At 41.2% G+C, this 144,179-nt stretch overlaps 5 protein-coding genes across 16 annotated transcripts; 3 read left to right on the top strand and 2 right to left on the bottom strand.

The window, feature by feature from the left end:
- The first annotated feature begins 10,188 nt into the window (after positions 1-10,188).
- Positions 10,189-11,115, top strand: LOC101398830 (olfactory receptor 2G3-like). Its single transcript, XM_004420483.3, has one exon. The coding sequence runs from the start codon at positions 10,189-10,191 to the stop codon at positions 11,113-11,115; it is 927 nt and encodes a 308-aa protein (XP_004420540.1).
- A 34,594-nt stretch (positions 11,116-45,709) lies between these two features.
- Positions 45,710-60,127, bottom strand: AK6 (adenylate kinase 6). Its single transcript, NM_001286190.1, has 5 exons — positions 60,027-60,127; positions 58,563-58,655; positions 49,973-50,031; positions 49,520-49,665; positions 45,710-45,998 (listed from the first exon to the last, which is right to left on the bottom strand). Exons 1-5 carry the CDS (start codon positions 60,052-60,054, stop codon positions 45,806-45,808), a joined length of 519 nt encoding a protein of 172 aa, NP_001273119.1. The 5' UTR covers positions 60,055-60,127; the 3' UTR covers positions 45,710-45,805.
- TAF9 (TATA-box binding protein associated factor 9) lies at positions 56,715-60,127 on the bottom strand. Its single transcript, NM_001286193.1, has 3 exons — positions 60,027-60,127; positions 58,563-58,655; positions 56,715-57,754 (listed from the first exon to the last, which is right to left on the bottom strand). The coding sequence occupies exon 3, from the start codon at positions 57,735-57,737 to the stop codon at positions 56,943-56,945; it is 795 nt and encodes a 264-aa protein (NP_001273122.1). The 5' UTR covers positions 57,738-57,754; positions 58,563-58,655; positions 60,027-60,127; the 3' UTR covers positions 56,715-56,942.
- A 261-nt stretch (positions 60,128-60,388) lies between these two features.
- Positions 60,389-90,464, top strand: RAD17 (RAD17 checkpoint clamp loader component). Of its 3 annotated transcripts, none has more exons than XM_087430237.1 (17): positions 60,389-60,510; positions 61,736-61,839; positions 63,982-64,239; positions 64,724-64,807; positions 68,030-68,186; positions 69,591-69,727; positions 70,238-70,290; positions 70,375-70,500; positions 70,596-70,665; positions 75,484-75,592; positions 77,280-77,465; positions 79,335-79,420; positions 79,536-79,682; positions 80,904-81,053; positions 83,166-83,286; positions 89,329-89,386; positions 89,680-90,464. In XM_087430237.1, exons 1-17 carry the CDS (start codon positions 60,495-60,497, stop codon positions 89,942-89,944), a joined length of 2,127 nt encoding a protein of 708 aa, XP_087286363.1. In that variant the 5' UTR covers positions 60,389-60,494; the 3' UTR covers positions 89,945-90,464. The 3 variants fall into 3 exon arrangements, with proteins under 3 accessions (XP_087286363.1, XP_087286364.1, XP_087286365.1); XM_087430239.1 differs by having other exon boundaries at positions 60,406-60,506; XM_087430238.1 differs by lacking the exons at positions 83,166-83,286; positions 89,680-90,464.
- A 317-nt stretch (positions 90,465-90,781) lies between these two features.
- MARVELD2 (MARVEL domain containing 2) lies at positions 90,782-112,316 on the top strand. Of its 10 annotated transcripts, none has more exons than XM_087430229.1 (10): positions 90,989-91,486; positions 91,946-92,029; positions 92,116-92,720; positions 93,022-93,159; positions 93,752-94,915; positions 96,857-96,892; positions 104,072-104,220; positions 104,450-104,621; positions 108,023-108,073; positions 108,676-112,316. In XM_087430229.1, exons 5-10 carry the CDS (start codon positions 93,767-93,769, stop codon positions 108,796-108,798), a joined length of 1,680 nt encoding a protein of 559 aa, XP_087286355.1. In that variant the 5' UTR covers positions 90,989-91,486; positions 91,946-92,029; positions 92,116-92,720; positions 93,022-93,159; positions 93,752-93,766; the 3' UTR covers positions 108,799-112,316. The 10 variants fall into 10 exon arrangements, with proteins under 10 accessions (XP_087286362.1, XP_087286355.1, XP_087286357.1 ...); XM_087430231.1 differs by having other exon boundaries at positions 90,989-91,514; positions 92,116-92,557; XM_087430228.1 differs by having other exon boundaries at positions 90,989-91,514.
- Positions 112,317-144,179: the final 31,863 nt, after the last annotated feature.

The raw sequence follows: 144,179 nt of genomic DNA, 5'->3' as shown, positions 1-144,179 counted from the left end.
GACTTTTGTTTTTTGGGAGATTTTAGATTACTGTGTCAATCTCTTTGCTTGTGATTGGTCTATTCAGATTCTCTATTTCTTCTTGATTCAGTTTGGGGAGGTTGTATGATTCTAAGAATTTATCCATTTTTTTCTAGGTTATCCAATTTGTTGGTGTATAGCTTTTAATAGTATTCTCTTATAATCCTTCGTATATCTGTGGTTCCATTGTAATTTCTCCTCTTTCATTTCTAATTTTATTTATTTCAGTCTTCTCTCTTTTTTTCCTAGTGAGTCTGGCTAAGTGTTTGTCAATTTTGTTTATTTTCTCAAAGAACCAGCTCTTAGTTTCATAATCTTTTCTATATTTTTTATCCTCTATTTCATTTATTTCTGCTCTGATTTTATTCTCTCCTTCCTTCTACTGACTCTGGGCTTTGTTTGTTCTTCTTTGTCTAGTTCTTTTAGGTATAGGGGAAGGTTGTTTATTTTAGATTTTTCTTGTTTCTTGAGGTAGGCCTGTATTGCTATAATCTTCCCTCTTAGTACTGCTTTTGCTGTATCCCACAGTTTTAGTATGTTGTGTTTTCATTTTCATTTGTGTCCAGACATTTTTTGATTTCTCCTTTGATTTCTTCATTGATCCAATGGTTGTTCAGTAGCATGTTGTTTAATCTCCACATATTTGTGACTTTTCCAGTTTTTTCTTCTAGTTGATTTCTAGTTTCATAGCATTGTGGTCAGAAAAGATGCTTGCTATGATTTCAATCTTCCTAAATTTATTGAGGCTTACTTTGCTTCCCACATATAGTCTATCTTTGAGAACGTTCCATGTGCACTTGAGAAGAATGTGTATTCTGCTGTTTTGGGGTGGAATGTTCTATATACATCTATTAAGTCCATCTGATCTACCTTTTCATTAAGGCCAATGTTTCCTTCTTGACTCTCTGTCTGGATGATCCATCCATTGATATAAGTGTGGTTTAAAGTCCCCTGCTATTATTGTGTTGCTGTCAATTTCTCCCTTTAGGTCTGTTAAATAGTTACTTTATATACTTTGGTGCTCCTGTGTTAGGTGCATATATGTTAATAAGTGTTATGTCTTCTTGGGTGGAATGTCCCTTTTATCACTATATATTGTCCATCTTTGTCTCTTGTCATCTTTTTTCACTTGAAGTCTATTTTGTCTGATATAAGTATCATTACACTCATTTTCTTTTGCTTGCCTTTTAATTGGAGTATCATCTTCCATCCCTTCACTCTGAGCCTATGTTTATCTTTAGAATCAAGATATGTCTCCTGGAGGAAGCATACTGTTGGGTCTTGTTTTGTTTTTTGGTTTTAGGGTTTTTTTGCTGAGGAAGATTTGGCCTCAGCTAACATCTGTGCCAATCTTCCTCTGTTTTGTATGTGGGTCACCACTACAGCATGGCCACCAACCAGTGGTGTAGGTCCACACATGGGAACCAAACCCAGACCACCAAAACCGAGGGCACCAAACTTAACCACTAGGCCACGGGGCCAGCCCCTGGGTCTTGTTTTTTAACCCATCAGACTATTCTGTGTCTTTTTATTGGTGAATTCAACCCATTTACATTTAGAGTGATTATTGACATATGAGGGCCTAATACTGCCATTTTATATTTTGTTTTCTGGTTATTCTATATTTCCATTGTTTCTTTTTCCTTGTATTTTGACTGCCACTTCAGTTTGGTGGTTTCATGTGACAGTTTTCTCAGTTTTTGATGTAGTTGTTGTTATTTGCAATGCCTTCTTTCCCTTTATCCTTTATGTTTTAATTGTTTGCTAAGCTACTCTGATATAGAGCTGCAATGTTCTGATTCTGTCTGTCTATTTATCTCCTTGCTCGAAGCTTTGTAAACCTTTGCCTTTTTGTTTCAGGTAGGAGGGCTCCCTTCATCATTTCCTGTAAGGCAGGTCTAGTGGCAATGAATCCCTCAGATTTTGTTTGTCTGGGAAAGCTTTTATTTCCCATCATATCTGAAGGATAATTTTGCTTGATAGAGTATTCTTGGCTGATAGTTTTAGTCTTTCAATATTTTGAATAGATCATTCCATTCTCTCCTAGCCTGTAGGCTTTCTGCTGAGAAATCCACTGACAGCCTGATGGAGGTTCCTTTGTAGGTTATTTTCTTCCTCTGGCGCCCTTAATATTCTTTCTTTGTCTTTGACTTTTAACAGTTTTCATATTATATGCCACTGGAGTCTGGGTCACAGATTCTGCTGGGGTTCCTGAAGCCTCAGGTCACAGGTGCCACGTGCCACTGCTGGGGGAGGGGCTGGGGCTAAGCCGCAAGTGTTTTGCTCGTCCTGCAGCCTCTGGTCACTGGAGCATGCGGGTGTGCATCTTGAGACCTCATGTCAGGGCACCTTGCTCCTGCTGGGGAGATCCGTGTTTTGGTTGCTGTCCCTACTGCTGGAGAGACCTGTGCCACTGCCAGGGGTGGGGGGAAGAGGCTGAGTTGCCAGCACCACTCTGTGTCCTGAAGCCTCAGGATGTGTGCACCATCTGCCACTGCTAGGGGAGCGGGGGCTAAGACATGAGTGGCTGTCGTTGCCACTTGTACAGCTTCCAGTCACTAGTATGCACAGATGTGCTCCAAAACCTCAGGTCGGGACACCCCACCCCACCAGGGAAATTCATGCGTTGGATACTGTCCCCACTGCTAGAAAGACTGGGGTCACTGCCAGGGAAAGGGGGTGAGGCCAAGTCGCTGTCTCTGCTCTGTGTCCTGAAGCCTCAGGTCATGTGTGCCACCTACCACCACTGGAGGAGGCCGGGGCCACAGCCTCTGGTCACCAGCGCTGGCACACACTGAGTGTGCTCTGAAACCTCAGGTCAGGGCACTCCAGCCCCACTGGGGAAATTCACATTTTGGATGCTGTCCCCACTGCTGGACAGACTTGCGCCACTGTTGGGGGTGGGGGCCAGGGCCAGGCAGCCAGCTCTACTCTGTGTCCTGAAGCTTCAGGATGTGTGTGCCACCTGCCACCACTGGTGGGGCAGGGGCCAAGCCACGGGTGTCATGTTTTCCCTTGCAGTCTGTGGTCGCTGGCATGCGTGCCAGTGTGAGGATCTGCATTTTGGATCGCCATCGCTGGGGATGGTGGGGGCTGCTCCCCTATTTCCACTGCCTCCCAGAGGTCCAATCCACCCACCTTCAGATGCATAGATGCATGGATCGCTCAGGCATTCTGGTGTGCTGTGCAGGGAGTCATTTGTTGGTCAATGGATGCTGGACTGGTTGTAACTTAGAGGGGAGAGACAAAGGGAATAACTCACTCTGCCATAATGCTGACGTCTTTTCTTAATCACACTTTTGGTTACATGAACATCTTCACACAGTAAAACTTCATAGAGCTTCATACTTCGCTTTGGTGTACTCTTCTTTTTTAACTTACGTTTCCATAAAAAACTTTAATACTCAAGAAACAAATTATGCAGCAGATTAGACACAACTAAAAAAAGAATCAGGGCCGGCCCCGTGGCTTACCGGTTAAGTGCGCATGCTATGCTACTGGCGGCCAGGGTTTGGATCCCGGGCACACAGCGAAGCACTGCTTGTCTGGCCATGCTGAGGCCACGTCCCACATACAGCAACTAGAAGGATGTGCAACTTTGACATACAACTGTCTACTGGGGCTTTGGGGAGAGAAAGGGGGAGGGGAAGGAGGAGGATTGGCAATAGATGTTAGCCCAGGGCCGGTCTTCCTCAGCAAAAAGAGGAGGATTGGCATGGATGTTAGCTCAGGGCTGATCTTCCTCACACACACAAAAAAGAATCAATAAATTGAGATAGATAGGTATATAGATGGATATATAGAAGATAGGTCGATAGATAATAGATGGATAGACAGATGTGTATATATATCTCCAAACACTTCCACTTCTGAAATCTACTAGACTCTTCACTCCAGCCTCATGAGCTCTCATTCTGCCATCATCTAAATCTCCTGTATTGTCAACCTCTTCTGTGGATATTATTTTCGTTTTTTGCACTAATTGGTACTTTCATGTTCCCTCAGGAACTACTCTTCTTCAAGTTCCCTCAAATAACCCTGAATGGGGCCCTGGGAAGTCTTAGACATTGGCACCTGGAAAGAAAACTCTGCAGTGACAGGTAGCAACAGTAGTCCCAGGGCAGGCTCTCCAGGGAGCTGAAGCACCCTGCCTCATTCGCCTAGATGGTCTTCCAGGTTCCACAACGCACATTATTTAATTGAATGCAAGGGGAACAAGCTAGTCATCCACGCCTCCAGCCCCGTACTCACTAGGACGTACTAACCGTTGTGACTGAGGAGGTTCTGCTCTCCATCTGACCATTCAGATGGACTTGGATGCTCAGTGAGCCTTGGTCCCTCAGGTGAGACCCAATTAATAGAGATAACACTCACCTAGACCAACTGTAAGTTATGTATTTATTGTGTCTTGATCTCCATTTCTTTTAGAAAAGTTGCAGCGCTAGACATTAGACAGAGACTTTGACAAAATGGATTGAGTATTTCTACATCACAACGGCTGTGAGCTTAATTTCCTCACGGCCTCTCTGCGTACAGTCAGTTATGCAGAAAAACGAAATATCTACCTATTCACAGTCTTATTGGTGTACAGGAATAGGAAGCACTGCTAATTCTTAGTTCTACAGCTGTTCAAACATCTCCAAATTCTCAGAAAATTGACAGAATAAATTGGTTTATTCAACTGATGTTCATCTTATTTTCCCTAGTAAAGATACAAATGAAGAATCAGCAGTGTATCAGTGTCATATTCTTCCTGATAATATCTACAAATGATATTGTGTTAGCTTTCTGAGTTCTAAGGGATTGTGAGTAGACATGTATTTCCTTTGATGGATATCTGTCGGAAGTAGAGGGTCTGAGGTACTTGCCATGCAACACAGTCTACTGTTTCTGTGGCAGCGAGAAGTGGACCTGTCTTCAGAAAATTCAAAATGGCCAGAGAAGAGAGAAAACAATTGGGCAAATGTATTGTGGATGCATAGTGCGTTAGCTGCCTTGGAATAAGTGCCCATTAAACCCTCACAGAATCCCCTTGAAGTAGGAACTTAATTATATCCATGTTTAATGTTAGAGAGCTAAAGGCTGGGATCCTTAATTAACCAGCTTTGAATCACACAGTGAAAAGAGGCAGAGATTGCCCTCCTATGGAGCCTGTGGTCGGGGTGTAGTCTTTGTGGGGACATTTGAGAAGAAAGAGTGAGACAGAAAAAACTGAGTGTGTCTGTCATTGGAATGTAAGCCTGATGTAAGAACAGAGGCCATAACAAAGCCTGGGTAGTCTGAACAAGAAGAAATAGGTTATCAAAGGTCCAGATCATCTGTCAAGAAGAATTCAGGCAAGACTGTGGTAGCTCAGACACCAGGGACAACTTCCTCCTTGAGAAGAGTCTGTCTCTGCTCAGGGCCATCCACTTGGTCCTCCCCAATCCCTAACAGTACCCCAAAGGAAGGTACACAGAGACTCTGGGGGCCACAAGACTGTGAGTTCTACACTGTGAGTTCATAAGACTGTAAGTTTTATGTATATACATATATACATATACACATATATATATACACACACACACACGTTGTGATTTTGTTTTTCTGATTATGGAAGCAACACATTCTCTTTTTGAAATTATACGCATCCAAATTCAAACGCCAGTGAATCTATTATTCACCTTTGGGATGTGTTTGCACTTGAAAGCCACATCATGCTCTACCAGGATGTTTCCATCACTAGTTAGCGTCCTATTTAAAACTGTGGTGTATGAGAAACTGGGTTGAGGCCCATAAAGATTTAGACTCAGAAAGAAATGTCTTCCTTCTCTTTTGATTTTAAACCTGAGCCCTGGCCTCTCTTTCTTGAGAAAGGCTTCTTGATCCCAAATTAACGCATGGTCTGCTCTTCGTGTCCTACGGGCATCTTTTGCTGCTTTTCTCTGATCATTGACCATATTAAGTAATATTCTTAGCTTAAATGATGGTTTGTCATTCTACACAGTGACCTCTAGAAGGCAGAGCCATTGAGTATTTTGAAACAGAAATCCTTAACACGAGGCCAGATACACTAGTGTATTCTCTTTATGCGCTTGCTAAGAAATTATTGAAATCATGAATGCAACCCAGATAATTTAAAATATCATGTAAAATCCTGACTGAAGGCAAAAGTACAGCAAAATGTTGTGTACTGAGCTCTTCCCCGTAGTGAGCCTCCCAGGTCGGGCCTTCGAAGCACACACGGCCCTTAGATGGCCGTGGCTCTGTGGAGTGTCTCCTGCTGAAGACGTCTGAAGTGCACCATCTCTCTCAGCAAGTCAGTGTCAGCATGTCCAGGATTCCAACAGTGACTGATAACAGAAAATCACCACAATAGAGGAAGCGAGGTAAATAGTTGTGGAATCCACAAGATGCAATAAAAGTCACCTTGGAAGGAGAAAGGTTGTTCAAATTTTAGAGAAGATGCCTATTAGGAGTTAAACTGAAAGAGTCTAATTCAGAAGATGAGCATAATGAGTCTAACGTCTTTGAGTAACAAGGAGTGGCTCTCTGAAGTGAAAAGCACATTTCACTCTGCTTTGTATTTTCTTTCTGAACATAAGGTCCTCCTCACACAGCCTCCAAGTGCTGAAATCCATACTCATAGACAATGAATATAAATCATCAAAATCTGCCTTTTTAAAACACATTCTCTGGGAATTCAGATAATAAGTCAGTTGGGGGGAAACTTGCTCCCTAATCCACCAGAGATGAGGGTAAGTGAAGGGGGCAAAATCTGGAAATTCACGCACAGTCGAGCCACTGCCCCAGGCCACAGCAGAATGTGCCTGGAGGATTTTTTCCTCCATTAGGACTTTCACCATCCTCCCAGGAAGCGCATCCCCAACCAGCCCGGAGAAGTCTTCAGGGACCCGGGCTGCATGTTAAAACCCCTGACTGAGAAAAAGGAGAGTCCACGTTCTCATTTTTTTTTCAAATTTTTGATCTGGAGTGAGGTTGGACTGTTCTTTTCACATATGCAATGGCCATTTCCACTTATTCAGTGAGCTGCCTGGTCGCCTGTCTTGCTCATTTTATTAAGTAGTTTTATAAAATTTTATTGAATGTATGTTTATTAGATATATTAAATATAATTATATTGAATGTACTAGATGTAGTACATTGAATATATGCTTATTAAACATATGTCTTCATGAGTTTTTTCTTTGAGGAAATTAATTTTTCCATTAGAGACTGATTTTAATCATTTTTGATAGTTGCTGTTATTTTAAACCTTTAAATCCTACATAATCCAAGTTTTCTCCTATGATATCTTCCCTTATATGTAGATTGCATTTACCCATTCTGAGATGAATGAAATATCCTCTATATCTTTTAATGCTTTTTTATTTAATTTAATTATTTAATCCACTTATACGTGTTTGTATAGGAAGCAATCAAAGAACTAACTTGAGATCTAACTTCCTACACAAATTCAAATTAGGACAATAGTATTTTAATAATAGTTTACCCACTGGTTTTGGGTTTTTTTAAACTCACATGTGGTTTCTTGACAGTGTAAGAAGTCATTTGGAATCACTCAATCTGCTCAGTCGAGTGTTGGACCCGTTGTATCAATGTTGGGACAATCTGGTTCATGTCTACATTCTTTCGAGAAGTTTCGGAATTCTCTCTTCGATACAACAAATTCCTTAGAGATCTTCATTGTGATCGTCTTAAACTATAAGGTAACTGGAGAAGAGAAGACACTGTGAAAACAGTTATCCTCTTGCAGGGACACAGGATATGAGCCTCCTTTGGTCGACGTCGTCTCCAGGAGACACTCCACAGAGCCAAGGCCATCTAAGGGCTGTGTGTGTTTCGAAGGCCCGACCTGGGAGGCTCACGACGGGGAAGAGCTCAGTACACAACAGGAGGATCCTGGAAATCGCTCAGTGCTGTTGTGTAGGGTCCATGCACTTTTCTCATAAGAAGGTTTCAAATATATTTTTGGTGTTTTTACTACAGTGGATCATAGATTTGACATCAAAGATTTGAACCTCTTTAACCTGTTGGACAGGTATTAATTTTTATGATTAAATACACAACTCGTGTTAAGAATACACTTTATAGATTTTTAAGATTTAGAAATGAGGGCATAGTCTGTTTATATTAAAAAGTCGATTTATTTTTCTTCTGTTTTTCTGTATTCGTATCTTTTATTTAATTTCCAGTGCATTGACCAGGGCAGATTTGAAGGATAATAATGAACATCTTTATTTATTCCTGATTTTAATGGGGATCCTACTAGTGGATGTTTAATTGTGTTAACAAAAATGTTTTTATAGGAATAGTAATTCATTGTTTAGAAGTTCAAGTTTTCGGGCCGGCCCCGTGGCTTGGTGGTTAAGTGAGCGCGCTCCACTGCTGGCGACCCGGGTTCGGATCCCGGGCTCGCACCGACGTGCTGCTTCTCCGGCCATGCTGAGGCCGCGTCCCACATACAGCAACTAGAAGGATGTGCAGCTATGACACACAGCTATCTACTGGGGCTTTGGGGGGAAAAAATAAATAAATAAAAAAAAAAATCTTAAAAAAAAAAAAAGAAGTTCAAGTTTTCATGAGCCACAAATGCAAAAGCTTATATTTATACCTTTAGCTTTCCACAAACAATCTTAGTAAATATCTTGAAATTCAATTTCTCCTGATGAGACAAACCATATTCTAGTCACCTCCAGGTATGCTTGGTGATGACAGATTCTGTCAGTTGTTTAAATATAGATTGAAGCCAATCAGGACTTGACACCTGCCTTTTCCCAAACATGGTCCTGAGTTTATTGGGTCTTCCTGGCCAAGGGGCAGACTGGGGAAGGTAAGGGAGAGGGAGGAGACGTCAGCCCACAGCCACCCTGGGTTAACTTCAATCAGGGACGCAATCACCTTCTCCTGGTCCTTGAACCTGGGAACCAGTAGCCACAGACTGGCCTGTGTCTTGCTGGCTCTAGCCATCGCGCACATCCTGTTGACCACTGTCGCATCCGTGACCACCTGGGAGCCTCTTCTCTTCTGAGTGGGGAGGCTCTTTCTTAGTTCAATCCCCTTTCTTTCCCCAGGGGAACAAGATTGTGTTGGTTGCGCTTCTGTGATATTTTCAGAGCTGCAGGGAACTTGGAGTTTTCACCAGGCCCTCTATGCCCATTCACCCACACCATCCCTCCTGCTACCCGCTTCCATTTGACAGGAGCCATATCTGACAGGCCAGATCAGGACTGCCAGGTGGGAAAAGACCCCAAGTCACTTCTGCACCACTGCAAGAACGCCATGTAGTAAGCTTTCTACAAACCCTGCAATTTCCCTGGACAAGACTCAGATTTCTCTGTTCCTAGGAAATCCTAACACTGCCCCCGACAGCTGCCCAGGGACGTACCTGGTGCAGCACCCAGCCTGCCTCCAAGGCTCTTGATCATCCCCCAAGCCTAGGGTTCTACTTCCTCATTGGGTTGGCACAGAGTTAGTGAGAGGAGAGTCTCAGCCAAATGACACTCTTTCCAATTTTCTTCCCCATTAATATAGACAGAGGCTCTGAGAATCAAGGATGAGCATGTGCTGCCCTGGCTTCCAGTCCTGTATTCCCTCTTCCCCAGCACATCACAGATTCTCTGATTGTAGGTGAGACAGACAGGAAGTGATTGGGAATATAAGCCTAGAAATCAAGTATTTTAGATTATATGTATTCATTCAAAAGAAGACTTTTTTCCATGAGTCTTAGTAGCATTATTTTTAAGTTGATCAGAGAAAGATCCCTGAAAAAATTGGTATTTTAGGAAAGTCAGAGGAACGGACACCAGTAGAAGAGAGGCTGAGAGAGAAGGTGATACGGAGCAGAAATGAGAAAGAAAGTTTGCCAGCCATCCTCCCTCTTTCAATCTCTCTCTCTTTCTTTTCTATAAAACATCGTTATCAAGCAGTGCCATCAGAATCGATCACTGGGAGCAAATGCAAATTGGTTCATCAACATAATCACGTGACTCGTTGAAATATTATCCTTTAAAGAAGCTGCTCATAGGTCTGATGTTGCCACCGTTGGAAGAGAGCTGTGCAGACAAGGCGGACCTGCACAGATGGGGTTCGAGCTGGCTTCCTATGTGTTTCCTCACTCAGCTCGATGCGGCCACCACATCTGAATAAAGCGTCAGAACAGTAGGGATGTCCAATCAGACAAGAGTGACTCAATTCATCCTCAGAGGCTTTTCAGATGTCCCTGAACTGAGATCTGTAGTCATCTTATTTTTCTCATTTGTCTACCTGTTTGGCCTCCTGGGGAACTTCTCCGTCATCACTGCTGTGATTAGGGAAAGCCGGCTCCACTGTCCCATGTACTTCTTCCTGAAGAACTTGTCTTTTCTGGACATGTGCTACACCTCCGTCACCATCCCCAAGGCGCTGCTTACCTCCCTCATGGGCTCAGGGGTCATTTCCTACCTCGAGTGTGTAGCTCAGCTTTACACGTTTATTACACTCGCTACCACCGAGTGCTTCCTGCTCACAGCCATGGCCTATGACCGGTGCTTGGCCATCAACAGGTCCCTGCTCTATGGGGCCATGATGAGCCAGAAGCTTTGTTCTGAGCTGGTTGTCATGGCCTGGGTGAGCGGGGCCATCTACTCAGCCTTCCACACCCTCAACACCTTTTCCCTCCACTTCTGTGGGCCCAATGTCATCGAACATTTCTTCTGTGACATTCCTCCTGTCATGAGACTTTCCTGCACCGATTACCACCTCAATGAGAAAGTGGGCTTTGCTGTGAGCAGCTGCATTGTCATGAGTTCCTTTGCCCTTACAGCCCTCTCCTATGTCTGGATCATCTCCATGATTGCTCGGATCCCCTCTGTGGGTGGTAGGAGGAAAGCCTTCTCCACCTGCTCCTCTCATTTGACCACAGTTGTTTTGTTTTACGGAACAGGAAGCTTCATGTACCTGAGGCCTGCCTCCCAATACTCCCCAACCCAAGGTCGCCTGGCATCTGTTTTTTACTCCTTTCTGACACCCACTTTGAATCCTGTTATCTACTGTCTGAGGAACAAAGATATGAAGGTTGCCCTGCAGAAACTGTATTGTCAAAGAAAGCACTAAGTCCTAGAAGCTACAATTTGTGGGATCTTTAGAATTTCAGTGACTGGTTGTTAAAGTCAAATATCACTCCATCCCTCATCTTCCTTCTCTTTTCGCTGACAGTTTCTTCTGTCAACCTGGCCAATGGCAGCTGTTGTTACCGCACAAAATTGAGATTCTCTGCCTGATGCCCATAAACAAGCCAATTAATTATGGCACCAGCATCTAAGGGGAGAAATCAGCTTTATTCTGCAAGATTGATCTCCAGGGAGGCAGGAGGCATATGCCTTCAGATGTGTCTCTCCAATTCAGGATTTGGGACAAAATTTGAGAGGTGAGGGAGAACAGGTTGGCACATGGAAACACTGGTGGGACAAGTTTTGGCTGGTGGGCTTCAGGTATTTACAGTAAGGTTTTAAACATTTATGATGAGGTTCTAAACATTTATGATGAAGTTGGGAAGGAATTTTAACACCAGATTTTCCTGAATGAGGGAACCCTCGCTTCTAATAAGAGTCCGGCTTTCAAGTTCCGGTCACATCCAGGTCCTTGGGTTCCGTAGAAGGAGGCTCTTTGGTTCCGCGGTCATTTCATGTCACGATTTCTTCTTTTGCGCATGCCCTGGCTGCGTGACTTTGCAGTTTTTCTGAAAGACAGTCCTTAATCACTTTGTTGATAAGAGATGGGGTCTGTTCGAACTGGCTCTAAATGGGCCCGTGGTTACAGTGTCTTTACAAATTTTTATGTTTCTCCAGATTTTATCACGAGAATCTTCTTTTAAATGAATTGTTTCCTATTTGTAGGATATAGGAAGAATCCAGGTATTTCCTGAGCTTTAATTATTGCTCTCATGTTTGTCATCATCCGCATGTAATGACCTCTGCTCTTGAATTTCCAATGTTCTCTTGGAATCACCACATTGAGCTGAATACGCCCCAGCCCTTCCTTTCTAAGATCTACTTCTTCCTACTCCTCAGCCATCACACTGCTCTGCTGTTCCTGCTTCAGATATTTGTACCGTCTTCTGCTCAGCTCCCCAGGCTAAAGTTTTTGAAGTCATTCTCATTTCATCTTTGGTCTTTGTCTTTCTAAACACGATTAATCTCCAGTTTCTCTTTCTTCTCCCTAAATGTGTCATTGACCCCTTACATGCTCTCTCTTCTTAGTCCGGGATTTCATGAGCTCTTTTCTGGAATCAAATATAACTATTCAATTCAGTGGTTTTCCAAGTTAACTTTTTTTTTGAAGGAAGAACTCTTATTCAAACCTTTTACGTGGTAGCCCTCTGGATACAATCCAAGTGGTGATTAATGAGGCAAGGAAGGTGGTCTCAGTGCTGAAGGATAATCCCTCCTCCTTCCTCCCCACCAACATTTTCCACGGTAGCCCGTGGTTAAAGTCCTCAGAATCCCTTACACACTATTAAGTACTATTTGGTTCCATTTCCTACTACCTCTCCTCTTAAAATTCTTGTCAACAAAGTAGCACTTTATCTTTCCAATATATAGATCTTTATATGCTCTTACAATAAAGAAAATCCTACAGTGACTCACGCCATCTCTATAATAAAGACCAAAGTTTGTAGCATCACTTGCATTACCTTTTATCATAGGAAACGCATTTATATGCATCCTCACCTTTAGCTACCCCCTCAAACCATTCAACATTTAAGACATCCAAGACCTTTTCTCCATTTTTGTGTTGATAATGAACACTCTCCACCATTGTCTACAGACTCAAATGCCACTTCCTCTGTGACATGCAAAGACTTATCTGCACCGATCAGCAGATCATTCCTCTGATTTCCAGATATCATTTTATCTCCATGTTCTGAAACTTTCTCTGTCATATATTTCATGTTGAATACATTTTTGTACATTAAACAATCACAAAATGTTGACAGGTCAGTATCCTCATCCAAGCGTCCTGCTGCACCATTGCCACATTTATGTGCCTCTGCATTTTCTTCTGTGTAAATACGTAACAACTTTTCATATATTTCTAGGTTCTCTGTAACATGGTCAGACTTGGTAGTTTGGTAGAAGCCGCCTCTCAAGCTGCCTTCATGTTTGCACTCCCATCTCAGATACCCTTCTCCTGTCTCCTTTGTTCACTCCATATCCACTGGGGTTCTACTCAATTGTAAGGTCTGGCACAGATTTCCTAGGCCATCATGTAGTGTAATTCCACTCCTGACAGCTCCCACTCACTTTCAGGGTCATGCATTGTCTTATCTCATGTCTCATTAGACTGAGGACCAAATTCCCCAAGGTATTTAAACCCTGGATACCACTGCTGTGATCAGGGCAGGACTTTCCCAATGCTTGTCCTGTCTTCTTTCTGATTAAGGTAACTTCCTATTCAGTGATCACTTTCTAACTCTCCATGAGGGCTGCAGTAAGTTTTCTTTCCTATAACTGAATATTAGTTTCATAACTTCTAAAAGGGTGAAGCTCCATATGGATACTTGTCACCCTGAAACAGTTTTTGAATATTGAGAGTAAATCTCCAATTATATGTCTTCCTACCTGCTTGCTTAAACTTCAGAGTACCAGAAAAAAAAAAAAAAAAGAAAGAAAGAAATACCAATATGGAATTTCTCCTGAGGCAAAAAAGTAAATGAAAACCAAAAACAGCAATGTTTCTGCCATCCTAAGTTAGAATACATTTACCATCAATCACTAGGTGTACAATCATACATAGTTACATAAACACTCTATTTCCTCATCTGGAAAGTGAAGTTAGCAGTTACTACCTCACAAAATTTCATAAAAATCATTGTGATTGTGTATATGAAAGACCTAGGCAGTACATGCCATGTAGTATGGCTTTTCATCACATATTTTTCTTATGGTTGTTAATATTGGGATGTGAATCCAGTCTGAGTTTATTAGGAAATCATTTCCTTGGAGGTGATAATGGATGTGTTCCATTAGCATCAATGGTGGAAAGATAAAATGACTTAATGACTACTTCCTAAATGAGAGAATGAAGGAGTAATGGAGAAAACAAATAAATGGTCAGATAAACCAAAGAACAGATGAGCCCCAGCTTCATAGAAGAGAAAGGAGGGGGTTTGAAGACGGTGCAAATGAAAATAATCTCAGTCATCAGCCGTAGTCCCTCATTTACAGCTCATCGAGGGTCTCCCGGCAGATGCAATAATCAGTTACAAAATCAGAAAATCCAAACAACAAAACAAAAAGAAAACCCAGTACCTTCTAATCAAGAATCTAAAAGTATTTCCTGTTTATTTGGAGTCCATATTTATATTAGTGGGTTTTTTTCTCATGATCTTTGGCTCTGTGATGATATGTCATGGATCTTAGAGTCTTCTATCTATATCTAAGCAGCAAAGAAACTGAACCACTTCAGTCACCTGAAACACATTAAAGCAAGAGCTTTATGCCTACTTATATTCTGGGGACACAAAGACAAATATAGAAATGCTTCAGCCCCAAGATACTTAGAAACCTGACATGTAGCCAACTAATAAACATTACGTTTGTTCATTAATGTGAAATTGTAAGTTGACCTCTATCATTTTTACCCAATTTGAATTTTGCTTTCCTGATATTGACTGAATCATTCACTCTTACTCTCACCTGTATTTACAGAACCTGAATTTCATGCAAAAGCAAACAGCCAACTAGACAGGGCTGCCTGAATCCCTTTTCTCAGGCTCTAGAGCTGTGATAGGTTTAGAACTCTTACAAACACTGTCTTTTTACTAGTTCATTTGGCAGCCCCAAAATAGAATAGACCTGCTCTTCTTGAAAGGATCCTTGATAACTCAATCCATTTCATTATGAAGAATATATGATTCGTAGATTTCTGCTTGATGATGCCCACTGATCACAAAAATAATTTTAATACATCAATCCAAAGGATCTCCACCTCCATGCTGAGATGTCACTTTGGGGTTTACATAATTTCAGAGCAGCTATTCTTACTGCCAATGGCGCTGTCACCCACCAACCCTGCAATCAGAATTCAGCATGGACCATTTTCTCTCAGCTCAGAGCTTCCCCTGTTTTATTTATTTTCTTCTTCTGGCCCAACTTTGTTCATCTCTTTTCAGTAAAGTATTTCAATCCCTTTCTCATTATGAATTTATTCAGATCAACTTAGCAGAGACATGTCTTCATCCTTCATATTCCTGGGTTTACTCCTCAACAAAAAGTTCGTATTCCATTTCTTACTTAGTAACACAATCATGGCACCCTGGCTGAACAACTGGGAGTAATTATTAACTTTTCTTTTTCAAAAATTATATATAATGTAATCAGAACTTTTCACTCACTTTATGCAGTGTTTTGCATGCACACCTTTGCATTTCAATTCCATTCTCATTATTTTTTACAACTTGTGTCCTCTTTACATCACAAGTGGATTATTTCCTGTTGCATCTCAGTTTGATTTCCCAACACTCTTGTTGCTCCCTTCTTATCTGACCTACTTTACTTCAACTAGCATGATTTTATTGAATACAACTCAAAAAAGCTGTACTTCTAAGTAAAAAACTTTCTATTATTCATTTTTACATGTAGAATAAATCAAAACTAACTTTTATTTATCAATGAAAGAGGTGTCCACAATTTTTTATTTCAAACATTTTTTAGGTACACAATTTGGGGTATAAAATAATTAACAACTTTTTAAAAGTCAAAGAAATAGAGAGAGTTATTATTTTCCGTACCAGTAATGACTTGCCTGTCAATGGGAAAATGAGATGAGAGTGAGTACTCTACTATAAATACCTACACAGGGCCGGCCCTGTGGCTTGGTGGTTAAGTGCGCGCGCTGCGATGCTGGTGGCCCGGGTTCGGATCCCGGGTGCGCATCGAGGCACCACTTCTCCGTTCATCCTGAGGCCGAGTCCCACATACAGCAACTAGAAGGATGTGCAGCTACGACATACAACTATCCACTGGGGCTTTGGGGGGAAAAATAAAATAAATAAAATCTTTAAAAAAAAAATAAAATAAAATAAATAAATAAATACCTACACACACAAAAGTGGTTACTATTCTTTGAAGGTGACTGACATCAGCTAAAAGTATGTATCAGAAACTAAGGGTAACCACTAAAAAATTATAAAAATAAGTGTAATTGATATATTGAGAGAAGAAAAAGTGAAATCCTATAAAATTCTCAACAAAAAAAAACAGAGAAGGCAGAGAAAGGGGGAATTTAGAACAGAAAAATTACAACAGACAACAGTAACAAATATGGTACATATTAATCTATGTCAATAATCACATTAAATGTGAACAGTCAGGCCAACTGAATTACAGAAATCATCAGAATGGATTTAAAAACATCAACATCTACATGTTGTCTACATATAGTTACAAGAAACCAACTTTAAATATAAAACATTGGTAGATAAAAAATAAAGAAATGGGGGAAATATACCATGCCAAAACTAACCAAAAGAAAGCTAGACTAGCTCTATTAATTTCAAAGAAGACTTTAGAACAAGGAAATTAATCAGGAGTAAAGAAGGGAATTTTATAATATTAAAGAGGTCAATTCTCCAAAAAGAAACAAAATCACTTAATGTCTGTGCACTGGATCACAGAGCATCAAAATATTGGAGGCAAAAATTGACAGAACTGCAAGGAGAAACAGATAAACCCACAATTATAGTTGGAGACTTCAACACCTTGCTACCAGTTATTGATACAGACTGCAGGCAAAAAAATCCGTCAGACCTGAAAATCACTACCAATCACTTTGACCTAATTGACACATATGAAAAGCGTTGGCCAGTAAGAGGAGAACACACGTTCTACAGAAGTTGAAATGGAATATTCTTTGAGATGAGCCATGGTCTGGACCATTAAAAAATGATAAAAATTTAAAAATTAGAAATTATACAAAGTATGTTCTCACGCAACAATGGCATCGAACTAGAAATCAATGAGAGAATGATAGCTTGAAAATGCTCAATATTTGGAAATTAAACAATGCTCTTCTTTTGGGGTAAACATGATGTAGTCTATACAGAAGTCAAAATATAATGATGTACACCTGAAATTTTTATAATGTTATAAACCAATGTTATCTCAATTAAAAAAATAGAAAGGGGCTGGCCCCGTGGCGTAGCAGTTAAGTGCGCGCACTCCTCTGCTGGCGGCCCGGGTTCGGATCCCAGGCGCACACCGACGCACCACTTGTCAGGCCACGCTGTGGCAGTGTCCCACATAAAGTGGAGGAAGATAGGCACGGATGTTAGCTTAGGGCCAGTCTTCCTCAGCAAAAAGAGGAGGATTGGCATGAATGTTAGATCAGGGCTGATCTTCCTCACAAAAAAAAAGAAAAGAAAAATCCGGAAAAAAATAAGAATTTTAAAAAAAGTTTATATAGAGGCCTTAACTGGGTTCAGTCACCCACACACAGGGCCCTAACTGGGTTCAGTCATACACACACGGGGCCTTAAATGGGTTTAGTCAGTGCCCAGTCCACATGGCCTCGTCACCACATTACTATCTCAAGCCTGTATTCTTGGGGCAGCTTCTGGGAGTGGGGAAGGAAGCAGAACCCACATTCTAAAGACGGGGGGGGGCCACCTCTAATTGTTTGGGGTCAAACCTGTGGTCATGTCTTCTTGATGACCTTTCCCAACAGACCCCAAATACCCAAAGCAATCTTGAGCAAGAAGAACGAAGATGAAAGCCAACAGGCAGCCCTCGTGCCCATGCAGGACCTGGCACTTATGACCACCTAGTAGTGCAGGGGTGGCAGGTGACAGCAAGGCAGTCATCGGACATGACAGTGAGGAGGAATAGCTCCGTGGCTGCGACAAACTCATGGAAAACATCTGTGAGGCACAGCCTGGGAATAAGATGGAGCTGCCTCGAGGCAGGGCATTGTGGATGGACTTGGGGACAGTAGCAGAGATGAGGGAGAGACTCCAAAGACACAGGTTCTTCAGGAGGAAATGCCTGGGAGTGTAGACGTGCTGGTCCAGGCCAGTCAAGGTGAGGAGAAGGAGGTTTCCCAGCACAGCGGCCAGATAAATGGGTAAAAAGAGACCCGCCTGCAAGATGAACAGGTGGGAAGATCAGAGAAGCCAAGGAGGACAAATTCCGTCCCCACTGTGGGACTGACATCCTTGGAAACAGGACTGGCAAAACGTAGAGGGTGCCCGGATCCACACAGACGCATCACTCCAGTCTACATGGTCACCTATGAATTCAGGGGCGTGAAAACACAACGAAGCGGTAATTCTAAATTTAGTTTATTGCTCATTACATAACTTTAAAAATTAATTGTCACTGGGTTTCTTCAAACTTTATATAGCCAATCCATCCATGGGAGCACTGAGGTTTCCTAAGGAGTTAAGTCAAAAGAGATGCGTTCGCATCAGCCAGAAAATAGGTTCTCTGTTTTCTGTGCTCAATTAACTGTTTTCTAAATACTATTTTTTCTCCACATTTGTCGTGTCTCCCTCTGTCCCCTTCTCTTGCTCTCCTCCGTCTTTCATTCATTCTTCCTTTCTTCATACGTTCATGAAAGAGGTGTTTAAAGAGACTGTTTATTCACTTATGGAGATACTGTTAAAATGTTCATGATCCTTTAGAAGCAATTTATTGGGTAGGTAAAATTTACACCTCTGTATATTATTAATATTTGGGTTACATTTACCTGATATGTAGATAAAAACGCTAAGCTATTAATACAGCTTCCAAATGCCAAAGACTTATATATTACAACAGACAGAGCACGAGGATTTAAATTGAAAATAGCACGTTAGGCCCCATCTGTATTTTATAGCCAATAAATAGAAAATTATATTTAATATCATAAAGAGTTATTAACTCTGATCAACAGTATCTCAGTGTGGATAGAGATTCTTACTTTTTTTTTTTTAATCGAGGAACTCACCCAAAGAAACCTCATGTTTGGGGCCGGCCTGGTGGTGCAAGTGGTTAAGTGTGCAGGCTCAGCTGCGGTGGCCCGGGGTTCACCAGTTCGGATCCCGGGCACGCACTGACGCACCACTTCTTAAGCCATGCTGTGGTAGCGTCCCATATAAAGTGAAGGAAGATGGGCATGGATGTTAGCTCAGGGCCAGTCTTCCTCAGCAAAAAGAGGAGGATTGGCAGATGTTAGCTCAGGGCTGATCTTCCTCACAAAAAAAAAGAAAAAAGAAAAAAGAAACCTCATGTTTAAGGACTACCTGTCAGCGTCATGCACATGTCTCCTGTATGAACTGCACTTCCCAGTGCAATGCCTGCAGAAGGGGCTGACAGCGGCCACCCCTCCAGCAGGGGTAGGAATGTGCACGTCACACAAGTGTCCTGTACCCTCTGGTATTTTGAAGGTCAGAGGGCAACAGGAACAAGGAGCTGATTATTCGCAGAATCTATCACTAGGAAGGACCTCTGGAGAGATGCCCTCTGAGGTGTAGGCACCTCCAAAGGAACAAAGTCACTTGCCATTACCATGCAGAGGAACACGAGGGCCCAGGATGCGGTTTTACAATTACTGCACGCTGAACATGTCTGCTGAATACAGTGAGGGAAGCTGGGAGAAGAGTAACTGCTCCAGCAAATGTTTATTGAGCTTCCTCTCCTCGCCAGATTTTACTCTGGGCGGGAGCTGTGGGTTGAGACATGAACAAATTAGCCCTGTTCTCTGGACTCAGAGATGTTAAAACAGTTACTCAAAACCTGTAATTAAAATAACAGTAAATCTAGAAAGAAAAAAAAGTGCAGTCCTTGACATTTTGTAACGGGAAAAACAAATCTATTCTGATTTCAAGGGAGGCTTCCAGGAGGAAGTGATATTTAATCTAAGCCCTGCAGGTAAAGCCTGGTAATAGGATCAGGAAGGACAGCAGCCCTGAGGGAGATGTCGATCTAAGGAACAGCACATGCAAAGGCCCCGGGGCTGTGATGAGCTAGTTCAGGAGAATTTGGGAAAAGAAGGAAAGCACACAGCACATGGGTGGGAAAGGGAGCCACATTATGCATGGCATTAAACCATGTCACTGTATTTTCCCTCTCCTTCCTCACTCTTTGCATACACCCTTACGTTCACACTCAAAATATGTTACCAAGTTCTCTAAGATCTAGAGGACAATGTAGTATCTTAAAGTGTTAGGCTTTCCAATTTAATGTTCTGACAATTCCTAGATTTTAAAATCAATTTCCCTATTGTCAAATAGTGTATCTGAATTGATTAGCATGTGGATAAAATTAGTGTCTTAAATAAATAACATTTTAAGAATAATAGTGTTTGTATCTGATCATATGAAACAGTTCCACTATCCAGACACACAGTAAAAACGATAACTAGTAAATCAGTGATTCTGAAGATATATAGAACACTCTGTGCATGCATGTATAAAAATTTTAAATAAGTAATTTTTTTTATTAAAAAGTAAGACTCTAGACATGTGGCATCCTCCCCATCATCATCATCATCATGCAAACTGAGCAAGAACAGGAAGTTTCTGTTGTTATCCCCACTTAGGGCTTGGCCTCATATCCCTCTACGATCTCCCTCAGGATCAACCATTCCAGGTACGGAGCTTGACAGGATGAGTCACGGCCAAGTGTGACGAGCACCTCATCAGGGCTCCTACCTTCCCGCCTGGTGTCCTGCTGGTGATGGGGACTGCAGCGAGGCGTGCCGAGGGCAGAGTGAAACAGTGGAGTGAGTTCATCAATGGAGCTGAGAAGGAAAGCGGGTGCCCCAAATGCCAGCTGCACTCATGTCTACCTTATGCAACTTCTAATATCAAAAACTATGGCATTTGTTCCATTAAAATTCATGGATCTGATTTGATGGGATGACTGCCACATACTGTTCTAGAATTCAGGAAGTGTGCTACTTCTCTTATGCAGAGAAGTGGCAATTCATCACGGCACCCCTTTTCCAGTGTCACGTGATGTTGGAGCACCAGCAGGGGTTCCCATACGGACCTCCCCAGTCATCACCACTCTCTTCTTCAGGGACACGTTCTGGAACACTTACAGTGAGTGAAAGCTTTCTCATTCTGCCTTTCAATTGATTTCTTTAATTTCTTTCAGCAATGTTTTGTAGTTTTCATTGTACAAGTCTGTCATGCCCTTGGCTAAATTTATAGTTATTTTATTCTTTCTGATGCTATTTTAAGTGGAATTGTTTGCTTAATTTCCATTTCAGACTGTTCGTTGCCAGTATATGGAAAGATAACTGATTTTTGCATGTTACTTTGTATCCTGCAATGTTGCTGAATTCATTTATCAGCTCTAACGGTTTGGGGTAGTTTTTTTCTTTTTTTTAGATGTGTGTGTATTCTTTAGGATTATCTATGTCTGCATAGAATCATGTCACCTATGAACATAGACAATTTTATTTATTTGTTTTCAATTTGAAAGCTATTGGATTTGATTTGCTGTCATTTTTTTTTTTTTTGAGACTTTTTGCTTGTGTATTCATGTATTTTTCTTTTCTGATAGTGTCTTTTTCCGACCTTGGCATGGGGCAATGCTGGCCTCATATAATGAGCTGAGAACCATTCCCTCCTTTTCAATTTTTTTGGAAGAATTTGAGAATGATTGGCATTCATTATTCTTTAATTGTTGTGTGGAATTCACTAGTAAAGCCATCTGGGCCTGGGCTTTTCTTTGTTGTGAGATTTTGATGACTAATTCAATCTCCTTCTTGTCATATGTCCATTCAGATTTTCTACTTCTTTTTGACTCAGCATTGGTACTTTGTGTGTTTCTAGAAATTTGTCCATTTCATCTGGGATATCCAATTTGTTGGCAAACAATGGTTCATACTATTCTCTTATAATCCTTTTTTTCTGTAAAATCAGTAATAATTCCCCCCTCTTTCATTCCTGATTTTGCAATTGTGACTTCTCTTCTTTTTAAATCAAGCTAAAGATTTGTCCATTTTTTAATCTTTTCAAATAATTAATTGTGGTTTCATAAATTCTATTTTTTTCTATATTCTACTTTATCTTCACTCTAATCATTATTGTTTCCTTCTTTCTGCTGTCCTGTGTTTATTCTGCTCTTCAATCTTCAAATTCCTTAAGGTGTACAGTTAGGAGACAAGACCTTTCTCAAGACCTTTCTTCTTTTTTAATGTAGGCATCGACAGCTATACAGTTCCCTCTGCACCCTGCCTGTGCTGCATCCTTTAAGTTTTTTGTGTGTATTTTCATTTTCATTCATCACAGGTTATTTTCTAATTTCCCTGTGATTTCTTCTTTGTCCCTTTTTAACAGTGTGCTGTGTAATTTCCACATATTTGTGAGTTTTCCGTCTGTTATTGATCTTAGTTTAATCGCATCGTGATCAGAAAATGTACTTTGCATGATTTCAAATTTTTCAAATTCTTTAAGGCTTCTTTTGTTTCCTGAATGTGGTCTATTCTGGAGAATGACACGTGTGCTCTTGAAAAGAGTGTGTACTTGGCTGTCGTTGGGTGGAGTGTTCTGTATGTGTCTGCTAGTCGACTTGGTTTATAATGTTGCTCAAGTCCTTTAATTACTTATTGATCCTCTGTCTCAACCCAAATGTTGACACCACCCAATTTAAAATGTCTAAACATAAATCACGTCCAATTCTTCTTGTGCAACAGTTCTGAAACAATCCCACCTGTTTGCACGCCTTTCCCTTTCTCCCAATCTAGTCAGATACAAAATTTATCATTTCCTAACTCGAAGTGTGTATAGAATTCTTTTAGCTGGGATAAATTCGTACATCTGCTGGTGTTTGTGAGTTTGCAAGACTGAGATAGCTGACCAGCAATCTACAAATTAGATCACCTCTTTTAAATCTCTCTAATACATAAGATCATGTTTTCTTGATCAAGATGAAGAGGTTGCAGATGTTTAAATTATTTAGATGGGCCTATTCAATCTGAATTATGCATTTCTTTGGTAGCTACTGTGGAATTATACAGAGTGAAATGAGTAGTAGATATTGCAGTTCTGAATTATCTTTTTAAATGCAAAGATTTTAATTCATACATCTTTACTTTTCCATTGTAAACTCTTCAGAATATCCATTTCCTGTATAAGCTCCCACACTAAAATCTATTTTTGCTGAGGGGTATTTGTGTGTTTCATTTGTTCGCAATAAAACCATTTGATTCCAAAATCAAGCTCACCTAAGAATTTTACAAGTACATCAGGAACAAAGGTGAAAAGAATCACACCTATTTTTAAATGGGATTTTATATATATATATTTGCAAAAGACATTAAGACATTTATATTTCAGAAAAAAAATTCTTGATCGACTATAAAAGCTATAAATTATAATAACTAAGTGTTTACAGAAAAAGCAGAAAACATATTAAAAGAATAGAATGTTGGATTACTCTATCTAACCCCATATTCTGCATTATGTCATCAAAACCAGGCATACTAGATAAGATCCTCACAGTAATGACATTGTATTATATACTCTTGATAAATTTTGTAAACATTTTGGGACATTTTCCTAAGATCTTAATTCACATATTTGCCTTTATTTCTGTAACGCTTTCTACTCATAACCGTCTCTCCATCAATCCGAATACATCAAGTATTCTTATCTTTTTCTATGTATAAACCATTATACTATGATAGAATGTATTTAAATTGCCAGAGCTCTCCGAATTTTATCACTCTCATACTCATTCCCAATTGTAACAAAATATCAAGCTAAGAACACAAGTTCTTTTTTCTGGACTGATCTAAAAGAAAATAGGAACAAAAATACATGTCGTATTCATAGTAGTTAACCGTTACAGAAATGTAGGTATCAACATTGACTTCCCTAAATACTACCAGTAAAATATGGTGGTCATGCAAAGAAAAGTTTATCATAGTTACTGTGGTAAGAAAAACCACCAACTTGACAGTAATATCTCAAAATGGAAAATTGGGGCAGAGTGTTTTTAGGGACGAAGCTGAGTGATTTTAAGGGAGGTCTTGCAGAAAGAGGATCCATTTTGGAATGGGCAGAGTTTATAACATAAGAGTGAGATGAGTCTCTTCAGGCAAGTCTTGAAGAGCAAGCTATAAGTGTTAACAAATAAACATTCTAATTTAACATTTTTATTTAAAAAGATAACTTTTAGCTATCAGGATCAGATATTTCCTGAAGCAAAAAACTAAGTTATTTTCCTTGGCCCTTGAATTGTTTAACAAAAACACCGGGCCATGTGAATGTTTCAAATATTGTAGTAGAGTGGAAGAAGGCATTGCTTTGCATTTCAATGCTCATCACCCTCTTTTGTTTATGCGTCAGCCTAAGCTGGAGGATACACCATTATCTTCTGAGGACAGATCAATCCAGATGTATCACTGCTGACTGTGAAGTGGTCATTTGTTTAACTTTTTATGGTAGTCCTTCCAATCACAAATGTCACATTATCTTGTTCTTTTTTTGTGGTAAAATATACATAACATAAAACTCACCATTTTAAGGGACAGTTCAGTGGCATTATGTAGATTTACATTGTTGCACGACCATCACCACCCTCCATCTCCAGAACTCTCTCTTCTTCCCAAATTGAAACTCTGTACCATTAACAGTAATTCCACATTCTCTTTCTCATGGGACCCTGGCAACCACCATTCTACTTTCTGTCTCTATGAATTTGATTTGTCTAGCTACCTCAAGGAAGTTAGAATATACAGTATCTGTATTTTTATGTATGCCTATTTCACTGAGCATAATGTCTTCAAGGTTTATCCATGTTGTAACGTGTCCAAATTTCATTTCTTCTTAAGGATGAATAATCTTCCATTGTACAGGTATACCAAATTCTGTGTATACATTGCTCCACTGATGAACTTTGGGGTTGTTTCCACCTTTTGGCTGTTGTGAGTAATGCTACTGTTAGGATTGGTATGCAAATATTTGATCAAGCTCCTGCTTTAAATTCTTTTGCGTATATTCTCAGAAGTGGAATTGCTTGATCATATGGTAATTCTATGTTTAATTTTTAGAGGAATGACAATACTGCCTTTCACAGGGGCTGCATCATTAAACATTCCCACCAATAGTGTACAAGGGATCCAATTTTTCCATGTCCTTGTCAATATTTGTTAATTTCCGGGGGTATTTTTAATAATAGCCACCATAACAGAAATGAAGTAGATCTCATTGTGATTTTGATTTCCCTAATGTGATTTTGATTTCCCTAATGATTAATGATGTCGAGCATATTTTCATGTGCTTATTGGTCATTGCATAACTTCTTGGACCAAACACCTACTTGAGTCCTTTGCCCATTTTTAATTAAGTCATTTACTATTTTGTGTTGAGTAGTAGGAGATCTTTATATATATTGGATATTAATCCTTATCGGGTATACGATTTACAAATATTTGCTGCACAAATTTTTTGGGGGGGGGGGTGAGGAAGATTAGCCCTGAGCTAACATCTGTTGCCAATCCTCCTCTTTTTGCTGAGGAAGATTGGCCTTGGGCTAACGTCCGTGCCCATCTTTCTCTACTTTATATGTGGGAAGCCTGCCACAGCATGGCTTGATAAGCCATGCATAGTCCACGCCCGAGATCCAAACCTGCGAACCCCGGGCCACCAAAGCGGAGCATGAAAACTTCTTAACCACTACACCACCAGGCCAGCGCCTCAAATTTTTTTTAATTTTGATGGAGTCAAATTTATCTATTTTTTTATTCGAGTGCAATTGACGTGTAACATTATATTAGTTTCAAGTGTACAACATAATGATTCAATATTTGTATACATTGCAAAACGATAATTTTATTTATTTATTTTTGTTACCTGTGCTTTTAGCATCATATCCAAGGAATTATTGCTAAATCCAATGCCATAATACTTTTCCCCTATGTTTTCTTCTGAGAGTTTTATAGGTTTAGTGCTTATGTTTAGGTCTTTGTCCATTTTGAGTTATTTTCTGCATATGGTGTAAGGTAAGAATCCAGCTTATTCTTTTGCATGTGGATACCCAATTTTCCCAGCACTTTTTCTAGAAAAGACTATCCCTTCCCTGGTGGTCTTGGCACCCTTGTTGAAAATCACTTGACTGTATATGCAAAAATTTATTTTCTGGATTCCCTATTTTATTCCATTGGTTTTTAGGTCAGTATCACACTGTTTGGGTTGTTGTGGTTTTGGAGTATGTTTTGAGTTCGGGAAATGTGCGACTCCCGACTTTGTTCATTTTCAAGATTGTTTTGGCTATTCAGGTTGTCTTGAGACTCCACATGAATTTTAGGTTGGAATTTTTGACTGCAAAAAAGTCAATGGGATTTTGATATGGATTACATTTATATCTAAAGATTGTTTTGGTAGTATTTATATCTTAACAAATATTAAGTCTCCCAATCCATGAACACACATGTCTTTTCATTTATTTGTGTCTTTAATTCTTTCAGCCATGTTTTGTAATATTCAGTGTCCAGGTCTTTCATCTCCTTGGTTAAGTTTATTACTAAGTATTTTACTCTTTAAAAGCTACTGTAATTGGAATTGTTTTCAAAATTTCCTGTCAGATTTTTCACTGATGATGTATAGAAACGCAATTGAATTTTGGTGTTGATTTTTGTATCCAGTATCTTTGCTGAATTCATTTATTAGCCATGAAAGTTTTATTTTTGTGTGTGTGAAATCATTGGGGCTTTCTATGTGTAAGGTCATGCCATCAGCAAACAGGTAATTTTACTTCTTCATTTCCAATTTGAATGCCTTTTGCTTCTTTTACTTGTCCAATTGTTTAGGTTAGGACTTCCAGGACTACATTGAATAGAAGTGGTGAAAACAACATCTTTGTCTTGTTCATGTATCAGAGGAAAATCTGTCGGTCTTTCACCATTCGGTATGGTGTTATCTGTGGGTTTTTCATACATGGCTTTTATTGTGTCAATGTACTCTTTCTATTCCTAGTGTGTTGAATATTTTTATCATGAAATGATGTTGATTTTTGTCAAATGCTTTTTCTGCATCAATTAAGATAATCATGTGTGGGTTTTTTCCTGTATTCTGTTAGGGTGATGTATTACATTGATTGATTTTTGTAAGTAAAACCATCTTGCAGTCCAGCAGCAAATCCCACTTGGTCATGGTGTATGATCCTCTTTTTTTTTTATTGAGGTCATACTAGTTTATAACATTGTGAAATTTCAATTGTACGTTATTGTTTGTCACTCACCATATATATGTGCCCCTTTACCCCTTATGCCCACCCCCCAATCTCCTTCCTCTCTGGTAACCGCTAATCTGTTCTCTTTGTCCATGTTTTTTCTTCACATATGAGTGAAATCATGTGGTGTTTGTCTTTCTCTGGCTTATCTAGCTTAACATAACACCCTCAAGTTCCATCCATGTTATTGCAAATGGAACGATTTTGTCTTTTTATGGCTCAATAGTATTCCACTGTGTATCCGTATATACCACATCCTCTTTATGGTGTATGATCCTCTTAATGTGTTGTTGAATTCTGTTTGCAAGTATTTGGCTGAGGATCTTTGCATCTATGTTTATCAAGGGTATTGGTCTGTAATTTTCTTTTCTTGTAGTGTCATTGTCTGGTTTGGTATCAGGGTAATGCTGGTCTCATAAAATGAGTTTGGAAGCATTCTCTCCTCTTCAGTTTTTGGAAGACTTTGAGAAATATTGGTATTAAATCTTCTTTAAGTGTTGGTAGAACTTGCCGTTGAAGCCACATGCTCCGGGGCTTTTCTTTGTTAGAAGGTTTTTAGTTACCAACTCAATCTCCTTCCTAGTAAAAGGTCTATTCAGATTTTCAGTTTCAGTCCTAATAGGTTGTGTGTTTCTAATAACTTGTTCTTTTCATCTAGGTTGTCAAATTTTTGGTGTAAAATTGTTCAGCAGTAGTCCTTTATAATCCTTTTATTTCTGTACAATTGGTAGTAGTTTCTCCGCTTGCGTTTCTTGTTTTGTTTGCTTCAGCTCTTTTCTCTTAGTCAATGTAGCTAACAGGTTGTCACTTGTGTTGATCTTTTCAAGAACTATCTCTTGACTTTGTTGATTTTCTCTATTGTTTTTTATTCTCTGTTTTATTTATCTCTGTTCTAATCTTCATGATTTCCTTCCTTCTGCTCATTTCGGGTTAGTTTATCCTTTTTCTAGTTCCTTAAAGTGTCAATTTAGATTGTGGATTTGAGATCTTTGTTCTTTTCTTCATGTAAACACTCGCAGCCATAACTCTTCCTCTCAGCACTTATTTTCCTGAATCCCATGATTTTTGGTACTTTGTGTTTTCATTTTTATTTGTCTTAAGATAACTTCTACCTTCCCTGGTGATTTCCTCTTTGACCTACTGGCTGTTTAGCTTCTGCACAGCAAAGGAAATCATTAATAAAATGAAAAGGCAACCTATGGAATGGGAGAAAACATTTGCAAACCACATATCCAATAAGGGGGTCTCCAAATATGCAAATAATACAAGGAACTCATACAACTTAGTGACAAAAAACAAGTAACCCAATTTAAAAATGAGCAAAGGACCTGAATAGACATTTTTCCAAAGAAGACATACAAATGGCCAACAGGCACATGAAAAGGTTCTCAACATCACAAACCATCAGGGAAATGCAAACCAAAAGCACAATGAGATATCACCTCACACCTGTTAGAATAGTTATTATCAAGAAGACAGATAACATGTGTTAGTGAGAATGTGGAGAAAAGGGAGCCCTTATACACTGTTGGTGGAAATGTAAACTGGTGCAGCCATTATCAAAAAGAATATGGAGGCTCCTCAAAAAATTAAAAATAGAACTACCATGTGATCCAGCAATCCCATTTCTGGGTATATATCTGAAGGAAATGAAATCACTATCTCAAGGAGACATCTGTACCCCTATGTTCATAGCAGCATTATTCACAGTAGCCAGGGTATTGAAACAACCTAAGTGTCATCAATGGATGAATGTATAAAGAAAATATAAAAAATATTCAGCGTTGAAAAATAACGAAATCCTGCCATTTGTGACAGCATGGACAAACATAGAGAGCATTATGCTAAATGAAAAAAGTCAGACATAGAAAGATAAACATTGTGTGGTATCACTTATATATGGAATCTGAAAACAAAGTCAGGTAGTAGAATGGTGGCTACCAGAGGCTGGAGTGTGGGGAAGTAGAGAGAGGTTGGTAAAAGGGTATAAACTTTCAGTTATAAGATGAATTAGATCTGAGGATCTAATGTATAATATGGTGACTGTAATTGATAACACTGTATTGTATAATTGAAATCACCAAAAAAAAAAAAAACAGGTAAGTATGTGAGGTGATGGATGTGTTAACTCGATGAGGGGAATCCTTTCACAGTGTATATGTATATCAAATCTTCACGTTGAACACTTTAAATATATTACAGTTTTATTTGCCAATTATATCTCAATGAAAGTGAAAAGAAAAACTTCCTCCAAACTTTACTAATAATTGTAAAAATTATAAATTTGGAAAATTGGCTTCTAAAAACTGGTTTAACAGAATTGAACTGGAGCCAAAATAACCACAATGGGGTCACCTTACTTCAAGGATTCTCTTACCAGAAATAATACATTTTTCTTATTGAATAAGACACATAGAGTTAGGTCTTGTTAGTTGTAGTTAAATGAAACCCAACAGACACACATTTTCTTGCAATTAGCTGTGAGAGCTAGACTGACCATTCACAGCCGTTCTTCTTTGAGATTATGCTGGCATCAAAAAAGGAGATAAAGGGATCGTCTCAAATTCCATGTCTACTCAGACAAGGGAAACAGAAGTAAAAATAACCAAGTGGGACTTCATCAGATTAAAGAGCTTCTGCAAGGCAAATGAAACCAGGATCAAAATGAATAGACAATGCACCAGCTGGGAAAAAATATTTGCAAACCATATATCCAACAAGGGATTAATCTCTATAATATATAAAGAACACACACAACTGAACAACAAAAAAACATACAACCCGATCAAAAAATGGGCAGAGGAAATGAACAGACACTTCTCCAAAGAAGATATACATATGGCCAATAGGCACATGAAAAGATGTTCAACATCACTAATCATCAGGGAAATGCAAATAAAAACCACACCAAGATATCACCTTACACCTGTTAGAATGGCTATAATCACCAAGACAATAAACAACAAATGCTAGAGAGGCTGTGGAGAAATGGGAATCCTCATTCACTACTGGTGGGAATGCAAACTGGTGCAGCCTCTATGGAAAACAGTACAAAGATTCCTCAACAAATTAAAAATAGAAATACCTTATGATGCAGCTATCCCACCACTGGGTATCTACCCAATGAACCTGAAATAAACTGTCCAAAGAGACTTATGCACCCATATGTTCATTGCAGCATTATTCACTATAGCCAAGATGTGGAAGCAACCCAATTGTCCCTCAGTTGATGAATGGATAATGAAGATGCGGTGTATATATATACAATGGAATACTACTCAGCCATTAAAAAAAAGACAAAATCGTCCCATTTGCAACAACATGGATGGACCTGGAGGGTATTATGTTAAGTGAAATAAGCCAGAAAGAGAAAGACAGACACTGCATGATTTCACTTATATGTGGAAGATACACCAACACACGAACAGAGAGAACTGTTTGGTGGTTACCAGGGGAAAGACGGGTGGGGGTGGGCAAAAGGGGTGAAGAGATGCATTTATATGGTGACTGACAAACAATAATGTACAACAAAAATCTCACAATAAAAAAGAAAAACAGGTGTACTTTAAAGTCATATGCATGTTTGAGTGATTAAATATGCTAATAATAATAATAAGAATGTATTGTTTAATGTCCATATATTTATTAATTTTCCAGTTTTGTTTCTGGTATTGATTTCTGGTTTCCTTCTATTGTGATCTGAAAAGATACTTTGTATGATTTCAATCTTCTAAAATTTATTAAGCTTATTTTGTGGCCTAATATATGGTTCATCCTAGAGAATGATCAATATGCACTTGAGAAAAATGTGTATTCTACTGTTTTTGGCTGGAATGTTGTGCCTATGTTTCTTAGATGCAGTTGGTCTATGTTGTTGTTCAAGTCCTCCTTTCGTATTATCTTCTGTCTGGTTGTTCTATCCATTATTGAATGTGGAATATTGATTCAATATTGCACAATATGCAATCTCCTACCATGATTGCACAGCTGTCTGTTTATCCCTCCAGTTCTATCAATTTTTGCTTCATGTATTTTGGGGCTCTGTTGTTGTGTGTGTATTTATTTATAATTGTTATACCTTCTTGGTAATTGACCCTTTCATCAATATACAATGTCCTTCTTTGTCTCTTGTAACCTTTCTTTGACTTGAAGTCCATTTTGTGTTTCAATAACTTAGCCACTCCAGCTCTCTTTTAGTTAGTGTTTGCATGAAATATATTTTTCTATCCTTTTACTTTTAGGCTTTTTATGTCTTTGTGTCTAAAGTGAATATTTTATAGGCAGCATATGGATGGAACATGTTTTTGCTTTTTTATCCAATCTGCCTCTCTCTGTTATTTAACAGATTAGCATAACCCACCTACAATTAAAGTAATTATTTGTAAGGAAAGACTAACATGCCATCTAGCTATTTGTTTTCTGTACATTTTATCTTTTTTGTTCCCCAATTTCTCCAATACCATCTTTTGATTAAGTTGAATTTTTGTAGCGTTCCATTTTGATTCTTATTTCTTTTTCTGTCTAATTTTTAGTTATTTTCTTATTGGATACCTCAGGATTAAAATTAGCATTTTGGGTTTATAATGACTTAGTTTGAAGAAAACCAACTTAGTTTTAGTGTTATGCAAACACTTTGCTCCTATGCATCTCTTCCCTCCCTCTTGATCTGGTTATTATCACAGATTAAATCTATATAATTTATGTGCCCTTTAACATATTTATAATTAATATTTATTCATTTATCTTTTAATGTAGAAAGAAAAGAGGAGTTACAAACCAAGTGTACAATAATACTGGCTTTTTTATTTTCCTATATAGTTACCTTTACCAATGTTCTGTAATCCTCCTTATGACTTCAAGTCACTGTCTCGTGTTCTTTCATTTCAGTCTAAAGGGCTTCCTTTAGCATTTCTCGTAGGGCAGTTCTTCTGGAAATGAATTCCCTCTAGTTTTTTTAATATGGAAATGTTGTAATTTTTCCTTCATTCTTGAAGATTACCTTTGATGGATATAGAATTCTTGGTGGACAGGTTTTTATTTTTTTTCTTTTAAAACGTTAGATGGCATCTCGCTGTCTTCTGGCATCAGTGGTTTCTAATGAGAAATTAGCTGTTAATATTATTGAGGATCCCTGGTAGGTAATAAGTATCTTCTCTTTTGCCGTTTTCAAAATTCTCTGGTTTTGAGAATTTGACTATTATGTGTCCTGGTGTGGATCTTTTTGAACTTATCCTGATTGGAATCATTGAGATTTTTGGTTGTAGGTATTTCTATCTTTCATCAGATTTGGGAAGTTTTGGGCCATTATTTCTCCAAATATTTTTCTATCCCTTTCTCTCTTTTCTCCCTCTAGGACTCCTAAGATGTGTATGCTCATATGATTGTTGTTGTCCCACAGATACCTTAAACTCCATTAATCTTTCTTCATTCTTTTTTCTTTCTCCTCCCCAGACCTGATCATTTAATGCCGTGTCTTGGAGTTTGATGTCTCCTTCTTCTGCTTGATTGGATCTGCTTTTGAGCCCCTCTAGGTAACTTTTCATTCCAGTTATTGTACTTTTCAGCTCCAGAATTTGTTTGGCTCTTTTTTCTAATTTTTGACTCTTTATTGATATTCTCACTTTGTTTTATATCATTTTCCTGATTTCACTATTTCTTTGTCCAATGTTTCCTTTAGCACATTGAGCATATTTGAGACAGTTGATTTAATGCCTCCGATTAGTAATTCCTATACTTGCGCTTCCTTACTGGAGGTTAGGACTGCAATCATTAAGTGAAAACATCAAGATCCCAGGGCAACTAGCAAATCTCTTAAAAGCTCCTATGTTAATTTTTAACAGCCTTTCATTAACATCGAGGGCCAAGAAACAAAATCTTAGTATTGGAGGAGCTGAAATAAGGGGCTAAAATCAGCACAATAGAATGGAAGAGAATTAAAGCCTATGACTTTTACCTGATTTTTTGATCATAGAATCTATTTCTACTAAGTGAGCTCTCCTTGTCACTTACGTAAAGTACTAGAAGAAAGATAAAATAATTCATTCTGCATCTAAATGAGGACTTCGCCTTTAAAATATATTTATATTTTTCAAAAAATTAATATAAATACAATTTCTTCAAAAGCACTTGGATTGTCACTCTCAAAAAGTAGAAAAATAAAAGATTTCAATTCCACCATGCTATTCAATAATGCTTTATTTCTCTGATCACATAAGTGGTAAAAAATAGAAAAACCTTTCTAGTCTTATGTTTTTCATTAAACATATTAAAGCAATGACGTGCGTAATTTTATTCTACATATTTACATTATGTAGAATAAATATGTAGAAAATATGTAATGTACATATTTTCTGTTTTTATACAAAAAAGATCTGTGATAAGCTTAATAAGTAATTTTTACTAATTTTACTGATACGTAGTGAATTTGTGAGCATTATTGAATCTGCAACATAAAATACTAGAAATAATGAGAAATTTATCAGCTACATCACACTCTCTAATTAAGTGTTTGTAAGTGGCAGATTCCTGGGAACCACCTTCTACATACCTAATCAGATTATTCCAGGAATTTTTTAGGATTAATGTCAGTTACATGGACCACAAGAAGTTTTAGGAAACAATGATCTAAATACTAATTGAGTGAGGGAAGGATGTGTATATATGTGAGTTTCTGCTCCTTGGTCTCTACCCCTTATCATCTGGCCAGCTTCCCTACACAAAAATACGGCAGAATGACAGGGCAGCTGGGATACCTTTCTATAAAGGTTCACCAGTTAGAATTAAGACCCCAATCAAGATTCACTGATGAAAATGTAGCAAAGGCCAGAGGCAGGAGCTAAAGTGCAGCACTGTGGAATGCCTTACGGATTCATAAGGCTCTCATGCTGACTCCAATCTACATCCCACTTCTAAGGAGTGAATTGATGCTTTATTTCTTTTCACTGTAATGAACTGGAAAGAAAAGAAACTTTCTGCATATAAGTGAGGACATTGTCTTTATAATGTACTTCAATTCACTAAAAATCGATACAAAATTAAACGAATTATTGATATCTACAGCAACAAATTAGATTCTAATTTGGTCAAATTAATACATAAAAGCATCTAAAACTATTTTAGTTCTATTATGCTTTTCAAAAATGCCTCAACATTCTGCTGTTTATAGTTAGGTGATGTATACAGAAGAATAATTCCAATTAATCATGTCCATGGAGCATTTATTAAAGCTGAAAATGTTTAATTTATGGATTATGAAATCAGACTTCTGCAGGTAGATGGTGCGTGTTTCCACCATATGCTGTTGGGAAATATAATTAAAAGTAAAATCCCCTGCCAACCCAGAAAACCTCTCCATAACGGCAGAAGAGAAAGAAAACAGTTCTGTTATTGAATATGCATTAAACCTGAATGTGATGTGCACCACAGACAATTACTAAAGAGATTGTAAAGACGGACAGAAACCTTACCATTTTATATAGCCACGTAGATACAAACCATTACAAGGGCTCAAGATAACCAACTAGTCCTCAAGTAAGACACATTTCGAGCACCATTCGTCATAATATAGTTCATCCTAAATTCACTCGGTAAATGAGGTAGCTACCTGTGTTTGTTAATTGCTTTTATCAAATGAAAAAAATGTATATTTCTTGTATCCTTATAACAACGGGTAGATTTGCAGTGGCAAGCCAAGAGTCAGCTGAAGTTACGGTCACATCCTTCAGGAAACTAGGAAATAGAGGCATTCCCTTCCTTGATGAATATATTTCAAAGATATTTCTCCCAGATCCTTAAAGTAATATTTCTGGGTTATAAAAGTAGCGAGAGGTTTATTTAGGCTTTAAAAAGATTAAAATACATTTCAAAGACGCAGAGAAAGAACTGACAAGTTTTTTTCTCTAAGAAAAGAGAAAACTGGGGAGGTCTCTTCCCTTGTTTTCAAAATGAAGTCTCTTATTTTTCACTTATATTTGCCCTTACATTACCTAACTTCCAGCAGAATTAACCAAGCAAGTATGGTGTCTGTGCCAATCACTTTGGATTGATTGTCAATGAAAGAGAAGCCAGGAAATATATTTATCAACAACCCAAAGAATTCTAGCTCCACAATTTCTTCTAGAAAGACAGTTTTAGATTTCAGTATAAAATCCTAATATGACGTATAGGAAAGGTAAAAGGAACCAGGGTTCTATTTAAGGCTACAAGGCTAGTTCATGTAGACCCAAGACAGTGGTTTAAGTCCTTTCACTTAATTCCTCGGTTTTTCCATAGGTGCTGTGAGAAACAAGAAACTGAATTTCAGAGTAATGCAATTGAGACATTAGTGTAAAGTCATTGATGCTTCCCAAAGAAGAGGCAAGAATTCTGGATTCTGATTTATTGATGTGGAATTCATTTGCTTTATGATGTAATTACAATGGACTCATCATATTCTTGGCTCCAATTATCTAAAACAAATTCCAATATTAGCAATTATTAAGAAATGGTCATATGATCAAGATTGGTCAATCAGATGGCCTGTTCAAAGGTAGGACTCAGTACTGAGTGATTGAACGAAGCAGCTCAGAAGAGCATTAATTTAGGCCTGGAGGCAGCAGTGACGCTGTGAAGCAGATGCCGTGTCCAGGAGTGGCGCCAGGGGGAGAACTAGAATCCAGTTTTGACTGGGGAAGCAGTCACCTCCTCATCAAGCAGTTACACTGGTAACTTGAATTTGAAGAGCCACTTATTTTCCTTGTATTCTGAGCTTCCTTTTACCATTTTTCAGAATTGTGGTAAAATATACATAACATAAAATTTACCATTTTAAACATTAAAGTGTACAGTTTATTGCAATTAAGCGCATTCCCATTGTTGTGCAACCATCATAACTAGCCATCTCCAGAAATTTTCTATCATCCAAAGCCAAAACTTTGTACCCATTATACAATAACTCTCCATTCCTCCTTCCTCCCAGATGCTGGTAACCACTATTCTGCTTTCTATCTCTATAAAGTTGAGTTCAGTATTCTAGGTGCCTAATATAAATGGAATCTTACAATATTTAACTTTTTTATATAGCTTATTTCAATTAGTATAATATAATATCTTCAGTTTTATCCATGTTATAGCATACCAAAATTTTATTCCATTTTAAGGTGGAATAATATTCTGTTGTATGTATATCCCAAACTTTGTTTATCCATTCTTCCAACGATGGCTATTTGGGTTGCATCTGCGTTTTAGCTGTTGTGACTAATGTTACGAACACTGGAGTATAAATATCTGTTTGAGTCCCTGCTTTCCATTCTTTTAAGTATGTATCTAGAAGTGGATTGCAGAATTACATAGTAATTCTATGTATAAATTTTTGAGGAACCACTTACTGTTTTCCACAGTAGCTTCATCCTTTTATGTTACCACCAGCAATGCATAAGCTGAGTACAAATTTCTCCACATATTTGCCAATACTTGCTATTTTCTTGTTTTTTATTTTATTTTGTTTTTTTGCAGGGAAAGATTCGCCCTGAGCTAACATCTGTTGCCAATCTTCCTGTTTTTTTTTTCCTCCCCAAAGCCCCAGTACATGGTTGTATATCCTAGTTGTAAGTTGTTCTAGTTCCCCTGTGAGAGCCACAGCCACAGCATGGCTACTGACAGATGGGTGGTGTGATTCCATGACCAGGAAGTGAACCTCTGCCACTGAATCAGTGAATGCCGAACTGTAACCACTAGGCCATCAGGGCTGGCTCTTTTTTTTTTCTTTTTAATGATGCCACCCTAATGTTTGTAAAGTGGTATCTCGTGGTGGTTTTGATGTGCACTTCTCTAATGATTAATGATGTTGAGCATCTTTTCATGTGTTTATCAGCCATAAGTATGTCTTCTTCAGAGAAATATATAGTCTAATCTTTTGCATGTTTTTGAATTGAGTTGTTTAGTTTTCGGTGTTGAGTTGTAGGAGTTCTTTATATATTCTGGATGTTAATTCTTTATCAGAAAAATGATTTGCAAATATTTTAACCCATTTTCTACATGGTCTTTTCACTCATTTGATATTATCCTTTTTTTTTTTTTTTTGAGGAAGATCAGCCCTGAGCTAACATCCATGCTAATCCTCCTCGTTTTGCTGAGGAAGACCGGCTCTGAGCTAACATCTATTGCCAATCCTCCTCTTTTTTTTCCCCCCAAAGCCCCAGGAGATAGTTGTATGTCACAGTTGCACACCCTTCTAGTTGCTGTGTGTGGGACACAGCCTCAGCGTGGCCGGAGAAGCGGTGCGTCGGTGCGCGCCCGGGATCCGAACCTGGGCTGCCAGTAGCGGAGCGCGCGCACTTAACCGCTAAGCCACAGGGCCGGCCCTGATATTATCCTTTGATGAACAAAGTTTTTAATTTTGATAAAGTCCAATTTATCTTTTAATTCCTTCTGTTGCCTGTGCTTTTGTCATATCCAATTGTATATTGTCATGTCCAATAAATCGTTGCTAACTCCAATGTTTTGAATTTTTCCCATGTTTTCTTGTATAAGATGTACAGTTTTAGTGAAGAGTTTAGTTATTTGATCCTTTTTGAATTAATTCTTATATATGGTGTAAAATTTGAGTCCAGTCTCATTATTTACATGTGGATATTCAGTTTTTCCAATACCATTTGTTGAAAAGAACATCTTTCTCCTATTGCATGGTCTTGGTACTTTTGCCAAAATATCACTTCAACATTTGGGACTCTTGTGCACTGTTGGCAGAAATATAAAATGATGCAGTCATTATAGAAAACAGTGTGGAGGGTCTTCAAAAATTTAAAAATAGAGTTACCATATGATCCAGCAATCCCACTCCTGGGTATATAGCCACAAAAATTCAAAGTAAGATCTCAAAGTGATATTTGCACATCCAAGTACATTGCAGCATTATTGGATTACAATTTTTGCAAATGTCCCTTCAAGATCTTGTTTTCAATTTTTTTGATATACACCCAGAGTGAGATTGCTGGATCATATAGTAATTCAATTTTTAATTTTGGGGGGAACTTCCATACTGTTTTCTCTAGAGGTTGCACCATTTTACAACCCCACCAACAGTGCACAAGGATTCCAACATCTCCATATCCTTGCCAACATATACATTGTGGGTTTTTTGTGTGTGTTTTTGTTTTTTTATGGTAGCCATCCTAAAGAGTGTGAGATGATATCTCATTGTAGTTTTATTTTGCATTTCTCTGATGATTAGTGATGTTAGGCAGCTTTTTATATGCTTGTTGGTCATTTGTACATCATTTTTGGAGAAATGTCTATATATCTATTCTTATGCCACACTGCACGGCATATATATATGTGGCAGACCTTATGCCACAGTACCACACTGTCTTGATTATTGTTGCTTTGTAATAAGTTTGGAAATCAGGAAATGTGAGTCCTCCAACTCTGTTTTGACAATTCTGAGTCTCTTGACTTCCCATATGATTTTTAGGATCAGCTTGTCCATTTCTACAAAGAAGCCAGCAAGGATTGTGATATGAATTGGGCTAAATCTGTAGATCAATGGGCAAGTATTGCCATCTTAATAATAAGTCTTCTGATCCATGAACATGCGATGTCTTTCCACTTATTTACATCTTCTTTAATTTCTTTCAACAATGTTTTATAGTTTTCAGAATACAAGTTTTGTACTTCTTTTGTTAAATTAACTCCTAAGTATTTTATGCTTTTCAATGTTACTCTAATTGAACTTTTTTCCTAAATTTGGGGCTGTTATTTTTGGATTGTTCATTTCTCTTGTATAGATATACAATTAATTTTCAAATATTGATCTTGAATCTTGCTGAATTTGTTTATTTATATGAACAATGCCAAAGTGGATTCCTTGGGATTGTCTATATATAAGACTATGTCATCTGCAAATAAAAATAGCTTTACTTCTTTCTCAATCCAGATGCCTTTTATTTCATTTTCTTGCCCAATTTACCTGGCTAGAATCTCCAGTACAAGGATGAACAGAAGTGGCAAGAGCAGACATCCTGGTCTTGTTCCCGATCTTAGGAGGAATGCATTCATTCAGTCTTTCACTATTTAGCATGATGTTTGCTGTGGGTTTTTTATAGATACCCTTTATCAAGTTGGGGAAGTTCCCTTCTGTTCCTAGTTCAAGTGTTTTATCATGAAAAGGTGTTGGATTTTGTGAAATGCTCTTTCTGTATCTATTGATGTGATCATCTAGTTTTCATCCTTTATTCTATTGAAACGTTGTATCACATTAATTGATTTTCAGATGTTAAACCACTTGTGCATTCCTGGGATACATGTCACTTGGGCATGGCTTGTAGTCCTGTTTATATGTGATGGATTTGGTTTCCTAATATCTTGTTGAGGATTTTTGCATCTATTTTCATAAAAGGTGTTGGTCTGTAGTTCTCTGTGCTTGAGATTCTTTGTCTGGTTTGGTATCAGGGTAATACTGGCCTCACACAATGAGTTGGGAAGTAATCCTTCCTCTTCTATTTGGTGGAAGAGTTTGTGAAGAATTGCTGTTAGCTCTTCTTTAAATGTTCAATAAAATTCACTAGTGAAGCCATCTGGGCCTGGGTTTTTGTGTGTAGGAAGTTTTAAAATTACTAATTCATTCTCTTTGCTTGTTATAGGTCTATTCATATTATGTATTTCTTGAGTAAATCTCAGTATTTGTCAAGTTCTGGGAATTTGTCCATTTCATCTAAATTATTTTGTTGGCATACAGTTGTTCATAGTATTCCTTTATAATCTGTTAGATTTCTGCCAAGTCGGTAGTGATATCTCCTCTCTCATTCTTGATGGTAGTAATTTGAATCTTCTCTCTTTTTTTCTTGGTCAAGCGAGATAAAGGTTTGCTAATTTTGTTGATCTTTTTAAACCAAGTTTTTGGTTTTCTTATTGTTTCAAGAGTTCCTTATGTATTCTAGATACCAATCTGTTTCATATATGTGTTTTGCATTTCTCCCAGTCTGTAGCTTGTGCTTTTATTTCCTTAGTGTCTTTTGAAGAGAAGAAAAGTTTTAAATTTTGATGGAGTCGAATTTATCAATTTTTTTGTGGTTTGTGTTTTTTGTGTCCTATCAGAGAAATCTTTGCCTAATCAAAGAGCATTAAAATTTTCTCCTGTGTTTTCATATAGAAGTTTTATAATTTTAGGTTTTACACTTAGGCCTATGAAACATTTTGAATTAATATGGTCTGTGGGTAGGTTTGAGGTTCGTTTTTTGGATATGGAAGTACATCATATGTTGAAAGACTATTTTCCCCCCATTGATTTGCCTTTGCATTTCCATCAGAAATTGCCCGTGTGTGTGTGGGTTTATTTCTGGGCTCTCTATTCTGTTGCACTGATCTATGTGTTTATCCTTTCAACAATATCACACTGTCTGGCTTTAGTCTTTATAGCAAATCTTGAAATCAGGTACTGTAAGTCTTTTAACTTTGTTTTTCTTTTTCAGCATTGTTTGGCTACTCTAGTTTCTATGTTTCTACATAAATTTTAGAATCATCTTATTAATTTTTATTTTAAAAGAGTATGCTGGGATTTTGATTGGGATTGAATTCATAGATCAGTTTGGGGAAAACTAACAAGTTAATAACATTGAGCTTGGAATTCATTAATATGGTATGTCCGTCTACTTGGATCTTTGATTTCTCTCATTTGAATTTTCAGTATGCAGATTTTGTGCGTTTTGTTGGATTTATACCTAAGTGCATCATGCTTTTGGTACTATTGTAAATGGTATTGTTGTTTTAATTTTAATTTCCAATTGTTTGTCACTACTGAAACCACCTCAGAATTACGCATTACAGTTTAGTCCAATTTAGAACATGCTTCCTTCGCTAAAATGTTTTTGTAAGTTGTTTTTTCACAGAGCATGTGCAGAAGATGGAAACCTTGTCCTCAGATGACGGAGAGCAGCACCAAGACCAAAAAGTTCCCTGACCACAGAACTCAACATGACGTAAAAGTGGCACAGGGAACCTAATGAGAAGCAAGGGGTCCCTTGATTTGTAGCACACTGGACTTACAAGATCTTTACGCTCCCACCACCCAATCAGATTCTGCCAAGCTAGCCTTTTACATAACCACTTCTACTTCCAACTCCTTAAAAGTCTGTCCGCACTTCAGCCTGGGGAGACAGATTTGAGCCTTGCCTCCTGTCTCCTTGCTGGTCGACCCTGCAATAAAGCTCTTTCTTGTCTCAAAAACTGGTGCCATAGTATTGGCTTCTGCGCACATTGGGTTGCAAGCCCTTGCTCAGCAACACTGCTATATGGAAATGCAGTTGACTTTTGTGTATTGGTCTTGTATCCTGTGATCTTGCTAAAGTCACTTATTAGTTCAAGTAGCTTTTGTGTAGATTCTCTTTGGCATTTCTACATAGATAATCATGACTGAGAATAGTTTATTTATTCCTTTCAGCTCTGTATGTCTTTCATTTATTTTCTTGCTTAATGCACTGGCTAGGAACTGTGGAATGACCAGTGTGCTTTTTATTCACTAGTCTTGTTTAACAAATTATTTTTAGAATCCTCCTTTCCATAAAAACAAACCCCTTAGGGCCGGCTCCGTGGCTTAGCGGTTAAGTGCGCGCGCTCTGATGCTGGCGGCCCGGGTTCGGATCCCGGGCACACCCCAAGGCACCACTTCTCCGTCTAACCCGAGGCCGAGTCCCACGTATAGCAACTAGAAGGAGGCGAACCTATGACATACAACTATCTACTGGGGCTTTGGGGGGAAAAAAATGAATAAATAAAATCTTTAAAAAAAAAAAAAAAAAACCCCTTAAACAACAAACCTCTGGATGCATTTCAGGGGTCGGTGAATCTGAAAAACATAAGCAACTTTTTATATTAATATGTATATCTGTATTTTCTAGGAGGAAATGGGTTCATAGCTTATATCAGACTGTCAAAGGGATTTATGTCGTCAAAAGGGTTAAGGAACTAAATTTTGAGTAAAAGCCTAGGTATATATAAAGAATTTTCACGATACTGTTTTTCACATATACAGCAATGAAAGTTAAAGAACAGTGATTTTTTTTTTTTTTGTGAGGAAGATTAGCCCTGAGCTAACATCTGTCACCAATCCTCCTCTTTCTGCTGAGGAAGATTGGCCCTGGGCTAACATCTGTGCCCATCTTCCTCCACTTTGTATGGGACGCCACCACAGCATGGTTGACAAGCAGTGCATCGGTGCGCACCCAGGATCCGAATCTGGGAACCCCAGGCCACCAAAGCGCAGCACACACACTAAACTGCTACGCCACCGGGCCGGCCCCAGTGATTTTTTTTCACCTTGCTCTCTCTCCCCTCCACGGGAAAGAATAAATGGTTCTCAACAGTTTTGGCCCCTATTACAACTTTTGTGTTAAAGACAGGCAAATATAAATCTTGGTAGGGTTTGGTGGTAGGACTTGCTTAGAATGCAGAAAAAATATAGATGAAGTAAGGCCAAATCACTAAGTCAAAGCCCACAAAAATAAAAATATACCAAGAAGGGCATAAGAGAAACACTCACTGGTTATGCATGTATCAAGCTTGTTATCCTAAGGTGCTCTTGAGAAACTGAATAAATCATATTGTCTCATTTACATAAATATAAAAAGATTAAAAATTTGGTATATTTTTATCTCAAGTTTGGTTTAAATCAGCCTATTTAAATAAAAAGTTAGGAAGTAGGTTTGAATAAAACCAGAGACAAACAGTAAATGGGATTATTTTTAAGACCTTCTTCAAACAACTGTAAGATGTTAAAGCATTGTCACTAGTGTCACATGAAAACCTAGGACTGAAATTAGTGAGGATATTAATAACCACAAATTCCCAAAGGTGTAGGTCTTTGCTAGGCTCCACTATCTCCTTCTGTGGAAGGAAAATCTTGTCTATGATTATGAGTCAGTGTTAGCATTAAGACAACTAGTAATCACTTGATAGGCCAGGGAATTTAGTTTATCCCAATAGTGAAGAGAATACCGTCTTCTCACAACAGCCATTAGCACCACTGAACATAACAGAAACATATGTGGTGCTTCCTATGTGCCGAGCACTGTTCACTCGACACTTACAACAGCCCTGCGAGTAACCGTCCTCGTTTTATCCACAATTTGGCCCCAGGTGGTACTGGGGAGTACCTTTGTGATATTACCCTGGCCTAAGGAATCCTTCTCTACCTCCACACCCATTCTACAAGGACTGCATCCCATATCATTTATCCTCTTCTGATACTCATAGAAAATCGCTTGTATCTCTTGTCCTCTCTCACAGTGATGGAATAAATGAAAAGGAATAAGAAAAGGTAACATAGATTGTGGTATATGAGAAAGCCATTTGGTTTACAACTGATTCAGCCTGAACTTCTTTTTCCAGCATGGCCTGACGTAGCCTATCAAGCATGCATTGTACATCTGCTATAAACATTTACAGTGTCCCAAAGCCAAGAGTGATGCCCTTAAAGATAGGGATGAAAGCCTCCCTCACAGATCAGCATTTCTTTGAAGATAAGCATTCCTTCCCAGAAACCAGTGTCAGATTGACCTGCTGTGTACACAGCAAAACAGCTTTTGTAATAAAAAGAAAAAAAAAGTATTCCTGTCATGTTTGATGTTCCTTGTTCCAAAACAGTATCTAACCACGCCATACACCTCGCTCCTCCGGGTGCTTCCTGCCCCAGTGGAGCTTGCTCTCGGGGGCTACAGTCCTCCAAACTGGTTCATATATTAAACTCACCTCTATTTTGATCTATAGATTGATTATTGGTTATTCGCATTGACATTATGTTAGAATCTCCATTAGGGCATTTTTCACCATATATCCTATTTGTCTCAAGGGTCCATGTGTGTGCATATCTTCTCTGTGTACCAGGTTGAGACCATCTGGAGGTCAAGAGCTTACCTTGGGAGGTCTTCCCCGCCACAGTGATTTGCTTGAGTCTTGCACATATGATAGGCAATCTATGTTTATTATAATGAATCTACTAAATGTTATGTTTGCATACAACTTATCTTCCAGGAATGTCCCACAGATAAACTTGCTCATGTGCAAAGCTACACACACATGAGGCAGCACAACTTAATGGTAAGAGCCTGCTAGGATGGAATCCTAACTCTGATACTTCCTTGCTGTGATCCTGGGTAAGTCACTTAACCCTTCTGTGCCTTTGTTCCATCACCTGTAGTGGAAATAATAATACCACCTACCTCAGAGAGTAGTCACGTGGATTAAGAGAGTTCACTTTTGAATGTGTTTAAAAGAGTGCCTGGCACATAGTAAAATATGTGTTATTCTTTCTTATCATTCTTGCATCATTGTTTCTAATAGTAAAAAGCTGGAAACAACCTAAATGTCCATCAACAGGGGACTGGGATGGGATTAAACCAATCATAGCACATCCTTAATGGAATTCTATACAAACATTAAAAAGATTAGGGATCCAAAGAAGATATACAAACGACTAATAGGTACATGAAAAGAGGCTCAACATCATTAGCCATTAGGGAAATGTAAATCAAAACAAAATGAGGGCCGGCCCCGTGGCTTAGTGGTTAAGTGTGCGCGCTCTGCTGCTGGCAGCCCGGGTTCGGATCCGGGCGCGCACTGACGCACCGCTCCTCCGGCCATGCTGAGGCTGCATCCCACATACAGCAACTAGAAGGATGTGCAGCTGTGACATACAACTATCTACTGGGGCTTTGGGGGAAAAATAAATAAATAAAATTATTTAAAAAAAAACAACAAAATGAATATGGCTGTGCATCCACAGGATGGCTATCAGATGAACAGTAGGAAGTGTTGGCAAGGATGTGGAGAAATTAGATCCAATACATGGATGGTGGGATGTACCATAATGCAACCACTTTGGAAAACAGTATGGTATTTCCTCAAAAACTTGAACTCAGTTGCAATATGACCCAGCAATTTCCCTCCTAGGTGTATACCCAAGAGAATTGAAAATGTACATCCACACGAAAACTTATACACAAATATTCATAGCATAATTCATAATACCCAAAGTGGACACAACCCAATTATGCAACTGATGGAATGGATAAACGAAATGTGGTCTAGACATACAGTGGAGTATCAGCCATAAAAAGGAATGAAGCACTGACACAGGCTACAACGTGGCGAACCTTGAAAACATTATTCTAAGTGAAAGAAGCCAGGCCACATATTGTATGATCCCATTTATATGAAATGTCTAGAATATGCAAATCCATAGAGACAAAGTGGATTAGTGATTGCCAGGGGCTGGGAGAAGGGAAGAATGGGAAAGGACTGCTAACGGGTGCGGACTGCTTTTGGGTGGGGTGATGAAAATGCTACCGAATTAGACACTGGCATCTGGTGGCTAAAGAACAGGCACCTGGGAGGGAAGCCGACCTTCCCAGTGTACCTTTGCACCTTTTGAATTCCCTTTTTGTTAATTTAAAGAAAGAAAGACAAATGGAAAACTCTGATGCTTTATGTTTAGTCTTAAGCTTTATTTTAAGAGATCATCTTCAAACAGTTTTACTGATAACTGGACAATTTATATGATGTGGGCAGAGAGACATCAAGAGTGATTGCAAAGTGGCCAGTCTTGTCAGTCAAGAGCTGTGATCTTTGACCCACTGCTCAATCCATTTCAATATCTGATTGACATTATCTTCCAGATCTTCTGGTGTATTGCTGGGCAGCTGATGCACTATTTCTTCCTTGTAGGATGCTAATGCTTCTTCATAAAGAACTTGAAAAATTTCACACTGAATATTGTCTTTAAGTTTCTTCTCATTATAACCCCTAGAAGGCAAAGAGAAGGTAAGCAACCTGAATGGCACTAACTGGAGTTTCAGGAACATACCAGAAACTAGACACTTTTGAACACATGAAAAACCACGCAAAAATACTTCTTGTGGTTTCTTTACCTGGAGAAAATAGACAGGGACCCGTAAATATGAAAGACTTCTTTGACAAGAGGGTTAAACTAAGGACCAATGTTTAGATTTGTCTGAATTTTTTCCACCACAATTTGTCAGCCACTCAATTAGCAAACATATCTACCTACCTCAAGCCAGATTCTGAGCTACGAGATAGATAAGAAATCTATAGCTATGGTCCTAGACGTCAAAAGAGTGAGAGGAGTTAGGATACAGACAGATAAAACAAATAGGTGGCATATAATACAATGAGATGCATGTGACAGGAATACTATAGAGTAACTGGGCACTTGATCACACAGATGGATCTGTACTTTACCAATTGCAAAGACACTGAGAAAAATTAACTTATGTAATCTTTAGGCAGATATGTAAATTAGCCAATTAATTAGCCAGCGAAAAAGATAAGGAAAATCTAAATTCAAAGTAGTTAAACCTTGTAACAATCAAAATTAAACTGAACTACTTAAAAGGTGTTCTTTATAAAAAGACAACCTACAGAATAGGAGAAAATTTTTGCAAATCATGTATCTGATAAAGGACTTGCATCTAAAATACATAAAGAACTCTTATAACTTAATAAAAAAGGATGAATAACCAATTAAAAATTGGGCAAAGGATCTGAATAGATATTTCTCCAAAGAAGATATACAAATGGGCAATAAGCACATGAAAAGATGCTCAACATCATTAGCCATGAGGGAAATGCAAATCAAAACAATACTTCACACCCACCAGGATGGCTACAAGCAAAACGACAGATAATAACAAGTGCTGGCGAGGATGTGGAGATAACGAGAGCCTTCACAGGTTACTCTTGGGAACGTAAAATGGTGCAGCCACTTTGGAAAACAGTCTGACAGTTCCGCAAAAGGCTAAAAATAGTTACCATATCACCCAGCAATCCCATTCCTAGAGAAATTCCATACCCGAAATAAATGAACACATAATGTCCACACAAAAACGTGTGCACAAATGTTTACAACAGCATCATTTATAATAGCCAAAAAGTAGAAATATCACCAACTAGTGCTCCGAGGAACTCAAGGGTGGGTTTGGAAGCATTTAACTGTTTTTCCAAGTTGTTTTTTTATGTTAAGGAGACACAACCAGCAACCACCCTGAAGCTAACCAAGCCTCCCTACAAGAGCGATGCCCATGACCTTGCCTTATTTTTAATGTGAAGATCTCCTCAGGAGGAGATTAAGCCTTATTACCATAATCTGCAGTGTACCTGCCTCTCCCTTTTGAATATTCATTCCCCAACCAAAATAAAAGTTCCTGCTTCCCTTTGTTTGGGGATGCCATGACTTTGGAAATGATTCCTCATGGCCTCCTATTTGCTGCAAATACTCTTTACTTTGTGAGACAACTTCCACTGGTGTAGAGTCTTATTTAACGCAGCAGGAGACGAGCCCACTTGGTTCGGTATCAGAAACAATTCAAATGTCTGTAATCTGATAAATGGATAAATAAAATATGGTATAGCCATGTAGCAGGAATATTATTTGGCAATAAAAAGAAATGAAGTACTGATACACGTTACAACACAGATGAACCTTGAAAATATTATGCTAAGTGAAAGAAGCCAGACACAAAAGACCAAATATTGGATGATTTCATTTATATGAAATGTCCAGAACAGGCAAATCCACAGAGACAGAAAGTACATTACTGGTTGCCCAGGGCCAGGGACTGCGGGGAAATGGGGAGTGACTGCTAATGGGTATGGGTTTTTGGGAGGAGTGATGAACATTTTCTAAAATTGGTTGTAGTAATTGATGCACAACTCTGTGAATATACTAAAAACCACTGAACTGTATGCTTCAAATGGATGAACTGTATGCTATGTGAATTTATCTCAATAAAGCATTTTTTTAAATTTTATTTATTTATTTATTTATTTTGTGAGGAAGATCAGCCCTGTGCTAACATCTACCAATCCTCCTCTTTTTTTGCTGACAAAGACTGGCCCTGGGCTAACATCCGTGCCCATCTTCCTCCACTTTATATGGGAGGCTGCCACAGCATGGTTTGACAAGCAGTGCGTCGGTGTGCGCCCGAGATCCAACCCAGCGAACCCCGGGCCGCCGCAGCGGAGTGCGTGCACTTAACCGCTTGCGCCACTGGGCCGGCCCCTCAATAAAGCTTTTTTTTTTTTTTTTTTAAAGGCAATTACTTTGTAACTTTTCAATGGCTAAAAACAAAAAAACTAGTTGTCTCTCAGTCTTTTTATACCTTAGTCAATCTTTGGCTATTTACATAAAACAGTGATTTTTAATAAAAATTTTAAATTGTCTTCTTTGAGAAAAGGCATATGTACCACATGGCCTCTATTACTTCTCTGTTCAAATACTTTCAATGGCTTTCACTACCTAAAGAAAGATAATGAACATTTTAGATCTAGCTCCAACCTAACTCTCCCTATATATTTACTACTATTTTCCTCTGTGCAAGGATTTTGCAAGTATCTCATCCAATGGTGGGACTGCCCTCAAAATTCCTTTAGAAGCCCCACCTTCCCACACTTTGAATCAAAAGACAATGGAGGGCCAGCCCCGTGGCTTAGCGGTTAAGTGCTCGCACTCCGCTACTGGCGGCCCGGGGGTTCGGATCCCGGGCACGCACCGACGCACGGCTTGTCCGGCCATGATGAGGCCGCAGCCCACACACAGCAACTAGAAGGATGTGCAGCTGTGACATACAACTATCTACTGGGGCTTTGGGGAAAAAAAAAAGGAGGAGGATTGGCAATAGATGTTAGCTCAGGGCCGGTCTTCCTCAGCAAAAAGAGGAGGATTGGCATGGATGTTAGCTCAGGGCTGATCTTCCTCACAATAAAATAAATAAATAAATAAATATTTTTAAAAAAAGACAATGGAAAAATGTTTTCCATAAAAATTTCTTTTTTTGGTTATTCTGGATCAAGTCTGATGCTCTCTTGGAGGGACTAACTCAAAAATGCTTTAAAGGTTGTGAAATGTTGATTTATCCTGTTAGTTTCTCATGGGCTCTCCCATTCCTGTTGTGAGGATAATTTCAGCTGGTAATATTCACTCAATAGCAAAGAATATGTTACTGGCTTGTCTGTCTTCCTAGCAAGGTCTCACACTAGGGAAAAAGCATGACCACGTAGGGCTGCGATACGGTACACTCTAGTGAGTCCACCCGTCAGCCGAGGCCTTCATTCCTCAGTCATAAGCCACTGCCCATGTCTTACAAACGCAGAATGTTGGTACCATACAGATGTGGTTTATAATGAAAGACCAAATAAAGTAGTCACGTTTTCACACAGAGCCCTTTATCGTGGTAGTATTGGCCAATTTCAGGATCTGAATGAAAGTTTATATAACACTTTAAGAATTCAATGTTTTCCTTTCTTACCTTGTTTCGAGTCTTTTGTACAATACACTGTTATCTGTTGTCAGCACAAAGACTATATGAAACCAGCGTTCAGGGAAGAAGTCACAACCATGGTAGTCAGCAACAACTCCACCTTCACGCATGTGGTTTTCCAACTCATCAACCACCTGTGAGAAAGGGAAAAAAAACAACACTCTTTAAAAAAACTGGGGTCAACTTTCCTATCAAGTTAAAATAAAATGTATACTTGGGGCTGGCCTGGTGAGGTAGTAGTTAAGATCACCCACTCTGCTTTGGCGGCCCGGGGTTCGCGGGTTCGAATCCCGGGCGCAGACCTACACACCGCTCAGCAAGCCATGCTGTGGTGGCGTCCCACATACAAAATAGAGGAAGACAGGCACAGATGTTAGCTCAGGGACAATCTTCCTCACCAAAAAAAAAAAAAAGTATACTTTATTAAAAAATTGCACTTACTCTATCTTCATCTAAAATGGGACAATCGTACTCCTCATCATAGCCATCATACAGCTGCCCTAGAAGAGATTTATGTTGCCTTGTTAAAGCAGTATTTTCTAAGTAACTGCAATTTTCAATTAATTCTAGACTCTAGGAAAGGAAATACATCATCAAGTACTCTTTCAGAGACAAAGAGGGCACTAACACAATAGATGTGACTTGGATACCAAATATAAAGAGCCATGCGGGTAAATCTGAGTTTTGTCTAGAGGGCAACTTGGATCGCAATATGTCCGAGACCATCTTAGCTGTCAAAATTGAAGCCAACTAGAAAGAATGAGTAGTAGCCAACTGCAGAATTTTTGAGGCTATTAGCAGAAGAGGACTGCATTATTTTTGTTGAGCTACAGATTGGTGGGAAGAGGGACACACAGATACATTCTCACACACATTAACAGGAGAGTAAGCCCCAAATTTATTAGGCCAAGGGCATGGGAACTTATTCAAGGCAACAACAGGTTCTCAATTCTAGAAATGCACCCTCTGTCACTGAAGTCACATCCTCATGGGGTTTGGGGAAGGAAAGTCAGTACCCAGATGCTCCTGAACAGTATCTTGTAGTTTTCCAGTATCCCAAAAAGCCAAAGGTTAAATGTCTTATTTCAAAAGGCAAAACAAGAATGATGAGCAATTATAAAGAAGGCAGACTTCAATCTAACATAAGAACTTTCCGACAAACCAGAGCTGGCTTTCAAGGGAAGCCTTACTTCAAAAGGTGAGCCATATCAATCCACCCTCCCCTGAATCCCCAGGAGGTTGTAATAAGGCAGGCTTAGCTCATCCTTTAGCCATCTCTAAAAGCACCTCTTTCCCCTTAATATTTCAGCATAGGTTGAAACTAGGTTAAAGGGAGCATGAGCTCTGCAGTGACAAAGGGCAGTCCTGAGGGCTAGTGGAAGGCACAGAGGCAGCTGTAACTCGGTCTCACCGGGAGGGTCCGTGGACTGACCCTGGGCACGCGAGCCACCTCTCCACCCCGCAGTGTGGCCTCCCCCTCCTTGGGTTCCTGCTCACTTACCAGAAACTCTATCAGCCTAAAAAAGAAAACTGTCTTGGTGTGGGGAAAACTGGTTAACAATTTAGAAAACAATCTAAATTCTCACTTCACACCACAAACTCTAGGCGGAGCTAGAGCTAATTTCTTAATTCCAAAGATAACCAGTGGAAATTTATCTCAGCTATAAAGGAATGATTCATTTAAGTTTGTGAAGAAATAAAACGACTAATTCAAACATAGAAAATGTTAAATCTCCATTCAATGAAAAATACTATAACTTGAATTTAAAAAAAAGAAAAAGAACAGACTGGGAGAAATATGTTGTAGTAGGACAAAGGACTGAAATGTAAATTATACGAAGGCCTTAAAAATCAAGATATAAATAAGTAGTTTAACAAAGAATAAGAATTCACACAAGATAAAAGATAACTCATAAACAAACATGAAAAACTGTTGGACTTTCCCAGCTATTAAAGAGATGCAAATTAAAATGAGCCTTTTTATGCCTGTTATATTAGTTATACATGTAAATAGTAAATTGACTCTGGAAATGTATTTTAAAAATAATTTTTAAAATGTCATACCCATTCAAACAAAAGCAAACAAACAAAAGCCCTACAATGAATACAGATATATTCTGGATCGTTTGATTACGGTCATATTTGTTGCCCATGATTACATTGTTGCCTTGGATACAATGTGGGAGTTGAATACTCAATAGATTCCATTTTGCAAATAAATGATCATGCTGACCATAAAACAGTCCAGAGTGGTAGGGTCCATGGTCTATTAGAGATTACATGCCACACTTAAAAAAGTATTCAAGTCTGATTTTTAAAGAAACGACATTGTGCAGTCCAAACAAAACACAGCACCACCAGTTTGCAACGCTGACCTAAAGTGACAGTTTTCAACTTCTAATGTCTTAGTAAGTGTATTTGATTGACACATCCTAATGGAAAAATGACAATTGTCCTACACTGAATTCGTTGCATTTATATTGAATTATTTTACCAGTTATTATGAAAAAATGTTTCTTTCTCATTGATAATTGAAACAAAACACATTTCCTAGAAAAAAAAATAAAATAAAAAAAATAAAGTCATACCCATTCAGAGATTTCCTCTACTATTTAATTTCTAAACAGAAAAAAATATATAAGTGATAAAATGATAAAAAATGTTCAACAATAGGGAAATAGTTAAATCTTGGTTTACCAACTTCATGAAATATGTAATTAAATAAAGTTAAGGAAATAAGTATTAGGTAGTTAAAAAACACTACGTAGTATAGACTAGGTAGCAACATGATAAACGCTTATGATATGAGCTGTAAAATATAAAAAAGCAGAATTCAAAGTTGTCTGCAATGGGGCAGAGATTAGAAGAAAAACAAAGATGGAAATAAGTTAGAATGTGGAGTACTTTTCCTGTGTATTATTTTTACAATACTGTTTTTTTTACAATGCCACAAAATCTGAGAATATCTACAGCTGATTCTGTACTGTGTGGGAGTCTGGAGTAGATACATGCTGAGGTTCCTTCATGTTTTAAATATTTGACTCTGAAAAGAGTAGTGAAATCTTTAAAAACATATGCTGCCTGAAATACAACTACTGCAATATTCACTTTCAGAATTAAAGTCTTGATACTGCAATGCTGAAATGCAGCATTTCTTAAATCATGTTAATATGTTTTAATAAAATACTGTAATGCAAGCTTTCAAACATTCATTTCAAACTTTCATTTATCAAACACCATGTGCCAGTGACTGCAGGGTAATGAGGACACAATAGGGAACAAATGAACAGAAGACCCACAGTCCTTTCCTCAGAGAGCTTACAACAGAATGAGAGAGCAAAATATATTACATAATATTGTAACATTATGGTCCATGGTGCCATAGGAGCAATAGCTATTTGGACAGCTATTACATTAGGAACATAAACGTGGGATATCAGGGGAGGCTTCCTGGAGGAAGTTGCCTCTAAGCGGAGACTTGAAGCAGTTAAGGAGGGCAAAAAGGTAGGGAAGACTATTCTCAACAGAGAAAACGGGCTATTCAAAGGCAGAGGGACTTTCATGCGAGGGAAGTCTTTCAGAACCAGAAAATAGGTGGTAAGGGGTCAGGTAAACTGAGGCCAGATCAAAAAGGGCCTTGAAGGCTTTAGGCCCTTAGACTTAGGATAAAGTCCTAAGACAAAGGAAAATCATTAAAGCATTTTAAGCAGATGACATGATCAATTTCAAATTTTTAAAAATCATTTTGGTTTCTGTGGGAGAACAAATTGGAAGGAAGCAAATCCAGAAGCCCGGATAGCATATTAAGGTACTGCAGAATTTTAGGTGAGTGAGGACCATAACCTGTATGGTAGGGAATGGAGAGAAATGGATGGATTCTAAACTTCACTTCAAATTTCAAAAAAAGAGAAAAAAGTTATGCTACTTTAGAAAGTTCCAATTAGAATTCAAATTTATAATTGTCTATACACAGAATCTTAATCTGGCAAAGATGAAAAGGTTTGATTCAATCACCAAAGCTTAGAAAATTAAATCAATTTTCTAAACAAAGTTTTATGATTTCTTTAAATATATATTACTTGGAGAAAAAAATTGATTGTGGGGCCAGAGTTAAAAGGCTGAGTTCTTACCTTGAAAGACCTTTCCAGCTGTTATTAGTCAAGCTATAAAACCATGATGTTTTCTTTAACTGCCATCCTAGAATTTATTACATATTCCCCTGAAAGTTGTTCTTTAACGATACTGGGGTGCTGGTTATCTATTTTGATGCTGTTGCCAATACTTAAAACGTTTTCAGATTCCTTCCTTTAGAAACACATTTGCCACATTTACCTCAATCCAACAGGAAGCTTACAACTGTAATGCAATTAGTACAAGACATTAATTGGTTTAGGATTGAGTGCTTTGATACCTGGCCTTCTACGTAGAGAGAAGAGCAATGAATTATGCTCAGACAAGTTAGAGGGTGCCAGAGATGGGACATCTGAGTTGGGCCTTTCAGAGTTGTCTGTAAGGCAGAGAAGGAAGGGCATCTACAGGTAAAGGGAACAGCATGTATAAAGGCATGGAAGCGGAAAATTCCCAGTGTTTGAGCAACAGTGCACTGTGGGTGGACTGAAGAGACGTAGGGCAGTGGCCGCAAGCTAAGGCTGATGGTAAACTGAGGCCAGTTCATAATCTCCTATACTTCATTAAGGAGCAGGACCTTACCAGTAAAAAGTTCAAGTCATGTTATTCTCTCTCCTTTTTTTTTTTTAGGACATAATGATGGTGTAGAAGGGATACTAAAAAAAGTAGGAAATTCAGCCCCAATGGTCTTAGGAATGGGATGAGGCATCGTAGGGACACAGCCCCAGTGGTCTCAGGAATGGGATGGGGCACCAGGGGGATTCTTCAAACTATCCTGGTTTAGAGGTCAAGTGCAGTGTGAACATGTTTGTATGTGTAGGGGACAGGAACCAGGAGTGGGCAGGTAGTCAGGGATGACTTCAGAGCAGGTGCCTTCTAAACATATTAATTTGGAGGTGTCTGGGAACTATCCAAATGGTACAGTTAGTCCATGTCTAGAAATTGGGCTAAGCTTTAACTATAAATTTAAGAGTCATCAGCAAAAAGGAGTGACTAGGCCTGAGTGAATCAGATTACTAGAGGGAGGGGCAGAATTACAAGATGGCTGCAGTGAAATCACGGGGAACAAGGTATGTGGTGAGAGGCCCATAGAGAAGTAAGTTTCAAAGGCTTCCAGTAGTAGCTTTCAGTAGAGGGAAAAAAACAGGATACACCGGGTTTAGGGCAGGGATGGCAAACTTTTCCTATGAAGGGCCAGAGAGTAAATACTTCAGGTTTTGTGGGCTAGTCCTTAGTTAGTGGTTCCTATAAGAACAGCAGCAGCTTGTAGACTCCTGGGTTAGAAACAGATGAAGATTACAAGTATTGAGGGCCAGCTATGCTTTGCAACCTCTATTAGAATGGATCCGACATCAACGTAGCTACATTACTTGTCTAGACCTATGGGCATCCTGGGGTTGCAACAGAGCCTGAAGATTATAAACTGATGGCAGGAAAGTTACTGACGCTGGTAAAGTGTAACTGATGACTGCATAGGGGAAGGGCAGCAGCGAGGAGGAATCTGAGAGACGGCACAAGCAGGTACAGAAAAGCTTTCTTAGTCACACCCCTTAGGACTCCCATTAGTTTTAAGCTAATTCCCCACCTAATTTTTCCTGCCTTGGTCCCAAATGGCTTAGGATGGTCTCTTACAAATACAGCAATTCAACATGATTACTAGGATGGCAATAAATTCCACTTAAGCTATTTGTTTAAAACTAGTTTTAAGTCTCATTTCTTTAGAGCAGGGTTTCTCAACTGAAGCCACTACTGACACTGTGGTCTGATAGTTGTTATGGGATGGAGGGCTGTCCTGTGAACCATGGGGCATTCAGCAGAATCCCTGGCCTCTACCCATTAGATATCTGTAGCAACAACCCCAAACCCAGTCATGACAACCAAAAACGTCTCCAGAAGTTGCCAAATGTCCCCTGAAAGCCAAAGTCAGCCCTTGTTGAAAACCACTGCTTTATAGGATCGCATGCTTTCCTTTAACAGGTATCACACTGAAAAAAAGGAGGCAGCTGGACGTCTCAGAATATTTCCTAGTAAAATTTCCAGATATTCAAATGGCATCTGGGACAAAAAAAAAAAACTGGTACATTATGAGAAACCTTGTAAAGTACCTCAACTAACACCATGACAAGTCAGACCAGAAATCTTTCATCTGGCATTATAGGAGGGAAAGAAACCAACACTTCTCCCTTAAGGCTTCCATTCCACCTCCTGAAATCATCTCATCAATAAAATACAAAAAGGATGGTTAGGACTAAACACCATTAGGAAGACACACAACTGGCTAAAATGGTGTGAGTACAGGAAGAGGACCCAGTGGTCTAGTGTTACTGTTACTCTCAATGCTACTCATGAGATTATACAGCAACTTTGTTTAGAAATGTTAAATTGAGTGGGCCAGATCAGAACTGGAAGACATGACTGACACTGACCAGAGTATGTGACTCTGAAATCACTTGTTGAAAACTGTAAAGTTCAACAGGCAAACAAAACAGATTTCATAAAGGTATAAAAGGGAGACTGACTAGCTATGTACAAGAGCAAACAAAGATCTACATTTTATTAACTATAATTTAAATGCCAGAGCCGAATTAAAAACATGAGCATGCTACTGACTTATATAGTATCAAGAATATGACAACAAAGATGCACAAAACTGACCTGCAAAAAGGGATACTGGAAAACATTTAAAAATTTTTTAAAGTGGGGAGATCCTGGGAGGAACACCAAGGGTCCTTAAATATAACCAAAGGGATAGAAAACTTGGACCTGGGAAGCAGGTGGGCAATTGAGGAAGATAAACCCAAACAGATGAGGATTCACTCTGAATAGAAATCCTGACCAAGTGGCCGACCCAAAAGGAGACATGGTTAAGACGTAAACTGGTGCAGTCTGAGAGAACGGACCAGAAGAGTGACTCACACACCAGACTGCACTATGACCTACACAGCTGGTGACATTAGTGGTAATGAATAGACGTGAACAACCTCAAGTCACTGCAACTGTTACTCCTGTTCTACTAATGAGGGGGAAAGTGCTTCTAAACATATAATTGTCAAAGTACCAACAATCAAACTGATGAATGACAACTTTATTTTTTACACTTAACGGCTGATGAAAAACCATTACTAATCCTATTAAAAAGAATCCAACATCTCAATTGAAAAGTATGGTAACTATATTTACTCATTAAATAGTACTGAAGTTTTCTAACACATCAGCATGCATGCTTAATCTCAGTACAATGGATTCAAGAGCAAGTATACACATTACAAGCGTCAAGGCTACATTACAAATTATCATAGTCATCATCATCGTCATCGTCATCATCATCATCTTCACGCTTTCTTTTCGATGCATTTGATGCTTCATTGGCAGTATTTTGTGATGACACCATATTAGTAGTAATAAGAATGTTTTTGGACCCAATTAATGATGGATTAATCAGAACATTCTGAACTGCTGATGTTGCAGGAATGGATGCTTTTACAGCTGGGGACTGTGAAGTGGGCATCTGCACTGTAAACCTCTGCCCTGTGAGGGACACTGGAGTCCCTACCTTGGTTGAAACAGACATGGTTTGCGGGGTTGGTGTGCCAAGTGTGGGAGTACTTGGTCTGCTAGTAACTGAACCAACACTTAACCTCGGAACTGTTATTCTCCCCGCAGAAGTAGATGCCTTTTTTTGTAAAGACTTAAGTCTATAGTTTGGAGCAGTCAAGCAATATCTATCAGGTGGCAACCTAGGCCCTGAATATGGCTTGATCAATGGCAAAGGGGTTTGATTTCTTTGCCTTGCAATATCTAATAAAAAATCTCGTGGAGGAGGAGAGGTAAAAGACTGGTCAGCACGACACTGGATTGCCAATCGCACATCATCAGCATCAACAGTAGCTTTCTTAGCGTGGCTTGAATAAATTTTCGCATCATCTAGAATTGTGGTCACATAGCGGAAGGCAAACTCCAACATCTGATTTATAACTCTTGGCTCATACTCTGTAATGCCCATATCCTTCAGGATTTGTGCCATCATCTGTGCATCTTTCGGCATGCTCTTGGGAGAAGCCATCTTGCCAGACTCCATGCTATCCGGTGATCAGACTTCAGATCATTTGAAAGAAATATGTACATTAGATCAAATCTGAAATTATTACTTTAGTAGCAACTGTCAGGAACTTAAAAATTTTAAATATATGTTAAATTTTTAAAAATGTATTTAAATTTTTTAAATGTATATTAAGTCTTGTTAATTTCAATGAGGTACATAAAGTTCCCTTCACTTAAATTTACTAAGTTTCTACCCTGTAAAAATCATTATAGACTATAAAAATACGAAGACACACATAAGGGAGTGATAAAACACCAGAGTAAAACGGGGTAAAATAAGTAAAAACATGTCTCACTTCAGAATACGTGCAGTTGTGTGCAGGCATGCAACTATCAAACTAATCTAAGAAAACGTCACAGGACATTCCTGTCCTAGTGCCTGAGTTCAAAATAACCAGTCCTTCCAGTGAGACCAGTATCCTCATTGTCTCCACAGATATGCTGAGCACCACCCAAATCTTTGCGTTCACCCATCTTAAAACATTCTCCCTCTTCCTCACGCTCAGGTTCTATGTATCTATCCTAAGTCCAGTCTCTTCACGGGAGCCTTCCCAATCATTACTGTCCACAAGAACTACTAGCCAACTAGGGGGGAGATGGGGGCGGGGCGGGTAGCAATGTAATGGTCAAAATAACTAGGACACAGCATTTAGACACTTAACATTCTCTATGTCTATGGGTCCCCAACAGAGCATAAATTCCTTCACGGCAATCTTTCTCTGCTTTTTGTCCCCTCTCACAAGTATAGTACTAATACTCCGCTCTATTTTTTTTTTAAACAAATCTAACAAGTGTCCCTTACCTTCTCGAGCTAAATCACCCACATTAATGTATTTCAGTCCCGATCTTGATGCAAGTTCTTTGCCTAGCGTGGTTTTTCCAACCCCTGGAGTACCTGAAAGACAAGCGACAGAGAAATACTGTTTATGAAATACTTATCAGACTTTAGCCACCCATCTGCCCTTCTTAAGGTTCCTAACAACTGAAATGAAAAGTTTCCTAATTAGTAATCCTCTGTGAATTCATATACACTATGACCTAATCAAAACTACCCAAAGCATGCTGAACGTCAGAATCTCACCCAGTGTGTCTATGAGGAGTGGGGCTTGGATGATTCTGATGCCAATTCAGACTGCCTGCCACCACCATGGAAATTCCCAGAATAAAACTAGCCATCTCAGATAAATTATCATTTATTTCAATTTTTTTAAAAATTAAGAAATTGTTTATGGAAAAATTGCTTTTGACAATACGGCTTAATATCAAAAAAACAAGGACACTGCCTGACCCAAACAATTCAGATATTGTAAAATCTTCCCCTTAAAAAATTTTAAAGGCCAAACGTCGATTTGTTGAGAGGCTGATCTGCAGCTCTCAGAAACAGACGGGACTTGTGCACTGCCAACAAGCTCATGTTTTGCTAAATTATAAAACTTTATTGCTTTGTTTCCACAAAGAGCGTCTCAATTTTCCTATGTGTTGCCATAGCACCTACACCTATTCGATTTGTCCTTGATGGATCAGATAGATTAGAAAAACCCATCAGCTTTTCCTATGACGCTATTAGCTGCTACAACGTAAAAAACTTTTCCCAAGTCAAACGACCAGCAATGACATTTTCTCAAGTCGTCAGGCGGCATTTTAGTGCCCCTCACGTATAACAGGCGCCCTGAGCGCGGATCCAAAGACCCCGACGGGCCCCCGCGGTCAGCCCGGGAGCTTCACAGCATCTCTACACGACAAGCGACCACAGGCGCTCAGGAGACGCCCCTTCTTCTCGAAAAAAAAAGGGAAAACAGCTTCGGACGCTAACAACACACGCACACAGCAAATTAATCACCCTCCGCCACGAACGTGCGAACCCTTCTCCCCTCACCCGACTCTCAGCACCGAGAAGACAGACGGCCGGGAAGGCCTCGGGCCTCCGCCCACACACCGCCGGGGGCAGACGCCGCCTGCGCTCTCTCGCTGAAGCCCCACAGACCGCCCCGCCGCCGAAGCAACAGCAGCCGCTCACGAACAGGAGCGGATCCGGAGCCCCGCGGCTCTCTGCGCGGCGGACGGGCACTGTCCACCCGCCTCCGCTCCGCGGCCGGCCTCGGCCCACCGGACCGACGCGCCGGCCCTCCCCCGCCCCCGCCGCGAGCCCGCCACGAGGCCCGACAACGGCCCCGCCGCGCGAAGGCCCCGAGCCCGCCCGAGGCTCCGAGCCCGCGGCCCGCGCTCTCCAAGCCCCCCTTCAGCCCCTCCGGCCGCGCGCCCTGACCCGTGAGCAGGATGTTGGGAAGCAACATAGTCCCCGCGAGACGACTCCCGGCGCCTCGGCCCACGCGCCTGCGCACGACAGGAGGAGCCGGAAGGGCGCGCTGCGGCGAGTGCCTGTGACCAAGGGGTCCTCAAGGTCCCGCGCGGCGGTCGCCGCCTGTCCCCGCCCCCTAGTCGCCAACCATTGGTTCCGTGGCCTTCTCTGACTTGCCTCCATCGCAGGGTCCGAGGCAGGGACAGAGGTCGAGTCCGCGCTGTGGGTCAGGCAGGGCGCTGAACGCCTAAGTCACTCGCGCCGTTGGCGGCCCCCGCCCTTTGGGCTGCGTCGCGGAAGCGCCGACCGGTCTGGAAGGTCCCCGGGAGGCGGGTCCTCCGAGAGGCTCGGCGCTGATCCCGGGGAGGGCCCTGTGGCTGCCCCTCCGCCTGGAGCAGGGCCTTGGCTCTTCCGCTCCCCTGCGCCCGCGAGGGGATGCAGCTCCCGGCAAGTAAGACTGCCCGGCTGCGGCTGTGGTGTTGTGTGTTCAAAGGCGCGAGTCCGCTTCTCGGGCCCTCGTCGCTCCTCCCCCCGACCTGCCCATCCCATTTGGGGGTGAGACTTGTGGGGGTGCAGAGCGCTGTCCTGGAGCCGGGCCCGCGGGCTCGTCGCGGCGCTCCGCTGATAAGCAGCTTTACGTTGGATGAATGTCTGAGCTTAATATGCCCTGTGCAGTGGCGGGGGGGGCGGGGGGGCGTCTGCCAGAAGTATTCTTGAGGTCTCTCCTACCTCTGACGTCTCATTTCAGGAACTTGGCATCATCAGCGACAGTTATTTGCTTTTGGGAGGAGGGAACTGTCAGTCTTGTTTTCAGAGAGCGGCTGGAGTCCTGACCGTACAACGGTCTGCGTCTTTTATTTCGACCTGCCAACTGTATTCCTCAAATAGGTGTTTTTTCCACCTTTGTACCTCTTTGGAACTCCAGAGCAAAAGCTCTCTAATCGTGCACGATTTGTGTGTGTGCGACTTGTTTTCTACTGTGTGGAAGTATTTACACATTGTAAACTGTGTGCCTCCAAACTATAAAAAAGTTTAGTACACCTTCTAATTTATAAGTTTGTAGACCTTAAAAAACTTTCCTTCTGGCTAACTTAAAATTGGTGAATTCACTAGTTTGTCTAAACATTGAAGAATTATGAAAGTCGGGAAACACAATATTACCAAAAAAATTCCTAATAATGCTCAAATAAGGAAAACATATGTTGTAGAAAAAACCTACAGTAAGACTTAAAGTAAGTGATAAGACTCAATTCATTGTATAGTGGGGTTTTTTTTGAAATTTTGGAAATGAAAAACTGCAAATAATTTGAAATGAAGGAAATTTTGATTTTCGGTATAAAAACCGCGCAAATAGAGTTGTCTAATTTTTCTTAATGACAAAAGGGAGGTACACAAATGTGGTTTTTCTGTTTTCTCCAATACATTATTGAGTTCATATGAAAAACTTTACATTTATAACACCACAAATAGATTGACACAGTTACAGTCATTAAAAGTAAAATTTACTTTGGTTATTTTGATTTCTTGCTTTGCCTGTGTTTACTATGTTCTCTTTCATTAGTTCTTGAGCCTTAACTTTATTATGCTGTTGATTATATCAGTGTATATTACTTGCTGTACTGCTGTTTTACAGTTTTTCTTAATTTAAGATTTTTTTCCTTTCTTTTTTTCCCTAGGTGAGTTATACTTTAATGTACTACAGGTTGTATACTACGGATGGGAACTATCAAAGTTTATAATGTCAAAAACTTTTCTTAGACCAAAGGTATCTTCCACAAAGGTATGACACACTAAAATGGTCATGTAATAATTGCCCAAAAAGAATTATAATTTTTGTATATGTTCTTAATGACTTATTACTGCTATCACAGCAATGGTGCCCAGTATCTGTTGTGATTATTGACTTAAAAAAATCTAACAATAAGTTGTGAAATAAGTGTACAGTAAAAGCGCAACGTTAGTTTTGAAAAAGCATTTACGATCCCAGTCACAAAGAAAAGGCTAAAAACTCTTGAATGAAAGAGCAGTGGAAGAAAGAAATATAAATTGAGTTGTAGTTGGTATTAAAGCTTAATAACAGGCTCTGCCTCTTAGAACTCATGTGGTTCAGTGTGCCAGTTTCTCAGCAAGGCTAGGGGGTGGAGTGGGTTGTGGGTGAGACAGTGTCATACTCATGTGCAAGGTAGCTATTTGCTTAGTGGTGGATCCAATTTTTCTCTGATCTTAAGTAAATTATTTAACTTTGCTGTTTCTCTTTCTCTTTTTTTTTTAGTCAGTGGGAGTCCACATTTATGTAAGAAAACTATAAAATGTATAAGTAACATGCAGATCAGAATTGTTATCAAAAGGTTTACTGTAACATAATATTTTTATGTACTCTTAAAAATAGAGGAAAGGGCCCAAAATTGTAGCATAGTGACAGTCTTTTGAGAGAGGAAATGAATTAGGTGGCTATGCCTAAAATTTTCTCCCAGAGGTTTTCATTTTTTTTACCCACTGCTGATAATATTCCTAATCCTCTCCTTAAAAGAGGAATGAAGTGTGACTTTGCATTCATAAAATACTTATAAGCCCCAGCTTGCTTCTCCTGAGCCTTCTTTCAGCTCCAATTTCTGGTTCTTTTTCTCCCAGAAAGGAGCATTATCTAATAAATGACTCACAACTATGGCTGAGTATTCTTCAAGGAAAATATAATCTTGGTTCCCACTTATTAGCCAGGCAGGGAATTTCAAAAGCCAGGTACTAAGCTAGATTTTTCTAGATTTATTCTGTTGTAAAGTTAAGAAAACACATCTTAAAAATTCTAATTTTTAAAAAGCCTTTTTAAAACTCCTAGATATTTTTGGGGCCAGCCCTGTGTGGTGTGGCGGTTAAGTGTGCATGCTCCGCTGCTGGCGGCCTGGGTTCAGATCCCGGGCACGCACCGATGCAGCGCTTGTCAGGCCGTGCTGTGGCGGCGTCCCGTATAAAGTAGAGGAAGATGGGCACGGATGTTAGCCCAGGGCCAGTCTTCCTCAGCAAAAAGAGGAAGATTGGCATGGATGTTAGCTCAGAGCTGATCTTCCTCACAAAAGAAAAAAAAAACTCCTAGATATTTTTAGGTTAAAATTGCTCCATTCATCATCTTTCTCTGTACACTTACCAAGAATTTGAAAGAAAAGGAAATGATGGAGGGAGATGTAGAAAGGTGAGCACTCTGTGCAAACCAAAAGAGCATGAAATAGAAGTCACTGATTGCCCTGCTCAATTGCTCCAGTACTCTTTTTCCTAGACAAATCTGACAAATCTTCCTCCCTGGAAAGCTTGCCTCCCTTTTATAAAAATATTATTTGCTTCATGGGCTGAAGAAAAATGTAATCAAGTCATAATTACGAATTATTCATAGCATCGGGATTCTTAGACTGTATCTTCACAGAGTCTTAAGGCAGATAGGGATTATTTGGATGTATGAAATGATTCTTAGTTTGTGAACGTATTAACCTGGTCAAGGCAGAGCGTTACTCCTCTTACCTTTGTACATGGTTAGAGTAATGTCAGTTTATTTCTTTATCTTGTTTTGCTTCTCTTGGTAGGTAATTTTAATATTTATGTTTCAGTCCTACAAATGAGTTTAAAAAGAATCAGCCTACTCTTTATCCTGGGAAGATTACAATTAATAAAAAGAATTAAGTTTGTATTCTTTATTCCTTTATATAGCATTCATCATTACCATGGTCAAGTAGACAAGTACGCATTTGCACTTATTGTAAGGTAGAAAAATAACTAATAAATATAGAGATAGTTTTCTTTAAAGAGCTAATTCGTGAGGTTTTTATTTTAAATGTTGCAAATATGTGAATATATTTTTTTGCAGAGTAGTTCAGTTATATAGCAAATAGATGCAAAAAAATGTAATAATATTTACATGATTTCTTTTTTTCAGGTAACAGATTGGGTAGACCCATCATTTGATGATTTTTCGGGGAATACAGGCATCTCTGCTGTTACTGCTACATCATTTGGTGTGAATAACTCAAGTCATAGAAGAAAAAATGTGCCTTCCACATTAGAAAGTAGCAGATTTCCAGCTAGAAAAAGAGGAAAACTGTCTTCCTCAGAACAGGTTTATGGTCTAGAAAATCCAAAAGAATATCTGTCTGAAAATGAACCATGGGTGGACAAATACAAACCAGAAACTCAGGTACTAAATAGCGTGCCAACAAGTCTACGTAATTTAATTTCAGGAAGGAGGGGGATGTACATTTTCAGATTATTACTCATAAAAGTCTTTCTGTCTAAATGAATTAGGAAAAAAAACAGTAATTTCTAGGTTTTTTTATGTTCCAAGGCTCAGATTTTCTCAACTTATTCTGAAGATGTACCATTGGTTATTTGTCTTAGATTTAATTTAACCCCGGCATAGAATTGATCTGTTTATTTTTTGCTAAATGTAATATCCCTCCCTATTTATTCACTTCGCAAAATGTATTTTAGGATTTAAAGAAACTTTACAATTTCAAACCTGCCCAGAATTTTCGTACAATAGTGTCAGCTTAAGAACAAAATTCATAACAGAATTGGTAACAATATAAAAAATTAAGTATAATCAAAAGGACCTTTTTTATTACTACATCATGTTACTTGTTTGCTAGGTTTTTCATTAAAAATAAACTTGAAATTTTTAGCATGAACTTGCTGTGCATAAAAAGAAAATTGAAGAAGTTGAAACCTGGTTAAAAGCTGCAGTCTTAGAAAGGCAACCAAAACAGGTAAGTAAGAACAGTGTTTTAAATATTTAACATCAGATGCTTCTCTGACTTGTAGTTGGCTGTCTTTTATGATGACTGTGTTCAGCCAAGTCTAGATCACCCATAGGAGAAAGCTCTCTGGCCTCGACTTCTGGCCTCAGTGAGACTCAGGGCCTTGAGTTTCCCCTTCACTGCACTTCTTGTTCCCTCTTATGTCCTGTCGTCAACATCAAGCCTAGTAAACCAGTTAGGGTGCTGGTGTATTTAGTACATCCAATTATCTCACACTGAAGCAAGCAGGCAAATTACATACTAGTTTTTGTACTAAATATAGCCTAAAACAGTCATCATTCATTTTACACTTGTGTTTTTTGTTTCACTTCCTAGTTCTACAATTTTCATCGGCCGCCAAGCTAGAATATTCTCTCTCTCTTTTTGTACTTTTTTTATTGTGAGATTCTTCAAACATAAAAATAGAATAGCAAATGAATACTTATATACCCAAAATATACCCATCATTTCCTTCCTTAAGTATTTTAAAGTAAATTATAAACGTGACATTTCAGTCAGACTTTTAGAAGTTTCGATAGAAAAAGGCATTTTTCTAATTATGTGTACCATTATTCTTTCTAACAAAATTAGCTGCAGTTCCCTGATGTTGGCTAATGCTCAGTTCATATTCACATTTCTCCAGTTGTCCCCAAAATGTCTTTTACAGCTGGTTTCTTACAACCAGGATCTAACCAAGGACCACACATTGCATTTGGTTGTTCTCTCTCTTAGGTCTTTTTAAATCTAGAAGTCCCCTTCACCCTCTCGTTCTCTTCACAACATTGACTTATTGAAGACACAGGCCAGTGGACCTGTAGAAGTCTCACATTCTGGGTTTGTCAGGGTGTTTCCTCCTCGTGATGACTGACTTGTTCTGTCCCATGTTTCCTATAACCTGGAAGTTTGAATCAAGGGCTTGATGAGGCTCAAGTTGAACATTTTTGCAAGAATGCTGTATAGGTCATGGTGTATATGTTATATTGCATCATATCAGAAAATAAGTCTGGTTCTGCTGCTATCTTTGCTGTTCGGTTTACTCACTAGATCGAGGAGCTGGTGGTGTTACACTGGCACGTGACCTGTGGGGAGACACTCGGCAACGTCTAGGTGTCCACTTCCCCAGCAGTCTCACATAAGTGCTGTAGCATCCAAGTTCAGTCCTTGCCTGAATCCGTTATTTTGTTAAGATTGTGAAATGGTGATTTTTAAATTCTATTATTATTTCTATAATTGTTAGCTGGCATTTTTCTATAAAGAAAAGTTTGCTGTCACTAGCTGGGGCTATGTAGTTACCTTTAAATACAGTTTCAGTTGGAAGGACAGGATAAATTTTCAGTCATTCCCGTTAATTTTCAACATTGAGATGAAGTGGTTGGTGTTCTGGTTTCCTCCAGGGGTAACAGATCCTTCTCTTTTGAATCAGGGTCCTTCCTGTATGGCTTGTGGATCTAACCCTCTGGTTAGGGTTTAGATAATGTATTCAAGGTGCATTTTCGGTGTCAGTGTTAGTCTTCCTCTGCTGGCTCATAAAATCTCTCCTTTCTCTTTGCAGATTCTTGGGCAGTTGCCCTGATGTGCCTCTTACCTCCGGGCTGTTTCTCATTGATTTGTTTGGTTAGCCCAGCTAATAGTTTATATTTTTTAGTGTCCACTGTGTTTTCTCACTTATCTGTACTTTTTTTAGTGTAAACATTATCATGTTTTAAACCTACATGTGTTACTGTTATTATTCTACGAATTGGATGAATTTAGGTGTGTGTGTATATACGTAGGTATTGGGGAAAGTATTTTCGCTACAGTTTTAAAAGCTTCTTCCCTCTAAGAAGTTGGACTTGAACCAATCATATGCTCTTTTATTATACAAAAGTTTCAATGATGTCAGTAATTACAAGACATTTTTATTTTAAAAAATGAGGTAACTTTTAGATTTCTCTATGAGCAAGCTAAAATTATTATTTTTTAGAATTTAAGTACCTCAGATATTTGCTGAGTTTAATTTTTCAGGGCAGCTTCTTTCCTTCACAATATCATAGAACTCTCTTATGATGTAGACAGCAGGGGTTACATTTCAGTGTTGTGATAGGAGACTACCTCCCAGTTCTCCTACTGGAAGCAAAACTTTTGCTCTGTGGCTCTAGTCACTGTGTCAGAAAACAGATGCTCAACTCTATTACACGAGAAAAATACACGGCCGCCCATGCTTGACCTTCCTCGTCTTTTTTTAAAAATAGTCTACTTGGAAGCAGTCAGTTCCCATTATTTGCATTAGTTATGTTCTGTAAAGTTACTGCAAGCAAAGAATTAGCAAACACTGGACCATTGTTCCTAAGAGAAATATAGAGTTAAGTTCCTGCCAATACTAGTGTTCCTCTGGTCACATTTGCGTCAACCCATCAATATATAACCTTGTGTTATATGTGTTCTGTGTGACACCTTATTTAACATATATTATTGAATCATTAAGACTCAACTCGTGGCCAGTAGCGCTGTCACTCTCGTACACGTCCCTTTAAATAGTGGAACTGGCTCTCTCCCGGGTCTGAGCACACAGGCCCGTCCTTACTCTTGTTCCTAAAGGTAAGCACATGAGGGTCACAGCCCCCGTTGGAGGTAGGAACGCCCTGATATGTTTTGAGCTTTAACTTCTTGATCAGATTTACTGTGTAAGGGAGTATTACTGGGACCTACAACCTCTAATCTCTCGTTAAAGTCCTATCTCCATTAAAAATATGTTTCTTAATACCCATTTCTTAAAGAATCTGATATCCAAAGTGAGGTCTTTCCGTAAGACGAAGAATGGTATTAAGAATAATAATATTTCCATAAGAAGAAGAAGTATAATATTAAAGTATATAATCCAGAGAGATTGAATTTAATGAGTTCAGGTAACCTCTAAAAATATTTATTTCAGATGCTACCTCTTAATCTAGCTGAAGTTTAGTTTTAATTTGGCTACTAAGTGGTCCTTGGGAAGGACATAATGCAAGAATTGAAGAATTATCAGAAGCTACACTTAGATAAAATAAGATTCTTATTTTATCTAAAATTTGTTCATTCCAGCTACCATCATTGTGAAATTTAGTCTGCTTATACCAGACATTCAGTAAATAATATTTAGAAAGAAAATTCATACATAATATTCTAGTATTCCAATGATTTTGATTTTTAATTAATGTTTGTATTTGGTTTCAGGGTGGATCCATTTTATTAATAACAGGTCCTCCTGGATGTGGAAAAACAACAACTATAAAAATATTATCAAAGGAGCATGGTATTCAAGTACAAGAGTGGATTAATCCAATTTTACCAGACTTCCAAAAAGATGATTTCAAGGAGATATTTAATTCTGGTAAGGTTTGCTGTGAAGGTAGTGGAAATACTGGGGAGAGTCTGTGCTTAAAGGAGTTTGGAAACAAACTCCCCATCTATATCCTTAAGATTCCTAAGATCCTTTGGGTCTGTGTTTTTGAGAGGAAGGTATAGATTGCCGCTCCTGTAGTAGATTGGCGTCTGCCCACTACCAGCTGCTTCACGAAGTCAGAGTAGCAGTCAGATGAAACTCTATGGGTGTGTTTTCTCCCATGGTTCGCAGTTCAGAGAGAAGTCCTTTCAGGAGAAGGCAGGGAAAGGTGCCTCCGGTAGAGGAGGGTGGGATTCTTTGAGGCGTACTCTTAACTGTGTTGTTAGATAATGAGCTAATCTGTTTGCATTATTTATGTACTTTTTTCCAGACTCTGGCTAGGAAATTAGTGTAAATAAAATCTTTTTGTTTAAATGTAAATCAGGCCTTAAGATGTGGTAAAGAAACTTGCCTCCAAACTAGAGAGCTTAAGTCAGACCTGTTGGAATCAAATCAAAGCATAAGGCAAAGACTGTCTTTGGAATTTGGAAGGAGGCCTTAAGGCAAACATCCAAAAATAATAATGGTACCAATTTAAAGATGTAGTACATTATAACTTCACATGTATGCTTATGTACTCCAGAACCATCGTTTCTGACTTACATAGTTTTTTCTTATTGCTACTGTAGGTAACTAAACGAGGGGTAGCCAGATCTCCTGGGCCACTTGGAAGTGAAAGGAGTTCCGTAGAAGGACAATTTTATTTTAATGTGGACTATTCCTCAAAATTCCTTTTCTGGAATCTTCTTTAATATGCTCTGTGAATGCTGTATCTTTAGTATGTACACCCTTACGCTGCTGGGATCCCGCGCTCCTGAAATTTTTACTGCTTTCTAAACGGTGACATTACTTTTGACAATCTAGCAAGTCTTTATTTGTAAACAGTCTTCTATATAAAACATGTCTTCGGAGAACTTCTTTATTCCCAGGTTCACTAATCAATCATTCTTTTTTTGTTGTTAAACCTTTATTATTGAAAATAATTCATTTATAGTCACATACTCATTTGGAGAGTCTTCATCGTGTAGGCAAAGTCATAAATATTTTTACCAATTGTGTGAATGTTCTACTGACAGCTGTGTTCTGAAGTCAGTGACTCCGTATTATATTCATTGGTATAGAAAAGTTACTGTTGTGCACAATGACTCTTTTCTATTGAAATGAATATCCTATTTTAAATTTGAACAGGTTTGCATATTTAAAAAACAGTCTACAGTATTGTGACCTCCTTCATATATTCATGTATACGTAAATGTATTCATTAATGTATACGTGTATATTACGTGTATATGCGTGATATTGATGTATATATAATTCGTTGAAAATAAAAGTGTTAAATATGTTTTCTTTCAGAATCAAGCTTCCATGTATTTCCCTATCAGTCTCAGATAGCAGTTTTTAAAGAGTTTCTACTAAGAGCAACAAAATATAACAAACTACAAATGCTTGGAGATGATCTGAGAACTGATAAGAAGATAATTCTGGTTGAGGTAAGGACAGCTTTTGGAATCCTGCTAGAACTATTGAGTAAACAATTGCAAGATACGTCTCATGTGATAATGATGTTTACTCGCTCCATAGTATTAATAGTGGTAAAATATAGCAGATCTGACATCAAGTATAACATAAAGGCTTTGTGGTAGCAGAAACCTAAAATCTTTTTCAGTAAACTTGAATAGAGTAGCTATAGGTTAATGAACTTGAAAAATTTAATGGCTTAAGTGTAGAAAAGTAAAAGAAATATTTGGAAAAGGATGTCTTAGTGAAAATACCATAACTAGTAGTGACCCTAAGAAATTTGCTCTGAAAATTGAGTTTCCCATTGATGCATATTACTGTTTAGAATGTCAGCTATTTCACGTTTCCCCTAATTTCTATAAAAGTTCTAGTTGTAATACACTGAATAGATAGCATTTTTTCCTGTCATGGTAAATATAAATCTGAAAATAAATTTACGTGGGAATAAAACTGAACTCATATCTCTCATGTGTTTTCAATAGGATTTACCTAACCAGTTTTACCGAGATTCTCATACTTTACATGAGGTGCTAAGGTGAGTTTCAGTGAAGTTTTCTAAAACTCCAAATTGTATGGCACATGGCTTAAATTTCAGCATTGCTGTATTTTGTTATTTCAGGAAGTATGTACAAATGGGTCGGTGTCCTCTAGTATTTATAGTCTCTGACAGTCTCAGTGGAGACAACAGTCAAAGGTTACTGTTTCCCAAAGAGATTCAGCAGGAGTGTGCTATAGCGAACATTAGGTGAGAATGAAGTTTCTGCTTGTGATGTTCACATTACACGGTGCATTTTTAAATTAATCATGTAACCACTATCTTTCTTTGTAAAACTTTAACAGCTTCAACCCCGTGGCACCAACAATTATGATGAAATTTCTTAATCGAATAGTGACAAGAGAAGCTAATAAGGTAAGTCTCTTAAGAACTGATTAATTTGAACCTTACGTGGTATTTACGGAAAGCCAGACTTAAGTGTTATTGTGTAAACTTGATTTAGAGACACCTATTACTTCAGTTTTTAGAATTAAAAAATTTTATTATGCTCATGAGCCATATCATTTTAGAAAATGTAGGAAATGGTGATTTAAAAAATCCTCAGCCTTTTTCCACTATTAAGCTTAGCTTTCTCTTTCACATTGAGGTAGATATCCCTTTGCTTGGCTTATTGTTATAAATTGAGTCTATTATCAAGAAACTGTTTCCTGGCATCTAGATATGTTAGTCATCAATAGTCCAACTCTACTTTTTCCTGTTGTCACTTCTTTTTTATTTGATAATTTTTTTTATTGTGGTAAAAAACATAAAATTTACCATCTTAACCATTTTTTCCAGCTTTGAGATATAATTGACGTATAACGTCATGTAAGTTTAAGGTGTATAACCCATTGATTTGATACGCTTATGTATTGCAAATGGTTCCCACTATAGCATCATTTAACACCTCCATCATGTCACATAATTCCCATTTCTTTTTTGTGGTGAAAACATTTAAGATCTTCTCTCTTGGTAACTTCCAAATATATAATACAGTATTATTAACTATACCATCTTAACCATTTTTGTGTACAGTTCAATAGCATTAGGTGTATTAACGTTGTTGAAAAACAGCTGTTGTCACTTTTAATCATCATGTTTTATGTCTTTCGAATCAAGATGATATTAAAGTGAATTGATGGAACTGCTACTCCCAGCAGCATGGTTCTGGGGGGCCCTACTGTTACAAATCAACTAGATCTTACGTGAAACAAGTCTTGTTTGCACTGCTGGGATCACAGGAACTGAGAAATCAAGGGAGAAGTTGTCTTGAGGATTAAACAAGATAGTGTATGAGTGTAAAGCACTTAGCTGAATAGATAACAACTATTAACAGTGAAAAATTAGAAACAGAGTCCAGTGATGGAGCAGTTACTATGGTGAACTGTTATGTCGTTAATTAGTGTTTTAAGAACATTCAGTGACATGGGAAAATGCAAGTTAGTGTCCAGTTAAAAATAACAAGATACGAAGTTATATGATAATGCTAACCAGAGAAATGATATCTTTAGCTCTTGATATCTGTCAGGCACTATGCAAAGTATTTTTACGTACCTGATCTTATTAAACCTCACCACAGCCATACAAAATTGGTACATTATCCCCATTTTACAGGTAAGGAAACTGAGCTTTGTGGGGAAATAACTTGCATAATATCCCACAACTATTAGGTATCAGATGGATTCAAAGTTTTGTTCTGACTCCAATTCACTGTGCTAAAACAAAACAAACTATTGTCAGTAACAACAAAATGCACAGATATACATAAACCTATACATAGTAGAAGAAAGTACATAAAAATGCTAAATGTGATGAGTTCTGAATGATAGGATGACTTGTGATTTTTTTATTGTCTTTTGAAAAAAAATCTTTCTACATTCTCTACTGTGAGTATGGTAACTATAAATTACAGTTTTAAGTATTTTATTTATTAAACAAACATTAAGAAATAATAAAAATAATCAGCATCATACTACTTTATCACATTAACCCAAAACTTCTTTTAAGACTAAGTCATTAATATTGCAAATGGCATTTACCTTAGCAAGTTGTATTATACTAGTAAAAAGAGGTACCGTAACTTCTTTGTTGTGTAGTTAACGTGCTGTACCTTAGATAGCTGACCTGCAAGAGCGTGAGAGCTAGTATGCTTTTGATGTCATCGTTGACACGTTGCATCACAGGAGCGGCAACAAGCGCACTGTCACGTCCGTCAAGCTTTTATAAGAGCAAGTGTTAGGATGCTGTCTGGGGTCCCCAAGGATGGTGGTCATGGTCTAGGAAGATCTACAGAAGAGTTTGCTCTCTGGCATTCTGTAGCTCGGTTACCTCTGTTAAGAAAGAGTGTTGACATCTCACATGAACCAGTTATAATAAGAGTGTTGAATATCTTAAGTGGCTTTTTTTTTAAGTTTAAATAGATATTTCTCTGTTTTTGTAAGAAAAAAGATCTTTAGTCTTTTCTGATATCATTAAGTATATAAAATGTGGAAGGAACTGCTGATCACACATTGCAGCCACATTTGCTTGTTCATAGTACTTAACATCCATGGTGTTTCCTTCAGCTACCAAGGACTGTGATTCCAAATTACATTTCCTTTTTGGCAAGTAATCCATATCTAGAATTTTCAAAAACAAGTACTCGTCTCAAAACAATTTTTAAATTAAATGTATTCACATAAGAATGAGGTTAATCTGGAAGAGAAATTGACAGGCACGAGCAAGCAAGTTTTGTACCAGGTTGCTCTCTGGGTGTTGGAGCACGGTACAACCTAGAAATCACAGCCGTTTGTATCAGACGGTGATAGGCCAGTGCAAGAATGGTGGGAGCACAGCACAGAAGCAGGTGGATGTGTGTACGTGGGGATTTTCTGTGACGTGCGAGCGGCATTTTCCGTCCCTGGGGAGAGAGTAGGCTGGTGTGGGTACCAGTGGCCTGGGAGCCATTGGATACCCGTGTGGAAAACATAAGGCTGCATCTTCACTCACACTGCACACAGAAGTGCCTTCCAGGTGGGTTCAAGGTTTCAGTGCAAAAACTCAGAATGAGAAGAGTGCTAGGAAAAAACGCTGACTTTGGGTTGGAGGGAAGTCTTCCTGAGCAGGAGACAAAAGCCTGAAAGCCATAGATTTGCTTCAAAGAAAAGAAAATCAGGAAGTGACAGAAGGCGCGGTGAGCAAAGTGAGAAGACGAGCATAGGAATGGAAGAAAATGTTTGCAGTTTATGAAACAGACAGAGCATTAACACCTGAATGTATAAACAGAAGGCGGCTAAGGACAGAAGCCAGTACACAGGAGGTGCCAGTGCAGGTAAACGTGAGAGGTGTGCAGCCTGCTAGTCGTCAGAGAAAGTGTATTTAAACCAGGTACCATTTTTCACATATCAGATGGCAAAAAATTTAAAAGATTGATAACAGGATTGCCAAAGATATGGAAAAATGGACATTCTCACATACCATGGGTAAGAAAAATGATATTGGTAATTGTTACAGACACTGGAGGGCACTATCCTACAGAAATATTCATGCATTGGCAGACACACATATATAGGTCTGTAATGGTGGAAAAGGGGAAACAATGTCAATGTTCCTTTATTGGAAGAAATAATAGTTAAATTATGGTATACTCATAACATTTTTAACAAATGAAATAGATTAAAGGTACTAACAGAAAGATCACAAAGAATGGTAGGTAATTGTTACAGACACTGGAGGGCACTATCCTACAGAAATATTCATGCATTGGCAGACACACATATATAGGTCTGTAATGGTGGAAAAGGGGAAACAATGTCAATGTTCCTTTATTGGAAGAAATAATAGTTAAATTATGGTATACTCATGGGCCGGCCCTGTGGCTTGGTGGTTAAGTGCGCGCGCTGCGATGCTGGTGGCCCGGGTTCGGATCCCGGGTGCGCATCGAGGCACCACTTCTCCGTTCATCCTGAGGCCGAGTCCCGCATACAGCAACTAGAAGGATGTGCAGCTACGACACACAACTATCCACTGGGGCTTTGGGGGGAAAAAATAAAAAAAAAACAAACAAACAAATTATGGTATACTCATAACATTTTTAACAAATGAAATAGATTAAAGGTACTAACATAGAAAGATCACAAAGAATGGTATTAAGTAAAAAGATCAAGTCATAGAATAATACATATAATATCCCACTTACGTTTAAAAATTAACTCTGTGTGACTATATGTACTTATAGGTATTTGTGCACAGAAAGTGGTCTGGAAAGGTACTCACCAGAATGTTAACGGTTGTGACAAAGTTTAGGATTTGCGGAGACCAACAGAAGACAGTAACTTCATAAAGATTTTTGAAACAGCTTGGTTAATAAGGTTAAAATAAAAATATATATTGAAAGATTGTAGCACAGTATCATTTTTCTGTTTTAATCAATTTTTACAAGATGTAAAATGGGGTGATCTATGAACCGTCACATGAATTCAACTTAAGTCATGTTGTCAGTAAACCACTAGGGGTTTCTGAGAGGGGATCAAGGGTAGATGAACTTTTCCTGCGTTATACTTAAACTACCAAGGGTGTGATGTGTGATATATCTACATATCTGCACATAGATATATATGTGTGTGTGTGTATATATATATCGTTTAATTTGCATACATAGCTTTTAAAAATATACATAGATTTTATATAAAATATCTGTTTAAAACTTAGGCTTTAAATACGCGTTGATGCAGTTGTGACTTTTTTATACTCAACAGACTGTATTAAAATGTTGAAAACCCATGTAGGGATTTTCATGTAAATTGCAAAGATTTGTCAAATTTTTTTGTGTACTTGATTTTATTGCGTTATTTTGTGTTTTGGGCTCTTGAGTGTATATACGTGTGTATATTATTGCGTTATTTTGTGTTTTGGGCTCTCTTGAGTGTATATACGTGTGTATTATGTCTGTATATATGTATGTATATATAATGAGAGATAGAGAACTTCGAAATATAACCTAGTCCAAGTAAGACAGTATTTTATACTCTTGAGATTATAAGTCACTGATACTTGTACCTTCATAAGCAGACCGGTGTTTAACATGGAAGCTTTTTAGCATTCAAATTTGAAAGATTCTAATGTACTTCCACTTAGGTTGGAAAATAGGCGGGGGGGGTGGGGTTTGTTTTGTTTTAGAAAACAGTTTTTTAATTTTTCCTTTTCTCATTTCAGAATGGAGGAAGTATCATTGTCCCTGATAAAACTTCTCTAGAGTTGCTCTGTCAAGGATGCTGTGGCGATATCAGAAGTGCAATCAACAGCCTCCAGTTTTCTTCAAAAGGTAACTCTGGAAGGTACATTCTGTAGCATTATGCAGGTGACTAACTTTCTCTTCATTGTTCATGAAATGAAATCGAACTAAACATATTTTAACTTATAATTGATGTGTACCTATCTGCACTTACTATTTCTTTATTGAGACTGTCATAAAATTCTGTATGTACACGTGCACACACACCCTTCTGAAGATGTCGTCGTATATACCCGTATATCTGAGACAAAACCCAATTCATCTCTGTCGTTGCTATTTTGCCTTTCGAAGTTAATTTGGGATGAGACTTCCTGGGTCAAAATCCTGGCTCTGCCACGTACCAGTGATTTCATCTTCCTGGGCCTCTGTTTTCTCACTGTTTGTTTATGTGAGAGCCTGTTACATAGAGTGTGTGAAGAGTAAGGGAGGTGATACTTGACATGTGTTAAGAGCTCAGTGAGTGGCCAGCTGTTAATGAATTTAATAGTATTATGCTGAGGTAGGCTCACTTTTGAACTTATTTCATAATCACTTATATATGATATGTTTAATAAAGTAATTTCTGCTTATTACTATGTAAAAAGTGTGCATAGCCATGCTGTGTTAAAGGGATAGCCCCACTAATGGTAATGACTAGTGTACTCATCAGAAAACATTTAACAAGTGACCTAGTTGGTGCTTAACATTGAGGAATTCGCCTTAAAAAATTAAAGCCATCTTTGAAGCTCTCAAAATCCACCTGAAATCGTAGTTTCTACCCATGAGTATAACGTGTTCATTTAGTTTACGTCTTTGTTTTTTCAAAATAACTGTAGAGAAACAGGCAGCCTAACACAACTGAAGCCAGAATTCTGCTACTTCCTGTAGAAACATGAATGTAAATGGTGCTTAGGTTCACTGCTGGAGTTATGGGCTGGGAAGGCTGAAGTGGGACACTTGGGGATCCTAACTACCGTTTATAACATTTTTACTCTGGGCTCAGAAATTTTAAAGAGAAGAAGATAATTTTTGAGTGGGTCAGGAACTGTGTTAGCTAATTATATGTTTTTTCGTTTAATTCTCAGACCAGCCTAATGAGATAGACAGTACTGGGATTAAAACCCAGATCCTGTGTTCTTTCTGCTATTCCAGGCTGCTTTTCTTAAGTGACGCATTCTGAGGTTTAAACAGTAAGTTTACCAGTGAAATCTGAACACAGGCATGTTCATAAATTGGAGCCTGCCCAATCAGTAGAGAGGTGATGTAGAATAGTTGTTAAGCGTGGATTCAGAGCCAGCCTGCCTGGGTGCAGATCACTTCCTAGTGACGGCCTGGAACCAGTTGCTGCACCTCCCTGCAGCTCATTTCTTTAATCGTGAGATAGTTCTCCCTTGAGAGTCATTATGAGGATCAAATTGGTTAATGCATACCATGCACCAGGAACAGTACCTTGCACATAATGCTGTGAGAAATCAGGGTGACATGACTCTGAGAGTGTGTCATTTGTGTGTGAAAATTTGAAATCTGTGTCATGAGATACTTTCAGATGACATTTTATTCCATTTTAATAGGTTAGTAACCCGAAAAGGACTCTCAGTTCATATATTTTATAATTAATTATTAGAAAAACATATTTTAACTAGAATACTTAGTATAACTATATCTGAAATGTTCTCAGTTTTAATTTTCATATTTTAATTTTGTTTTAAATATTGTCACTTGGGTGTATATTATTTAGGAGAGAACAATTTATGGCCAAGGAAAAAAGGAATGTCTTCATTAAAATCGGATGCTGCGCTGTCAAAATCAAAAGGAAGAAAAAAACCTGATCGAGTTTTTGAAAGTCAGGAGGCCCAAGCTATTGGAGGCAAAGATGTTTCTCTCTTTCTCTTCAGAGCTTTGGGGAAAATACTGTATTGCAAAAGTAAGAAAGCCTTATACATTTTTTTTAATCTGTTAGATATTAATCTGACAACTGAAATAAAATACCACACTTTTAAAACTGTCATGTATTTGGTTCTGTTACAAGAAAGAGCTAGGGCTAGGTCAGATACTGTTTGGCAATGCCTAAGACATGGCAGGAAAATGTATTAAAATGAGTATTTTTGGACAATGAGTGGATTAAATATAAAAACTAACTGTAGGCCATCTCTACCTCTGTAAATTTTTCCAGTTGCAGTTTGTGAGGGGAAGACTCTGGTCCATGCAGACCTAGTGGCAAGTGTTGGTAGCCCAAAGCCGTCTTAGCACTGAGCTCTGGCCACCAGGGCCCTGGGCAAATTGCCAAGTGGCTTCAGATTTTTTGGATGCTCTGACATTTCTCTGTTCTCTTCACCAGCTGCTCTCTTCCCAGCTGAGGTCCCACTCCCCTGTTCCGTCTTTAATGCCTGCTTCCCCTCGGCCCCTCCACCTGTCACCCATCTGTAAGCTCCCAAATGGTCTCTTTCAGTTAAAAAGTCCCGGACTCCTGTTCTTTTTGTAGAAAATATCAGTTTTCAGTCTTATGATCCTGAAGGAAGAAACTTGGCATTGCTTTTTTTTTTTGATCTGATATGCTTTTTATATAGATAAAACAGTTGACGCAAAACTTTGAAGGAAAATCATTGCCATAGTTTAGGATAGCTTTATGTGTTATAATAAAAAGCAAATAATCATGATGAACCATAAAAAAAAGTCCTATGTGTACAGTATCCCCAATTTTCTCTCGGTTTTTCAAATCTCTTGTGAAATAGCTACGGCAGTGAGTCACAGATAGCGTGTGAACAGATGTTCACTGAAGCTTCACCCTTGCCTGTTATCCTCTGAGACTTTTCTGGTTGCCAAAAACCCAGTTGTTTCAAACTACTGTTTTTCTCTTCCTGTAAAGCTCTGGGGCTGCCTCTGGTGCCTGGTCTCCATCTTTTCTCTTCCTTGTGTCTTTCTCTTCTGTTGTCTCTATATTTCTGCTTCATTTTCTCCTCACTCCGGCCTCCTCCTTGTTTTAGGCTAATGTTCCTTCTTTCCCTGGTCGAAAATTGGGATTTCTAAGTGGGAACCTTCATGCGACCTGAGGAAAATGAGGGAGCATGCCTTAGGTGGGACTGAAGCCACTCCTCTGTCCCTGGCTGCTCTCACCTGGGACCTCTGAGACTGTTCCCACTGGTTCTTCCCTCCTCAGCATTCATTTATAATGTCTTGCATTAGGAAATGGGAGGTCCTGTTCTCTGGTGCAGAGAGCAGCATCTTCCTACACAGCAGATAGAATAGTAAAGACCTGTATGGAGGGCCGGCCCCGTGGCTTAGCGGTTAAGTGCGCGCGCTCCACTGCTGGCGGCCCGGGTTGATCCCGGGCACGCACCAACGCACCGCTTCTCCGGCCATGCTGAGGCCGCGTCCCACGTGCAGCAGCTAGAAGGATGTGCAGCTATGACATACAACTATCTACTGGGGCTTTGGGGGAAAACATAAATAAATAAAATTATTGGAAAAAAAAAAAAAAAACCTGTATGGAGATGAGAATCCAAAGAAAAAAGCGCAGAGCTGGGAAGGCAAAATGCAGAGTGCTTTGGGAAACAGAATATTTTAATTCTAGAAAAGCCATGATCCAGGTGTCAGGATTCTGCATGAAGTTCTTGCTGAGAGTGATGGTGAGACAGCTCCCCTAAGCTTCCAATTGTCTTGTGTTTTATTTTTAACAGCTTGCTTGGTATTTTTGGCATTATGTGCCTAAAGTGTTGAAAATCGTTCAAATGAGAGGTGCCATATAATTATAAAGATGGTGTCATTTGTAATAATTACAGAAATGTTTTTACAGGAGCATCTTTAACAGAGTTAGACTCACCTCGCCTGCCTCCGCATTTGTCAGAGCATGAACGGGACACGTTACTTGTTCAGCCTGAGGTAACATCTTTGATGACACTGAGCACTGCTTACAAGATGCAGATGATTGACTTGTGGGCATGTACATTTGACCACTGCCTTGTCACCAAAACTGTGTGTATGTGTCTTTTTATAGGAAGTCGTAGAAATGTCACACATGCCAGGAGAGGTGTTTAATTTATATCTTCACCAGAACTACGTGGACTTCTTCATGGAAATAAATGACCTTGTGAGAGCCAGTGACTTTCTGAGTTTTGCAGATACCCTCAGTGGTGACTGGAATGTAAGACCATTTGACTTAAATGTTTTCGTTTGTGACTATTTCCTCAGAATTAAGAGAGAAAGTTTACTTTTATTCCTAATTATTTGACGTTATTTTATGTAACTTCTTAACTGTGATAAAACTAATTCATCCAACCTAGAGTTTGTAATGAAGCTTCAGCAGTTAATCTGATTTTTCTGGTAATATAGCATTAATTTTTTCTGAAGGTTATTTTCTGATTATAAAAATATATATTCAGAAATTTTGACAATCATTGAAAAGTAGGTAGAAGGGAAAGAACGGTGCTTCTGTACTTTGTTAGTTTTTCAATTTTTTTAACAGATTTGAAGTTATTCACTATAAAATTTGTGTTTTTCCTTAACATTTTAACACTACTCTGACCAGTATAGTAGGCACCAGCCACATATGGCTATTTAAATTAAATTAAAATCCAGTTCCTGGGTCAGACTAGCACATATCCCACGTCTACCTGTGGCCTGTAGCTGCTGTAGTGAACAGCCCAGAATCTAAACGTCTCTGCCACTGGGAAGTTCTGCTGCACAACAAAATAGCATTAATAATTAAAATTAGGAAAGATACAATAAAAAACATTTATGATATAGTTTCTGTGTTATATTTAGAGTTTCTCTATTCAGCAGTTACATTTGCTTGATTTTTTTATATTGCTTCTTTTCTATTTTGAAATTTTCCACCTATAGACAAATTGAAAGAATAGTACGGTGAATACCTGTGTACCTTTAACTTTTGCTCACCAGTTTTGCACATTTTGCCACGTTTGCTTAATCTCTATTTGCACATTTGTTTTGGCTGAATAACTGGAAAGTAACTGCAAGCATCCTGACACTTGATCCTGAAGCACGCACAGGGACATTGCTCCCTCACAACCACACAGCGGCATCACGGCTGACAAAGCTGACATGAATTCAGTAACGTACCATCCTCGTTCCGATTTCCCCAGTTGCCTCAAAATGTATTTTGCAGTTGTGTCCCTTGCCCCCATCCAGCATCCAGGCAGAGTTCACACACAGCCTTCGATTGTTATGTCTCAGTTGCATTTGCTTTAAATAATTTTGTAGCATGTTATTTTTAGGGCTGTAGTGATGTTGAGAAAAGTGAACAATACAGTCACTTAATATGGTTAGTCTTTTTTTGGTGTCAGCGGTAGCAATAGTACTATTTTATAAATCTCTTGTTTATTTCACATCTTGTCTCCTCTTTTAGACACGCTCTTTACTCAGGGGATATAGTACATCTATAGCTACGAGAGGCGTGATACATTCCAACAGAGCCCGAGGGTTTGCTCACTGCCAAGGAGGAGGATCAAGTTTTCGACCCTTGCACAAACCCCAGTGGTTTCTAATAAATAAAAAGGTAAAAAAAAAAAAAAAAAGAATTGTGCACTTTCAATAGTACACTTTCAAATTGTACACTTTATAGTCTGTGAACTATATCTCAAGCTATTATTTAAAAAGTTAGAAAAATGTTTCATTTTTAGTAAAAAAATAGTTGCTAAGAATTTTCTTAGAATTATGTTAAAACATAAAAAGGACAGTCTTCTTAAATGTGTAATCATTTTCTTTTTTTTTTTTTTTTTAAAGATTTTATTTATTTTATTTTTTGCCCCCAAAGCCCCAGTAGATAGTTGTATGCCATAGCTGCACACCCTTCTAGTTGCTGTATGTGGGACTCGGCCTCAGGATGGACAGAGAAGTGGTGCCTCGATGCGCACCCGGGATCCGAACCCAGGCCCCGAACCCGGGCCACCAGCATCACAGCGTGCGCACTTAACCACCAAGCCACAGGGCCGGCCCTGTGTAATCATTTTCTTAAAGAAAAGATACAAAGTTTGAAAGCACACACATGTTTTATTTATTAGTTGACTATTATTGGAATCAAAGTATAGTTATAGTTATATTTTAGTTTTAATTGAAACTAAATCCTGGCTTTGCCTCTCACCATGTGGACAAGTTATTTCAGCTGATGTGCACTTAGTTTCCACAGCTATAAATGTAGAGGTTGAATTAGAGGTCAAAAGCAAGTGGTTCACAAGTTGAATACGACACACACCAAATTTTTTTTAAATGGATTGCAGTCTTTAAAAATTAGTACAATAGTGGCTGGCCCAGTGGTGCAGCGGTTAAGTGCATGCTCTCCGCTTCGACGGCCCAAGGGTTCGCAGGTGCGGATCCCAGGCGCGCACCGATGCACTGGTTGTCAGGCCATGCTGTGGCAGCGTCCCATATAAAGTGGAGGAAGATGGGCATGGATGTTAGTCCAGGGCCAGTCTTCCTCAGCGAAAAAAGAGGAGGATTGGCATGGATGTTAGCTCACGGCTGATCTTCCTCACAAAAAAAAAATTAGCACAATAATAGGGGCCAGCCCAGCGGCATAGTGGTTAGGTGCGCGCGCTCCACTTCAGTGGCCCAGGGTTCGCAGGTTCGGATCTCAGGTGTGGACTGATGCACCGCTTACCAAGGGCCCGCTTCCTAGTTTGCAGATGGCCATGCTGTGGCGGTGTCCCATATAAAATAGAGGCAGATGGGCACAGATGTTAGCCCAGGGCCAGTCTTCCTCAGCAAAAAGAGGAGGATTGGCAACAGATGTTAGCTTAGGGCTGATCTTCCTCACCAAAAAAAAAATAAAATAAAAAATAAATAAATTTGTACAATACTTAAAACTCAGATATGGATTTCTGGCTTCAGAATTTCTGGAATCTCCTGAAAAAATGGAAAGTGAGGCAGCACTGGCCCCTGTGTCACATGAGGTGGGAGGGGAGGTCCCGCTGACCTGGCGGCTCCACTGCACTGACTGTCGTCGCCGGCCTGGCTCCTGAGCACCTCAGTCTGTGACCCTGAACCAGGTCATCTCTCGGATGTCTTCCAGTGCTAACATCATGTGGCTCAGTATGAGCCTAATGTGTTACCTAAGAAATGTTTTCCAACAGATTTCTTGGAGAATTTCATGACTTTTAAGCAATTGGTGTCCCTTATTGACTTGCTTTGCTCTTTATAGCACATACACTGAATGTGCGTTAGAGTTACATGTGAACTCTCAGACTGAGCTCCCGAAGCAGACAGCGTGCTTCTCTCCGTATCAGCCCAGCATTGCAGCTGGCCTGTGTTCACTGCATAAAATTAATTCTTTCATTGAGAAACAAATCCTCACATAATTTGTGATGTGTGTATGCTCATAAACAGAATTCCTTTGATTTTTAAGGTTTTTTCCCTTCTACCTTAAGTCTCTCTTAAAAAATTCTTATTGCTGTTATGTCAAATGTGAAATAGTTGTGTAGGTAAAATATTTTTTTGTTAGATAATGCTGGGACAGTTATAAAGCACTAATTAGATAAACCCTTAAAAGTATATTTATAGTTTTTAAACCCACACACTTTTGTGATATAATAAACTTAGTTTGTCTAGGAATACATACCCATATTTTTAATTTTATGTTTCATTTCATCCTTTTTTCTTTTCTTCTGTACAGTATCGGGAAAATTGCCTGGCAGCAAAAGCACTTTTTTCTGACTTCTGCTTACCAGCTTTATGCCTTCAAACTCACCTGTTGCCATACCTTGCTTTGCTAACCATTCCGATGAGAAATCAAGGTAATAACATGGGTTTTTATTTTCCCCAAGAAGCAGTGTTTTATAGCAGTATCTTTTTGTGGGTCAAATCATTGCTATGTACTGGTGAGACTGTTTTTTTCCCTTTATTTTTTGATCCAGAATTAATACATGCTTTTTGATTAAAAAAGAAAGAAAGAATCAAATAATACAGAAGTATATAAAGTAAAAGTTGAAAGTCCCCTATAACCACAGATAATTCCTTTTGACAGATTGGTGTAAATTCTTCGGGACTTTTTCTGTGCCTATACAAATATCAAGTGTAAGCTTTAATTTGCTTATGTCACGTACCAGGGATAGCGCTCCATGTTTTATAAATTAGTGCTGAAGCGGCTCTGGAGGCTGGGAAGTCCAAAATCCAGGTGCTGGCAGATCCAGTGTCTGTTGAGGGCCCGCTTCCTAGTTTGCAGATGGCCATCTTCTCGTTGTATTCCGACATGGCAGAGAGCAGCGCAAGAGAGCGCTCCGTGGGGTCCCTTTCTTCAGGGCACTAATCTCATTCATGAAGGCTCTACCTCTGATACCATCACCTCGGGGATTAGGATTTCAACACGTAGAACAGCAGCAATGCTAACATATATCAAATCTAACTCATGTTTTCAAAATTTATAATAATTTTATTTAACCTTATTGATAGATATTTTGGTTGATTTCAGTATTACAAACAGTGTCCGTTAATAGTATGTTTATATTGTCTTTCTAAGTTTTGAAGTTATAAATAATAGCGAAGAAATGTTAGTGTACCTATGGCAATGCACACTTGCACAATTTATCTCTACTGAGATTTGCCTTTTTATGAACTTTACCAATTTTTCTCTTTTTTAATGTGTATTTTAAGGGCCACGTTTCATTAACAGTCCTTGGTCCATTGTCTGTGGTGCTGATCTTCAAGGTAGAACAGAGAATTTGTGTAATATTAAAAATATTAATAAGCTACCACATAACTCGTCAAACTTCTGAAAAATTTTAAAGATAGGGTTGCCTTATGACTGATCAGAAAAGAGGATTATTGAGAAATGTCTACCTGCGTACAATAAGAGTCTTGTCTTGTGACTTTTAAGAGTATTGGTACTTAGGCTGGCCCCGTGGCTTAGCGGTTGAGCACTCGCGCTCCGCTACTGGCAGCCCGGGTTCAGATCCTGGGCGTGTACCGACGCATCACTTCTCCAGCCATGCTGGGGCCGCGTCCCACATGCAGCAACTAGAAGGATGTGCAACTATGGCATGTGGCTATCTGCTGGGGCTTTGGGGAAAAAAAAAAAGAGTATTGGTAGTTAAAGATTTAAAATGTTCTCCGTTCATAGGCAGGAGTAGGGTGACTCTTGAACAATGGCCACGATTAATCTGTGGGTCAGATTCCAGAGATTTCCCTATCCATGCCTATTATCTTTAAGGTTATATTAGTTTTTTAACTTTATTTTGAAATAATTTCAAACTTAGGGAAAGTTGCAAGAATGGTACAACGTTGCAAGAATGGTACAAAAGAATTCCTAAATATCCTTCACCAGGATTCCTCAGTGTTCAATTTTTACATATTTACCTTTTATTCTCTTTCCCTCTCTTTCTTTATGAACACGTGGACACACATATGTGTATTTTTCTGACCATGTTTGACTAAGTTGCAGGCGTGGTGCCCATTATTCTTAAACACTTCAGTGTGTCCTTTCTGAAAACAAGGACATTCTCCTACATAACCACATTGTACACATCAAAATCAGGAAACTAAAGTTGGTACACTACTGCCATCTAATTTATAGACTCCATTCAGATTTTGCCAGTTGTCCTAATAATGTCCTCTGTAAAATAACAACAAAAACTTGTTCTCTTTCTCGTCCAGGATCCAGTGCAAGATCACGTGATGTACTTATTTAGTTGCCATGTCTCTCTAGTCTTCTTTGATCTGGAACAGTACCTTAGTCTTCCTTTGTCCATGATGTTTTTGAGGCATACAGGACAGTCACAACGTAGAATGTCCCTCAGTTTGGGTTTCCCTGATGATTCCTCATGAGTGGATTCAGGATATGTATTTTGGCAGGAATACCACAGAAGTGATGCTGTGTTCTTCTCGGTGCATCACATCAGGAGAATATGATGTCTATTTACACCATCACACCGAAGTTAACTTTTTTTATTTGGTAAGATGATATCTCTCAGGTTTTCCAGTGTAAAAGTCATTAAGTATTTTGTGAGGAGATACTTGGAGACTATGGAAATATCCTGTTTCTCCCACTAGCTGTAGCGTCTATTAACGATGATTTCCTGGTGCTGTGATGGTTGGTAAATGGTAATTTTCTCCGGGCATAGCTCCTGCTGCATTTATGTTGGTGACTTGTACTGTGAGGTGTTGCTTTGCCTTCTCCTGGTCTGTCTGTTTATATCCAGATGGACTCGGGATTCTTATTCTTTCAGTTGTAGCTCCTTGCTGTCATTATTTATTTTGGTCTCACGTTGTCCAGATTTGGCCAGTGCAAGCTGCTTTAGGTAACTCTGTGCCTTTCGACATGTCCCCATTACTCTTTGAGTACTTTCTTTCTGATAAAAGATGTTCCAAGATCATTTTATACTTTCCCTGCCGCAGGCGTGGACTCAGGAATTTCAAGGAACCCTGGTTCCTTTTAGTGGAAATGGTATTTAGAAGCAAGGATCTGGGCACTAGGTGTACTCACTGCTACTAGAGTGTCCTTGTTTCTAGGCTCTTTCAGTGCAACAAAGCAGGGAAGTTGTGTGTGTGTGTGTGTGTGTGTGTGTGTGTGTAGAACACAATTCACACCAGTACCTTCCGTTCCAGTGTAACACCACACAGCTCATTCTGACCTTCCCCTTTCAGTACCTGGACCGCCCTTCGTGAACAACGAAAAATCTGTCTCCCATTTTGCTGAGTCTATTCACTTGTTTACTCAATTCCTCTGTCTGTAACCTGTATCCTGACAACACAGGCTGTTCCCTCAGTCCCAGCCCTACCACCGACTCACGTTGGCAAGCTGGCCACATTCCAGGTCCCCACTCCCAGCTGTGGGACCAAGAAACAGTTTGATCAGCAAGAGTCTTCTTGGACCAGGAGCATCAGCATCGCCTGGAAGCTTGAAATGCAGGATCTGAAAATGTGCACGTTTAACGTGATTCTGTAGGTGGTTCCCATGCATGAGATGTTTGAGGGGTGTGAGAAGTGCTGGTTTAGATTACTCACATTGGACTCATCTGGGGAGTCACTTATCCACTAGTTAAAAATTCAGATTCCAGGATCATAGCTCTCAGTTTTCCATATCAAAAAGCTGGTTTATAAAAGTCCTGATTGTATTGTGTAGTGGATTTTTAAAAAGGTAAGTATCCAAGAACCCTCATAGTGTTGGATTTGCATACTTTAAAAGGTTTATAAAATTTCTTCAAAAATAGGATGTTTTGGCTTTTCTTTTTTATCATCAATTTTTATCCCATTGCTTTCACTTTATTTAGTGTGTCATTTCAGGCATTATTTCTTTATATTTTTCTTGCTTTCTCTCTGTCCCCTTTTCTAGTCCTCCATTAGTGCTTGTTGGAATGCTTAAAGGAATGTCACATTCCTCTGATAACTTTGTTCCTTTTTCTTCATTCTCTTTTCTCTCTTTTCTTCAATGGCGTGACCTCTGTCAGTCTGTGTTCAACTTGACTGATCCTTTCTTCTGCCAGCTAACATCCACTGTTGAGCCCGTCTGGTGAAGTTTTCATTCTGGTTATTGTACTTTTCAATTCCACAATTTCCGTTTGGTCCTGTCTGTAGTTTCTCTCTTTGTTGATACTCTCCGTTTGATGAGACATTGTCATTATAGCTCCCTTCTTTAAGCGTGCTTTCCTTTTGTTCTTTGAACATAATATATTGGCTCCTTTGAAGTCTTTTTGTATTAAATGTCGTACCTGGGCCCTCTCACAGGCAGTTTCTGTTGCCTGCCCTTTTCCTGTGAATGGGTCACACTTCTTGTTTCTTTACATAGTCTCGTAATATTTGTTGAAAACTGGACATTTTAGGTAATATATTGTAGCCGCTCTGGGTACTGATTCCCCTCCACCCTCTCTGGGGCTTGTTTGATTGTTGTTTGCTTGTTTATTTGTTGAGTGACTTGGCTAAACTGTTGGAGTGGAGGCTCTTTCCCTGCACTGTGAAGCCTTTGTCACTCCGCAAAGAGCTCAGCACTCAAGTGTGCATGCGAGTGACAGTGGTTTTAGCAGGGCTCTCTCCGTCTCTATGTTTCTGTGAAACTGCCTGCTCATTTGCTATCACACCCACCAGTTGTGCTCCACTAATTACTGGCTGGTTGGTCCGTTGTTTTCAGCGGTGCCATAGCACGCAAATTATTCCACAGTGTCATCCAATTAAATTTGGGCAGGTATAGACTGAGGCCAGTCTCTGAGGTTTGTTCTGACCCCAGGAGGGCTGCTCTTAGCTGACTCTTTCTCTGGTTCTTTCTGATGAACTAGCTGGCTCATATTTAGTCTGTTGCTCTTAGTTAAGAAGAGCCATTGATTTCAAGAGGGCCTTAGGCGTGAGCTTACCCCTACTCTTTCAAATAAAGTAATTTCTTTGGGTAGAGCATCAGAGCTATCTTTTCCTATGGAACGCTCTTCCCCCTGGGCAAAACCCCTGAGCCACTGTTCTGGGTGGATGCTCCACCAGAGGTAGCCTCCGGTCATCTTGGCTTCGCCTCTCCCAGCGTGGACCCTGCATCCTATGAATGAGCTGGGGAAGGGCCATTGCAGGTGGAGGAGGAGGCAGTATTCTCAGCCTGTGGCACCACTAGGGCGGAGCCTCCATCCTGTGGGTGGGGTTGGCTGGAGAAAGGGAGCCTGGAACTCTTGGCTGGGCACACTTACCAAGAGGGAGCCCTGTGTCCTTCGCTGCACCCACCTGGAGTGAAGTCTCCCTAAAACTGAGGAAGGGAAGGAGCCAGTTATGGCTCAAATGCCGCAGACTCTCGCTATTAGATTTTCTTGAACAAATGTTTCCTCATAACATAAAATTTACCATCTTAAACCATATTTAAGTGTACAGTTCAGTAGTGTTAAGCATATTCACCTTGTTGTGCACCCAACCTCCAGAACTTTGTAAGCTTGCAAGATTGAAACCACACATGTTCAGCACTGGCTCCCACCCCACCGCACCCCTACCTTCTGTCTCTGAGACTCCAACAACTAGGGACCTCCCATAGAGGACTCATACGGTCTGTCTCCTTTTGTGACTGACTTGTTTCACATACATGTTTATCAAGGTTTATCCATAGCATTGTCTGAATTTCCTTTTTTTTTTTTTTTGAGGAGATCAGCCCTGTGCTAACATCTGCCAATCCTCCTCTTTTTTTGCTGAGGAAGACTGGCCCTGGGCTAACATCCATGCCCATCTTCCTCCACTCTATATGGGACACCGCCACAGCATGGCTTGACAAGCAGTGCGTTGGTGGGCGCCCGGGATCCGAACCTGCGAACCCCGGGCTGCCGCAGCGGAGGGTGCGCTCTTAACCTCTTGCGCCACCGGGCAGGCCCTGAATTTCCTTTTTAAAGCTGAATAATATTCCATTGTATGTATATAACCACATTTTGTTTATTCATCTCTCAGTAGACACTTAAGTTACTTCCACCTTTTGGCTATTGTGAATAAGGCTACTATGAACATGGGTGTACAGAATATCACTTTGAGACTGTACTTTCAGTTCTTTTGGGTGTATACCCAGAAGTGGAATTGCTAAATCATATAGTAATTCTATTTTTAATATTTTGAGGAACTGCCTTACCATTTTCCACAGCAGCTACACCGTTTTATATTCCCACCAGCAGTGTACAAGGGTTCCAGTTTCTCCACATCCTTGCCAAACCTTGTTGTTTTCTGTTTTTTTGATAATAGCCATCCTACGGGGTGTGAAATGGTATCTCGTGGTTTTGATTTGCATTGTCCTAATAATTAGCAATTTTGAGCATCTTTTCATGTGCTTGTTGGCCCTTTCTATATCTTCTTTGGAGAAATGTCTATTTAAAGCTTTTTTAAAATCTCTGTTTCAGCTCAGATTTCTTTTATCCAAGATATTGGAAGGCTTCCTCTGAAGCGACACTTTGGAAGGTAAGCTGACCATTTTAATTTTCAAAGAGCTGTTACTGTAATGTCCACTGAATATGTTATCTATTAGTTCAGTGTTATTCAACTCCTTTGTATTGTGAGTTGTAATGATTTATTCACAGTTTGTCATTTACTTGTACTTTTGTTTATATTATTAAATAAACTGGCTAAACGGTGAGCTCAGTGAAGGTAAACGAAAGGCTAGAGGATGTGGCTTCATAATCATCACTGTCACCATGTAATTTAAAGGCATCCCCCCTTTGGTTATTATTAATGCCTGCCTTATGAATCTGCAGATTTAAAATGGAAGCCCTGACGGACAGGGAGCCTGGAATGATAGACGCCGACAGTGGAGATGAAGCCCAGCTTATGGGAAGGCAGCCTGCAGAGGAAGCTCTGGGTGAACCCACTCAAACCACTGAACCCGAGACCTGGTCTCTTCCTTTGAGTCAGAACGGTGGGAGTGAACTGCCCGGCAGCCAGCCTCAGCCCTTTTCAGCCCAGGGAGATGTGGAAGAAGACGACGTGGTCATAGAAGACTATGAGAGCGACGGGACATAGAAACCAGCCTGCCAGCCACGTTGCTGCTGGACAGATTTGTATCAGTTTTCCTCCTTGGTACTTGAACAGAGCTAATACACTTTTCCCAGGAATCACAGCTTGTCAGTGCTTCAGTCTTGTGTTCCAGCACCAGGAGCTGCCTCTTCTGTCATCTTGAAGTAAATAGCAGATCATGCTTTCAAATAAGATCTTCATTTTGTCCTCTAGTATTTATTTAGTCTTGTGAGTGGTGTTGGGAGAGGAGGTCAGTGTGTATGAAGTGTGTTTGAACATTATGCCAGATATCAGAAAATGTGAAGGAATAATTCAGAATACAAAAACTTTACAGGGTTGTAAATATGCATTATGGAACAATTTAGTATGCAATTGTGAGTGTAAATAAACTTCGTGCCTTCTTCGCAGTTTCTCTCTGGTCTCTAGCTTCTCACATACCATTTTTCTGTGTTGTACAGTGGAATATTTTAGATATTTTTTGGAAAGTATTTACGTAATTTATATCAAAATTAAAATGTTGAATTTCTTTTTGTTCTCCTATCTTTTAATATTTCGTAACACGTACTCTCTGCAGTGTGTCATTGGGCATAGACCATGAATCTCCTTAATCCTTATCCAACTTCTCAAAAACTAGGGAAGGAAGCGGATGGCAGCCTTGCGGGGGTCGCCCTGCGGGGGGAACTCGGGGTTAGTCACACCCTGGGCTCTCTACGGCTGGCCGCGCGGGGCGGGGCGGACCCTCCTCTCCGCCCTCCTGGAGCCCCGCCCGTCGGCGCGGCGGGCGTGCGCGCTCCTCCGGCGGCGGCGCAGGTGAGGGCCCGCGGGCAGGTGCGCGGGCGGGGGCCGGAGCCCGGGCAGGTGCGCGGGCGGGGAGGGGGCCCGCGGGGTGGCGGCGCAGGTAAAGGCCCGCGGGCGGGGGCCGGAGCCCAGGCAGGTGCGGGGGTCCGCGGGCGGGGGCCGGAGACCGGCAGGTGCGGCGGGCCGGGCGCGGGCCTGGGCGGAGGCGGCGCCGGCCTGGCTTCACCCGGACGCAGGAGCCGCGAAGCCGCCGTCGTCCGGCGGTCCTGGGACGCGGACCTGGACGTCCGGCCCGACTCAGTTCCGGCCGTTTGGGCGGGATCTGGACGGACGGAGCGACGCTCACCCTTGGGGGGCGCCGGCCCCGGGGCCCGGCGAGGGGCTCGTGTCCCCGCGCTCGCGGAGGGAGGGCTGCCGGAGCTCGCGGCCGGACCCCGGGGCCCGGCCAGCGCGTCGCCCCCTCTCGGGCGGGCGGAACCCTGAGCCCCGCGCGGCTCCCGCCTCGGCCCGCGGTCCGGGGGGCCCTCCGGGAGCGCAGAGGAGGGGCTCCAGGTGTTGGGGCCGTGATGCGATACGGCCGACCGTCCCCTTCTAAAATCGCGTGTTTTGCTACTCCACGGTCTTCAGATACTTTCTGCTTTCTTGTTTGAGCTTTGATAGGTGGGATATTTCACATGAGCCACTTTTCACAGGTGAAGCCGAGTTGTCCATCACCTTTTCCACGAGTCAGATGAAGCCACGGGGTGTCCTGTAAGTGCGCGTCACGGATGCTGAGAGAGTATGTGAAACTTGCTCAAGTTATTTGCTGTGCTTGCCTTCTACTTTTCTTAGGAAAATGCATTTCAAGACTATAGTGGTACTGTGCATTTCTAGACTGGAAGCTTTCTTAGGCAACAGAGATAAAAGAGATAAAAATAGCTGCTAATTGCTATCATTTATAAAGCTCCTGTTTTGCACTGGGCACCGTGCGGGGACTGTCACGGTTAATTCTCTGAAATCGGAGGGCGCGGTCAGAAGACCACGGGAAGGGGGACCTCGCCTCCCTCTCCACCCGTCCCCAGTTACTGTGTCTAGTCTGTGGCAGTCCTGGGCATCTCCACCTGGAAGCCTGATGGGTCTCTCAGACCCTTCGCAGGCTGCTCTCCCCAGGCTGGGCTGGAGGGGTGAAGGCTGCTGGTGAAGTGATCTGGTGTCTGTGGTTTGCTTCAGAGTAATGGATGGCAGAGGGAATAAGGTAGGGGTCAGAGGAACCGAGCTGGCCATCAACTGATCGTGACTGAAGCTCTTTGATGGGTACGTAGGGGTCAGTAATACTATTCTTTCCCCTTTTTATTGTTTGAAAATTTCTATAATAAAAATTTTTTATTCCCTCCATCTAGAATTGGACCTCTTCTTGCTGTCTCCGCTGCCACCACCGTGGTCCGCTGGGTTACCTCAGTGGCCCCCTAGCCCGTCTCCCTGCTGCCCCCTGGTCTCCTGGAGCATCCTCTCAGCTCTGCATCCAGCAGAGTCACTCCTCTACTCAGAATCCTCTGGTGGCTTCTCATCTCTTGCCCAGGAAAAGCCAAAGTCCTCTCCAGTGGTTTTGAAGCCCCGATGATTCCCATGGCCTCAGTTCTGTTGCTTGCCGTCCTGTGCACTTTGCTGCCACATTGGCCTCTGTGCCTCAGTCGCTCTTGACTGTGCAGGGCACTCCTGCCTCCTCACGGCTTCTGCACTCGCCGTTCCATCTGCCTGGAGCACTTGCCTTGATGCCTGGTTCCTCCTTCACCTCCTCTGTTTCTGTATTCAGATGTCACATTCTCTGTGAGGACTTCCCAGGTCATTATATTTAAAATCGTAACGCTCCTTAGCATCTGATACATTTCATCTCCCTCCTCGGTCAGCTGTCATCCCACTGGAGTTTAAGCTCCATGCAGGCGGGGATTCAGTCGGCCCGTTCTCCGATACACCTTCAGCATGCCTGGGGCCTGGCAGGTGCTTGGTAAATATTCGTGGAGTGATAGGTCTCCATTTTACAAAGTAAAATAAAACAAAGCCTTAGGAATCCTAAATTGTTCAACACCGTAGAGGTAGGATTGTCCGTGTGACCTTCTCGGTACGAGAGCAGTGCCGGGTGCCCTGTGGGTCTTCTAGTAAGGATTCTGAGGGAGAAGTCCTCGTGCCTGAGGCCAGTGGTCACACTGCAGACGGTTTCCTCCTCTGCGTGTGGGTGTGCAGCTCATCGATGCCAGGAAGGAAAGCAACAGGTTTGTAAAAGTGCTTTTTCTGTGCTTTATTTTCAGGTGGATCGAACCCCCTCTAGGACGCTGAGTGTGTCCATGGCGACAGCAAGTCCCCTCTAGATCACAGCGGTGGACAGAGGGATGTGCTCGGTCATCGCTGCTGCTGTGTGCTATACTTTTGGGGAATCCTAACCTTCGGTGATTGTTTTCTCTGAGAATTCAGTTTCTCAAATCTAGTATCAAGTGCTGGTATTTAGAGTGGAAGAAGCAGCTCCCCTAAAATGACTTCCTGATTTAGGCAGGAAAGGCTCCTCGCCGGGGTGGCCCAGAGCAGGGTTGAGGTACAGAAAGCAAGGAGTGTGTGCTGACCCATCCAGTGTTGGTACGCTCAGACTCTTAGATATTTTGATTTAGATGTTTAAGGAAAGGACTCTACTTGGGATGTGTCAGCATCCTGTATTTTAAAATTTGGTCGCGTTTTCGGTTTTTACATTTTGTTGCTTACAGGACTCATAGATAAATTAGACTTATAAATGTTTCAATTCAGAGCTAAGATTTAAATTTTTGATTGCCCTTAAAATCACATAGAATGATGACTACATCCCTGGCTCACATAATTGTTAAACATATGTTTAAAATATACATATTTATGTTATCATTTTTACATATCATAATGGTTAGACGTGACCATGTTGGTTTCCTAAATGTGATCATTTGCTACTAAGTGAATAAAATCAGCATCACTGAAAGAATAACTAAGCATAAGTGATAACTTGAATCTTGGCCATAGGTGTAAAAATCACAAATGTCATCAAATGATGGAAGATCCAGGAACCGGGACCGGCGGTACGATGAGGTCCCCAGGGACTTGCCCTATCAAGACGGCACCTTGAGAACCCTCCAGTCTCTTCACAACAGTGAGCTGGCAGAGAGCGCTGATCCTTTGCCACCACCCCCTCTCCCGTTACAGCCACCGTTCGGCCCAGACTTCTACTCAAGTGACACAGAGGAACCAGCCATAGCGCCAGATCTCAAACCTGTAAGGCGCTTTGTCCCCGAGTCCTGGAAGAACTTCTTCAGAGGGAAGAAAAAGGACCCCGAATGGGACAAGCCGGTGTCTGACATCAGATACATCTCCGATGGAGTGGAGTGTTCCCCGCCAGCCTCTCCAGCAAGGACAAACCCCCGCTCAGCCCCCAGCTCCTGCAGAGACCCTTACGGAGGGTCGGAGGGAGCCTCCAGTTCCCGGAGAGAAGCTGATGCCCTGTTCCCCCATGACGCCTGCGGGTCTCTCAGCCGACACACACAGTCCGCGCTGACCTACAGCGAGAAGGTGGCGGAATATAACCTGAGATACTCCTACATGAAGTCGTGGGCCGGCCTGCTGAGAATTCTGGGGGTGGTGGAGCTGCTTCTGGGGGCTGGCGTCTTCGCCTGTGTCACCGCCTACATTCACAAGGACAGCGAGTGGTATAACCTGTTTGGATACTCACAGCCCTATGGCATGGGAGGCGTTGGCAGCCTGGGCAGCATGTATGGGGGCTATTACTACACTGGCCCCAAAACCCCCTTTGTGCTCGTGGTTGCTGGATTAGCCTGGATCACCACCATCATTCTCCTGGTTCTGGGCATGTCCATGTATTATCGGACCATTCTTTTGGACTCCAGTTGGTGGCCCCTAACTGAATTTGGAATTAACGTTGCCTTGTTTATTCTGTATATGGCTGCAGCCATAGTCTACGTGAATGATACCAACCGAGGAGGGCTCTGCTACTACCCATTATTTAATACGCCCGTGAATGCAGTGTTCTGCCGGGTCGAGGGAGGGCAGATCGCAGCGATGATCTTCCTGTTTGTCACCATGATCGTTTATCTTATTAGTGCGCTAGTTTGCCTCAAGTTATGGAGGCACGAGGCGGCTCGGAGACATCGGGAATACGCAGAACAACAGGAGGTAAGGAATTTCATAATCTTTCACTTGTTTTTATTTTTTTTCTGTTGTTTACTTCCTAGTTAAATATGTACAGTTCTCAAAGAATTTATAGAAGCCTTTTTTTTTAATCTGAAGTTCAAAAGTCCTAGCTCAGTGTCTGACATGCTTCACTGGGGTAGCTAGCCCACTGGGGTGTCACTGTTGTGTAACATGGCAAGTAGACACCAGACCTGTAATATAATATGTAGTTTGTTGTCTGACGCCCAAGGGGAAAACACGGCTACTGAATTTCTGCAACGATGAACAATAACGTGTTCAATAAAATAAACATCTCATCGTTAAAGTTTGAGAACAATCTCGAGTCTTTAGTATGGTAAGACAATAAAAAACCAGACATAATTTTTCAGTTACAGGAGGGAAGTGCTCATTTAAATCTGTTATGTGAGTCTTGCTTTCTTCCAGTGAGTTAAATAAAGTCAAGTAAGAATATGGTGAGCCACATTTGATTTTTTTAAGTATCGAGAGAGTGAGTTGTAACGAACATGCTCTGTGAAAACCTGCATGTTGCTGTTTCATCCTTATTTGGGGAGACGAGTGTTCGAAATTAGACCAGGAGCCCTGCTCTTGTTTTTATTTCTAGGATTTAACTAAGTAAATAAAAGAAGGAGGAGGAGAAGGAGGAGAACTAATAATAAGAATACCTGGAGGATAAGATCATGTAAAAGCCCTATTTAAAATTATTTTATTTGAATGGTAGCAAAAATGTTAGAGTCTGTTCAACTAGCTTCATTATACCCTGAAATAAGTTAATGTTTTGCTTTCTTCTAAGGAGTGTGTAGTAGAATTTCCTATGCCACGGAAATGTCAGTATTACCTTAATTTTTTTCTTAATTTTAAGTCAACTATCATGCATTTTTCTTTTCCCACTTTTCCAAAGACTTCCTAGATGCTACATAATTGCACGTGGTGTATAGGGCAAACTATAGATAAAAATGAAACCCTGTGCGTATTTACTCAATAACCTATTTATTTACTCACCAACCTGTATATGTTGTTTTTCATCTTTTGCGCGAATCTTATGCGTAATAACAAAAAACTTGACTAATTTTATAACAGGTACCTTATGTGTTAGACCGAGACCCTCAACGTGTTTCACTGTGATCCATACTCTCTTATCAAAAAATGTATTTATCTCACTGGAACTCAACATAGATTTAAGTTATTTCTAAAAACTTATCTCAGCACATTAAGCATATTTCCTAAATTTACATCTGTGTATACAAAGTAAAGAACTTTAAATTCTTTTCAGTGTGAAATCCAGATGGTGAAACATACACACTTCCTCATAATTGTATGTAAATTTAACAACAGAGTTCTTAATGTCATTTCAGAATTCTACATGACTGTGACTGTAATTATCAATATAATACTTTCATTTCTTTTCCCCTTCTCAACAAAAACTTGTTTCTATAGGACTTTCATAATGTGATTAGACTTGAATCGCTTCTGATGTTGGAGGTTGGCCCTGTTTGTATATTGCTGTAACTTCCTAAAAGTTAGAAGATGTAATGGCCTGTGGCTTTTTTCTATTAATTTTGTAGGATAACTTTCCCAAACCCTTTAATTGTGCAAGGTAATGGGACCCAAGAATAAATAAAATTTATTTATTTAAATAAAACTTACCTAGGTAGTTCAGAGCAACTTACTTAGTAGTCTTCCCCGTCTCCATATTTCCAGCTCTGCTCTCTGCTCCTGATTGACAGGGAATCAGTTATCCCTCCTCCTCTTGTTCTCCACTGGTCCGTCTGAACGTGGCCAAGAGGTCAGGAGGAACGTCCTTCAAGTAGCGAGTCTACCTCTGTAAAATTGAGATTGTGCTACAAGTGCAAATGGGTGAAAATATTTGCAAAGTAGCTTCTTTGACACACCTTTGAAAAGTCATTTCAACTCTTTTTGTTCCAGATAAGTGAGCCATCATTGCCATCGAAAAGGAAAGTGGTAAGAATAAAGTTCACATTTTATTTTATCTCTAAATTTGTTAAATACTTTTCTCTCTTGTCTGCTTATCTGCAGAGTAGATCATCTGTCTGTGAAAGTGTATCTGTGACATTGAGTTGATAATAGGACTTCCAGCTTTTTTCTAATACTAAAAGGACGGAATTGGATAAGGCTATTTATAGCATCTTCTAATTTTGTTAGATGACAGCTTATGCAAGTCAACAGTTGGTTCTCCATATATGTTTAAAATTTAATTTTTTTAAATGAAGGTGATTCTTCCAAACTTTCCTCAGTCTCTTTCAAGTTCTTTGCCACTTTTTTCTGTCCTTCTCACCTTGCTTTCAGATGCCAGGTTTTTTCAGGAAAGATATTCCTATTCCACACTTCACTGTGTGGTAGTAGGCAAGGTATTGTCAACTTTTGAAAAGCAAATTCGCCTGTTATTTTATCTCAAAACCAGTTTATTCAGGAATAGCTCAAAGAATTGCAGTTTGGGACGTGCATGCTGTCTTGAACCACAGGCAAATCCAGAGAACAAAGGAGGGGAGCTGCTTTTATAGAGAGAAAGGGGGAGAGAGAGAGACGCTGTTCTGACGTCCATTGGAGGAAAGTATCAGTTCAGGGCGACAATGGCTTCTCATTGTCTGGGCTGTTGCCAGGCGGGGAGAGAAATCTTCCTTCAGCAGTCAAGTGGCTGTACTTCCTGGGGAAGATGCGAGCCTGGGTCTCTTCCTGGCTGGCGTCATGGACGGTGTGATGGGGTGAGAGCTCCTCCTGCAGGCCGGCCCGGCCCAGTTTAGTTGCGGGTTCTTTCATTGATTTCCACAGTGTTTATCCTCCAATGCCTTGATTTCTTCATGGGTAAAATTGGAATAATAGTAACTTCTACCTCACAAGTTTGCTGAGAGGATTCAACAAGATGTTGTTATTACAAATATTTACATATATGTAATAATATATTTTAATAATGATCATTTTACCTCATAGTAAAGTTCTTTTTAAGATATTGGGCATTGTTTCTAAGCAAGAACTTGAGAATCCAGCCTTTGGGTTTGTCTGTTTCTTTGAAAAGGGCATAATTCACTTGGTTCAGAACTCGGGGGCGTCTGAGGCAGAGTCTTCTCTGGCCCCTGCCTCCCGCGGGGGACGTGTCCTCGCGTCTGTTTCCTCTCAGAGGTGCTGTGCGCAGAGTCGCTCTCCCGCCCTGGACACACGTGGGGGCCCAGCACCCACCGTCAGGGCCCTCATCTTTTCAGTCAACGAGACCTTTCTGAGACGTTCTTTCTCAGCACGGGAAGAAATTCCGCCTTCTCGCCCAGCTGCGCGGTACTGCCGCGTGTGGAAGCACCCATCTGTCTAACCGTGAGTGCGCGTGGAGGTTGTGTCCAGTCTCTCCCTGTTAAAAGCAGTGCTACGGCGAGTAACGTCGCACGTACAAGTATCTCCCATCCACACTGCCTGTCCTGTGGGGTCAAGTAGAGGTGTCACCAGTTTCCACTCCCCCACGCTGACCGCAGCAAGTGTGAGCACGTTTGTTGACGTGTGGGTCTGGTGGGTGAGGAGTGGCGCCTCACAGAGCTGTAATTTGCGTTTCTCTCTCAGGACTGAGGTCGAGCTCTTTTCATATTATGTTTGCACTTCCTTCTCTGCTACCGTCCCTTCGTTTCCCATCCGGTTTTTGTATTAGATGGCTAGTTTGCACAAGTCCTGTAAGTGCATACGTTGGGAAAAGACCTTTTATGAGGCTCTTTGTAGCCTCATTGTCTATGTTATAACACAAGTACTGTCTGAAGATGTTTCGTTGACGCTGAAATAAGGGCTTTATGAAGAGATGAATGGTGTGTCCTCAGGATCGTGATTGCTACATCAGTGTCGTCATTAATTCAGTCACTGAACAAACACGTGCCAGTGAGGCTGTGGGCCAGTGACGTGAACCCTGCAAGGAGTGTCATCTCTATGCTTACACACCTGGGGAAAGGAACAACACAGACGAGATTGGCACGGTGTGGTGTTGTAGGGAGGGGCTCGAGTCTCGAGAACTGTAAAATTAAATAATTTGCTTGGAGATTTGTATTTCTCTGACGTCTCTTGGGGAAATCAATTTGTGGATGAGAATGTCTCAAGTTCAGCATTGTTAATTGGTCGAGGCATCCTTTGGGATCTGTAATTAGACACATTTTTTAAAAGAGTCGGTTGCGTTGAATTATTTCTGACATGTACATGAAGTTGTCTGAGTCACAGGTGAGACGGCTCAGCAGCTTTGCTGGGATTCCTTTGGATGTCCACAAATCTGTAGAAATGGACAGAGCCGTCGGACCAGGCCAGACTGGGCAGGCGTGGGACAAGCGAGGCTGGGGGCGGCTGGTCCACGGAGTGTTGAGAGCGTCTCTCCCTGGGCAGCGTGGACCTAGTGCTACAGTCTGTGCACTTGGAGCGTGGGCCACAGGATTAGACAGACCCTGCTTTGGGGGGGCGGGGGAGGGCGTGTGTTGGCTTTTTGTTTGTTTGCTTTTGTTGTGCTTTGTTTCAGCTTCTGATTCCCTTGTGTCCAGTGAGTTTTATGTTCACTTATTCAGCATTCATTGCTGTCGGGATGTATGCTTCAGTTAGACTTGTTCCGATGATCAGAGTAAGCTAAGTGGACGCTCGCTCTTACGATGACCTGAAATGGATGACAGTTGTTGCCTTTAGGAGGGCAGCTGGCTACATGGTGGCCGGGGGAGGGGGTGGGGAGACACACGGGATGGGACACGTACTTTTCATTGTGTTCCCTTCTGCACCTTTTGAATTATATAGCATGGGTTTATATTACGTGTTCAAAATTTTTTTACGTCTTTAAAAAATTAACTTAAAGTCCTCATCTCCAATATTGAGATAAGCAATAGAAGGCTGATGTTTAAACAATTAATAACACTGGCCCTTCGTGTGAGATTTAAGTACGATTTCGCTAGCTTACCCTATGGGCTGCCTTCCAGTGTTAGTGCAGAGACGGGAGTCAGTTTGACCACATGGAGAAGGCAGTCTTCCCAACTGGGAGTCACCAGAGGGTGGCTTGGCAGATCATTGCCAACACCCTCATTCAAGATTGCCAGTATTGCCTTAAAACACTGGTAAATCCTGCTCCCTCAGAGGGACTGACCAGGAGACTCATAAATTGCACCGAATTGCTACGTCGCAGCCCAGTGAGAGTCCTAAGATATGTTCACTGCAGGGAAGATATCAAGTTGAAAAAGACTTTGATTTAGAAGATGGATCAGGATTAGAAAGACTGTTTATAATGGAAAAGGGGCCCGAAACCTTATTTATGAGGAAATTCAGTTTCTGAAAGCTGACTCTTATTAACAGGTGATCTCGAGATATGATGTCAAGGTTAACAAGTCAGTGCTCACGTTAGGAAGGATGTGTCAGGACATCCTCGGGGGCAGAAGAGAAGGAGCTGTTTGCTTGGTGGTGTTCACCGCAGTGCACTTGGTAGAAGCTGATTGCCCAGCGCCAGGCTGGATGGCGCTGTCTCGCCGTGATGTGGCAATGGCGCTCATTCTTGGCCAGGGTGGAATTTACAGGCTTCCTGGTCGGTCCCTTTGAGGTGGTGGGGTTTACCGATGGGATTAAGTGCAGAGTAGAGTTGACCTGAAAGGCCTGGACGGATTGGAGGAAGTTGCCCCAAATGATAAGGTGGTCAGTGTCATCGGTGAGAATGTGGCTGGAGCAGGTGGGACACGGTTAGGAAGACCTGCCAGAGAGCAGACCTTTCAGGTCTTTCAGGCCTCCCTAGAAGGTGGGTGCCCAGTGTGTCCAGGGTGCATTCCCGGGTCCCAGATCCTGAGACGTCCTGGAGTGGTCAGGAATAACTAAGTTTTCAGTCCATCAATCCAGTGAACTTCTACTCTTTCAAGACATGGGAGCTGAATGCAAAGCGCATCCTTTCAAAAGCCTCTTTTCCTGCATATTTAGGTATATTCCAGAGCAGCCCTCCGTAAGAGGGAATCTCATGATTTAATGAGGAACCTCTATTGGACTTCTCAACCAGAAAATTACAGAAAACGTTGGCTCTCCATCTTCTCGTTGGGTATGGTTTTCACCCGCTTCCTTCCTCGTCCTTAGCAGGGAAGAACTGGCGGACTGTCACAGGAGAGGCAGTGCAGCCTAATGAAGAGAAAATACACCTTGGACTCAGGCAGATCTGAGTTTGAGTACTAGGTCAGCTGCTCAGTAGCTCTGGGACCCTGGGGAGATCACTCACCCTCTCTGAACTTGTTTCCTGTCCCTCGTTTGGAACTACCTATGAGGCTGTCCATTCTTGTTTTGTATTTTAACGAACACAGTTTTTAAAAAGCAAGTAAGATCATTTTAAAAAGAAAAAATATACAGACATAAACTAAGATCAAATAGAGACAGAAACAAATTCTTATAAATCCCCAAGAGCTGAGCAAGTCTTTTCCAAGCTAGAAAAGCCAGAATGGAATCTCAGCACCAGCAGAGATGATGTGGGTTTGGGATCAGGGCCTGTGCCTCGTTACCTCGTGCACTCAGCGGAGGAGGGTCAGCAGGGGGGCATGTGCTCACTTACACACGTGTCCCCCCTCCCTGTTTCTAACTCAACAGCTATTTGTCCAGCTCATTTTTAATTTGAAAAGCTTAGTAATTATATCCATAGCATTTCTTATCCCATTGCTTGATCACTTTCTCTTGCCTCACAATGAAGCTTTTCTGATATCTGCTGATGAGACTAGTTTTTGCCTGAAGTGAGATCTGGGCGTGTGTTTGTAATCAGGGGGCTGCTGGGCGTGGTCCGTCTCTGCTGGCCCACCGAATCCTTCCCACGAATCCCTAAGCAGGGTTTGGTTCATGGTCTAGTGTCTAGTTTCAGATTTTTTTTTCCCAATAGGGTTTTCTGAATTGATGATCAGTGAGGTTCACCCCAAAAAAGTGGGAAAAAATGTTAAGAGCATAAAAACAAAAAAGTTTAAAGCAGATAAAATAGTCTATGTGGAAATATTCTGACTTCTTAAAACTCCCTTTTTATATGAAAAGGTAACTCTTGGAATTAGGGCTGTGCAGGTAAGGAAAATGAATAGTTCCTCCATGAAGAATTCTACCCGGGGCACAAAGCCTCCGTGTGACTCCCTGGGCAGGGTGCATGAGTAGAAGCAGGAAATCCGAGTCTGCAACACCCGGGGGTCGGCTCGTTCCAGGCGCCTTCCTCAGCAGCAGTGAGAATGGAACGTTAGGTATTTAGAAGCGAAAAAGGGATACCATGAAATAGAAACCAACTTATTTCAGCCAAAAAGTTTCCCTAATGTTGAAAACCATGATTATTTTGAAGACTAAATATGTAAAAATCTGTCTGGATGGAGAACTGGTGGAAGACAAAGCAGAAAAGACACAAATTCAGGGCGTGTTCCCCAGAGACGCCCGTGTGACCTCGTTGCCTCGGGGTGTTCTGCTCCCCACACGCATTCTGGATGGGGGGCCATGGCAGGGGGGCAGCTGTCTGCAGCCGGCAGTCTGGTGCCCTCCCGCCCCCAGGGGTGCAGCCTCTCCTCTGCATCCTGCTGCCTCTGGCGGATCCGTGGTGAGTTCAGAGCCAGTGGTCTTGAGAAGAGCTCGGGTTAGACCAAACCTCCAGGGCAGCCCCAGAGGTGGGGACACCGGGGAGCAGAGGATGGTAAATGCCGCCTGGCAAGATTCTAAAGCCGTGTTTGTATTGTTTCATGGAGGAGGCCGCCCCCGGGTACTCTGAGCTTAGCTCACAGGGTTATGAGTGCGAAGGCCCAGGGCCAGGGAGGGGCTTCCTGCCCTGACGGGGACTCAAGGGCCACGTGCCAGCTGGCTGTCCTCTGCACTGTGGCGTTGTGGCCAGCGCAGACTCCTCTCTCGTGTGCTACCAGAACTGCAGGGAACTTGAGGAGTGAGTGACACACATTTAGGTAAACCGGCCTCCTCGTATGACTCCCTTCAAGTATCAGTGAGGCAAAAAGTTCTGCGTTGTAATCGTGGCTTTTGCACTTGACAGCTGTGAGAGCTTGGAGAACGTACTCAACCTCTCTGAACCTTACTCCATTTTGTAGAGAATGGAAATCTCTCTCCTGGCATCCCCCAGCCTCACCCACTTGGCTGGTGTTCTGGGCACCGCCCCCTGGGCTCCCCAGCAGTCTCTGCCCAGCCTCAAAGCTGAGCATCCACCTTGGCCTGCCCGTTCTAGAGGGTTCCCCTGGCGCCACTCCTACTCCCCTTGGGTCGGCTCCTTAGCTCTTAAGGCCTGTCCTGCTGCTTCCTCCTGGGCCATTTCCTCTTCCCCTCTTCTGAATGCTTATACTGAAAAGGCCTGGAGGGACTCTCTCAGGGTCACCTGACCCTCCCCGCAGCCTGGATTCTGTAGCCTCCAGGGACTCCCAGCTCAGGGCCCCAGGCGGGCGGGTGACAGACACCAAAACCTCTGCTCTGGGTTTGCCGCTGCCCTCCAGGGGATGAGCACAAGTTTCCCTCTCTGACTGCTCACTGGCTCCTTGTAAGTTATTCATCTCCAGTCCCTCTGTCGTTTTTCTCTTTCCATTGATGTCGACTTGTCCCATTTTCCTCTCTGAATTTCTTTTTTTTTCCGGTGAGGAAGATCAGCCCTGAGCTAACATCGATGCCAATCCTCCTCTTTTTGCTGAGGAAGACTGGCCCTGGGCTAACATCCGTGCCCATCTTCCTCTACTTTATATGGGACACCGCCACAGCATGGCCTGACAAGTGGTGCATTGGTGTGCGCCTGGGATCCGAACCTGCAAACCCCGGGCGGCTGAAGCAGAGCGCGCACTTAACCGCTGCGCCATGGGCCGGCCCTGATTTCTCATTTCGAACTACATTTTTTATTCTCTTACAGTTAGTTGGGGTATAAATCCTAAGTAAATAAAGCCCTTAAGACCCCATGTTTCCGTTCCGTCGTCCACCTGTGACACGTGCACGTAGGTCCCTGTCAGGTCCTCCCCTCCCTCGACGTGGTTCCCTCCGGCTCTTACAGACACGTCCAGGGCAGCTTTGTGACCAGGGAGCGTGGAATTCTGAAGGAAGTGTTCATTGCTGTTTCCTCCTGCCCCTCCCCCCCATTTTCTTCTAAAAATAAATTTAGGTTGTTGTTGTTTTCTTCTGCCGCTGTTTATAAATAAATCCTCTTGTTCTCCCTAACTGTAGTGTGAAATGACCACCTGTGATGATAGACAGAGGGACCAAGAAGTTAATTTCAAAGAATTGAGAGCAACAAAAATGAAACCTGAGCTGCTGAGTGGACACATCCCCCTGGGCCACATCCCGAAGCCCATCGTGATGCCCGACTATGTGGCGTGAGTGCCCTCTCGAGTCCTCAGGTGGATGTTGAGAGACCGCGTCTGGGCCTGTCTTTCCACGTTAGTGGTCTCCGCTTAAACCCACGTAACTGTGAGCAGTCGTCTGTTGTCCAAGAGGCAGAGTTGAACTGAAGCCGCAACAGTGATGCACGACACCCGCTGAGCGGGTGTCCCATTCAGCTTGTTGTCATGAACCAGCAGTCACTTTGGTTTGCTTCTTCCTCAGGAAATACCCCTCGATTCGCACGGACGACGAGCGGGAGCGCTATAAAGCCGTGTTCCAGGACCAGTTCTCCGAGTACAAGGAGCTCTCTGCGGAAGTTCAGGCCGTGCTGAGGAAGCTGGACGAGCTGGACGCCGTGATGGGCAGACTGCCACGTCGTTCGGAAAACCAGCAGGTCAGTGCCTGCAGCTGCCTGGGGGGCTCCGAGAGTTAGCAGGAGGGTAGGAGCCGACCTTTCTTGAAATGTGGAGAAGCCATAACCACCTAGGTCTGCTGTCGGTATGTAGGAGAGTTATTTGAGATCTTCCAGGTGACTAGTCAGGGTTACAGTTCAAACTCTGTGACTTAATATCTTTCACCTCCAATTATTAAGCAGCATTTTGTTTTCTTGTGTAAGTAAAATATAAATTTGCCTAAGATACACACTGAGTCAATCAGGGTCCCAAAGGAAACAGACAGCACCCTCAGACTAAGATCATTTGAGGGGGTTTATTCACAAAGGGGTGGGCACGTGTAGGGGGGCCACCAGGGGCCGTGCATCCTTCAGTGAGTTTTAGTATATCACAAAGTCGTACAACCATTACCACTCTAATTCCAGAACATTTTCATCACCCAAAAAGAACCCCATACCCATTATGCATTACTCCCCATTCCTGCCTCTCTTCGACCACTGACGATGGCTAATGTCCTTTCTGTCTGCAGGGATTTGCTTGTTTTGAACATTTCGTATAAATGCAGTGATATAATATGTGGCCTTTTGTGTCTGGCTTCTTTCACTTAGCATAATGTTTTCAAGGTTCATTGATGTTGTAGCAGGAATCAGTGCTTCATTCTTTTTTGTGGTGGAATAATAATATTATTCCATTGTATGGATAGACTACATTTTGTTTATCCACTTATCAGTTGATGGGCATTTGGGTTGTTTCCACTTTTGGCTCTTGTGAATAATGCTGCAGTGAACAATTCTGTGTAATACCCTGTCCTTTTTAGGGGCTGGCCCGGTGGTGCAAGTGGTTAAGTGCACGCAGTCCACTGTGGTGGCCTGGGGTCCACCGGTTCGGATCCTGGGCACACACCGACGTACCGCTTGTCAAGCCGTGCTGTGGCGGCAACCCATATAAAATGGAGGAAGATGGGCACAGATGTTAGCCCAGGGCCAGTCTTCCTCAGCAAAAAGAGGAGGATTGGCAGATGTTAGCTCAGGGCTGATCTTCCTCACAAAAAAAAAAAAAAAAACACCCTGTCCCTTTTAAAGAGGATGTATTAGTCTAATCTATTACAGTGTGCACCGCATAACGACCTTTCGAACAATGGACCACATATACGACAGTGGTCCCATAAGATTGATACCACATAGCCTAGGTGTGGAGTAGGCTCTACCGTCTAGGTTCGTGTAAGTACACACTATGGTGTTCACACAATGATGAAATCGCCTAACATCGCATTTCGCAGAACGTGTTCCCGTCATTAAGTGACTCATGACTGTGCTGGTGTAACTAAAATTTCAAAAGCTCATACACTGTTCTAATAAATGTCAAACAAATTTATGTATATGTAATATGTATACATACTATATATATATATTCTTCTCCTGAGACCCGTATTCATCGAGCATCCTTGTTTTGACCACAGACTTTTTTTTTTGTTTTTTTTTGGTGAGGAAGATTCGCCCTCGGCTAACATCTGTTGCCAGGCTTCCTCCATTTTGTGTGTGGGTCTCCACCACAGCATGGCTGATGAGTGGTGTAACTTCGTGCTCAGGAACTGAACCCACGAACCTGGGCTGCCAGAGCAGAGTGTGCCAAACTTAACCACTATGCCACTGGGCTGGCCCCTGACCACAGACTTTTAAGTGCACGTTTACATCAGTTGTAGTTATCAGCTCTCTAAGCCAAAAGTGTAGCACAGTGACATTCTCCCCATCCCAGAGCGAGGGAATGGTGTTGGCTAAGAGATGCCAGTACCAGGAAGTGGGAGAAATCCAGCAAATACTGCAGGTCAAGGGTCAGGTGGTACATTTGGAAAGCAAGCAAGGTGCAGGGGTCCAAGAAGGGTGACCAAGTTCAGAGGCCCTCGGGAGTGAGGAAGGAATGAGAGCCCGGGAATGTGGATCAGCACAGGGTGGGAGGAGCGAGCTGGCTGGCAGACTCGAGGCCGGGAAGCCCGCCCGTGACGTGCAGTCTTTGAGCCCAGGCCCAGTGGTCTCTAGTTTGAGGCTTTGTAGGAGTGGGCAAGGGCTCGGGCTGCGGGAGGGTCCTGATTACAGTGGGTGCTGAGAGATTGAGTCCCCGTGGTACTTCCACACAGGATCAACAGGAGTCATTTCCTCTCGTTTTTAGTACAATGTGACAAGTAAGTGGCCAAACAGGGCACAGGTAGTCTGGTCCTCATCTAAAGTAGAAATGCCGACTGTCTCTTAGGAGTTGACCTCGCGTCCCCGCAGGCTGAGCTGTGCCCTGGGCAGGAGTCCCCACACAGCCCCAGGGCGTGTGTCAAAGCCCAGGGCCGCGGGGGCGGGAGGGGACAGGTTCTCTCTCAAACCCGACTGTGTACCCTTGAAAAATTAAACAATCACCTGACTTTTCTAAGTCCATAAAATAGGAATACTGCTCAAAATAATCCCTCTGGTCCTCACTCTCTCAAATTCAGTTTCTGTGACAGACCGCGGGGCTGGCTTGACAGCTCTCCCCTCTGCCTGCGGCCCCAGCACAGCTCCCGGCCTGGGCAGTGGTTCACACCGAGCCCAGGACCTGTCACAGAGGTGACCGCTGCGTTACCAGGGGCCTCTCACTGCCAGCAAACGATCAAAACACAGCGATGCTCACGATCTTAGTGTGTAAAAGACATCATAGAATTAAAATGTACTGCGAAGAGGATGTGGGTAATCGATGGCAGTGTCCTCAGGGGAAGCTTTTAGAACCATACATTATTACATTTGATGTTTTATTTAGCATAGGTTTTATGGATAAATGAGGGCCTTGCTCTGGTAACCTGTTCTCTTTGGATAGACAGTTGGACCCCTTAACACATTTCATATTTATTGTAAAACGTAGAATAAACTTAGAAGGAACCTTATATTACCTATTTTCACAAGTTGATTAGTCTCAGTCTCTTAATCCCAATACCTGATAACTTGCAAAAGAACTTTCCAAAGGGGGTGAAAAACGACGATTATAGCTAGCGTGGTTGTCATGCACCAGCACCTTATAAGGATCGTTCCGGGTACGTGAGCCTCTCACAGCCTCTGAGGTAGTTGTGGTCATTGTTTCCATTTTACCCATAAGGGAACTGAGTCTTGGGGTAAAGAGGGTTACACGCTGGCAGGCTGCGGCCCGGGACTCCGTTCTGGGTTTGCTCAGGCCTTTCTCTCGTCCCCCCAACCCCCAGTGCCTGGCAGGCAGCAAGCCCCCAGATGTTCGTCCAGTGAGTTGAATCTTTGTGTGTGAACATTTTCATTATAGTCTTAGGTAGAAATTGTTTCCTGTTCTAATTCCCCCTCTACTCTGAGACATTCTTAAGAGATGATCTGAGTAAATGCAAGTATTTTAATTCAGACGTATGATATGTTATTTTTAGGAACATGAGAGAATTTCAAGAATCCATGAAGAGTTTAAGAAAAAAAAGAATGTGAGTAAAACAATTTTCTTCCAAGTACGTTCTCATCCAGGTACAGTGGTGACAACTGACAGACTCTAGATTCTTTTAGCTGAAGTAGTTCTTCTTTTGTATTTCTTAAGATGCTGCTTGTTAGGGAGGGAGCATGGATGGCTGCTGGGCGCCTTTCTTCTCATCTCTGTCCTGAGTTCACCTGCCCCATCCTGACTTAGCAGCCCAGGGAGCGAGCGCCCACACACACTTCCTCACCTACAGTTCCTTCGGGAAGATGAGTTACCTCACGCCTGTCTGACTCCAGCCTTAACTTAGTTGCGCACATCGGTAGAGCTGGAGAGAGCTTTCTGTACTGATTACTTACTTTTTTACATATTTTACTAAAGTTAAAGGTGCCTCAGCTCTCTGTACTGCCCACTCGATTTTGCTGTCAACCTAAAACTGTTCTAAAAAATAAAGTCTACTGAAAAATGTAGAGAGCTTATCTGTTCTTATTTGGCAGATTTTGAAATCTGCAGGAAAATCTGCCTTGAAGGGTCATTTCTAGGCGATAATGTATGTTTCTGTGTTTTTCACTGAGGAAGCCAGAGGCTGAAATGATGGCTGTGTTTCTTTTCCAGGATCCTACATTTCTTGAAAAAAAGGAACGCTGTGATTATCTGAAGAATAAACTTTCTCACATAAAGCAAAGAATTCAAGAATATGATAAAGTAATGAATTGGGATGTCCAAGGTTCTTCTTAAACCTTATTCGAAACCACTTTTTTATATCAGTCAATATTTATTTACTGTCTTTTCTCTGCTGGACCCTGTGATGGAGAAGCAAGTGCTTCCTGAAGCAGCTCGGACGGGTTTAGCTGGTGTGCAGTGTGCAAACAGGACGGCTTCACTTCAGAGGTTTCAGAACAAATTCAGGTGTCTAAGAATGGAGGGAATCCCGTATGCATCTCTGTACCTGTTAAAAGACAACGCCATTTAGAGATCACGTCCTCACGGTGTGATGAGCAAGTGGACTGTCAATGCCAGTGCTGCTTTCTCCTTTTTCGTTCAGGCCGATTCCTAGGATTTTTCTAGGACAAATTTCTCTTCCTAGCCAAAGGTCTCATTTCTTCCCTTGAAGGGTTTGAATCCGAGATCAACACTTTCGAGCCTCATGAATTTGGGAAGGTTGCTTCATCTCCCTGTGCCTCTTCCCCTCATCTGTGAAATGGGGCTGAGTGTACCTACCTCGTGGGGTTATTAGGATTGACGTGAGTTAATATTCGTAAAGTCCTCAGAACAGGGCCTGGCTCGTTACAAGCACTACGTGAGTGTCTGTGAAGTCTACAGAAGTGTTTGTGAGATGAATCAACTGCCGAGAATAAGTCTCGAGGAAGGGTCCTTCGTGAGCAAGCCCAGCCAGCTAACCAACAAGCCACGTATCTCATGACTTTCCTCTTTGTGCTGTTGATAACCTCTAACCACTGAGCCTTAGGCAGATGCTTCCCTGTGGTTCTGCACCCGCAGCCGTGCAAGGCAGTCTTCGTACCTTTAATCAGTATCACTGCACACCTGTCTCCGCATCCCCCAGCCCAGCCGGTCCTGTGCACACAGAACAGGAGGATGGTTGAGTTTGTTGCCTTTTCGGTCCTGTTTGGACATCCATCCTAAGGCCCCCGATGTTACATTTACTTAGAATCTGCCTTTGATTTATTGGGGTGCTTCATCTCCCCAAGAATTATCTTGCCTTTGGGGCTTTATTCATGAGAAATGTTTTATTTTTATTAGTATGAACAATGACCTGCCTAAAACAATGTTTTTAAAAAATCATTGTTATTGGCTCCTATTCAGCATCTATCTTGTAGATAATTTCCAAGGTGTAGAAATATAATTTCTCCTTCATATAGCTGCCATTCAAACAATTAAAGTTCAAAGAATTTTCTAGAGTGATGAAACCAAAGAAAAGCATATGGAAAAGCAGAGGCTTAAAAAGTGTTGGTTACTGAATGAACATCCTAGTTTTTCTTTGTCAGTGAAATCTTATTTAGTGTTTATTGTTAATATTTTAGTTCCTTGGTTCTCAGCTTAGGTCCCGAGAGTCTTAAGAGGTGACACCAAGGGAAGCAAGGCCCCTCTGGAAGCTCCCCAACTGGAACAGCTTCACTTTCTGTCCCCATGTGAACTTTTCACTTAAGAAAAATGCCAGTGCTTAAAAAAAAGAAGAAATAATACCTTTTTGGTAGACTGTAAAGAGTTAGATTAGTATTGAAATGAAGTGTTATGGAAATTTAACTTTTCGAAACTGTTTTTACTACGGTTGTAAATGTGGTCTTTGAAGACCAGTGTTGTAACACTGATGTTAGACGTTTGTGTCCATGCCGAGGCGCGCCAACATTTCAGTTACCTCTAGCTTTGTGTGTGTGTTTATTGTCTGCTTTTCTAGCATTCCTGTGTTGACTGGGCATGTTCCTGAAAATAGTTTCCATTATTAGAAAATAAACTGGAAAATCACTGAAAACCTGTGGGTCATGCTGTTCAGGTGACTGTTTCCTCCTCCCCACTTATTTGCAGGAATTCAGAGTCAAGGCCACGGTGTTGGTTTCCTCAGGCTGCCGTACAAAGTGCCACAAGCTGAGTGGCTTACAAAGACATTGACTGTCTCACAGTTCTGCAGGGTAGAAGCCTGAAATCAAGGTGTCAGCAGGGCCCTGCTCCTCTGAGACCTGTGGGGGAGCCCTTCCTGGCTCTGGGGGTTTGCTGGCAATCTCTGGCTTATGTGTCACCCCAGTCCTCCGTCTCCACGTGGCCTTCTCCCCGTGTCTCTGTCTTCACATGGCCATCTTCTAGTGAGGACACGGTCATGGTGAATTAGAGACCCACCCTCTCCAGTATGACCTCATCTTAACTGATGACACCTGCAGAGACCCTATTTCCAAATAGTGTCACATTCTGAGGGACCAGGGGTTGGGACTTCAACATATCTTTTTTGAGGGGACACAGGTCTACCCATAACAGCCCCCCTTGGCAAGTTGTGAGGTTCAGAAGCACTGACACTTTGAATTTTCTTTCTTCTACCAGACTTGAACATGTGTTCTAATCGAACGTTAATATGAAAATGTGTCAGGATGTCTAACACGAGAGAGGAGGGAAGTGCGTATTCTTCCCGCGCTCGTTGGCCAGTTGTGGGCCCAGCGTTTTTGTTGGCCTGGTGCTGTCCTGGCGTTGAAGACGGAGTCGTCAGTGGGACAGGTGCAGACCCTGAGGTCGAGGCCCAACAGGACAGCTGAGTGAGAATGCAAGGGGTTGGTGATGAAGGACGCACTAGAAATGGTTTGTGTCTTGGACCTGATGTTGACATGCGCCAGTGTTCAGAAGATAGTATAGGAAAAGTCTATGATTTTTCTGACTCGCACCTTTTTTTAAAAAGCTATTGTAGAATATTTTTAAAAGGAAAAAAACTAATGAGTATAAACGCTTAGAAAATGCAAGTCCCACCACTATCAATTCCACTCTCTGTTGGTAAATACTGTTTGGAGCACATCCTTCCAGTCTTTTTTATGATACATATAATCATTTAAAAATTGTCTCTTTTAATACTTTAAGTGTGTTTTTAAAGAAGGGCGTCTGAGAGGCTGCGCCAGCGTGAGAGAGCAACTCTCCCGCGGTGGAGACGCTGGGGCCGTCCCAGGGAGGAGGGGGGAAGGTGGACCTCAGAGCGCGCCACAACCAAGACCCCATTACTGACAGTGACCCCGACAGATGACCCTCTCTGAGCATCAGCCTCCTCTGACGTGGGGATGCGATGCTGCGTGATGAAACTGCTGTGAAGATTCAGTGGAACAGTGTGTGAGATACAGGCAGATGCTTGCTCAGTGGATGGTGGCTAGGTATTCAAAATATACTTGTCACTGAGTTGGATCATGAGTTGGCTATTTGAAAAGTAGAATATCGAAATGACTATTTAATAACAATGATAAAAGGCTTGTTCAGAAAGCATATAGGTAATATGTATTTGTTGTAGAAAATTTAGAAAATGAAGATAAGCTCATACTCTTCCAAAAAAGCACACAAATAAAATTGCCTATAATTCGACCCCAGAGATAGTCACTGTTAACCTTTTGGAGCATATCTTTCCATTCTTGTCTTACTCAGGTATATATTTATGTAAGCATATTATATAAAGAAAGAGTTTTGCTATTTACAAAATAAATTTATTATATAGTATGTTGTGTTTTGCATTTTAATTAAGAATTAATAAAACTAGATCATGTAATTTTTCTGAATTCAGAGTTATGTTTTCTATTTCATTTTAATGCAATTCCGTTATATTACCATTGTTTTTAAATTATTAATGTTCTTATTGTATGGTGAGAAAAGCACAGAATAGGAGTTAGTTCTAGGTTCAAACTGTGTGGCCTCAAGCAAATCACTTAACTCCTCTGAGCTGTGGGATCAGATGAGATTAAAGTACCTGAAATCATATTGTAAACCATAAATCTCTATGAAAATCCTTACTTTCAGTTGTACATTTTTTGTTCTGATGTTGTTGATAAGAACTTTTCCTTATAGAAGTATAGCTCATTATTAATGAGTCTATTTATTATATAATCAGGGCTTCTTTGGAGGTCTGTATATCCCAGTGCATCTACCTAGCTCCGCAGTGGGCTCAGCACGTTCAGATAACCTCTCCCTTTCAGCTGATTGACTGGACAGAGCCCCAGCGTCACGCGCCAGTGTGAGAGGAGGCGGAGCAGGGAGGTGTTTTCCCGTTAACAGGGTGCAGATTTGGCACCTTCTGTATAAAAAGGCCCCCAGATATAAGGAGCGTATCATGCACATGCCCCTCCAGGTGTGTAAAGCTTTCATTATGTTTGCCCTGTGGCTTGTTTAATGGCTAACTACCATTTCGTTGCTTTGGAGGAACTAAAGTTATCGCGAGATGTTAGACCCATAATAGGCACTTACCAAGGCAGTTTGACTTGTCAGTAGCATACAGGGTTCCTCTCTTTACACAGAACACCCTTTTATGCTACCAATTAAAACAACAAATACTGGTAATCATCATTTAGGGGAGAATTTTGGTGGAAGGATGTAGCAGTCAGGGTTCTTCATAAGCCATAGAAACCAAACCTGATTGCTTTAAAGAGAAGAGGAATTTATTACCATCTCCTGTCTGGCTTACAGAATTGCTGGGAGGGCTGGAGAACTGAATTTGAGGCCACGGAGCAGGCACAGTGTCCAGAATCACACCTAAAATCCTATCTGTGACAACAGCACTCCTGCCCTCTGTGCCACCCGCCCTGCCATCCTTGAATGCTGGGCACCCTCATGACTCAGATGATTCAGAGGGAGAAGCAGCTTGATGGAACCTGCCCTTCTCTGCTGCAAGGGAGACTGGGATGGCAAGGGCCTTCTGAGCTTCAGCAAGTGGGCTGGGCCTCCCACCAGGAGTCATCACTTGCCAAAAAGAAAACAGATATCACCTACAGAATAGTGGTTGTCCTGATTGTGAGTGTGGTCAGGGGTTTGTCTTACTCGTTTATGAATAGGCCGGATACACAAATGGCAGCCAACGTCAAGACGTACTTAGTCTTAATGCTTCCAGGGCTGAGAGAAGAGGCAGGAAGCGTCCCCACCAATGTCCTAGACATAGGAGGTCTGTTCCTGGCCTCCACGTTTGAGATTCAGAAAACATCACTCAATGAGCATTGCAATGCAATGATTCCCTGGCCTTTCCAGATTAGGTCAAATCCTCCTATTATATGCTCTTGCACACCTGTACCTCCTATTGAGATGAGTACAAATGCTTACCACGAGACATGCACAAGAGTGCTCAGAGCAGCTTGACTCAGAATAGCCCAAAGTGGCAATAACCCAGATGTCCGTCAACAGCAGAGTAGCAGAGGTGAGAAACTGTGGTCTAGTCATAGAACATACAGAGCAGTAAAAAAGGATGAACTGTCACATGCAAACATGACGCGATGCTGAACAAGAGCTGGACAAGAGTGCATACTGTACAATCCCATTTATATAAAGCCCCAAACAGGCAAAATTAAGTGATGGTGATCTAAAAATAGGGCTTACTTCGGGTGAGCCAGTTATTAACTGGGAAGGGGTGTGATGGAGCCTCCCAGGGTGTGAAGTTGTTCTATATCCTGCTCTGGATGGTACTTACAAGGGTATACACGTATTTAAGTGTTTATTTCACTCTACCTTGGGATTAGTTCACTTTCTGCACTGAACTTGTCTGTTCTATATCAATTAAAAAGTTATTTTAGAAATCTAATCTCTGGGGGCTGGCCCAGTGGCGTAGCAGTTGAGGTCGCGTGCTCTGCTTCAGTGGCCCAGGGTTCGCCAGTTTGGATCCTGGGCACGGACCGCCTCACCTCTCATCAAGCAATGCTGAGGCAGTGTCCCACACAGAAGAGCTACAACTCTACAACTAGGATACACAACTGTGTACTGGGGCTTTGGGGAGAAAAAAGAAAAAAAAGGAAGATTGGCAACAGATGTTAACGCAGAGCCAATCTTCCTCAAAAAAAAAAAAAGAGGTTTAAGAGAATTATAAAAAAATCTAATCTCTGGTGGCAGAATTCAGAATAGAGGTTACCTCTGAAAGATGGTTCTGGGCTGGCAAGGGGCATGAGGGAGCCTTCCGGATGCTATACTGTGATCTGGCTGGTTACCAGGGGATACACATATGTAAAAATTCACCAAGCTGAACACTTAAAATTAGTGCCTTTTTCTGTACATATGTAATACCACAATTTTTAACAATCATATATATGTTCAAAGAAAAGCATGTTCCCAGTTCGAAGCAATCGATGTAATTTAGCCACACAATCCTTTCATAAATTGAGAACTGCCTAGCGTTCTCATGGGCTTTGGAGAACACTGAAAAGTTATAGCTAGGGCTACACAATAGTCTTACACCTGTCAGTTTGAGTCATATTTCAGACCCAAGATTGTGTGTTTGTGACCTTGATCCAAACCCCACATCTGAGATGGCCAATTTTAACCAATTTTTTCCCATTTTCCTCTATGAGCAGTCCAAAAACAGAAAGTCTGCAAAGGAGTGAAACTGAAGATTATTTAGACCTGTTTCCAGGCTTTTATTCTAGCATCGCTGCGTGCTTGCCTGTGAATGCTCTTTGTTTGTGATGGGGCAGAAAGATGAAGCATGCACGACAAGCGAGGAAAACACTGTTGGCAATGCGCGAGCAACAGCAGCCCTTCCCTGCATAAACCCTCGTGTGATAGGGAGGCCTGCCAGAGTTGCTCATATTCAAGGATATCGGGATGGTCAATGCCAAGGGGCAGACCCATTAAAGCGTGTGACGAGGCCGCAAGTGTTTGGAAGGTGCCCGCCCCGTGGTGCAGCCGTGGGGAGGAAGCCGTCTGTTGGTGTGCTGCTGTACGTACGGTTAGCGGTGCTGTCCAGGGGTTTCTCAGAAGCCCTTGAGATAAGGGTGAAATCAGAGAAGTGACAGATCACACACTGGAGAGTGTCCCGGGGGCATCTGGGGGCAGCACGTCAGTGACGAATCCTCATGAGTCCCCGTCACAGTGTCACTGTCTCTGCAGGCTGCTCCTTGACTCCCCTGCTCGCCTGATGAGTGACTGCGACTGAACGGTTGGACTGCAGAAAACCCTCCTCGTCTTCTGACGTTCAAGTGCTCAGCAGCTCACACTGTGGCTAGAAGAGCCGCACCCTTGGTCTTCCCACCTCCGTCCTGTGGTGTTAGCTGAGCACCTCCCGTGGGCAGAGCAGGTGGTATTCACGGTACTCGTGAGACCCACCTGCTCCTTCTGTCACGGAAGTCACTGGTGTGCCACCACCCATGACCTCCGTCAGAAGCTGCAGAGTGGTTAAGACTGCTGGCTCTGAGCCAGACCGCCTGGGTCCCAATCCTGGCAGAGCCACTCACTAGCTGAGTACCTGAGGCAAGTCACTTCCCCTTTCTGCACCTCAGGTTCCTTATCCAATAAGGGGAATAAAACTGCCCCCTCCCCGCTAAGGTTTTTGTGAAGATGAAGTCAGCTAAAACACATAAGACACTCAGAACAGTATCTTAGCACACAGTATCACAGCAAACATTCACAAACTATTAGCCATTATGCATAAAATGTGCTTTTATTCTAACATGGTTGTATTGGTGCCAGTGAATTTTCTTTGCTTGTGATAGGGTAGGAGGCTGAAGGACGCACGACAGGTGAGGAATATGCTGTCTGTCAGTAATGCGGGAGAGACACCAGCCTCTCCCTGTTTTGTGGTATAGTCGTATAACAGGATGCTACGGAGCAATACAAAAGAATGAACCACCACTACCTGCAAAATAGGACATAATATTGAACAAAAGCCAGACAAGAGTACATACTGCACAACCCCATTTATATAAAGCCCCCAAACAGGCAACACAAAGCAAGGGTGATCTAACTCAGAGTAGGATTATTTTTCTTTCCCTTTCTCTGAAGCCCACTGCGTTAATTCTAAACTGCCAGGGAGCACAGACCACGACTCCATCATTTTTATGCCTGTGGTTGAGCCCTTCAAGTGGTTGGCCTGATTATCAGAATTACCTGAGATGCTGTTGTTAATTTAGATTCCTAGTTCCCTCCCTGGGATTTTCTGACCAGTCTGGAGTGGGATCCAGGAATTTGTGATTGTTATGTCCAGCCCGTGTTACAGCCAGACAAGAGACTCAGGGAACAAATACTCTGACCTCATTCTCCTCCTCCTTCCATGTCCTGCTGGTACCTCCCAGTGGCTGAACCCAACCAGAAGGCAGACAAGGAGCCTGATGATGTCCTCTACCCGGGTCAGCCCCTTGGTCAAGGTGGAGAAGGGTGGAGAGTGGATCTGGAGGAGGATATCCAGCACCCCTGTGAGCTCACTGAGCCCCAACCAACGCCAACTCTATGATGTGAGTACTCTCATTATCCCACTTCACAACGGAGGAAACTGGGCCCAGAGGCCGATCCTCGAGTCTCCCACTTTCCCACAGAAGTGAGCATTGTTCACTTCTACCTCCAGCAGACGAGTCTTAACAGGATTTGCATTAACGCTTGTGTCCTGGATGCCTCCCACTGAATGCCCAGCTTATTTAACTCCTCTTCCTTCACATCTTCACCCTCCTCCAGCTGCACCATTTATAGTCAGAGCTGCAGAGGCCACAATTCATTATTCTCCTAGTTCCATAGTGTCTAGAAGGTTGGAGTCAGAGATTTCAAGGAAGTGTCATCCAACTCTCTCATTTTATAGAATAATCCACAGCCCAAGATCTATTTCATGTATTCATTTTCTGTTCTCTGGCTAGACTGTAAGTTGCAAGAAGGCAGAAACCAAGTCTTTTACATCATCTCCACAACACTTAGCAGAATGGAACACACTGCTGATGTTCAACCAATTCATGCTGATTGGTTTGGTTGGTTAATTATTATTACTAGAATAACAGATGAGCTATTTTAGCATTGAAATCATCTGGCCTGAAGGTCAGAGAGAGACAAACATCCTTGCTCACAGCTGTTGAGAGTAGAAGTTAGTAAACCATGAAAACATCCATCACCAAAATGTCAAAAGTTAATACAATCCTTTAAAAAAGCAATTCTGATTTGGCAATCTCACTTCCATGAGTTCATCCCAAGGACAAATTCATAGATATGTGCAAAGATTTGCAGACAAATATGTTCCTCTCAGTGTTGTTTATAATAGTACACATACAGAGAGTGACATCAGCATCATGGCGGAGTGAGTTGTTCCCTTTGTCTCTGCCCTATAAGTTACTACTAAATGGACATTCATTAACCAATAGAGGATTCCCTGCACAGCACAAGAGGACGTCCGAGAGATCCATGCAGCAGTGCATCTGAAGATGGGTGGACTGGATCCCCGGGAGACAGTGGAACTATGTGAATGCACCCCCCAGCTCCCCAGTGGCAGCAATCTAGGTCACGGGTCCTCACACAGTGGCCAGCGTGACTATAAGAGGAGGCAGGGGCAGCCCGGCCCACATGTGAAGGCTTTCAGAGTTGTGGCCCAGCCTGTGGGAGTACCCACTGTGTGACAGTGGCCCCAACTGTGGGAGCACTTCCCACGGAGTAGTGTGACTCAGCACCTACGAAGGAGACCCCACCAAGCACAGCAGCTCAGCCCAACTGTCCGTGAGCACAGAGCCAGCCCGCATGTGAAAAAAAGCACCCCTCCCCTCCTGCCTAGCACACCAGCTCAGCCAGTCCACTGCCAAGTGCAGTGGTCCCACACCAGAGTGACCTGCCAGTGGAGCACAGAGGCCCCGCCTGTGCATGCATGCAGGACCTGCCAAGTGGCTGTGGCCAGCACACAAACGCAGAGACGCCCTACTGGCACAACTTCCAGCAGATGGGGCAGGAACAGAAAACACAGCTACTTCCACCCGCCAGCAGTGGCAGGTGGAATCTGCAACCTGATGCTACCACACATGTGCCAGCAAAGGAGCTCTTCATCAAACACCATGAAGAACTGCATTAACACTCCAGAGCAGAAGGAACATGACAAGTCTCCAGAAACCGATCCTGAACTCACAGAAATTTACGATCTAAATGACAGAGAATTCAAAATAGTGGTCATAAAGAAACTCAATAAGTTACAAGAAAACTCAGGAAGACAGTTCAATGGGCTCAGGAATAAAATTAATGAGCAGAAGGAATACTTCACCAAAGAGATTGAAACTCTTAAAAAAAACCAAACAGAAATTCTGGATATGAAGAACACATTTAATGTGATAAAAAACTATCTAGAATCCATTCTAAAGAGCTGATGTTATGGAGGACAGAATTAGTGATTTAGAGGATAGAAATATAGAAATGCTTCAGGAGGAAGAGAGAGAGCTAAGACTTAAAAAAAATGAAGAAATTCTTCGAGAAATATCTGACTCAATTAGGAAAAGCAACATAAGGATTATAGGTATTCCAGAGGGACAAGAGAGAGAAAAAGGAGCAGAGAGTTGTTCAAAGAAATAATAGCTGAGAATTTCCCAAACCTGGGGAAATAACTGGACTTACAATTAAATGAAGCCAATACAACTCCTAACTCATCAATGCTAGAAGACTTTCTTCAAGGCATATAATATTAAAACTGGCAAAAGCCAATAACAAAGAACAAATATTAAGAGCAGCAAGGCAGAAGAAAATAACTACAAAGGAACTCATATCAGGCTTTCAGTGGATTTCTCAGCAGATACCTTACAGGCTAGGAGAGAATGGAAATGATATATTCAAAATACTGAAAGACAAAATCTTTCAGCCAAGAATACACTATCCAGCAAAACTATCCTTCAGATACAATGGAGAAACAAAAGCTTTCCCAGATAAACAAAAGCTGAGGGAGTTCATCACCACTAGGCCTACCTTACAAGAAACATTGAAAGGAGCCCTCCCATCTGAAACTAAAAAGAAAGGTTTACAAAACCTTGAGCAAGGAGATAGATAGACAGACAGAATCAGAAAATTGCAGCTGTATATCAGGATAGGCTAGTAAACACTTAATTATGACATGAAAGACAATGGGAAGGAAAGCATCAAAAATAACTACAAACACTTCAATTTAGTCACAAACTCCCAACAGAGAAAAGAACAATTTGTGACAACAATAACTCAGAAGACGAAAGGGATGGAACCGGCTTACACTAATGGAGATAAGAAGCTGTCAGAAACTGGACTATCTCATCTATCAGATCTTTTATACAAACCTCATGGTAACCACTAAACAAAAAATCAGAGCAGAGGGGCCAGCTCGGTGGCACAGCAATTAAGTGCACATGCTCAACTTCGGCATCCAGGGGTTCACAGTTTCGGATCCCAGCACACACTGATGCACTGCTTGGCAGGCCATGCTGTGGTGGAGTCCCATATAAAGTGGAGGAAGATGAGCACAGATGTTAGCCCAGGGCCAATCTTCCTCAGCAAAAAGAGAAGGATTGGCAACCAATGTTAGCTCAGGGCTAATCTTCCTCACCAAAAAAAAAAAAAAAAAACAATAGAAAGGATCACTGAAACTAAGAGCTGGTTCTTTGAGAAGATAAACAAAATTGACAAACCCTTAGCGAGACTCACTAAAAAACAGAGAGAAGACTGAAGTAAATAAAATCAGAAATGAAAGAAGAGAAATTATAATGGATACCGCAGAAATACAAAGGACTATAAGAGGATACTATGAAAAAATACATGCCTGGGGCCAGCCTAGTGGCATAGCGGTTAAGTTCGCGTGCTCCACTTCAATGACCCAGGGTTTACCGGTTCGAATCCTGGGCTCGGACCTACTCACTGTTCATGAAGCCATGCTGAGGCGGCGCCCCACATAGAGCAACTAGAAGGATGTACAACCATGACATACAACTATCTACTGGGGCTTTGGGGAGAAAAAAGGAAAAAAGGAGGAAGATTGGCAATAAATGTTAGCTCAGGGCCAATCTTCCTCAAAAAAAAGAAAAAGGAAAAAAAAAAGAAAAAGAAAAACTACATGCCAACAAATTGGGCAACCTAGAAGAAATGGATACATTCTTAGACTCATACAACCTCTCAAAACTGAATCCAAAAGAAAGATAATCTGAATAGACCAATCACAAGTAAAGAAATTCAAACAGTAATCAAAAACCTCCCAAAAAGTAAAAGTCTAAGATCAGACAGCTTCCCTGGTGAATTCTACCAAACATTCAAAGAAGATTTAATACCTATCCTTCTCAAACTATTCCAAAAAATTGAAGAAGACAGAATACTTCCTAACTCATTCTATGAGGCCAGCATTACCTTGATACCAAAACCAGACAAAGACAACACAAAGAAGGAAAATTACAGGCCAATATTGCTGATGAACACAGATGCAAAATTCCTCAACAAAATATTGGCAAATCAAATACAGCAATACATTAAAATGATCATACACCATGATCAAGTGGAATTTATACCAAGGACGCAGCGATGGATCAATATCCACAAGTCAGTCAATGTGATACACCACATTAACAAAATGAGGAATAAAAATCACATGATCATCTCAATAGATGCAGAGAAAGCATTTGACAAGTTCCAATATTCATTTATGATAAAAACTCTCAATAAAATGGGTAGAGAAGGAAAGTACCTCAACATAATAAAGGCCATATATGACAAACCCACAGCCAACATCGTACTTAATGGTGAAAAACCGAAAGTCATCCCTCTGAGAACAGGAACAAGACAAGGGTGCCCGCTCTCGCCACTTCTATTCAACATAGTACCAGAGGTTTTAGCCTCTGGAGCAATTAGGCAAGAAAAAGGAATAAAAGGTATCCAAATTGGAAAGGAAGAAGTAAAACTCTCCCTGTTTGCAGACGACATGATTCTATATATAGAAAACCCTTGGGCCGGCCCCGTGGCTTAGCGGTTAAGTGCGGCGCTCCGCTGCTGGCGGCCCGGGGTTCGGATCCCAGGTGTGCACTGACGCACCGCTTCTCCGGCCATGCTGAGGCCGCGTCCCACATACAGCAACTAGAAGGCTGTGCAACTATGACATACAACTATCTACTGGGACTTTGGGGGAAAAATAAATAAATAAAAATAAAAACTTAAAAAAAAAAAAAGAAAACCCTAAAGAATGCACCAGAAAGCTATTAGAAATAATCAACAACTACAGCAAAGTTGCAGGATACAAAATCAACTTACAAAACTCAGTTGCATTTCTATACACTAATAAAAAACTAGCAGAAAGAGAAGTCAAGAATACAATCTCATTTACAATCATAACAAAAAGAATAAAGCATCTAGGAATAAATTTAACCATGAAGGTGAAAGACCTATACAATGAAAACTTTAAGACATTATTGAAAGAAATTGAAGAAGATATAAAGAAATGGGAAGATATTCCATGCTCATGGATTGGAAGAAGAAACATAGCTAAAATGTCCATATTACCTAAAGCAATCTACAGATTCAATGCAATCCCAATCAGAATCCCAATGACACTCTTCAAGGAAATAAAACAAAGAATCTCAAAATTTATGTGGAACAACAAAAGACCCCAAATAGCCAAAGCAATCCTGAGAAAAAAGAACAAAGCTGGAGGCATCACAATCTCTGACTTCAACATATACCACAAAGCTATAGTAATCAAAACAGCATGGTACTGGCACAAAAACAGACACACAGATCAATGGAACAGAATTTAAACCCAAGAAACAAAACCACACATCTATGGACAGCTAATTTTCGACAAAGGAGCCAAGAACACACAATAGAGAAAGGAAAGTCTCTTCAATAAATGGTCCTGGGAAAACTGGAGAGCCATATATGAAAGAATGAAAGTAGACCACTATCTTTCACCACACACAAAAATTAACTCAAAATAGATTAAAGATTTGAAGGTAAGACCTGAAACCATAAAACTCCTAGAAGAAAATATAGCCAGTACACTCTTTGACATTGGTCTTAGCAGCATCTTTTTGAATTCCATGTCTACTGGGACAAGGGAAACAAAAGGAAAAATAAACAAATGGGAGTACATCAGACTAAAGAGCTTCTGCAAGGCAAAGGAAACCAGGAACAAAACAAAAAGACAACCCGCCAACTGGGAGAAAATATTTACAAACCAGATATCTGAAAAGGGTTTAATATCCATAATATATAAAGAACTCACACAACTGAACAAAAAAATGAACCACCCGACCAAAAATGGGCAGAGGATCTGAACAGACATTTTTCCAAAGAAGATAAACAGATGGCCAAAAGGCACATGAAAAGATGTTCAACATCACTAATTATTAGGGAAATTCAAACCAAAACTATAATGAGATATCACCCTACACCTGTCAGAATGGCAATAATTAACAAGACAAGAAATATTAAGTGTTGGAGAGGATGTGGCGAAAAGGTAACCCTCATACACTGCTGGTGGGACCGCAAACTGGTGTAGCCACTATGGAAAATAGAGACTTCTATTTTCTAAATAGAAGAAGATTTCTAAAATAGAAATAGACTTCTATTTTAATAGAAATAGACTTTGATTTCTAAAATAGAAATAGACTTCTATTTTCTAAATAGATGCTCTATTTTCTAAATAGACTTCTCAAAAAATTAAAAATTGAAATACCACACAATCCCCCTATACCACTACTGGATATTTATCTGAAGAACACAAAATCAACAATACAAAGAGATCTATGCATCCCTATGTTCATCTCAGCATTATTCACAATAGCCAAGATGTGGAAGCCACCCAAATACTCATCAACTCATGAGTGGATAAAGAAGATGTGGTATATGTGTACAATGGAATACTACTTAGCAGTAAAAAAAGACAAAATCATGCCATTTGAAACAGCATGGATGGACCCTGAGGGCATTAGGTTAAGTGCAATACGCCAAATAGAGAAAGACAAACACCCTATGATTTTGTTCATATGTGGAAGATAAACAAACACATGGATAAAGAGAACAGAGTAGCGGTTACCAGAGGGGAAGGAGGCAGGGGGAGGCCAAAAGGGGTAAAGGGACACATATGTATGGTCACGGATAAAAACTAGACTATTGGTGGTGAGCATGATGCAGTCTGTACAGAAACTGATCAATATAATGTACACCTGAAATTACACAATGTTATAAACCAGTACAACCTCAACAAAATAAAAAAACAAATTAAAAAAAATAATACAGATACAATTACACATCCATTGTGAGAGACTGATATACAGACAATGCTCGGACCGTATATGAAAATACAGCTCTGACCCACGCCTGGCAGCGAGCAGTCCAGGAAGACAAACCAAAGCTCTGTAGCAATCAGCCCCAATCAGCGATGACTAGATCAATAACTGCAGCTTCCCTCATTTTTGTCCTCCCTCCCCCACCTTCCAATTTAGGACCAATCAGAGAAAGCCAAATATGCTCCCCTACTTCCAATTTAGGACCAATCAGAGAAAGCCAAATATGCTCCCCTATCCAACCAGTCACATTCTGACGGCTTCTAGTTAGCCCTCCTCCAGCTTCCCAATCAGGGCGTGCCTGAAGCGCTTCAGCTCCTGGCCTGCCTTTGACTCTCTGCGAGCCTGAGATGGACTCCCTTGCTGTAGCCAGCTCTGAGTAAACAACCTGTTTGTCCTCATTTGAGTGGTCTTCATTTATTTCCACAGCTGGAAACAACCCAAGGGTCTGACAACAGAAAATTTAAATAACTTATGGCATATCTATATGGTGGAATATCATACAAGGATCAAAAAAAAGTTTTTTTAAGAACATTAAGTCAATTGGTAAAATCCTTGTGAAATAATATTGGGTGAGAAAAGAAAGCATGATTATAGATACAGTATGATCTATACACAATTATACCTTGCTTGCATGTTAATATTATATGTATTTTTATACATATGCACGCACATATCTATGTGCAAACCACAAAAAAAATAATTTAAGGAAATCCATTAAAATATTAACAGTTGTTTTCTCTGCGTTGGTGACACTATTTTCTTCATGTTTTTCTATAATTTCCAATTAATCTACATTGAATATACATTTGTTTTGTAATAAGAAAAAATTTAACTTAAAAAATCACCTTTAGTTTTAAAAAGCTTACGAGGAATTGGCAATTACAAACTAGACGCCTGGCATCTTTCCTGCCCCTTCCCTTGTCAGTTCCCCAGTCATAAAATCTTTATATCTCTTGAGAAAACCAGACTGCAAATTGGGTTTCAGATTTTCTCCTATCACTCAAGTTGGTCAAGTAACTTCACCCTCTCTCTTGAGTGGACTAAAGACCTGATGCTGAGCTGACCACCGGCAGCCATGCCCTGGCGTCAAGAATCAGTCTGAGAATGGGCCTACCCACATTTGAGATGTATTATTGTACTAACGGACTAATTAGTGTATCCGAGAGGAGATTAATAGGTCTTGTCTGGTTCTTTTTTATTTTTTTATTTTGGTAAAATATACATAAAATTTACTAGTTTAACCCTTTTTTATGTGTACAATTCAGTGGCATTAAGTACATTCACAATGTTGTGCAGCCATCACAACTATCCGTTTCCAGAAATCTTTCATCATCCGGACAGAAACTCTGTGCCCGTTAAACTATAACTCCTCATTCCCGCCTCCCGCACAGTCCCTAGTAAACTCTAGTCTGCTTTCTGTCTCATATACATGAATTTGCCTGTTCTGGACACCTAATATAAGGGGAATCATACAATATTTGTCCTTTTGTGTCTGAGTTATTTCACTTGGCATAATGTTTTCAAAATTCATCCATGTTGTAGCATGTGTCAGAATTTCATCCTTTTTATGGCTGAATCATATTCCATCGTCTGTATATACTGCATTTTGCTTATCCATTCATCTGTTGATGGACATGGGTTGCTTCCATCTTTTGGCCATTGTGAATAATGCTGCTATGAATGTTGATATCTGTTTGACTCCCCACTTTCAGTTGTTTGGGGTCTATACCTAGGAGTGAAATTGCTGGATCAGATGGTAATTCTATGTTTAACTTTTTGAGGAACCACTATTTTCCAGAGCAGCTGCACCATTTTACATTCCCACCACAATGCATGAGGGTTCCAATTTCTCCACATTCTCACCAACACTTATTTTCTCTCACTCTCTCTTTTTTTTTTTAAATAGCCATCCTAATGTGTGTAAGGTGATATCTCATTGGTTTTTGTTTTTCTGTGTGTGTGAGGAAGATCAGCCCTGAGCTAACATCCATGCCAATCTTCCTCTTTTTGCTGAGGAAGACCGGCCCTGAGCTAACATCTGTTGCCAATCCTCCTCCTTTTTTTTCCCAAAGCCCCAGTAGATAGTTGTATGTCGTAGTTGCACATCCTTCCAGTTGCTGTATGTGGGACGCGGCCTCAGCATGGCCAGACAAGCGGTGTGTCGGTGTGCGCCTGGGATCTGAACCCCGGGCCGCCAGTAGCGGAGCGTGCACACTTCACCGCTAAGCCGCAAGGCCAGCCCCTCATTGGGGTTTTGATTGGTGTTTCCCCAATGATTAGTGATGCTGAGCATCTTTTCATAAGCTTCTTGGTTACGTGTATATCTTCTGTGGAGAAATGTCTATTTATGTCCTTTGCCCATTTTTTAATTAGGTTTTTTAGGCTATTGAGCTGTAAGAGTTCTTTATATAGTCTAGATTTGATTTAGTTCTGAACCTGACTAAACCATCTATTTGTTCATCAGAAGACTTATAAATATAGACACCAGAAAATAATCTGAACTAGGTTATTTTCAGAAGCAAAAATAATATAATCCGATGAGGGCTCAATGATGGTGGGTGTACTGAGGCCAACAGACGTTCCTGCTGGACTGCGGGCCGGGCTCACCAGATTAGTTAAAGACAAAAGGCCACAAAAAAATAAATGTCAAGAATGAAAGCCAAGACTCCTTTCAGACCTGTGTTGTGTGTCCCTTGGTCCCGAGGCCTGCTGGCCTCCCTACTCCAAGCCTGAGTGTCTGTAAACTGGTGGAAAACAGAAGGGACAGGGTTCAGAGGTGACTTTGGCTTGTAGTGGGGGAAAGAGTGCTCCAGCGAATCATTCGGAGATCTTCTAAGTCAAACGATTCTGAAGAAAATGGAGCGCAGGATATCCTTGGTGAGCCTATTATGAATGAAATTGGGAGCTTGTTATGGGAGAGTGCTTCATTGAGAGAACGGGCAGTTAGATAGAAATATTGAGGAAGAGAATATGATAGCAGTTATTCAGAAGTTAATATTTGGAGCCATGGTTTTAAAATTAAAACAAACCACCCAACTATGCTTTTCACCCCCAGAGCTAGTTTTAGAAACACTATTTTATGCGAATATTGCAGCTGGCAGAGTTATTTCAAGAGGCAACCTAAATATTGATTTTCATGCTGTAACCTTTGCCTTCTCTGTCGTCTAGTTGAAGCCTTTGGACTGGAGATGAGAGATATGCTCTTAAGTTTTGAGGTAGTTACATGAATATTACAAACAACCGAAGCACTGCTAACAAAATCGACCTCCTCAAAGTAACAGCACAAAAATTGGTTACATCTAAATTTTTGGAAAACTATTTTTATCTAGCTATTTCACTACAACTATTCAACATATATTCCAAACAAGAGGAGGGAAAGCTATTTAAAAATTCTACCAAAAGCAGTTAATAAGCCCCTTAAATAATATGAATAAACAATTTTTAAATTTCTGGATTTTATTAATCTATAAAATAGCTTTTAAAAAAGAACCTAAATCATATCATATATTTAAAAATCATATGTATGTGTATATATAATATATACATTTAATTTAATACAGAGAAAAAAGTGATTTAATATATAAAAGTGCTGTGGGTTTTTTTCTTACCGAAAACAGGAGAGGACAGAGTATAAATATTTTTTTATTAAATCTTTGCCTGGAGGAGACTGAGAAGTGAAAAACAACGTCTATAAATGTTTGTTTTTGTTTCCATTTGAAAAACCAAACTTTGTTATTTCGCCAGCTTTGAAAATCTGCTTTTTCTTTTCTAAGGGGCTGGGGTGGTGCAAACGGGAGGGTGCGGCCCACCAGTTCAAAAGACCCGAGGGGTGTTGCTTCCTCTTCCTCACAAGTTTTAAATCTGTGGAGGCCAAGACCAGTCCGAGGATGAGGAGAGGACATGGTCACTCCCATTAGTAACTTCCAGGGCAGGGCCAGATCAATTGGAAGCCCCAGATTAAGTTTATTATTATTTTTAATCCAGGAGGCAGGGAAGGATGACAGGTCTGTGGGTCTGATTTGTGACCCTCAATTGCAAGGGACATGACCTGCCAGCCCAGCCTCTATCCTCTCTCGTGAAATCTGTGTTTTGTTTTTGGCTAGTCCCTTCCCGGCCCACTCTGAGAAGCCCTTCCCTGCCTACTCTGAGACGCCTTTCCCTACCCTCTCTGAGATGCCCTTCCCTGCCCTCTCTGAGATGCCCTGTCCTTCCCTCTCTGAGATGCCCTGTCCTTACCTCTCTGGGATGCCCTTCCCTGCCCTCTCTGAGATGCCTTTCCCTGCCCTCTCTGAGATGCCCTGTCCTTCCCTCTCTGAGATGCCCTTCCCTGCCCTCTCTGAGATGCCTTTCCCTGCCCTCTCTGAGATGCCCTGTCCTGCCCTCTCTGAGATGCCCTGTCCTGCCCTCTCTGAGATGCCCTGTCCTGCCCTCTCTGAGATGCCCTTCCCTGCCCTCTCTGAGATGCCCCGTCCTGCCCTCTCTGAGATGCCCCGTCCTGCCCTCTCTGAGATGCCCTTCCCTGCCCTCTCTGAGATGCCGTGTCCTGCCCTCTCTGAGATGCCCTTCCCTGCCCTCTCTGAGATGCCCTTCCCAGGAAACAGCTGGGTCTTAATCCCATGGGATACTGAAAGAGGAGGGTGCAGAGGTCTCAGGGAAGTGAATTGCTCCCTTAAATTAAGAACCTGGGCGGGGTCAGATCAATTGTTCTTCTAGAAGCTTGTTTCTAGACTTTGGAATTCTCCTCCCACTGACAAGGTTTTAAATTAGGAAGGCTAGGTCAAGGGATCCCCAACCACATGAATAAAATGTTCCATGCAGAAAAACAGCCTCCTGTTTTCTCTCAGAAACCTGGGCCCCGGAGCCGGGCTGGTGGCATAGTAGTTAAGATTGGTGTGCTCCGCTTTGGCAGCCTGGGTTCAGTTCCCAGGCACAGACCTACGCCACTCATGGCCATACTGTGGCAGCGACCCACATACAAAACAGAGGAAGACTGACACAGGTGCTAGCTGAGGGTGAATCTTCCTCAGCAGAAAAAAAAAAGAAAGAAAAAAACCAGGGCACATTCTTTACTCTCCCCAACACCCAATTCATTACCAGGTTTTACATCCTAAATATCTCTCAAAGCCCTTGCCTCCAGGAGCCTTCCATTCGCTTATTCAGCAAGTTTATTGACGACATACAATGTGTCAGGCTGTGCCAGCTCCTGGGATGCAGCAGTCAGACTGGTGGAGACCCAGTAGAACTTACCATCTGGTTGATTCCTCCCCAGTTAAACCGAACCGAACCAAAAAGCTAGGCCAGGCCCCCAGAGCACCCTGCACTTCTTCCTAACTCTCAGCACATACGCTTCTGCCCATTTCACAGATGAAGACTGAGGGCTGGAAGCATTACCTCACAGGCCCTGGGTCACAGAGTCGCTGAAGGACGGGAAAGCTCTAAGAATTTTATTCATTCGTCGTCCAGAAAGTATTGCTTGTCTACCATCTGTCAGGCATGTCCTCAGGGTAGAGGGAACAGGAAAGAAAGGTCCTGCTATCATGCAGCTTATACTGTAGTGAGGGAGACACACAGCAAATAAGACAAATACCAGACAGAAAGAAATTATGATGTCAGAGTAGCCCATGGCTCCTTACGACCCGGTGGTCAGGGAAGGCCACTGTTTAAGTCTCTGTAAATTTGTCCTGTGTTTTACACCTCTCCCATTTTCCCAGAGTGACTGAGAGGGAAACCTTTAGGAGGGTCAGACTAGTTTTCAGGAAAACAGGGAAGAAAGGAAGCTGGTGTATTCGTGTCCTGGAGCTGCTGTACAAAGTACTACAACTGAGTGGCTTAACACACAGAAATTTATTGTCACAGTTCTGGAGGCCAGAAGCCTGGGAACAAGGTGTCAGCAGGGCCCTGCTCCCTCTGAAACCTGAGGGGAGCATCTCTTCTTGCCTCTCTCCAGCCGCCGGTGGTCTGTGGCAATCCTTGGAGATTCTCAGGGTGCCTGCAACATGCCCGTCTCTGCCTCCTGGGTCACGTGGCGCTTTCACTGCGTCTCTTCTCTGCGTCCCTTCTCCTTTTCTTTTCTTTTCTTTTTTTTTGTGTGAGGAAGACCGACCCTGGGCTAACATCCGTGCCCATCTTCCTCTACTTTATATGGGACGCCGCCACAGCATGGCTCGACAAGCAGTGTGTCGGTGCGCGCCCGGGATCCCAACCGGCGAACCCTGGGCCGCCGCAGTGGAGGGCGCACACTTAACCACTTGCGCCACCAGGCCCACCCCCCCTTCTCCTTTTCTTATAAGGACACCAGTCATATTGGAAGAAGGGCCCACCCCAGTCCAGTGTGACCTCATTTTAATCTAACTAATTATATCATCAAGGACACTATTTCCAAGTAAGGTCACATTCTGAAGGACTGGGGGTTGGTACTTCATATGCTGCCATGGAGACATTTTTTATTTCATATAGTCAAATTCATCAGGCTTTTTTAGGTTTTCAGTCGTCCTTACAAGGGCCCTCGCTACTCTGAAACTAAAATAAATCTTCCGTGGTTTCTTCTCCATGCTTCTTGGCAACGCCCCATGACCCCGGTCCCCTGCACACAAAACAAACACACACAAAAAAGCAAAAGACAAACGACAAATGACAAACTGGGGGGAAAGTATGTGTTACTCATAGTGCAAAAGGCCAATTTCACTAATGTGTAAAGAGTCCCTATAAATCAGTAAAGATGAATAACTCCCTAGAAAAATGGCAGAGGATTGGGACAGTTCACTGAGAAGGAATACACATGGCTCTTAAACATACGAAAAGATGCTCAGCTCACTCATCTCAAGCAAAATGCAAATTAAAATTATACCAGAATGCCATTTTGTCATTTATCAGAGTGCCAAAGAATTGATGACCAGAGTTTGTTGACCAGAGTTTGGGAAGCTGTCACTTACATTTTTACCAGTAGGAGTGTAAATTGGTGCATCCTCTATAGATGGCAATTTGGCAATATCTATGAAAATTTAAAATGAACATATCCTCTGAGTGAGTACTCTCATTTCTAGGAGAAAGATGTCCTCCCAGTACCAAGAAGGAGAACATTCTTATCACTGGAGATAGGGAGTTGGTGCCAAGATGAGTCTGAACAAACAGACTTTACTATAATAACCCTTATATTCCATTATTTTTCCCATATATTTCCTAGTCACTAACCCCAATTTACCACCCTAGAAGCCCAAACCCCTTTCCTTTGTCTAGTCAGTTCTCCACGATTTATCACCTTTTGTTAAAATGGTATATAAGCCCCTGACTCTCACAACTTCTTTGCAGTTTTCACTTCTTTTCTGTGAAGCCCCCATGCCATGTAAAAATATTAACATCAAATAAAATTTGTATGCTTTTCTCCTGTTACCCTGTCTTTTGTCAGTGTAATTCACAGGCCCTCGTAAAAGAGTCTAAGAGGATAAAGAAAAGTTTTTCCTCCTCTACACTGGATCATATGGTAATTCTATGTTTAATTCTTTGAAGAATCTTTATACTTTTCCTACAGTGGCTGCACCATTTTACAATCCCACCAACAGTGCACAAGGGTTCAATTTCTCCACATCCTCACCAACACTTGTTACTTTCTGTTTTTTTGATAGCAGCCATTCTAATGGGTATGAGATGGTATCTCATTGTAGATTTGATTTGCATTTCCCTGAAGATTAGTGATATTGAGCATCTTTTCATGTGCCTGTTGGCCTTTTGTGTATCTTCTTTGGAGAAATGTCTATTCAACTCCTGTGCCCATTTTTTAATTGGGTTGTTTGCTTTTCCGTTTTTGAGTTTTAGGAGTTCTTCATATATCCTGGACATCAATCCTGTATCAGCTATGTGATTTGCAAATATTTTCTCCCATTCTGTGGGTTGCCTTTTCACTCTGTTCATAGTGTCCTTTGATGCAAAAAGTTTTTAATTTTGACAAAGTCCAACTTATCTGTTTTTTTCTTTTGTTACCTATGCCTTTGGTGTTGTATCTGAGAAGTCATTGCCAAATCCAATGTCATGAAACTTTTCCTCTATGTTTTCTTCTAAGTGTTTTATAGTTTTGGCTCTTATTTGAAGTCTTTGATCCATTTTGAGTTCATTTTTTAATATGGTGTAAGGTAAGGGTGCAACTTCATTTTCTTGCATGTGGATATCCAGTTTTCCGAGGGCTGTTTGTTGAAAACACTGTTCTTTCCCCACTGAATGGTCTTGGCACTCTTGTCTAAAATAACAATATGTTTTAAATAAAACCGTAAATGTGTTGTCAATATCATATCACAATATGATACCACAATATAGACTAGGGATATCATTAATATGATTTTCCTCATAAACAAATTGAGGCCAACATGTTGCTAAATACATAACATGAATCACTTGGGATTTACTTGATAACAGAAGAACATGATTTGCCACATGATTTTATATGGTAAAATAAAGCCTTATAAATTTTCAAATCACCAGTGGTTTCATTATACTTAATCTGGATTCCATGCTATAAGTTATATAAATGGCACAAATTCATGAGAAGCACATAACCAATGAAGTGTCACAGTTCAAGCACATTTCTGGGGAATTACAAAAAATACCTGATGTAGCACTAGGGATATAAGAGAGTCCTATGAGAATATCAAACCAGACACATCTTAGAGTCTAGTTCCTTGAAAATTATGGCTCCAAAATCCTACTGATGCAAATAAGCATCACAAAAACTACATCGTCAGCAAAGCAAAACAGTAAATTGATAAAAATGAAGCAGGACTAACAATAATTGACATTTAAAGGCAAGACCAGGGGCCAGCGCTCTGCTTCAGCGGCCCAGAGTTTGCAGGTTCGAATCCCAGGGCCAACTGACACACCGCTCATCAAGCCATGCTGTGGCGGCATCCCACATACAAAACAGAGGAAGATGGGCAGAGATGTTAGCTCAGAGCCAATCTTCCTCAGCAAAAAAAAATAAATAAAAATGAAGGCAAGACTAAGCCAAACTAATACCTGAAGTTGACATTGATAATGCACCCCTAACAAAGCCTTCCAGCTGGAAAGCTGAGGAGGAATTCCCACTCTCTGGGCACCTGCATAGTGGGAGCTTCGCAGAGTGGCGGGCAGCTCGTCTCCTCAGTACATGCTGGATCGCTGCCTGTGCAAACTTGAGTTACGAGCCAATCCTCTCACTTATGAATAGCAAACATGAGTTACCCTTAAAAACTTCTGTAGACGGTTATTAGTAGTTCTTAGTGTTACAGGAAAATTTACTCCTTAAAAAGAAAAAAAAACTCCTGCATTTTTTAACAGAGGAACCAAGAGAAAGACTTCAGATTTGGATTAGTGGACAGCCCCTTAGGAGGTGCACTTGAGAACAAAAGCAACCCCGAGAGGGTGTGTGGCATGAGGAGAGGGCAGGGAGTGGGGACAGAAGAGGGCTGACTCCAGAGACCTCTGACAAAGAAGAAGTGGCCCGGCTTTCCCAGTGAGAGCAGAGCTCTCCTGAGCAGAGCTTGAAAGCATGTGCCGGCCGGGCAGGGTCTGAGAAGGATGAAGTGCGCTGGTTTTAACCCTGCCCTAAGTGGAGTGCTCTTTAGAATTCAAAGTCTGAAAAGTATTTTTGGCCCTTCAGGAATTTTCCACTGAGCTGAGGATGGGGGGATATGTTTATGTTTAAATAATTCAGGAGATACTGTGCGTTTACATTTATATGGTCCTCATCCTTCCTTAAGCACTTTTACAGGCTGATTTCAGGGCTGACAGACCCCAACAGGGCAGGAATTCTGGGGAGGCGGAGTTCTGAAGAGGCTACGATAGGCTGGAAAGGTCAGAAAGTGTTTGGATAAAGAGGTAAAATTGGGGGTGAGCCCCAAGCTGGGTTTACAGAACAGGGTATATTAAGAGGCTCTGAGAAGGTGAGATCGACTGAATTGGAGGTAAGCCGCGAAGAAGACAGACCCAGATGGAAGAGGATGTGGCAAGCTAAGCTTGGGGTACTTGGAACTCAGAACCCTTGTAGGTTTTGGAGGTCAGCACAATGCCAGGTGTTGGAAGGACCACAGCCTAGCAATCTCATCAATCTTAAGCCTCCATCTCCTCCAATCCATTCTCCCCACTGTCAGCAGGGGTCTTTCATCTTAACCCAGTCTTGTTTGTGCAGCTTCCTTCAGAAGCGCCCTCTCCAAGCCCACACCTGAGATCTACAATTCCAGCACATACAGGACTCTCCACGGTCTACCTTGTGCCTCATCTCAGGGGTGTCAGTGTGGGGTGGAGTGAGAGGCTGTCCACCTCAGGGAGGCAGGCTTCTGTACATGCTCTTCTTTGTTTCTAGAAAGCCCCTTTACCCTAGCTGCGTTTCTTTAACTATTCTAATGCTTTCACCTCTATGGTGCCAGGTATTCTGCTCAACCATGAAAACACAAAGATGTATACATCATCAAAATTATATGACTTACAGGCAAAATGGTATTAAAAATAAAGATAATTAAATATTTCATATCAAGTGTACTCTGTCACCTAATGTATTACTCATCTTGAAGTTTTGTGGTCTTGAAAACAAATTTAAAATCTTCAGAAGTTTACATGGAGTCATATGATTAAAATGAATATTCCAACCCCTAAGTAAGTTCGTACCTCCTATTGTTCAGGTAAGGCACTTTTTAAAAATTATTTATTTTTTTGCTGAGGAAGAGTGGCCCTGAGCTAACACCTGTACCAATCTTCCTCTATTTTGTATGTGGGTCACCAGCACAGCATGGCTGATGAGTGGTGTAGGTCCACACCCAGGTCCAAACCCATGGACCCGGGCCGAAGCAGAGCGCACTGAAGTTAACCACTAAGCCATGAGGCCGGCCCCCACGTAAGGCAATTTCGAAGTTAACAAACTATGCTCTCCTACCCGACATAGTTGGGATCAGTAACTTGAATGTCCACTGAGGAGAGCAGATTAAAGCTGACCAAAAAGTGACATATAGATTCCTTAAACAATTCCTTTTAATTTAAACTATGTGATGTGTATTCCTTTACCAATAGTTTGATGTACAATCTTTGCATATGGAGTTTTTCATCATTTTCTCATTTTCAACTTTCTCATCATTTTCAAATATTTTCTCATCGTTTTCATAAACTATCTGTGACTTCTAGTTTCAGCTTTTTTAAAGCAGAGTGAGACATTAAAGGTACGTGGGAAGCAATCTGCATAGAGAAGCCCTCTGGGCTTTTCTATTTTTTCTTCCAACCTTTTATAGTTGTCTTCACCATATCTAATTGGACAGCACATTTTTTTTTTTTTTTTTTTTTACTGAGAAAGATTTGCCCTGAGCTAACATCTGTTGCCAATCTTCCTCTTTTTTTTCTCCTCAAAGCCCCAGTACATGGTTGTATAGTCTAATCGTAAGTCCTTCTAGTTCTTCTACGTGAGCGGCCACCACAGCATGGCTACTGACAGATGAGTGGTGTGGGTCTGCCACTGGGAACCGAACCTGGGCCGCCGAAACAGAATGCACTGAACTTTAACCACTAGGCCCTCAGGGCTGGCTGCAGACAGCACATTTTTTAAAGCAACATCTTTATTAAGTCTTTTAACAATTAACTTGCTTTTCATAGAAATATGTCTCTTTTGGGGGTCCATCATATTTCATCAGTTTATGAAACATTTAATTAAATTATATGTATACAACAGCAAGGACAGGTGGCAACAGCAGGTCTGGGGATAACAGAACCTTTGCTGGCCGCTAACCCCACTGTTGGAGGGGAGGTAGGACAGTTCACTAGACAGTTGCCGTCCAACTGGGCGATCCAGGGTGCTGGGGGCATTACAAGGTACTTGAACTTACCTGGTGTGTTTTAGAATTAGCTGATATGTTTTGTTTTGTTTTGTTTTTGTGAGAAAGATCGGCCCTGAGCTAATATCTGCCAATCCTCCTCTTTTTGCTGAGGAAGACTGGCCCTGGCCTAACATCCATGCCCATCTTCCTCTATTTTACATGGGACGCCGCCACAGCATGGCTTGACAGGCGGTGCATCGGTGCGCACCCGGGATCCGAACCGGGGAACCCTGGGCCGCCGGAGCAGAGTGCGCACGCTTAACTGCTTGCGCCATCGGCCCGGCCCCAGCTGATATGTTTTCTAAACGGTCTCTATCCTTTGATTATTAAGTAAATGGTTATACAGTTTATAAGATATGAATGATTTGAGGACTAAGACTGTATTAGTTGGAACCCCTTTCATTGCAAGTGACAGAAACTGATCTCGAACCAGCCCGTGACTTGGAGAACTGGGAAGTCCAGGAACCGATTGGCTCCAGGGCTCTCTCTCAGTCTGTCTCTCTGTCCTCTCCGCTTCCCAGAACACATTAGTCTCGTGTTCTCCTACTTATCCTTCCCCTGTGTAACTGAGGGAGGCGGCTCGGCTCTGGCATGCCGCACAGTTACGTATAGCGATCACAGGAGGAAACTCTCCTCCGAACACTCTCCATCCCATCTCTGGGAAGCCTCTGACAGGCCATGATTCGGATCATGTGTCCATCTTTGGACATCTAATTAGCCACTCTGGATCTCAGACCCACCACTGTGGGGCAGAGCATTGTGACGGACAACCCATCAGACCTCATGACATGGGGAAGGGACAGGTCTTCAAAGGGAAAGCTGTGTGCTCTTTACTCTCAATAGAGGCTAGACATGCAAAAACCCCAGCTGCCCACAGCAGAGACCAACCCTTCACTATTCTTGCATCCCCCCAAGACCAGGCACATAGAAGCCACTTAGTGTGAAATATTGAATGAATAACTATTTATAGCACTGTCAGAAGTGCTTCTAAAACATTTCCACAGGCATTATTTTATTGTCACTGGTAAAGACAGACTAAATGACTTGCTTAAAGTTACTCAGCTGGTTTCTGCTGGAGCTGAGCGCATAACTGGGTCTCCTGGCTTCTGGTCCATTCCCTTAGGAAGTCTTCGCTTGTCTTCTCTCTCGCTGCTGGCACTGATGTCAAGGGGAAGGAAAGAGGAAAGGGACGTTTCTGTCACGCTTTCACTATTCTTAGAAGGCTTGGTGTGGTTTTGTCCCTGGAAGGCCGTGATGGTGGCAGGTGGCTAGGAGGCCACCTCTACCTTTCAGCCAGATTGTAGGCACATAGAATGGATGGCTGTCATCACTATGTGCACTATCCACGTATTGAGCTGTGGAATATGCCAAAGGAAACCTCACAAGTTGTTTTGTTTCGAAGGCTAATATTTGCCCATGGTTTGACAATACTTTGATGAGCTGACACTGTCGTGAAGACAGTTTCTTAGAGGTAGTGCAGTGCACGGACATAGAGTCAAACGGTTGTCTGAGTCTTAGCTCCGTCACTGTCATCTTGGGCCTAGGTGAAGGGTTTTGCAGGGCTCCATGAGGTTTGTAAGCTATAAATTTTATATTATGTCTTCTTTTAAGAACAAACATTACTACAGGCATACTCTTCTGTCTGTATAAACAATTGTGTGGTCATCCCTGCTGGTCACAGACGAGATGCCCAGTGCCCGTCCCCTTCCAGGCACATGGACACTGTGGCTGGGTGGAGCCGTGTGTCTAGCTCTGGCAGTACATTGTTAATGAGAGTGACTCGCATCATTTCTGAGTCCAAGCATTTAACTGTCAGTGTGAGACCCTCCAGAACCTTCTTTTCCTTTACTATGTCTGGCAACATTTGAAATGGTGGCTTCTCTGACACCCTGGGCCTAGAGTAAGAAAACAGTGAAGAAGAGCCTCTAGCCAACTCTCTTTGGACGTGGACCACGAGCAAAAACAAACTCTTGTTGCCCTAAGACATCAAGATTGTCTGAGGTTTTTGTCACCTCAGCATAACCTAGCCTATCTCAACTGGGTCACCACGATTGGCTTGGCCATTTGGACACGAATGTTTTGGTCTATGTTATGAAGGTTTACGGAAATGTCTGTTGAGTAAAACAGGCAGAAGAAACTAATCTTGCCAAGTAATGGTTTTCCCACTTCTTGTGAGTTCTCCCCTGAGCAAAAGGGTGTCACAGGGTGTCACAGAGGACCTTCATCCCTTCATTAGTATGGTGGGCAAGGGAGCCACGGAGTCAAAAGATCCTAGTTGAATTCCCAAAGCTAGTATCCACCAGAGCTGTAAACTTAAGTAAATCCCTTAACCTGCTGAGGCTTACTTTCTCTGTCTATGAATTGTGGGTGATATGAATTGTGGGTGATGGCATTGCCCACCTTGGAAAAGTTGGATGGAAGGTGACTAGCCTTATTCCTAGCACAAAAGAAATATTATTCTGTCAACATTTACTAAGCGCCTATACTTTCTATATCAGGACGATTTCAGCTCAGCGTAATAAAAACCAAGTGTGAAGTAGCTGAAATAATAAGGCAACGTATTATCTCACATAACTGGAAGTCCAAAGGGCTCTAGGCTCTGGTTTTCCTTCATTCTCCTGCTCTGCCTCCTCTGGGTGTGGCCTTGACCCTTCGCTTGGTTCCCCGTGGTTGTCAGACTGTCCGGCTGTGCGCTCATTGGTTTCGGTGTGAGTTCCTGAGCCAGTCATGGCAAGGGGACAAGGATGACCTCTAGGTAATAAGCCTGTCCCCAGGAGCAGGGGTGTGGTCAGCCTCTGCTGAAACCCCCGGGGTTGCATGCAGAGGGTGAATATAAAAATAAAACTGAGTTTCGGTGAGATAGGGAGAATGGGGTAATGGAAACAGGAAGAGACTCGGGTGCACTCAGCACTCGTGCACCAAGCCCTGTGGTGGGTAACGTGAACACAAGAAGGTTGGTGCAGCAGGTAGACATGGAAACAAGGCACAGTTCTAGGAGGATGGCATGGATCTGGGGTCGGAATGATTTGTGTTTTTAAATCCCAGCTGTATCTTGTTCTAGCTGTGCAATTTGAAGCAAGTTTTTATCATCCATGAAACTCAGTTTTCTTATCTACAAAATGGAGATAATATTTAACTCCTGATGTTGTAGTGACACAGAGAACTTACTCAATAAATAGAAACTTCTGTTTCTTTTCTTACAATGTACAGAGAGTCTGGGAGCACCAGAGGAAGCAAGTTATCTGCCTGCAGCCTCGGACTAGGTTCCTTGACCCCAAGTCTGATGATAAGCATAGCTTCCGGGCAGCGACTGTGGATACTTGGGATAATATCTACTTACTTCTGTTAAAAGGCTTAACTTTACTTCATTTAGATGGAAACAGCCACATTGCTAAACTGGAAATTCTTCAAGCTCAAAGCAACTTTGATTCTTTCAAGTGCTGCTCTGATGACCTAGTGCTGTGCATAGCCCCTCTCGTCTGGAAAGGAACAAATATTGATATTTCTCTTCATTGTTTGATGTGGGTTGGTTTCCTGTTATTTTTTCCCTCTGTCTAGAGGAAGGCAGGAAAGGAAACTTCCTGTTAACCAACTACCATAAGAAACATGTTTGAGAAAGATAAGCACAGAAGGCGCGAGTAGAGATTCTCATCAAGATGGCTACCAGCCTAATTCAACTCCCCTATACATCGGGGTAATTTATTGAAGACTGACTGTTGTTCGTTTACTCAATTAAAGTAACAGGAGTGCAAAGTGTCAGAAGGAGGGGTGCAGAGGCAGCCCAGGCAATCAGGAGAGCTCACCCTCAGAGGGGGGGCAATCTAGGAGGAGACCCACACACCCATGTGATCCAGGTTAGAAAGTGATTTAACATTGGGCGTCAAGATTTAGGTAAATTGTTTTTGGAATATGTGCAGAATTGAGAGAAGCCACTTCTCAGAGAAGAAGAGAAATTAAAGAAGGTTTGGGCTGTTATTGTTGTTGTTGTTTAATAGAAGAAGTGGTGGCTCAGTCTTGAAGCTCTGGCAGTATTTTAGTATATGAACCTGCAGACCTGAGGGGCACAGAGAACATTCCAGGTAGAGGGATTAGTGTGAGCAAATGGCGAGTCCTGGAGGGGGGTGGGAGGAGCACCTGGGCAGGCAGGTGAGCAGCTCCACCTGTCAGAAGAGAGAGGATTCTTATCTCTGCCACTCACTCAGCACTTACCTGTCCTTTCATTCTATTATTTTTTATTTTGATGAGTGTACACCTCATCTCCTGGACTATGTCAGGGAAGAGTGCTGTCTGAGGTGTGTTGTGATTTCTCCGCACAGCACCTACCCTCCTGAGCTGCACATACATTGCGCAGGTGAGGGAACTGGTTGACTCCTTAAAGGCAAAACAGAAAGAAAGTGTGTATCAGCAAAAGGAAAATTTTTTCATGTAAGTCCAATATTTCATGAATTAGAATGTCTTCCACCTTTTTTTCTCACACAAAAATTCTTTGTTTTTTTTCCTGGATAGTACTAGATAGTGTTGATACTAATATTTATAGTATTAGAAAAAAACATTATGCACCAACCAACATGATACTTGAGTTAGGCAAGAATCAGCCCTGGACACTGAAAGCTTTTGTTGGATGTGAGGTTGTTGTGGAAGAAGGTAGTCCACAGGATCAGAGACCCCCATGGAATACTCGTGAATTACAAAGGGAAGAGGGGATCTGGAGGCCACCACCACATTCAAATTGAGCATCACTCATCCTGGGACAGCTCGACAGTCCCAGCCTCCTGACGTGATGGAGGGCGGAGGCCACAGCCTCCCCGCTGGAGTTCTCTTGCCAACAGTGTTTCCTCTAAATATGATAGTGAGGGAGACGTAACCCAGACTGGGGACACTCAACAGGACAACTGGACCAGAGTCTTTTAAAAAACATCAATGCCATGAATGACAAAATGGCAATTAAACTGTTCAAGAATTAAGGAGACTAAAGAGACATGACAATGAAATGCATGATTTCTCGATTAAAAAACCACAAACCATAAAAGACTTTGTTATGTTTTGTTTTGGTTAGGAAGATTGGCCCTCAGCTAACATCTGTTGCCAATCTTCCTCTTTTTGCTCAAGGAAGACTGGCCCTGAACTAACATCTGTGCCCATCTTCCTCCATTTTGTATGTGGGACGCCACCACGCATTGCTTCACCAGCACTGCATAGGTCCACACCCGGGATCCGAATCCATGAACCCTGGGCCGCTGAAGCGGAGCATGCGAACTTAACCACTACACCACTGGGCTGGCCCCATAAAGAACGTTTTTGGGACATCGGAGCAATGTGAATATGTTGTGCACATCAGATAAGATTATGTATTAATATTAATTTTGTGGGGTTTGTTAATGTTATGGTGGTTGTTGTGGACTGAATGTTTGTGTCACTCCAAAATTCGTATGTTGAAGTGCTAACCCCCAATGTGATGGCATTAGGAGGTGGGGCTTTGCAGAGCTGATTAGGTCATAAGGGTGGAGCCTTCACGAATAGGATTAGGACCCTTATAAAAGGGACCCCAGAGAGCCCTCTTGCCCTCTCCACCACATAGGGAAAAGACTGCCATCTGCCCCCAGAAGAGGGCCCTCACCAGAACCTGACCTGCCGGCACCCTGATCTCAGACTTCCAGTCTCCGGAACTCTGAGAAATAAATTTCTGTTATTGCTAAACCACCCAGTCCAGGGTATTCTGTTGTAGCAGCACAAACTAAGACAGCAGTGACGCAGGGAGTGTCTCGGTTCTTAGGAGATGCACGCTGAAGTACGCAGGGTGAAGTGTCATCATCTCTGCACATGACTTTTAAGTGGTAGAACCAAAAAAAGTGTAAATGTTTGAGCAAAAAAAATATACCAGAGGCCGGCCCGGTGGCGCAGATGTTAAGTGTGCATGCTCCGCTGCATCGGGGTTCTCTGGTTTGGATCCCGGGCGCACACCAACGCACCACTCATCAGCCATGCTGTGGCGGCGTCCCATATAAAGTGGAGGAAGATGGGCACGAATGTTAGCCCAGGGCCAATCTTCCTCATGAAAAAAAAAAAAAATATATATATATATATATATATACCAGTTATACATTTCGTGTGTGTGTGTGTGCGTGTGCGCGCGTGTGTGTGTGTGTGTGTGTGAGAAAGCAAGCAAATGTGGACAATGTTAACTGGCAAATTTAGAAGAATATAGTTCATTGTGCTGTTTTCTTAGTTTTTCTATAGGTTTGAATTTTCCAACATAGTAAGTTATGAAAACATATCTTTTTCCTAATTGTCAAAAATAATATATGCTTGTTCATTGAGAAATTTTAGAAAACATAGAAAAAGCATGAAAAATAAAATAACCAGGTGATTGCGAGCTTCTCTCATATCTGCCTCTCTGGTCCCCTGCATCTTGTGCCTCTCAGGCCCAGAGGCCAACTTTTCTAATCAAGATTCACATAGGGAAATGAATAGTAGTCGTTTATATTGCTCAAAGATCCTATCAACTGGGTTTCAGATCACCCCGGCTCTCTTCATCAGTTTAATCCCTTCTATTCAGAAGCTATAAACTTTAAAGATAAATACTCAAGTTCTATAAAAAAATTATTTAAAAAAACAGGAAAATGTTTAGGTTGACACTTAAAACTCCACAAAATTCAAAACATAAATTTATCACTATGAAATGCCCGAATCCCTGAAGGGCCTTCCTGTTGCAGGTTGAAGAAAACCCACACTCAGGAGGCATCTGAGGGCTGACCTCTGCCCTCCTCACACTTCACACCCATGCTCTCCCCTCTGGCCTCCTGGCCTCGAAAACTCCTCTGTGGACTGGGAGCCTCCCTGCGAGACCAGGTGGGGCAACTAGAAGCCCTCCTGGCCAGACGTCCTGAACAAACACCAGTCACTGAATTCACTCACTGAACAGGGAAGCCGAGTGGAAATCGCCTACCTTCCTTCTCTCTTCCGGAAGACCCAGCACTAGAGCCGGAAGCCCCTGTGAAGGGACGTGCGGTCTCGCCAAGCCGGAGGCTGTCTGAGGGATGGCTCCACAGGCCGTCGGAGTGGGGACCAGGGCCACACTCCCTCGCTCATCCCACAAGGGCTCATGGCAGAACTCTGTGACAGGGGCGGCTCCTAGCAGCCGGGATACAGCGATGACGCGTTAAATCACCAAGACTTATGCATACTTTCAGCAGTAACTAGAAAGTAAGCTCCCCTAAGACAGGGATTTTGGGGTTTTTTTTCACTACTTAGCAGGTGGTAGGCACTCAGTAAACAGTTGTTGAAGGAATGCAAATATAATATGGTACCAAACCTTCCATCCCAACACCACATGCCTTTGGGTTTAGGTTTAGTGTGTGAATAAGAAAAATAATGTGGTATGCATGTTAGTCTCTTAAAATGATAAAAAGGTTAATTAAAAGACCTAATTTACCCAAGAGAATTGAAAATATACATCCACACAAAAACTTGTACATGAATATTCATAGCAGCATTATTCATAATAGCCATAAAGTGGAAATAACCCAAATGTCCATCAACTGATAAAAGTTTAAACAAAATGTGGTCTATCCATGCAATGGGATATTATTCAGCCATGAAAAGAATGAAGCACTGGTAGGTACTACAACAGGAATGATCCTTGAAAACGTTATGCTAAGCGAAAGAAGCCAGACACAGAAGGCCACATATTGTATTATCCACTCATGTAAAATGTCCAGAATGGGCAAATCAATACAGGCAGAAAGTAGGTTAGTGGTTGCCAGGGTCTGGAGGCACGTGGAAGTGGGGAGTGACTGTGAATGGATGCAGGGCTTCTTTGGGGATGATGAAAGTATTCTGGACTTACGTAGTGGTGATAGTTGTACATCCTTGTAAACATACTAAAAACCACTGACTTGTATGTACACTTCAAAATTACTGGTGAATTTTATGGTATGTGAAATGTATTTCAATGTAAAAAAAGTGGGGAAAAACTCTAAGTTCTCCTCTTCAGAACATGTCATAGTACACCATAAAATAATAGACATGTGTTTATAAATCTGAGAGTATTAGGAAATGTTCCCTGTTTAATTATAAACTGAGTGGAATGTTTGGAGATTTCAGCAATCTGACAGGAAGACTACGAGGATTAACCCAACTTCCCTGGTGTTAACAACACCAATTTAAACTGCATCATTCAAAACTACACAGTCATTTTAAAATAATTGTAGCAATGACTTCCATGAAAAAAATACCAATTAGATTAATTGCCCATTAAGGCAGTCATGGTTTAAAATACCTTATATTTATATAATGCTTTTACTTCCGTAAGTATTGAATTATGCCCTGAGATCTAATATATGGGAGAGTCACATTTCTAATCACTTAATTAAAGGCAGAGAAGTGGAGTGGACAGAAATTTATTAGCAATGCTGACATTCCAGGGTGGAATGCAAAGTGAAAAGGGATTTAAGAAACCTGAATTCTAGCCTTCAGTGCAGATGGTTAAATTGCGAGAACTAAAACTGCCACATTCTGGAGCATAACTAAAAAATGCACATTGAAATACAATGTACATGTAGAAAAGTGTATGTATTAAGTGTAGACTACTAATTTTCCTAAATAAACACTT

This window comes from Ceratotherium simum, chromosome 4 (assembly GCF_057802395.1).
Source record: "Ceratotherium simum simum isolate JZ-2026a chromosome 4, ASM5780239v1, whole genome shotgun sequence".
Taxonomy (NCBI): Eukaryota; Metazoa; Chordata; class Mammalia; order Perissodactyla; family Rhinocerotidae; genus Ceratotherium; species Ceratotherium simum.
This window is presented reverse-complemented; position numbering and strand designations above follow the sequence as displayed.

What these genes read in the sequence shown, in the direction of transcription:
- RAD17 (XM_087430237.1), top strand. An exon ending in TAGAAAGGCAACCAAAACAG is followed by an intron (nt 64,808 to 68,029) that starts GTAAGTAAGAAC and finishes ATTTGGTTTCAG; the next exon opens with GGTGGATCCATTTTATTAAT. An exon ending in GAAAATACTGTATTGCAAAA is followed by an intron (nt 77,466 to 79,334) that starts GTAAGAAAGCCT and finishes ATGTTTTTACAG; the next exon opens with GAGCATCTTTAACAGAGTTA.
- TAF9 (NM_001286193.1), bottom strand. Translation starts at nt 57,737, where the DNA reads ATGGAGTCTGGCAAGATGGCTTCTCCCAAGAGCATGCCGAAAGATGCA.
- AK6 (NM_001286190.1), bottom strand. Translation starts at nt 60,054, where the DNA reads ATGTTGCTTCCCAACATCCTGCTCACGG. An exon ending in TCCCAACATCCTGCTCACGG is followed by an intron (nt 58,656 to 60,026) that starts GTCAGGGCGCGC and finishes CTTGTCTTTCAG; the next exon opens with GTACTCCAGGGGTTGGAAAA. An exon ending in TACAAAAGACTCGAAACAAG is followed by an intron (nt 45,999 to 49,519) that starts GTAAGAAAGGAA and finishes TTTGCCTTCTAG; the next exon opens with GGGTTATAATGAGAAGAAAC.
- MARVELD2 (XM_087430236.1), top strand. Translation starts at nt 93,767, where the DNA reads ATGTCATCAAATGATGGAAGATCCAGGAACCGGGACCGGCGGTACGAT. An exon ending in TGCCATCGAAAAGGAAAGTG is followed by an intron (nt 96,893 to 104,071) that starts GTAAGAATAAAG and finishes CCCTAACTGTAG; the next exon opens with TGTGAAATGACCACCTGTGA. An exon ending in AGTTTAAGAAAAAAAAGAAT is followed by an intron (nt 108,074 to 108,675) that starts GTGAGTAAAACA and finishes TTTCTTTTCCAG; the next exon opens with GATCCTACATTTCTTGAAAA.
- LOC101398830 (XM_004420483.3), top strand. Translation starts at nt 10,189, where the DNA reads ATGTCCAATCAGACAAGAGTGACTCAATTCATCCTCAGAGGCTTTTCA.